This window comes from Carcharodon carcharias, chromosome 9 (assembly GCF_017639515.1).
Source record: "Carcharodon carcharias isolate sCarCar2 chromosome 9, sCarCar2.pri, whole genome shotgun sequence".
Taxonomy (NCBI): domain Eukaryota; kingdom Metazoa; phylum Chordata; class Chondrichthyes; order Lamniformes; family Lamnidae; genus Carcharodon; species Carcharodon carcharias.
In genome coordinates this window covers 7705555-7849385 of record NC_054475.1, presented here as the reverse complement: position 1 = coordinate 7849385, position 143831 = coordinate 7705555, and the positions used below count along the sequence as shown (strand labels likewise).

Sequence of the window (143831 nt, the reverse complement as noted above, 5' to 3'; positions counted from 1 at the left end):
GTCTAACTCACACCATCTCAGAGGAGAGGAGACCCTGTCACCCTGTATGGCAAAATTTCACAATACTTGGGAACAAACTTTACCTAGTGGTCACACTCCAAGAGTATTAACTGTCTCACTGTCAGGTTTTTATAATCTATTTGTTTCACAGTCCATCATTATGAGTTTGGAATGATGTGTTTGTCCCACACAGCCCCACCACCACAGTGTTTCTAACCCCAATCGTTCGAGATATCCTTGGTCGTTTTCATCATTTTGGTTTTAGATATTGATCAACATACAGCTTTCAAATTATTTTATTTGATTTGTCTTGTGCGGGACAATTGGTGAACAAGTGAAAAGAAAGAACTTGCATTTATATAGCACCTTTTATGACCTCAGGCTGTCCTAAAGCATGCCACAGCCAATGAAACACTCCTGAAGTGCAGCAGCCAGTTTATGTATGGCAGGATCCAGCAAAGAGCAAAGCGATAATGACCAGACAATCGGTTTTATTTTGTTAATGTTGATTGAGGGATAAATATTTGGCCACGGCACTGGGGATAACTCCCCTGTTCTGCTTCAAAATAGTAGCACAGGTTTCTTTACATCCTCCATCTGAGAAGGCAGGTGGTACCTTTTTTTCACTCTTTCATGGGATGTGGGTGTCGCTGGCAAGGCCAGCATTTATTGTCCACCCCTATGTGCCCTTGAACTGAGTGACTTGCTCAGCCAGTCCACAGCGTATTTAAGAAGCAACCACATTGCTGTAGCTCTGGAATGTAGCATGTAGGCCAGACCAGGTAAAGATGGCAGATTTCCTTCCTTTAAGGACATTAGTGAGCCCGGTGGGTTTTTATGACAATTGATGATATTTCATGGTTACCATTACTGAGACTAGCTTCATATTCCAGATTTTATTAACTGAATTTAAATTCCACCAGCTGCTGTAGTGGGATTTGAACCCATGTCCCCAGAACATTAGCCTGGACCTCTGGGTAGTCCAATAACATTACCTTAAATGTCTGCCGCTGTTTCCCTATGTCAACATTTGTTTAATGTCATCTGAAAAAATGACACCTCTGAGAGTACTCCCTCAGTACTACACTGGATTATCAACCTGGATTTTGGGCTGAAGTCACTAGAGTAGGACATGAACCCACAGCATTTTGACTCAGAGGTGAGATTGCTACCCACTGAGACACAGCCACACTGCTTTATCATACGTCATCACCACCTGAATTACATGTGTAAGGCCTCATTGCATCCTCTGCACACACCAACCTCATTTCCCCACATTTTTCTCTTTGAAAATGCTGAACTCCATGTTTGCCAAGCGAGCACCTAAGCGGAGAGCTGCCCCAGAAGATGTCGATTGTGGCCCTTCCTTATTGGACTGTTGCAAGACCAGGCAGCCCGGAAAGGCAAGTAGCAAGCCTTTTATTTTGTGTCCTCAATGGTTCTCAAGGGATGGGGGACCTCTGCCTGCTGCTTCTAGACAATAGTCAAAAGATTCCCAGATGACTGTCCCCAAATGTCTGTGCAGATCCCTGCCAAAGAGTAGCTCACGGGAACAGATGCAGGCCATTCAGCCCTTCAAGTCTGTACTGCCAATCAGTTAGATCATGGGAAATCTGTACCTTAGCTTAGTTCCACACCTTAGTTCCACATCCTTAATACTCTTGCCTCACAAATATCTATGAATGACAGTTTAAAAATTTTCAATTGATCCTCAACCCCAACAGCTTTTCAGGGGAGAGAGTTCCACATTTCTACTACCCTGTGTATGAAGAGGTGCATTCTTCCCGATGTCACTCCTGATCGGCCCAGGTCTAATTTTAAGGCTCTGCCCTCTTGTTCTGCACTTCCTATCAGAGGAAACAATTTCTGTCTCTCTACCTGATTAACTCCTTTATCATCCTGAGCACTTCAATTAGATCACCCCTTAATCTTCCATATTCATAGGGCCATAAGACATTACGGCACTGAAAGAGGCCATTCAGCCCATTGAGTCCATGCCAGCACTCTGTAGAGCAAGCCAGTCAATCTTATTTCCCCACTCTATCCCCTTCAGGTTTAAGTGAATACAAGCTGACTATATGCAACCTGTCCTTGCAATTTAATCATTCTGGCCTGGTTATCATTCCAGTAAATCTCTACTGCACCCAATCCAAGGCCATATTCCTTCTTGAGCTGTGGTGCCCGAAACTGAATGCAATACTCCAGATAGGATCTCCACATCGGGACCTCAGTTGAACTTTTCTTTCACCAGGAGGCCTTTGGCATCATGCCCCATATTAACTAACCCAAGGCAGGCTGGGGTAGGGGGTGAACCAGCCTGGCCTTTGTGCCTCAGTTTGACACTCAGCAACGCAGTTACTATCAGAAGATCCCGCACCCTTTGCATACTTACACCACTCCTTTAACATAGCAAAGCCATCCCTTTAATTATATGGCAACACATGGATTGCAATGGAGTTATCTCATTTTTAATTAGAACAGCAGTAGGGAATCCTGACAATGCCTAAAATGTGTCTTTGGCTGCATGTCAAAAGCTGGCCAGGAGCTAACTCTCACTGTGCTGATAGGAATCCTTCTCTCATTTAAACATAGCCTTTCAATCATGTCCACTCTGTGAAAGGCCAAAGGTCACCCAATTCTTTCCACGAGCTCAATTCTTTCCAATTTAAAATCCTCATTGTAACGAGTATCTGTGGCATTACGGCTGATTCAATTTATACTTGTAATAAAATTGTGCATTATAATATCTGAGACACCGGGGAACATTAGTTCATTTTCTCCCTGAACTCAGTCAACGCTGCCTGTTGAACAAACTAATGAGGCAAAACCAGGGGCCTGTTGATCTTAATTATTAGGCAAAGCATGTCAGGGCTCAGATGGAAAGTCATTAAAACCAACTGTGTGAGGAATGGTCACTCATTATTGAAGCAGAACCTTTCCCAGCTAAGGGAGAATTCTAAATTTCAACTAAATACAATTGAATCATTATAGTTTCTGATGCTTAATTCAAATGAGGGTATTCTTCTGAATATTTTCTGCAGAAATCCTTCTAACTAACTGAGCAGAATTCCTTTATCTTCTTCCTTGCATTTACTTCCCAATTGTCCTGAAGTGCTCTCTCTCTCTCTCTGCTCTGTCTCTCCCAAAGGTATTGTTCCACAGCCTCTAATATTTATCAAAAATGGTCATTCTTGCTTTGTGATCCCAAACTGGGACGCTAGTCCAGAAATGGATCCAGCTGATCCTGATCTCCCAGGACGCATCATTTGATGGTATTTGGCTGAGTTATCCCTTGCTCTGGCCCAGACTAGGCCAGTCCAGAAAGCCTCCTGGAGATTTTTTAATGGCTTAAAGTGCTTCCAGTTTGTCACGCTATACTTTCTGCAACTCAGTCCTACATCATACTTTTTGATTTGACCATGCTTCAGCCTTGGCATGTTTCGATGGTAAGAGTACATGTAATGAGGCCCAGTTTCATGCACCCATCATCCTGCGCCCAAGGATACTCAAAGAAATAAATTTGAGTCAGATTATTTTTCAGGCTCTGAGCCAAACAGCCTTTGTTTTTCCCATTTTCAATATTTTGAAGGTAACGAGGGGTCTAATGCCTGCCTTAGGACCTCAGGAAGAAGTTGGACATGAACAGAGCTAGGGTTGTCAACCCTCCAGGATTGACCTGGAATCATCAGGAGTTGAAAATCAATCTGCAGGACACTGCTATGTGCAACACTGGAGAAAAATCATCGGGACATTAAAAAAGGTGATTTTTTTTTTGTCATGTTCTTTGAACATTTCTCTTTACCAGATTTTAAAAAATTGAAAATGGGGTGGTGGGGGGGAGGCTGTTTGGCTGACTGGCAAGCATCATCCAGTTGGGTAATGAGTCATTTTGCTTTCCAATTGGCGTAAGAAGGCAATGTGTCAGAAGGATGGGTGTGTTGGCTGACTAATGGCTGGAGAGTAGGGGCAAGACATGAGACAAAACCTCCAGGAATACATTTAATCACAGTTGGCAACCCTAAACAGACCAGGCATCACGTCCGTTTAGATTATCTAACTGTGGATGCAACGTAACCAATGCTCCTGATGTCTGCTGCTGGTTGCATTTGACCCTCGCCTCCCCTTCAGGATTTTCCTGAGGGGAAGGACTGCCAGCCAAAAATCTGCTTCTTTAGTCAGGTGAGCTGCTATGGAGCAATTATTTTGATGAGACCCCAAGGATCAATGTCTTGCATTCCTCTTCCACCACAGAAATCATTTTCTGTGGCCATTTGGTGCCTCAAAATTGGCCCCAATGTGTTTCTAGGCCACAGTGTATAGGACATCCCAACATTGGCCAAATGGTTGGTCGGTAGGAGACAGAGTAGGGATAATGAGCAGCTACTTGAATTGGCAGGATGGGACTAGTGGTGTCCCGCAAGGATCTGTGTCAGGTTCTCAACTAGTCACCCATGTTTATGTCATGAAAGTATAATAATTCTCATAATATTATTGTGATTTATTGTAAAATTAGATTAATAGTGGGGTTTGGGTAGTTTCTCTGTGTGTGGGGGATTTAATTGAATTGGAGACAGCTGGTCTGGAGGCTTTGACTCATCAAAAGAAGTTAGGTTTGAAATGCTAAATATATAAATATGGCTGAAGTCTTAGAATGTGAGGTGAGGAGTATTTGCATTTTTTCGATAAATCAGGGCAATTTGAGTTTCAAAGAGATGGTAGGATGTTTACACTTAGCCAGAGAAGCTAGGCCAAGCAGTGTGTTTATTTTTCCCAAAGGTTACTGATAACATTGGCACCATGAAAAGATTTATATTATGAGAAAGATAAAGTTCCAAAGACATATGGGAACAATGGGATTTACGTTAAAAGGGAGAAACATATATAAAGGAGAATGAGGCTATGTGTTAGGGAAGGCATATAAGATCTAATAGAAGTATGAGAAGCCTCCAGTATTTCTGCATTAAGCCTGCTGTCTACAGAAACTGAAGCTGGAAAAAGCCACTTTGAATTCTACTGTCCAGGGTATTGTGTTGACTTGCCTGGATCTGTTTAGTGTCTGTTTGTTTTACTGTTGCCTTAAGAAGGATGTAACTGGAAGTTGGAATAATTAGGGGTTTTAGGAATTATTACAGTAGTCATTTGTAGACCTATGTAAGTACTTGAGATCTTTTATTTTGTTAATAAATGTTTAATTTAGTTTTAAAAAAATTCTCTGAATTCTTGGTGGACTTATTACTTTTGAATTCAGGGTACGCATCTCGAAATAAATACAAACTGCAAAACCATTGTGAAAGCGTGATTCAAGCTTCCCTCGTGGATTTGATCTGCCTGGCACACATTTCTCATAACATTGATTAATGACTTAGATAGTGGGATAGAAAACCACCAAACAAATTTGTCCATGTCACAAAGATAGGCGGTATTGTTAGCAGTGTAGATAGAAGTATAACATTATAAAGAGATATAGATAGATTAAGTGAATGGACAAAACTGGCAAATGGATTTCAAATGGCAAATATGAAGTTTTCCACTTTGGACCTAAAAACGTTAGAACAAGATACTTTCTAAATGGTTAAAAAAAAGCTAGAAACAGTAGAGATCTGAAGGTCTGGATACTGTTACGGACAGGAAAGAGACAGGCAAATTGTACTTATTTCCTCTTACCACTCATCCATTATCAGAAGATGTTTTGAATTATTTTTAAAGTATGTGGTAGCATGTTTTCCCAAACACTCGGTTTGTGTGATCCAATAATAACACACAGCAAACTCACTTTGTGAATAACTCAGAAGGTTAGTTTATTTCACATTCAAAGTCCAGGGAGAAGTTTTCGGAACTTCCCACTCTACTACATACACACACACACACACACACAATAAAGGGGTGAATAGAAAAAGGAATTTTACAACAAGAGATATTAATTGTGCAAGGCCCACTGAAATGAATATTAGTTCACATGATTTCCAGAGTCCAAAGTCAAAGTCCAATGAGGAATTCTTTCACTTGGGGTTTGAGTTCAGCTGGCTGAAGACAGGAGTTGTAGGGTTAATTTTACAGCTGGTGTGGATACTGTAGATGAAGTAGGTACAGAGACTGGGTCAGTTCTGCAGGCGATGGTTGGAAACCTTCCAACAGAGGCAGGATTCGAGGAACTGAGAGAAGGTAACCGACAGCTTGGGTGTCTAGAGTCCTTTTCGGATGATGTTAAAACAGCAGTCTGAGGATTTCTCAGTTCTCAAAGGCAGATAGAGATTTCAAAATGGTTACTCAAGTAATGTGACCTTCCTTCTCCACAATGATTTTCAAAAGGGATGTTTGTTCAATGACTGGAGCTGGCTTCAGTTTCAGGACTGGTAATGTCCCAGCCTTTACTTGTTGAAAGAGTTACCATCTCTATTGAGGGTCTTGGTTCAGGTAGCCATTGTCCAGGTAGACCCTCTGACTCTGCTAGCAAGGTGAACTTATCAGATGCAAATGACATTCCTTTGCCTCCCTTCTGAAATGGGCCTGGACAGTTCCAGTTGTGATATGAGTCTGTTAGCAGCTCTGCAAGCATAACATGTTTCGGTGTATGAGTCTCTTAGTGTTCATGATTACAAGGGGTCTGTACAATGAGGTGTAAGATATCACTGGCTGAGGAAAGAATTCTTTTGTTCTTTCAACTCCTGGGGGTAGTTCCTAGGAGGGTCAACCCTGTGGCCATGTGACTTGTAGCAGCCATCTTTTTGGCGCAGCAGTAAATCCTTTTTAAAAAATGTAGCGATAAGAATAAAGTTCTGGATTTTTTTCATGTCCCTTGTACATAGATCAGTAAAATTTTGTGAACAGAAAGTGATCAAAAAGGTTAATGGAATGCTGACCTTTATAACTGGAGGAATAGAATACAAGGGGGATAGAAGTTATGTTTCAGCTACACAAAGCGCTGGTTAAACTTCACCTCGAATAATATGAGCAGTTCTGGGAAACACACCTTAGGAAGCATATATTGGTATTGGATGGAGTGCAGCTTATATGTACAAGATGGTTAAATTATGAGAAGCAATTACATAAACGAGCGTTGTATTCCCTGGAATTTTGAATGTTAACGGGTGATTTGATCAAAGTTTTCAAGATATTAAGGGAGCAGAAAGATTAGATAGAGTGAAACTATTTCCATTGTTTGGCGAGTCTAGAGCTAGGTGATAGTCTAAAAATTAATGTCACATCTTTCAGGAGTGAAATTAGGAAACAGGTTTACACAGAAAAGGTGGTAAATGTTTGGTACACTCTTCTGCAAATTGCAATTAACTGATGCCAGACCCATTGTTAATTTTAAAGCTGAGATTGATAGATTTTTGATAACGATATTGAGGGATATGGGGCAAAGGTGGGTTCATGGAGTTAGGCCGCAGATCAGCCATGACCTCATTGAATGGCAGACAGGCTTGAGGGGTTAAGTGACCTTCTCTTGTTCTTATGAGTTTATCAGTTTAATTCTCTCAGTCTCCATCAGCAAGCACATCTTGCTCAGCCTAGAATAATAATCTGCCATTTGTTGTTTTTGTTGATGTGGGAAAGAAAGTGGATGAAGAATTTTAAAAGCAATCTGAGAAAGAGGCAGAGAGAAAAACATATAAACAGACCAAGGACCTGAATGACAACACATAAGCTTCCTTTATGAAAAAGATAATTAAGACATACCTCAAATATAAAAAGCAATGCATTTTTACTTAGCGCAAAAATCTTTCCTCATGATATGATTTCTTAACTTCATTGTTTTTCAAATGATTTATGTAGAAATGACTACATGGCATTTAAAAAATTTCATTCATTAAGTTTCAGAGATAGGGCTGACACCTCAGAATCATATCAGAATTGTGAATAACACCTGTGCTTTGCTTATAGTCAAATTTCCAAAGTGATTGTTTACAGAAAATAGACAGCTGTTATTTATAAGGAGAGATTGAGTAGATTGTTGAAGGGTCATGAGGACTCGAAACGTCAACTGTGCTCTTCTCCACCGATGCTGCCAGACCTGCTGAGTTTTTCCAGGTATTTCTGTTTCTGTTTTTGATTGGGCCCATACTCTCTGGGATCTCGAAGTATGGGAGGTGGTCACACTGAAATGTATTAGGTTCTCTAGGGGCTTAGAATTAGGGAGCGTAGTCTTAGGATAAAGGGTTGATCATTTAAGATTGAGATGAGGAGGAATTTCTTCACTAAGAGGATGTGAATTTTTGGATGCCTCTACTTCAGATGCTGTTGCAAAGATGTGCAATATAGAATATTAATTTGTAATGTCATCAGCTGGATATATAACATATATATGGATAGCTGGATACATATATATATATGTGTGTGTTGAACTTCTTGAAAAGAACATTTTGTGCTAAACAAGGGTCACTGGCCTACCGCAGCTACTAAGTTGCATTTGTGAAGGCCACAAGCCACTTTATGAAGAAACAGAGTCTATGGAGCTCTCCGAGACAATGGCGAAAATAAGCCCCAGATTGAAACCAGAGAGAGATCATGTAACCCAACTCTTGTGTGTTAAATATGTTGGATTTGAACTAACAGACATATGGATTGTGGGGGCAACAACCTGACATCCCCCTCTTTCTGAAACCTCTCGCAACAAAAGTGAGCCCTGTTTGTGGTTTGAAAATCCATCAGAAGACCTCATTGCTGCAAACTAAGAGTTCTTAAAGGAGGATTCCTACTCAACTCCACTGCCTTCAAGAGAAAAGAGAATCAACCAGCTTTTACTGCAGAGCGACTGCTTCAGTGAGAAACCAAAGTGCCAGCATCCGTCACGGGAAGTGACTCTCCAGCTGTGAAGAAGCATTCGGACAATCCGAGAGGAATTTCTCTGACTTTCCCTCTTTTATACTTGGCCAAGTTTTAACATCTGCTACACTGTAAAATGTTATTTAAATTTTATGTGAATGCCTGGGGAGCTTGTATTTGTGTTTTTAGTTTTGCACTGGGGTGGGGGAGTTGCACATAGTCATACATTTCAAATCTTTTGTTAATGATTTCTGTATTTTTACATATGAACAAGGAGCAGGAGAAGGCCATTCAGCCCCAGGAGCCTGCTCCACTATTCAATAAGATCATGGCTGATCTGATAGTAACCTCAAATCTGCATCCTGCCTACCCCCAATAACCTGTCATCCCCTTGCTTACCAAGAATCTGTTGACCTCTGCCTTAAAATATTCAAAGACTCTGCTTCCACCGCGTTTTGAGGAAGAGAGTTCCAAAGAGTCACAACCCTCTGAGTGAAAAAAATTCACCTCATCTCCATTTTAAATGAGTGACCCCCTATTTTTAAACAGTGACTCCTAGATTCTCCCACAAGAGGAAACCACCTCTTCACACCCACCCTGCTAAGACTCCTCAGGATCTTATATGTTTCAATCAAATCGCCTCTTACTCTTCTAAACTCCAATGGATACAAGCCCAGTCTGTCCAACCTTTCCTCATACGACAACCCACCTATTCCAGGTATCAGTCGGGTAAACCTTCTCTGAATTGCTTCCAACGTATTTACATCCTTCCCTAAATAAGGTGACCAATACTGTACACAGTACTCCATGTGTCGTCTCACTAGTGCTCTGTATAACTGAAGCATAACCTTTCAACTTTTGTATTCAATTCCCCTCGCAATAAATGATAACATTCTATTATCTTTCCTTTTTACTTGCTGTACCTATACACTAGCCTTTTGTGATTCATGAAGTCAGAGACCCAGATCTCAATGCATCTCAGAGCTCTGAAATATCTCACCATTTAGATAATATGCCTCTCTTTTATTCTTCCTGCCATAATGGACAATTTCACATTTGCCCACGTAATACTCCATTTGCCGGATCTTTTCCCACTCACTTAATCTATCTATATCTTGTTGTACTCTCCTTACATCCTCTTCACAACTTATTCTCCTACCTATCCTTGTGTCATCAGCAAATTTGGCAACCATCCGATCCATCCCTTTATCCAAGTCATTTTTTTCATTCATTCACAGGATGTGGGTTTTGCTGGCTGGGCCAGCATTTATTGCCCATCCCTAGTTGCCCTTGAGAAGGTGGTGGTGAGCTGCCTTCTTGAGTTTCTTGAAATTGTAAACAGTTGAGGTCCCAGCACTGATCCTTGTGGCACTCCACTCATTACATCTTGCCAAACTGAAAAAGACCCATTTATGCCTACTCTCTGCTTCCTGTTGGCTAGCCAATCTTCTATCCATGCCAATATGTTACCCCTTCATCATGAGCTTTTATTTTCCACAATAACCTTTGATGTGGCACTTTATCAAATGCCTTCTGGAAAACTAAGTACAGTACATCCACTGGTTCCCCTTTATCCACAGCACATGTTACTTCCTCAAAGGACTCCATTAAATTGGTTGAACATGATTTCCCTTTCACAAATCATGTTGACTCTGCCTGGTTACCTTGAACTTATCCAAGTGTCCTGCTATAGCTTCTTTAATAATAGCTTCTAACATTTTCCCTATGACAGATGTTAAGCTAACTGGCCTGTGGTTTTCCACTTTCTGTCTCCTCTTTTTGAATAATGGAGTTACATTTGCTATCTTCCAATCTAATAGGACCTTCCCCTAATCTAAGGAGTTTCAGAAAATTAAAACCAATGCATCAACTATCTCACTAGCCACTTCTTTTAAGACTCTAGGGTGAAGTCCATCAGAACTCAGGCACTTGTCAGCTCTCAGCTCCAACAATTTACTCAGTACCACTTCTCTGGTGATTGTAATTTTCCTGAGTTCCTCTGTTCCTTCCATTTCCTGATTTGTAGCTGCTTCTGGGATGTTAATTGTATCCTCCATAGTAAAGACTGATGCAAAATTCCTATTCAATTCATCTGCCATTTTCTTGTTTTCCATTATCAACTCTCCAGACTCACTTTCTATAGGACCAACGTTCACTTTATTAACCTGTTTCTTTTTAAAATATTTATAGAAACTCTTACCATCTGTTTTTATATTTCTGGCTAGCTTTCTATCGTAATCTAATTTTTCCCTCCTTATTAATCTTTGGTCATCCTTTGCTGTTCCTAATTGAGTTTTAGTAATAAAACTAACTCCTGCCTTGTTAACTCAAAGAATCTGGCTGGTTTAAATGCTGACCTATATACAGTTACATACATATTGAATTGTCAATATCACATGTTTTTTAAAATTCAAACTCTGTTATAACCACCCAGGAGTGGGACAAAGAGAGGAGTCAGCTCACCCCTGGTCATAACAATGCTCAGCCATTGAGAATATTCAAGCCTGCAATTGATAGATTTTTGGAATCAAAGGAAATCAAGGGATATGGAGATGAGGGGAACATGAAGTTGTGGTAGTTCAGGCATGATATTGGTGAATGTTGGAGTATGTACGAGGGTAATGTCAGAAAGATATAATAATTCTTATAATGTTATTTGAATTTATTGTAAAATAGAGCAATAGCAGTGTGTGTGTGTGTGTGTGTGTGTGTGTGTGTGTGTGTGTTTGTGTGTGTGTGTTTGTGTGTGATTTTATTGAATTAGAGGCTGCTAGTCTGGGTGTTTTGATCTACGGAGAGTGGGTAGGTTTGAAATGTTAATTAGATAAACATGGGGAAGCTTAGAAACATAGGTGTCAATGGAACAGTTGCATTTTGAAATAAACCAAACTAGATTGTTTTCAAAGGAGGGGTGAAATGTGTCACCTAGCCAGGTGAAGTTTAGAAACAGTGTGTTTATTTGTCTCAAAGATTACTGGTAAAACTTAGTGCTATGAGAGGGTTTTATTATCAGGGAGTTAATGTCCAAATACACAGTGAAACAACGGGTATTTGCATTCAAAGGGGAAGATATGTATAAAGAAGGAGCAAGGGCTGTGTGTAAGGGGAAAGCATTTTTACGGTCTTACAAGTATGAAAAGCCTTCAGCATCTATGCCTCAAGCTGCTGCCTATAAAAGACTGAAGTTAAGAAAACTCATTTGGGTATCATGTTTCTTTGCCTAGGTCTTTTAAAATCTGTTTGTCCTACTGTTGCTTTAACAAAAGTGTAACTGGGAGTTAGATTGAGTAGGGGACTTAGAAGTTATCATGGTAGTAATTTGTAGATCTATGTATGTATTTAAAATCATTTATCTTATTAATACTTGTTTAATCTAGCTTTATAAAAACCTATAATACTTGATGGTCTTACTACTACTGAATTCAAGGCACGCATCTCGAAATTTGTACAATTTGAAAATTAGTTGTGACAGTTGTTTCAAGTTTCCCTCTGGGGTTTGAACAGCTGCTGGGCCATTACAATAAAGTCAAGCTTACTCCCATTTCAATTTCTTATCTTCCATAGAACCGCAGTAGGCTCAGGATGACAAGTTCACAGAGCAAAAAATTTTCACATTAAAAACGACTTATCAGCTCCCTCACCGTCATAAGACAACACATCCTCTGAGTCTGTAACACAAGCAGAGATCCTGCAGTGCTTAATGGTTTTGCCAGGTTAACTTTTCATTCAAAAGACCACAAAGGGGTTTAGCCAGGCTCACTCCAGTTCCCAGTGAACGCTGAACTGGACACACAATTGCTTCTAATTTGTGATTACTTTCAGCAATGTCAGTCAGGCTGGTTTGTGGATGGTTAGTGTGAAAAAGTGGGGGAGGGAAAAAACATCACACTGATGCAGTAGAGGGTGTTCATCTAACATTGGGGCTGTTGCTTCAATGCAGAGAGAACTTTGCATTTCACTGTGAGATACCTGCCTTAGGGTTTGAAATAGGAAGAGTTCCAATCCCCAGCATTAACATTCCACATCTTAAAACACACAGAAAAACACCATAAAAATATAAAATTTACAAGCAAATAATTAACTCACCCGTACAATGGGATTTTCTCTAACAACATTTTACATCCTGATCTTGTCTGAGGAGCCTCAGTTTTAATTTGACCTTGGTCCCCTTAGCCCTTATTCTCAGCTAAAGAGATGCGACCCACGACCAACTTGCTGATCATAACATGCATTTGTGAATAACATTCCCAGCATTGTTTTAATTATTAACGTAATGATTACTGTTTGTAATCACTGAGGAACATTAGGAATGGCAGGAGGCTATTCAGCCCCTCGGGCCTGCTCCAGCATAAAATTAGATCATGACTGATCTGCACTTTGAATCCATTTACTTGACCTTTGCTTCATATCCCTTGATACCCTTAACTAACAAAAATCTATTGATTTCAGTCTTGAAAGCCCCAATTGTCCTATTACCCACAGCTGTTTTGGATAATGTTCCAGCTTTCTCGGACCCTTTGTGTGAAAGATTGCTTCCTGATTTCACTTCTGAATAGCCTGACTCTAGTTTTAAGATTATGTTCCCTTACATATGAACTTACAAATTAGTAGCAGGAGTTGGCCATTCAGCCTGTCGAGTCTGCTCCGCCATTCAATAACATCTGATCTGATTGTGGCCTCAACTCCACATTCCGCCTATATCCCCAATAACCCTTTGACTAGTCTACCTTAAAGATATTCAATGACCCTACCTCTACCACTCTCTGGGGAAGGGAGTTCCATAGACTCACAACTCTCTGAGAGAAAAGAATTATCATCATCTCCATCTTAAATGGGAGACCCCTTATTTTTAAACTATGTCCCATTGTTCTAGTCTCTCCCACAATTATCTCAGCATCCGCCCTGTCAAGTCCCCTCAGGATCTTATACGTTTCAGTGAGATCACCTCTCATTCTTCTAAACTCCAATGAATACAGGTCCGACATGTCCAACCTTTCCTCATTAGGTAGTCCCCATCCCAGGAATCAGTCAAGTGAACCTTATCTGAACCTTGTTCTTGATTTCCCCCACCCGAGACAACAATTTCTCCATATCTACTCTACCAAATCCTTTTAACATTTTAAACCTCTTGATCAGATTCCCCCTCAATCTCTGACACCCCAGAGAACACAAACTGTAGGATCAGAATCCCCTCCGACAGGGAAAACTTTAAGGAGTATAAAATCCAAACCCATGGACATGTTTGACCTCATGTTTGGAGCTATAAAAATATAAAGCCAAACTGCTGCCGACAGCACAGGGCTGGGCAGAAAAGAGTTAATTCCAACATCTAGCAAAAACAGTGACTCATCAGAAAGGTTTGGACATTGACTGACTGGTTTCAGGGAACAATGGTACCAGGGAAATGCCATTACCTGCCATTGAGTAATGCAATCAAGAAATTTGATTACCTAATACAATAGCACAAAGGACATATCATCAATACAATACACTCAAGGAATTATGCAACTGAGGTCTGCACCACAGAAAATAGCACTGGAAATAGAGTCATTCAAACCCTCATTAACTTTGGAGATAGGGTGATGTTACTGTGTCACCTCAAACACAGTGAGAACTGATAATATTCGTCTGGATACGTCTTTGATGGAAAATCCCGTATTGTTTCAACCAGCAGGAGCTGATGACACCTGTATGGACTTTGTGTGGTATCAACAAAATGGACATTGGAACAACTGGAAATATGTTTTGACAAGTCTGAATTAAATTATTATAAAAGAAGAGCACAACTGAGTACCTGGGCTGCTGTCAGAAAGAAGGTCAAGGCTGGTCACCTTAACTCAACATTGGACAGACCGGCCGTATTGAGGATTGTAAGTGTTTTCAGCCATATCGTGGTGATATTGGCTCGACGGTTTTGGGCTGCAGTCAAAAGGAGGGTCAAGTTTGGTCGCCTTGACTCAGGCCTACAGGCAACACTGAACTGACCAGCCATGTTGGGGATTATAAGTTTCAGCCAAACTGCATTGACATTGGTCTGGGGGTTATGTGAAGATTTGGGGTGAAAACTTGGTGTTTTTCACTGGTACCTTGTAACTTGTTTCAGCCATATCTTGATGATATTGGTCGGAGGGATTTTTCTTAAGGTTTCAGGACAGGACGTGATGTTTTTCCTGTGTTTTTGTAAGTTTAAACCGAATCGTGTTAACTTCATGTCGGGTACTGGGAATGGGTTGTTTTAAATTTTGGGGTTTTGTACTGTGGGGTTGTGGGTGATACAATAAAGTGATTGTGAATTATCAGAAACTTGTCCCGCTGGTCATTCTGTGCAAGCAAGCCATACACACTTGAATCTGGTTTCACGAACTTGGGTGTTTCGAGCATCTCTGAGGGAAAAGGGGAACCCCTACAAAACCAAATTAATCCTCATAATTTATCATTCCGCTGAATCTATCCTGTACTCACGTCAAGGCCAGTATATCCTTCCTGAAATATGATGTCCAAGACTGAATGCAATACTTCAGGTGGGGTCTGATCAGGGCTCTGTACAACATGATGCATTAGTACCTCCCCTTTGTAATCCAACTTCAGGATAAAGAACTTAAGAAATAGGAGCAAGAGTGTACCATATAGTCCCTACAGCCTTTTCTGCCATTCAATACCATCATGGCTGATCTCCTGCCGCACAAGATGTTAAGAGGCAAGATAAGGTCTCACGCTCATTTATCAGCATGGATAGAGGATTGGTAAACAGATAGAAAGCAGAGAGTGGGAATAAATGAGGCTGTTTCAAGTTGGTAGGCAGTGAACAGTGGAGTGCCACAGGTTCTGTGCTGGGGCCTCGGCTATTTACAATATATATTAATGACTTAGATGAACAGGCAGAGAGTAATGTATCTAACGTGCTTGGTGATATGTCGAAAGGTAAGCTGTGGAGACACAGAGAGGTTACAAAGAGATATTAGGCAGGTTAAGTGAATGGGTAACAAGATGGCAGATGGAGTACAATGTTGGGAAGTGTGAAGTTATTCACTTTGGCCTTAAGCAGAAAAGCAGGCAATTTTTTAAAAGCTGTGAAACTTATGAGTGTTGATGTTCAAAGGGGCTTGGGTGTGCTGGTACAGGGAACACAGGTAGTTAGCATGCCAGTGCAACAAGCAGTTAGGAAGGTAAATGATAATTTGGTCTTTATTCTTGTACTCCAATCCCCTTGCAATAAAGAAGTCTTGCTACAATTGTACAGGGTTTTGGTGAGACCACATTTGGATAACTGTATGCAGTTTGGGTCTCCACATTTAAGAAAGGACCTACTTGCATTGGAGGCAGTACAGAGAAGGTTCACTAAATTGATCCCCTGGGTGAGACAGTTTCCCAATGAGAAAGGCTCGGTGAATTGGGCTTATATTCTACGGAGTTTAGAGGAATGAGAGGTGATCTTGAAACCTATAAAATTCTGAAGAGGCTTCATAGCATAGATTCTGAGAGATTGTTTCCACTGGTCAGGGAATCGAAGAAACACAGGGGGACTGGATAAGGGGCCAATCATTTAGCACTGAGCTGAAGAGAAATTGCTCACTTGAAGGATTGTGAATCTTTGGAATTCTCTACCCTAGAGGGTTGTGGATGCTCCATCATTGAATACATTTAAGGCTGAGATAGACAGATTTTTGGTCTCTCAGGGAATTAAGAGATTTGGGGAGCAAGTGGAAAAATGGAGTTGAAGCCCAACGTTAGCCGTGATCATATTAAATGGCAGAGCAGGCTTGAAGGGCCATATGGTCTAGTTTTGCTCCTATTTCCTGTGTTCTGTGTTCTTGTACCTCAACTCCACTTTTCCACCTGATCCCTCAGAGTCCAAAATCTATCAATATGTGCCTTGAATATACTCAATGAATTCCAAAGATTCACAGCCCTTTGAGTGAACAAATTTCTCCTCACATGAGTCCAAAGTGTCCGTCTCCTTATTCTGAAATTATGCTGGCTAATCCTAGACTCTCCAGCAGGGGAAACAGCCTCTCAGCATCTGCCATACCAAACCCCCTCAAAATCCTAAGTGTTTCGATGTAATCACCTCTCATTCTTCTAAGTTCCAGACAGTATAAGTCCATTCTACTCCTTATAGGGCAACATTTTCATCCCTGAAAACGTTCTACTGAACCTTGGCTGCACCACATCTAAGGCAAATATAGCCTTCCTTAGGTACATACATCAAAACAGTACACGGTTGGTTGGTTGTACCTGTCTATTAGCTTTTAATAATTTGTGTTCCTGGATATTGTTTTTGTGGCACACCGGTAGTGTCTCTACCTCTGGACTAGAAGCTCTGGGTTCAAGTCCCATTTCAGGACTTGATGGCCATGGACAATGCATTTATAATGTGGTCAAACAGGTTGGGTATCAGCCTGCAAATCCTTCCAATACACCTGGTGTCAGGTGGTAAGAGCAGGAGAGTTTCTTGATAAGCCATACTGCAGAAGGCAACAGCAAACTACTGCAGTACTTTGCCAAGCATCCAGGGGTAACCATGGAGCAATCCAATGGAAGTCCATGGTAACCAATGCTGTCTTAATGGTACTTGAAGGAGGAGATACCTGGATACCTTTGCTCCTCACTTCAACATGTCAATGGAAAACAGAGGATAAAAAAAAATCTGTGATAACATTTTTAGGAAAATTCAAAGCAATCAGAATATGCCATTTTCTATATAAAATGCAGGGAAAGGTAAAGCATTAATTCTCTCTTACATTCTCACCCATATCATACAAAAATATATGGATCCCATAAGATATAGGAGCAGAAATTAAGCCATTTAGCCCATCGAGTCTGTTCTGCCATTCAATCATGACTGATAAGATTCTCAACCCCATTCTCCCATCTTCTCCCTGTAACCTTTGATCCCCTTACCAATCAAGAACCTATCTATCTCAGTTTTAAATACACTCAATGACCTGGCCTCCACAGCCTTCTATGGCAATGAATTCCATAGATTCATCACTCTCTGGCTAAAGAAGTTTCTCTTCGTCTCTGTTCTAAAAGGTCTTCCCTTAACTCTGAGGCTGTGCCCTCAGGTCCTAGTCTCTCCTACTAATGGAAACATCTTCCCCACGTCCACTCTATCCAGGCCTTTCAGTATTCAGTAAGTTTCAATCAGATCCCCCCTCCTCCTTCTAAACTCCATCGAGTATAGACCCAGAGTCCTCAAATGTTCCTCATATGTTAAGCCTTTCATTTCTGGGATCATTCTCGTGAACCTCCTCTGGACCCTATCCAGGGCCAGCACATCCTTCCTGAGATACGGGGCCCAAAATTGCTCACAATATTCTAAATGTGGTCTGACCAGAGCCTTATAAAGCCTCAGCAGCACATCCCTGCTTTTATATTCTAGTCCTCTCAAAATAAATGCCAACATTGCATTTGCCTTCCTAACTACCGACTCAACCTGCAAGTTAACCTTAAGAGGATCCTGGACTAGGACTCCCAAATCCCTTTGCACTCCAGATTTCTGAATTCTCTCCCCATTTAGAAAATAGTCTATGCCTCTATTCTTCCTACTAAAGTGCATGACCTCACGCTTCCCCACATTGTATTCCATCTGTCACTACTTTGCCCATTCTCCTAACCTGTCCAAATCCTTCTGCAGTCTCCCCGCCTCCTCAATACTACCTGTCCAACCACCTATCTTTGTATCATCAGCAAACTTAGCCAGGATGCCCTCACCCCATGCAAAACGACAGTGATGTGGTGGGAAAGGAAAGAGAAAAGAAACTGTTCAAAATGCTGGAGATTAATACTGAGATTTAAAATTGTGTGTCAATAATTGTTACCTCACTGGATAGGAAGTGGAGAAGTGGAAATGAGGGTCAGGGAATAGCAGGAAGGGGCAGAGAGATAAAGCCTAAGAATACACCAATAGTCAAGACTAGATGTTACAAAGATAACAAAAAGACCAAACTAAAGACTCTGTATCTGAGTACATGTAGCATTCATAACAAAGTAAATGAACTGATAGTGCACGCTGAAGTAAATAAGTATGATCTGATAGTCATTACAGAGACATGGCTGCAGGATGACAAGGATTGGGTCCTGAATATTGTGTGGTATGTGACATTTAAGAAGAAAAGGAAGCTAGGTAAATGTGGAGGGGTAGCACTGTTGATCATCAAGGATGGCATTGGTGCAATAGTTAGAGGTGACATTGGTTTGGGAGATCAGGATGTAGAAACAATTTGGGCAGAGATGAGGAATAGTAGGGGAAAGAAGTCACCAGTGAGAGTGGTTCATAGGCTCCCTAACAGTAACCACAACGTGGGACAAAGTATACAAGAAGAAATATTGGGTGCTTGTGATAAAGGGATGGCAATAATCATGGGTGATTTAATCTACATATAAACTGGAAAAATCAGATTAGCAGTGGTAGCCTGGGTGAGGAGTTCATAGAATGCTTTTGAGATAGTTTCTTAGAACAGCATGTTCTGAAACCAACCAGAGAGCAGGTTATGTTAGACTTGGTATTGTGTAAAGTGACAGGATTAATTAATGACCTCAAAGTAGAACCACCCCCCAGGTAGCAGCAACCTCATTATGATTGAATTTTACATCCAGTTTGAAAGGGAGAAGAGTGGGTCTAAGACTAGTATTTTAAACTTAAATAAGAGCACCTATGTGGGCATGAAAGCTGAGCTAGCTGAAATTAACTGGGATACTAGGCTAGGGGATAGATAAATTAAGAAGCAGTGGCGGACATTTAAGAGGTTGTTTCAGAATACTCAGAATAAGTATATTCCTGCTATAAGGAAAAATTCTAAGGGGAGGACCCACTAACCGCGGTTAACTAAAGAAGCGTCAAACTTAAGGAAAAAGCATATAACTGCGCAAAGATAGGTGGCAGATCAGATAATTGGTCAGAATATAAAGAACAGCAGAGAATGACTAAAAGGTTAATCAGAAGAAAAGAATTAGAGTATGAGAGGAAGCTAGCTAGAAATATAAAAACGCTTAGCAAGAGTTTCTACAGGTATTTAAAAAGAAGAGAAGTAAAGTGAGTGTTGGTCCTCTTGAGAGTGACAGTGGAGAGTTAATAGTGGATTATAAGGAAATGACAACTGAAATGAACAAATATTTTGCTTCTGTCTTCACTATAGGGGATACAAAAAACATTCCAGAAATAGCTGTAAATCAGGAAGTGGAAGAAAGAGGGGAACTTGGTGAAATTACAATCACTAAGGAAGCGGTATTGAGCAAACTGATGGAGCTGTGGGTTGGCATTCCTCTGGGTCCTGATGGACTTCAACCTGGGGTCTTAAAAGAGGTGGCTAATGAGGTAGTAGATGCATTGGTGTTAATGTTCCAAAATTCGCCAAATTCTGGAAAGGTTCCATCAGGCTGGAAAGTAGCAAAAATAACCCCTCTATTCAAGAAGGGAGTGAGGCAGAAAACAAGAAACCATAGGCCAGTTAGCTTGACGTCAGTCGTGGAAAAGGTGTTAGATCATTAAGGAGGTTATAGCTGGGCACTTAGAGAAACTCAAGGTAATCGGTAAGAGTCAGCATGGTTTTATAAAAGGGAAATCATGTTTAACCAACTTACTGAAGTTCTTTGAAGGAATCATGTGCTGTGGATAAAGGGGAACCAGAGGATGTACTGTACTTAGATTTCCAGAAGACATTTGATGAAACGCCCCATCAGAGGTTATTGCAGAAAATAAAAACTCATGGTGTAGGGGATAACATATTGGCTTAGGTAGAAGATTGGCTAGCTAACAGGAAGCAGAGAGTTGGCATAAATGGATCTTTTTCTGGTTGGCAGGAGGTGGTGAGTGGTGTGTTACAGGGATCAGTGCTGGAGCCTCAACTTTTTACAATTTATATTAATGACTTGGATGAAGGGACCGAAGAAATGGTTGCCAGATTTGCTGACGACGCAAAGATAGGTAGGAAAATAAACTGTGACGAGGGTGTAAGGAGGCTACAAGGTGAAATAGGTAGGTTAAGTGAGTGGGAAAAGATCTGGCAAATGGAGTATAATGCCGGCAAATGTGAAATCATTCATTTTGGCAGGAAGAATAAAAAGGCTTATTATCTAAATGGTGAGAGATGAGGAGCCCGGAGATTCAGGGGAATCTGGGTGTCCTAGTGCGTGAATCTCAAAAGGTTAGTATGCAGGTACAGCAGGTAATTAGGAAAGCTAATAGAATGTTATAACTTATTGTAAGGGGAATTGATTACAAGAGTAGGGAAATTATGCCTCAGTTGTATAGGGCATTGGTGAGACCACATCTGGAGTATTGTGCACAGTACCGGTCTCCTTATTTAAAGAAAGATGTAAAGGTGTTAGAAGCAGTTCAGAGGAGGCTCACTAGACTAATACAGGAATGGGTGAGTTGTCTTATGAAGAAAGGTTGGACAGGTTACGCCTGTATCCACTGGAATTTAGAAGAGTAGTCTCTAGGTTAATTGAAACCTTTAAGATCCTGCGGGGTCTTGACAGGATGGATTGGAAAGGATATTTCCTCTTGTGGAGAATCTAGAACTAGGGGTCACTGTTTAAAAGTAAAGAGTCGTTCATTAAAGACAGAGATGAGGAGAATTTTTTTCTCTCAGAGGGTTGTGAGTCTTTGGAACTGTATTCTTCAAAAGGCAGTGGAAGCAGAGCCTTGGAATATTGTTAAGGCAGAGCCAGAAATTTTCTTGATTAACAAGGAGATGAAAGATTATCGGTGGTAGGCAGGAATGTGGGGTTAAGGTTACATTCAGATCAGCCATGATCTTATTGAATGGCAGAGCAGGCTCGAGGGTCTGAGTGGCGAACTCCTGCTCCTAATTCGTATGTAAACCACTCTCTCATCGTAGACCCTACCGATCCTCCACCTGGCTTTGATCTCCCTTGATGACAGTAGGCCCTTTTAAACCATTTCCAGACTGGCCAAAGCCTCCATGTGGCCACCCAACATCAGTCTGGTTACCAAGACCATTCAGGCTGCAGCTCTGGTGCAGTTCAAACAATGTCGTGGAATATCAGAGATAAAAACAAAAAAACTGCGGATGCTGGAAATCCAAAACAAAAACAGAATTACCTGGAAAAACTCAGCAGGTCTGGCAGCAACAGCGGAGAAGAAAAGAGTTGACGTTTCGAGTCATCATGACCCATCAACAGAACTAGGTGAATCCAAGGAAGGGGTGAAATATAAGCTAGTTTAAGGTGTGTGTGTGTGTGGGGGGTGGTGGTTTGGGTGGGGGGAGAGAAGTGGAGGGGGTGGTGTGGTTGTAGGGACAAACAAGCAATGATAGAAGCAGATCATCAAAAGATGTCACAGACAACAGAACAAAAGAACACATAGGTGTTGAAGTTGGTGATATTATCTAAACAAATGTGCTAATTAAGAATGGATGGTAGGGCACTCAAGGTATAGCTCTAGTGGGGGTGGGGGGAGCATAAAAGATTTAAAAATATTTAAAAATAATGGAAATAGGTGGGAAAAGAAAAATCTATATAATTTATTGGAAAAAACAAAAGGAAGGGGGAAGAAACAGAAAGGGGGTGGGGATGGAGGAGGGAGGTCAAGACCTAAAGTGGTTGAATTCAATATTCAGTCCGGAAGGCTGTAAAGTGCCTAGTCGGAAGATGAGGTGTTGTTCCTCCAGTTTGCGTTGGGCTTCACTGGAACAATGCAGCAAGCCAAGGACAGACATGTGGGCAAGAGAGCAGGGTGGAGTGTTGAAATGGCAAGCAGCAGGGAGGTTTGGGTCATTCTTGCGGACAGACCACAGGTGTTCTGCAAAGCGGTCGACCAGTTTACGTTTGGTCTCTCAAATGTAGAGGAGACCACATTGGGAGCAACGAATGCAGTAGACTAAGTTGGGGGAAATGCAATGGAAATGCTGCTTCACTTGAACGGAGTGTTTGGGCTCTTGGACGGTGAGGAGAGAGGAAGTGAAGGGGCAGGTGTTACATCTTTTGCGTGGGCATGGGGTGGTGCCATAGGAGGGGGTTGAAGAGTAGGGGGTGATGCAGGAGTGGACCAGGGTGACCCGGAGGGAACGATCCCTACAGAATGCCGACAGTGGGGCTGAAGGGAAGATGTGTTTAGTGGTGGCATCATGCTGGAGTTGGCGGAAATTGCGGAGGATGATCCTTTGAATGCGGAGGCTGGTGGGGTGATAAGTGAGGACAAGGGGGACCCTATCATGTTTCTGGGAGGGAGGAGAAGGAGTGAGGGCGGATGTGCGGGAGATGGGCCGGACACGGTTGAGGGCCCTGTCAACGACCGTGGGTGGAAAACCTCGGTTAAGGAAGAAGGAGGACGTGTCAAAGGAACTGTTTTTGAAGGTAGCATCATCGGAACAGATGCGACGGAGGCGAAAGAACTGAGAGAATGTATCTTGACTCCCTTCTCTATCCCCTTGTCCCGTCCCTTCCCACCTACATCCGTGATTCCTCTGACACCTTACGTCACATCAACAATTTCCAGTTCCCTGGCCCCTACCGCTTCCTCTTCACCATGGACGTCCAATCCCTCTACACCTCCATCCCCCACCAGGATGGTCTGAGGGCCCTTAGCTTCTTCCTCGAACAGAGGCCCGAACAATCCCCATCCAACACTACTCTCCTCCGTCTGGCTGAACTTGTTCTCACACTGAACAATTTCTCCTTCAACTCCTCTCACTTCCTCCAAATAAAAGGTGTGGCTATGGGTACCTGCATGGGCCCCGGCTATGCCTGTCTCTTTATGGGGTAAGTGGAACATTCCTTGTTCCAGTCCTACTCCGGCCCCCTTCCACAACTTTTTCTCCGGTACATCGATGATTACTTCGGTGCTGCTTCATACTCTCATTGGGACTTGGAAAAATGTATTAATTTCGCTTCCAATCTCCACCCCTCCATCATTTTCACGTGGTCCATCTCTGACACTTCCCTTCCCTTCCCTGACCTCTCTGTCTCAATCTCTGGTGATAGACTGTCCACCAATATCCATTACAAGTCTACCAACTCCCACAGCTACCTCGACTACAGCTCCTCACACCCCACTTCCTGTAAGGACTCCATCCCATTCTCTCAGTTCCTTCACCTCCGTCGCATCTGTTCCGATGATGCTACCTTCAAAAACAGTTCCTCTGACATGTCCTCCTTCTTCCTTAACCGAGGTTTTCCACCCACGGTCGTTGACAGGGCCCTCAACCGTGTCCGGCCCATCTCCCTCCCAGAAACGTGATAGGGTCCCCCTTGTCCTCACTTATCGCCCCACCAGCCTCCGCATTCAAAGGATCATCCTTCGCCAACTCCAGCATGATGCCACTACCAAACACATCTTCCCTTCACCCCCACTGTCGGCATTCCATAGGCATCGTTCCCTCCGGGACACCCTGGTCCACTCCTCCATCACCCCCTACTCCTCAACCCCCTCCTATGGCACCACCCCATGCCCACGCAAAAAATGTAACACCTGCCCCTTCACTTCCTCTCTCCTCACCGTCCAAGGGCCCAAACACTCCTTTTAAGTGAAGCAGCATTTCACTTGCATTTCCCCCAACTTAGTCTACTGCATTCGTTGCTCCCAATGTGGTCTCCTCTACATTGGAGAGACCACATGTAAACTGGGCGACTGCTTTGCAGAACACCTGTGGTCTGTCTGCAAGAATGACCCAAACCTCCCTGTCGCTTGCCATTTTAACACTCCACCCTGCTCTCTTGCCCACATGTCTGTCCTTGGCTTGCTGCATTGTTCCAGTGAAGCCCAACGCAAACTGGAGGAACAACACCTCATCTTCTGACTAGGGACTTTACAGCCTTCCGGACTGAATATTGAGTTCAACAACTTTAGGTCTTGAGCTCTCTCCTCCATCCCCACCCCCTTTCTGTTTCTTCCCCCTTCCTTTTGTTTTTCCAATAAATTATAAAGATTTTTCTTTTCCCACCTATTTCCATTATTTTTAAATATTTTTAAATCTTTTATGCTCCCCCCACCCCCACTAGAGATATACCTTGAGTGTCCTACCATCCATTCTTAATTAGCACATTCGTTTAGATAATATCACCAACTTCAACGCCTATGTGTTCTTTTGTTCTGTTGTCTGTGACATTTTTGATGATCTGCTTCTATCACTGCTTGCTTGTCCCTACAATCACACCACCCCCCTCCACTTCTCTCCCCCCACCTAACCGCCCCCACACACACACACCTTAAACCAGCTTATATTTCACCCCTTCCTTGGATTCACCTAGTTCTGTTGAAGGGGTCATGAGGACTCAAAACATCAACTCTTTTCTTCTCTGCCGAAGCTGCCAGACCTGCTGAGTTTTTCCAGGTAATTCTGTTTTTATCGGCTGATTAAACTTGAATGCGGGCTTAAAGAACTCCATCTAGCTACAGCTATAGGTAAGGCTATTAATGGGCTCTGTGACTATGCACACGCTTAATTAAATAATAATTAGATATGTAATAGGTAATTAGCCATAGTCCAGAAAAGACCACAGGCACCTCTCTGCATTAGGAACACTAACATTGCATAAGGGTAATTTCTTCTGCACCGGATGTAGTAAGTACACTTGGTAGTTAGAAAGGACACTGCTGCCCCCCAATGATAACAAACTAGTCCTGCACCTCAACTGTAACAAAAAAATGGATCAGCACTTATGTTACTTTAATTTGTTATACCCTAATATTTGAGCCTCATTTAACGAATTCTATTGAAGTGAAGTGATTCCTGCTGATCATTATCCCTTGATGACTCTGCTATGATCAATTTCATTGCAGTGTTGTCTTCTTATGATCAATCATATCAAGGTATCAGCTAAGTAATATCACTTCTGCTTTTGAGTCAGGAGGGTGTAGGTTCAAGAGCCACCTGAGAATTCAAGCAGTACTGAAGGAGTGCTGTTATGTCAGAGGGCCTGTCTTTCACGAGACAATAAACCAAGGCCCCATCTACTCTTTCAGGCAGATGCAAAAGAGCCCAAGGCGCTATTTGAAAAGCTGGGGAATTGTCCAACATTCGGGGTCAATTTTTGTTCCTCAATTATCATTAGAACAGATCATCTACTCACACACCTCACTGTTGTTTGTAGGGCCTTGCTGTGCGCAAATTGGCTGCCATGCTTCCCTACATTATAACGGTGACTACATTTCAAAAGAAGTACTTAATTGGAACTGATTGATGTCCTGGGATTGTGAAATGTAAGCTCATTCATTTCTTGTTATGTAACCAAACTCATTGATTTGAGTTCTATCTGTCCCATCATAGATAGCCATTAACAAGGCCACCCTTTTATCCCAAGTCCATTCTCAGCCCTTTTATTTACAAGTTCCCCTTCAACGGAGTCATCAATAGATGTTGGTCATATTTCATATATATGCTGATGACACAGTTCTACATCTTGACAGTTACCTCTGTGCTTTTTGAACTACTTGTCTAATGGCATGAATGAATACCATGTCATGAATGAGCTAGAATTTTCTTCCAATAACGTTCTGAGTCATCTCCAGGACATTTATTTGGAGATTGGGAGGAAACCCATTCAGTTCCTTTATGTCTGTCACATCTGTGCAAGTTCTCTCTTGCCTTTGATGGTTCCACCCAGTTGTTCTTTCATATTCTTGACTGCACTCTTAGCTGCTCTATTTTTAAAGCTGCCTCCAAGGTGCATGATTTTCTGGTTCAAGCCAAGCACTTCTTTGAGCTTTAACCTTCTCTAAAGTCCCAAGTCAACCCAAAAGCAGAATACATATCCCATATCTTCTTCTAAGAATTCAACAAAGTATTTTGTGAAATGGGGTGATTGTATTCTCACCTTCAGCCTCCACCCTCTGAACTTTCCTCTTTGGTTTCTTCTAGGTTCCATTACCCAGTCTCCAACTCAATTCCAGGATATCAAAACGGCATAGCTCCTTAACTTTCTTGATTTTTTTTCCCTTCTATCCATGATTTGCAGGCTTTTAAATTGCTAGCTTTTACCGTTTAAACATGACTGCTTGATGTACCTTGCTTTTCCTTTTATTATTCCCAAACTTTGTTGATTTTGCCTATCACCATTATCTCTCAATCAATGGCAACTTTAAGAGGATATTTGGCCCCCAAATGAAACAGTACATTCCTTCAATATTCAGCTGATGACATTATTATTTAAGCTACAGTGGAAAAAGACTGGTTCATGTTAGATACCTTCCACCCACTGACAACAGCACTTACTGCACTGTAGTGTTCGTCTGCTTGGAGATCTTGTTGCATGGTTCATTAGCAATGACTAAAAATGCTTGAGGGAAATGTTAAGATGGCCGAAAAAAAATAGATTCTATAAAACCTTTCGCTGCATTTTTCAATGACACAATAGAAATGAGTGAGAGCCCTTTAGATTCCCAATATTAGACAGCAGTAGCAGTGATAAATAACTGTAGAATCAATATTACCTGTTGCAGCATACTCTCTATGACATAGATAAAATAAAAACAACTTTGTGTTTCTATAAAAACAAAAAACTGCGGATGCTGGAAATCCGAAACAAAAACAGAAACAGAGATACCTGGAAAAACTCAGCAGGTCTGGCAGCATCGGCGGAGAAGAATACAGTTGACATTTCGAGTTCTCATGACCCTTCCACAGAACTAATTAAACATAGGAAAGGGGTGAAATATAAGCTGGTTTAAGGGGGGGTCGGTGGGGGGTTGTTGGGCCAAGATAGCACTGATAGGAGAAGATAACCAAAAGATGTCACAGACAAAAGAACAAAGAGGTGTCGAAGGTGGTGATATTATCTAAACAAATGTGCTAATTAAGAGTGGAGAGCAGGAAAAGCAAGGCACAGATAGCTCTAGTGGGGGTGGGGTGAAATAAGACTAAAAGGGCCTAAAAGGTATAGATAAATGATAAAAAAACAAAAAACAGAATTACCTGGAAAAACTCAGCAGGTCTGGCAGCATCGGCTGAGAAGAAAAGAGTTGACGTTTCGAGTCCTCATGACCCTTCGACAGAACTAGGTGAATCCCAGGAAGGGTTGAAATATAAGCTGGTTTAAGGTGGTGGTTAAGGGGGGGTGGTTGGGTGGGGGGAGAGAAGTGGAGGGGGGTGGTGTGGTTGTAGGCAAAAGCAGTGATAGAAGCAGATCAAAAGATGTCACAGACGGCAGAACAAAAGAACACATAGGTGTCGAAGTTGGTGATATTATTTAAACGAATGTGCTAATTAAGAATGGATGGTAGGGCACTCAAGGTATAGCTCTAGTGGGGTGGGGGGAGCATAAAAGATTTAAAAATATTTAAAAATAATGGAAATAGGAGCGAAAAAGAAAAATCTATATAATTTATTGGAAAAAAACAAAAGGAAGGGGGAAACAGAAAGGGGGTGGGGATGGAAGAGAGAGCTCAAGACCTAGAGTTGATGAATTCAATATTCAGTCCGGAAGGCTGTAAAGTGCCTAGTCGGAAGATGAGGTGTTGTTCCTCCAGTTTGCGTTGGGTTTTACTGGAACAATGCAGCAAGCCAAGGACAGACATGTGGGCAAGAGAGCAGGGTGGAGTGTTGAAATGGCAAGCGACAGGGAGGTTTGGGTCATTCTTGCGTACAGACCGCAGGTGTTCTGCAAAGCGGTCGACCAGTTTACGTTTGGTCTCTCCAATGTAGAGGAGACCGCATTGGGAGCAACGAATGCAGTAGACTTAGTTGGGGGAAATGCAAGTGAAATGTTGCTTCACTTGAAAGGAGTGTTTGGGCCCTTGGACAGTGAGGAGAGAGGAAGTGAAGGGGCAGGTGTTACATCTTTTGCGTGGGAATGGGGAGGTGCCATAGGTGGGGGTTGGGGAGTAGGGGGTGATGGAGGAGTGGACCAGGGTGTGCTGGAGGGAACGATCCCTACGGAATGCCAACAGTGGGGGTGAAGGGAAGATGTGTTTGGTAGTGGCATCATGCTGGAGTTGGCGGAAATGGCGGAGGATGATCCTTTGAATGCGGAGGCTGGTGGGGTGATAAGTGAGGACATGTTTCTGGGAGGGAGGAGAAGGTGTGAGGGCAGATGCGCGGGAGATGGGCCGGACACGGTTGAGGGCCCTGTCAACGACCGTGGGTGGAAAACCTCGGTTAAGGAAGAAGGAGGACATGTCAGAGGAACTGTTTTTGAAGATAGCATCATCGGAACAGATGCGACGGAGGCGAAGGAACTGAGAGAATGGGATGGAGTCCTTACAGGAAGCGGGGTGTGAGGAGCTGTAGTCGAGATAGCTGTGGGAGTCGGTAGGCTTGTAATGGATATTGGTGGACAGTCTGTCACCAGAGATTGAGACAGCGAGGTCAAGGAAGGGAAGAGAAGTGTCAGAGATGGACCATGTGAAAATGATGGAGGGGTGGAGATTGGAAGCAAAATTAATAAATTTTTCCAAGTCCAGATGAGAGCACGAAGCAGCACCGAAGTAATCATCGATGTACCGGAGAAAGAGTTGTAGAAGGGGGCCGGAGTAGGACTGGAACAAGGAATGTTCCACATACCCCATAAAGAGACAGGCATAGCTGGGGCCCATGTGGGTACCCATAGCCACACCTTTCATTTGGAGGAAGTGAGAGGAGTTGAAGGAGAAATTGTTCAGTGTGAGAACAAGTTCAGCCAGACAGAGGAGAGTAGTGGTGGATGGGGATTGTTCGGGCCTCTGTTCGAGGAAGAAGCTAAGGGCCCTCAGACCATCCTGGTGGGGGATGGAGGTGTAGAGGGATTGGACGTCCATGGTGAAGAGGAAGCGGTTGGGGCCAGGGAACTGGAAATTGTTGATGTGACGTAAGGTGTCAGAGGAATCACGGATGTAGGTGGGAAGGGACTGAACAAGGGGAGAGAGAAGGGAGTCAATATAACGAGAAATGAGTTCCATGGGGCAGGAGCAAGCTGAGATGATCGGTCTACCGGGACAGTTCTGTTTGTGGATTTTGGGTAGGAGGTAGAAGCAGGCCGTCCGAGCTTGGGCGACTATCAGGTTGGAAGCTGTGGGAGGAAGATCCCCAGAGGAGATGAAGTCAGTGACAGACCTGGAAACAATGGCTTGATGTTCAGTGGTGGGGTCATGGTCCAGGGAGAGGTAGGAGGAAGTGTCTGTGAGTTGACGCTCAGCCTCCGCGAGGTAGAGGTCAGTGCGCCAGACAGCAACAGCACCACCCTTGTCAGCGGGTTTGATGACAATGTCAGGGTTGGACCTGAGAGAATGGAGTGCAGTAAGTTCAGAGAGACAGATATTAGGATGGGTGAGAGGAGCAGAGAAATTGAGACGTCTAATGTCGCACTGACAGTTCTCAATGAAAAGATCAAGAGAAGGTAAGAATCCAGAGGGAGGGGTCCAGGTGGAGGGAGAATATTGGAGGTGGGTGAAAGGATCCGTTGAACGGGGAGAGGACTCCTGCCCAAAGAAGTGAGCCCGGAGACGAAGACGGCGGAAGAAGAGTTCAGCATCATGCCGAGCCCGAAATTCATTAAGGTGAGGGCGTAGGGGTATGAAACTAAGTCCTTTGCTGAGCACTGAACGTTCAGCATCGGAGAGGGGAAGGTCAGGGGGTATAGTGAATACACGGCTGGGGCTGGGATTGGAAGATGGGGTGGGGACGGAGGGACAGGCAGGGGTGGAGGGTCCTAGATGGGTGTTGGTGTCGATGAGTTGTTGGAGCTTGCGTTCCTTAGCACTTGAGAGAAAGAGAAAAAGTTTCTTGTTGAAGTGTCGGATGAGCCGAAGAATAAAATGAAACTGGGGGCACGCGCAGCTTTGAAAAAGGGTATGGCGGTGCTGCTGGAGGGAGAGGTCGAGTGTGTTCATATGGCGGCGCATGGCACTGAGTGTGGATTTCAGAATGTGACGGGAACAGCAGTCCGAGAAATGTTTTATGTCCCGGAGATACCTGTAATCCTGGTGGGTTTGAAACATGAGGGGTGGAATTTCAGTTGAAATCCACGTGGGGTAATTCAGAGACGGAGACAGTCACTGAGAAAGGAGATATGGCTGTGAAAGCGGGTTTTAGTAAACACCTTGTCAAGCACCAGGAGAGAAATGGAAAGCAATGAAGGTGAACAAGGCAAAAGAGAGATACGGAAATTTTGTCGCAGAGACAAACAGAACTTCTTCAAGGAAATAAGCATTTCTTGAAGAGCAGTGGCAGTCAATTAAACACAGAGATAAAAACAAAAAACTCCGGATGCTGGAAATCCAAAACAAAAACAGAATTACCTGGAAAAACTCAGCAGGTCTGGCAGCATCGGCTGAGAAGAAAAGAGTTGACGTTTCGAGTCCTCATGACCCTTCGACAGAACTAGGTGAATCCTAGGAAGGGTTGAAATATAAGCTGGTTTAAGGTGGTGGTGGGGGTGGGGTTTGGGTAGGGGGAGAGAAGTGGAGGGGGGTGGTATGGTTGTAGGCAAAAGCAGTGATAGAAGCAGATCATCAAATGATGTCACAGACGGCAGAACAAAAGAACACATAGGTGTTGAAGTTGGTGATATTATCTAAACGAATGTGCTAATTAAGAATGGATGGTAGGGCACTCAAGGTATAGCTCTAGTGGGGGTAGGGGGAGCATAAAAGATTTAAGAATATTTAAAAATAATGGAAAAAGGAGCGAAAAAAAAAATCTATATAATTTATTGGAAAAAAACAAAAGGAAGGGGGAAGAAACAGAAGCCCAACGCAAACTGGAGGAACAACACCTCATCTTCCGACTAGGCACTTTACAGCCTTCCAGACTGAATATTGAATCCAACAACTTTAGGTCTTGAGCTCCCTCCTCCATCCCCACCCCCTTTCTGTTTCTTCCCCCTTCCTTTTGTTTTTTTCCAATAAATTATATAGATTTTTCTTTTTCGCTCCTATTTCCATTATTTTTAAATATTTTTAAATCTTTTATGCTCCCCCCACCCCCACTAGAGCTATACCTTGAGTGCCCTACCATCCATTCTTAATTAGCACATTCGTTTAGATAATATCACCAACTTCAACACCTATGTGTTCTTTTGTTCTGCCATCTGTGACATCTTTTGATGATCTGCTTCTATCACTGCTTTTGCCTACAACCACACCACCCCCCTCCACTTCTCTCCCCCCACCCAACCCAACCCCCCCCACTTCTCTCCCCCCACCCAACCCCCCCCCCACCCCAGTCCCCCACCACCACCTTAAACCAGCTTATATTTCAACCCTTCCTGGGATTCACCTAGTTCTGTCGAAGGGTCATGAGGACTCGAAACGTCAACTCTTTTCTTCTCCGCCGATGCTGCCAGACCTGCTGAGTTTTTCCAGGTAATTCTGTTTTTGTTTTGGATTTCCAGCATCCGCAGTTTTTTGTTTTTATATAGATAAACGATATCTATCCACCCTCATGCCTTTCCTCTCTCCTGGAAAAATGATAGGGTCCCCCTTATCCTCACTTATCACCCGACCAGCCTCCGCATTCAAAGGATCATCCTCCGCCATTCCCACCAACTCCAGCATGATGTCACCACCAAACACATCTTCCCTTCATCGCCGCCGCCCCCCCCCCCCACCCCCCAGCAGCATTCCATAGGGATCGTTCCCTATGTGTCACCCTGTTCTATTCCTCCCTCACCCCCTACTCCTCAACCCCATCCTACGGCACCTCCCAATGCACACGCAGAATATGCAACATCTTCCCCTTCACTTCCTCTCTCCTCACTGTTCAAGGGCCCACACTCCTTTCAAGTGAAACAGCATTTCACTTGCACTTCCCTCAACTTAGTCTACTGCATTTGTTGCTCCCAATGCGGTTTCCTCTACTTTGGAGAGGACAAACGCACACTGGGTGACCGCTTTGCAGAACACCTTCGGTCCGTCCGCAAGCATTACCCAGACCTCCCTGTCGCTTGCCATTTCAACACTCCACCCTGCTCTCTTGCCCACATGTCCGTCCTTGGCTTGCTGCATTGTTCCAGTGAAGCTCAACGCAAACTGGAGGAACAGCACCTCATCTTCTGACTAGGCACTTTACAGCCTTCCAGACTGAATATTGAGTTCAACAATTTTAGATCTTGAACTCCTTCCTCCATCCCCACTCCCTTTCCATTTCTTCCCCCTCCTTTTTTTGTCCAATAATTTATATAGATTTCTTTTCCCAACTGTTTCCATTATTTTTAAATGTATTTGCATCGTTTATCTATACCTTTTGTCCTTTTAGTCTTATTTCACCCCACCCCCACCAAAGCTATCGGTACCTTGCTTTTCCTGCTCTCCATTCTTGATTAGCATTCTTTTAGATAATATCACCACCTTCAACACCTCTGTTCTTTTGTCTGTGACATCTTTTGGTTATCTCCTCCTATCACTGCTTGCTTGTCCCAACAACCCCCCCTTTCTTCCTTCTACCCCCCCTTAAACCAGCTTATATTTCACCCCTTCCCTATTTTTACTTTGTATTTCTATATATTGAGCAGCATTTAAATTCAGCTTCTGAATGTGCAAACATTTTGTTTACTAAAGTCCATTTTATTCGCAGGCTACATGATGCTAGCGTAACATTTCCAGGAATTTACTTGTAATATATGTCCTATATTTTTCAAACCCCCCCCCCCCCCCACCATTAATACATTCTCAACATTTTATCAACTCAATCCTAAAAAAAAAATGAACTACTTTAACAGCAAATGTCCCCGATGCAACTGTAGGAAATAGATTTATACAGGATCACTTCTGCAATTTCACATGATAGCAAGCTATTCAAACCCCGGGCACTAAGTAATTGTTCATCTTGCTTCCCTTTCTCCAGGGCTGTAAAGGGAATAAGGGTTGCTTTTGACACATTAGAACATTCGCTCTTATATATATTCTCAACTTCAAATAGAGCACTGAGTTTGAGCCACGAAACTGCTGGGTGCACAATATTCAGGGAATCCCCCACGACCAGTTAAAATTGCAGATTTATATGCAGGATTAGTGCACATTGCATAAGCTGTATACATGGTCAAAGAGTATATCTAAACTACTGGGAGCGAGGCTATACAATGTCATTATCTGAAATAAAGTGATTATGCCACATGTAAAGGTGCCTATCATTTTTAATGACTGTGTCTAAAACGTATCTGGGAGTTGACCTGCTAGCTGCATCTTGTTGTGGAGGGCAAAAAACAAACATAATACAGAAAGCTGTCTGGAGAGCAATTACTTTAGTGGGCAGACAGCAAGACTTCATTGCAGTCATCAGAAACTAATCAAGTCAATTTTGATTAAACAAAAACTTGGAGGAAACTTAACAGTCTAGATCAGATATTAAAAAGGGTTCTATTGTTGCCAGAGGTTGAGAACAAAAGACAACTGCCAACAGACAGTTGTTCACGCCTCAGCTACTTGAATGGTTGCTTGTTGGGAAGATGAACTGTGCATTCCTTTGTTTCAAAGGCAGGAAAATAAATAGGAACCAGTTCTGCATTACTTATGACACTGCCTATTCTATGCAAAAATGTTTACACAATTATTAATCAGACATTTGGTTCTACTGCAATATGAAGAATCTACAGTTTCGTTTACGTTGAGAGTTGTGCTGCTAGTTTCTTACTGGATTTATTTAAGTCTGAACGCAACAGAGATAATGATACTTTCTTCTTCCTGGAGTGGGCCAGGAGAGCACAGCAGGTAATCCATATGACCTTTGATGCAGTAGAAAGGCAAGTTAACTTTGTCCCATTCTATCCCCCACTGTGTCATGTGCAAGATTGTAAATTTCAGTTCAAAGGAGATGCTGAAATGCTTACAAAACACATTCTTCCCACCAGAATCTCAAATTTGAGGTATTGGACCACTCAAAATACAATCTGCATACCATAAAAAGCTTTATCATGCTGCACTATAGAGTATCTTAAGAGTTTCTTACCTGCAAATCCATACATGCTAATAATGCCAACTGTACTATCAAAGTCTTAAGCTTTAGGCATTCTCGCACTTTTCTACGCTAGCCTGAAGATGTTGACTGACACTCGGGTGTGATCCCAAGAGAACAGTGACCAACTGTAGCCATGTAACTGCTGTTCTGGTCAAGATCATCTAAATTATTGGATGGAGAAATGGCCTATTTGGTTCCAATATTTGGTAGTCAGGCAAAAGAAAAAGCACTATATACTCTCACAAGGCAGTGAACTTCAGGCTATCATTTTAGGTGCTGTCCTAACATTTTTTTTATTGGATCCAAATAGCATCTTATCGTTTGTGCTGGTAGTAATTGGAAATGATAGTAACAAACTTAAGTAAATGCGATTGTTTTGATCTTATGCTCAACTGTGATTAAGAAAGAATCGATGGTTATAAGACTTTTATTTCAGAAAATCACCGTAGCTAGGTACAAAAACACATCACAACTTAATCTATTTACTAACACCAGTATCCGAAATGCTTATCAAAACAACAGTTAGCAATTTGCTATATAGTGTATGGGTAATGAAGTCCCAGTGAATCCATTCTTAACTGTGGACACTCTGTAGTAAGGTGATGTTGTCCCCTTTCAGCATAACACGGCCTGAAAGAGAGAAAAACTTGTAATATAAAAGCAGCTCCTGGTTAAAATGAACCACCCCTTCAGCACAGGAGGTCATCATTTGGCCTGTTGAGTCTGTGCTGGCTCTCTGCAAGAGCAACTTTGCGCGTCCCACTTTCCCACCCTTTCCCCATACGCCTGCTTCCCTTCAGCGGCTTATCCAATGTCCTTTTAAAAGCCACAATTGAATCTGCCTCCACCACCCTTTCAGGCATTGCATTCCAAATCATAGGCACTCACTGCAGAAACATTTTTCCTCATGTTGCCTTTGGTTCCTTTGCCAATCACTTTAAATCTGCTCCCTGGTTCTTGACCCTTATGCCGATAGGAACAGTCTCTCTTTAACAACTCTTTCCAGAGTAACTGAATGACCCCAAAGGTGCTGCCCCTGGACCTCTGTTTTCAGATCCAGTGACTCAATGATTTAGGAACCAAAACTGGGAAATGTAGTCGGTGTCAACTTGGGTCAGTTGGCAGCAACCTCTACACCCAAGACAGAAGGTTGTAGATTCAAATTCTCCTCTTAAAATTTAGCACAAAATCCGCTTTTCAAGGAGTGGGCATCATTGGAGTTGCATTCTTTCAGGTGAGTTGTTAACCCATAGGTGCCATATCTGCTTGTTCAGGGCATAAAAGATCCCACTGCACTGTTTGGAGAACAGGAAAATCCAGTAATCTGGTCAGCATCTCTCCCTCAATAAAAGAGTGACTGGTTAGTCAACTCATTTGCTCTTTGTAGGCTCTTGGATAATTAATTTTGGTCATGTGATACAGTCACTGTGAAAAGGCAAACAAGAAGAATTTGTTGGGACAATTCAAGGGTGCTAAAAAGACACTGTGAATGGAAGTGCAATCATTATGCTCTGGTAAAAGGAATAGTTCACAGGACTATTGTGCAAAATTCAGACATTGTGAGGTAATAAATTGAAATAATAGAACCAGCAGTTACTGATTCCCAATGGGGGTAATCAGACCCTTGTATTGAGCTGTTTATTACACACTGACAAACGTGGAAAAAAAATGGCCCAGGATATTGAGGGGCTTCACAACCCATCAACTTAATTGACTGTAAATCGTGTAAGGGCACTCCGAGAGCACTACTCAGCAAATGAGGTAGTTAATCCGCTTTGGGTGTGGTAAGCATGTTAGCCAGTAAATCAGAAGCTTTTCTCTGAACAGTAGCACGGGATCTTTTACCTGAACAGGGAAAGGGGGGCGGGGGGGGCTCAGGTTAGTGCCTCACCCCAAGGGTGGCATCTCTCATACTGAAGCACTCTCTTAGAACACAGACGGTTAAACGTTGCAATGTTTTAAATTGGAGTAGGACGTGAGCTCTCAACTTCTGACTCACTGGTGAAATTGCTACCAACTAAGTCAAGCTGATAAATGATTGTGAAAGGAAAGAGGTGTTAACAAAAGCCAGTAAGCTGGAAGTGAGAAGTGAAAGGACTGCTGTTTCAAGTATAAAATTTAGAATTAACACGAACATTTTTAGCTGGCTGGCCAAGACAATGATGCAATGGGTATTAAATATCAAAAGTGGCTGACAACACACATACTTCATTAAGTATCTGTAAGACTGTACCGGCTGTGCACCCACTGGATAGTTATTAAAGTAATTTTGATTTGTCATTCAACTAGTTCAATTGGTGATAAATCAAATTAAAATTTTCACAGCACAATGTGACCAAATTTCAACAATTCAAAAGATAAAATCAAACCTTATTGATGAACTACACCAGGATCAAGTATTTGCTTCCTCAATTGTTACAATTTTTCCCACTGAAGGACTCATATCAGGGTAGATTTTCAATGCACCTCCTCAACCCAGTCTTCCTCTACAGCAAATGCAGCAGAGGCTGCCATTGGCCAGAGTGGGATGGTTTGAACACAGTTGACCACTATGCCGCAAACCATTGTCGTAGGAGATGGAAGACCACCATTTTAATGTCTAGTGCCTTGACTAAATGAGCAAATGTCAGGGGATTATTTAACATCCCTGGCAGTGCAACACAATCAGACCTAAATCCCTAAAATCTTAAATCCCTGTCCCAAGTTAGCAATTGGGAGCAGGAAGTTTTGCCTGCTTTCCCTTTTTTCAGCCTTGAGGAATTGAAACCAACTGTAATACTATACTGGCTGTGGTCAGTTGACTCAAGTGTTTCCCAGTATTATGTTATATCACTCAGTGCATTTACCAAGTTAAGCAGATCTAGTGAAGTAGTTTTAGATGCTTATTACATCACAGCACTTTCACATGACCATCTGACTGCAATCCAACAAGTCCACCTTAATTCATTCTTTTCTCAAAAGGATGAAATCTGTCAGATGCTGCAATGAGAGTTTGAGGAGAAAGCAGAGGAAAGAGAAAAGATGCAGTGCCTGAGAGAACTCGTCCTGACAAATCTTAAAACAAGGATAAACTTTTTACATCTAATTTGTTCTAATTTGTTATTGATAAAATAAAGACACACCACCGGAAGAGCAGGGCCATGTTAACCATATTATGTCACTAGACTAATAATCCAGAGGTCCAGGCTAATGCTCTGGGGACATGGGTTCAAATCCCATCACAACAGCTAGTGGAATTTAAATTCAATTAATAAATCTGGAATATAAAGTTAGTCATAGTGATGGTGATCATGACAACTATCATTGATTGTTGTAAAAACCCATCTGGTTCACCAATGTCCCTTAGGGAAGGAAATCTGCCGTCCTAACCTGGTCTGGCCTACATGTGACCCCAGACTGTTAACTGCCCTCTGAAATGGCCTAGCAAGCCACTCAGTTTAAGGGCAATTAGGGATGGGCAACAAATGCTAAGTCTTGTCAGCGACGCCCACATCCCATGAAAGAATAATAAACATACCCACTTACCCAATGGTTTTCTTGATTTTGATTTCATATGAATTTCCTCTGCATCATCCAAAACAAGGTTCATATATTCATCAAATCCCTAAAATTAAAAAAAAGACATTAATTACTTTCTACAACAGCTGGGACTGTCACTTGCCAAGCTCAGAGCAGAGGATAAATCATAAACCAAGATCCAAATGCACAGTAACCTCAGGCTAAGAAGGTATCAGCCATGCACCAGTATTGTGCAATAAACTACAGGTAATAGGTTTTATTTAAAATAGAGACTTCTGTAGCTGGAGTATAGACTCAGCAGAGGCCTGTAGAAAAGGCGTTGGAATAGATTCTTACTAATTGCATGCAATATGCCTTTTCTTATGTGCCATCTCCTTTTACACCCCAATGAGGTAAATGATCAGGTTTTAAGTCAAACATAAGCTAATCTTGAATTTCACCAGTATTTGGGATCAAGTCCTATTAATTTTTTTCCCATGAAAAATGAAATCCAGTAGCTTGCCATTGATTTCATGAAGCGCTCAACTACAAAAATTAAAAACTACAAATGGTAGAAATGCATGCACCTGTTAGCAACTGCAGAGAAACCACAAATTAATGCCCCCAGTTTAGACAACCTATCTTTTCAGATGCTCACTGACCTTATCTATCTTTCTACCATTTTCTACCAAAGCAGCCCTGCAGCCAACTTCTGGAAGGCAGAAAAAGCTGTTCCTTTCAAGGATGCATTCCTTGATGGCCAGTATAAGGCTAGGCCTTATGCTTGGATCAAAAGGGCGGGTAAGTGAAAGTTTAAACCACCACTCTGTCTTGTATCTGCATCTATGGAAAAAAGGATACACCACAAAATAACTGGAATCACATTTAGAGTGAACAATTGGTGGTTACCTTCATTTGGTGCATCATCAGGCTTTCTGGTTAGCTCTTAGCTAAAACAGTCTATTCTGCTTTCCACAATCCAGTAAACAACACATCAGGCCTACAGCTTATATTTCATACTTACAATTATACAGCCTTCTATCCTCATGTTGACCTGCTCATATAACCATACTTGGATCCTGGATCGCTAGAGTAAAGAAAAGCGTATTTTAAGCTAGGAACAAATTATTGAGAGATATTTGAATCCCTATTAGAATAAAACAGCATCCTTAAACAGTGCAGTGCAACCTCATTAATGAACTGAAGAGTCAAGTCTAGATTTTGTGCTTAAGTCTCTGGAATGCAGTTTGAACTCATGACATCTAATTCAGGCAAGAGGGTTGCCATGGAGCCTTGGTCTTTGCTGAACTAATGCAGCAAAGTTATTAATGAGCTGCATTTACTTATCAGGTGCAACAACTAAACATTACCACAAAGCTTAATTATACAAAAGATTAAAATTAAATAACATGTACTTACATTTTGAAGATATCTGAAAATAAGATTCTGTTGCACTTCCAGTTAAGGAACATGGGCACATAGTTATACAGTAAACAGCTCTATAGTAAGATTTGTATATACCTAACATGCCCTCTACAACCAATCCGTGGTATGGTCACCATTCTAATGCAATTATATAAACATTACTTTTAAATTGCTTACAAACACAGCTCATGACCCATTTTGACCATAACCTTCCCCAAAATGGCCATTATTTGTATTTCTCAAGTGAGTGGTGGCAACCTATTCAATTACAAAGACCGTCATAAACTCAACGTTACCCTAACCCAACATCCACAAACCCAGGAGTGCCTTCTGGAAATGTGTATCAGGAAGAGGAACCCAGACTGATTTCTTCTTCTGACTCAGAGGAATTAAATTCAGCTGTTGCATCTATGTCTGCCTCTGTCCAAGATCAGCAAACTTAGGGTGTTCCTGATTTGTATTGGACAGTTACTCCACCATCTGGGTGAGATTCTGCCCTGAGACTTAACACATTTATTAGTGCCTGAATCTAATCTAATTGATAGTTTTAGATTTGTTACATTTACAAAAAATCCTTATCTAGCAACTTCCAAGCCCACATTTATCTTAGAAACTGCCCAAGTAAATGGATCAACATAGAAACTGCCCGAGTAAATGAGTCAACATCATAAATACACTCTCCCATCTCTTGTGGTGCCTTCACTGAGAGGAAAGGAGGCTACAACTACAGGGAAATACTCTTATATGGGAATTTGCCTTGATAAACATAGGTACGAGAATTTATAATGGTAATAAACTGACTTTGAAATAATGCAATTAATTACATCTGCATTCCTTGTTTCATTCACTCAATGGCACTTAACCTCACTTCATCGAAAGCCTAAGCACCCCATTCATCCATTGCCCCTGCGCTCATTGACCTATATTTGGCTCTCAGTCAAGCGATGACTCCATTTTAAAACTATTGTCCTTGTTTAACAGTCCCTCCATGGCCTTTTCCCTCCTTGTGTGTCATATGGGCCAGCCGTACAATCTCGCAGATCTTTGCCCTCGTCCAATTCAAACCTCCACTGTATCCCTGATTTTTAACTGCTCCGGCGTTGGTGGCTGTGCCCTCAAGCTGCCTGCATCCTAAAAATCTGGAGTTACCTTGCTAAGCATCTCTTTCCTCCTTTATGGCACTCCTTAAAACCTACTTCTTTGACCGAGGGTTTGGCCACCTGACCTAACACCTCACATGGCTTGGAGGCAACTGTTGTCCCAATAACGCTGCTCTGAAGCGCCTTGAGGTATCTCACTGCATTAAATGGGATATTTAAATGCAAACTGTACTCGGTTAGGACTCGCCATGTGCAGTGCAACAGCCGAGGGACCAGTGAACATAAAAAAGTAATTTTATACTGAAAGCCCAACTACGCCTCTCGCCCCCCCCAACTAGAACATTCCCCATGCTGTGGATCAGGTTGTTTTAATACTTAACATGAATTCCCCCTCCCAGCTCGTCTCCAGGGAGCGGGGGAGACGCTCATTCAACAAGACAACGTTTTAATGTCCCCGGCTTCTGCTGGAAATGAGGGTGAGGGGCCGCTCATCACCGGCGGCCTCCATTATACAGCGAGAGCCCCCCCTCCCCCTCCCCCTCCCCCTCCCTCCCTCCTCGACCGAGGCACAGGGACAGAGTGTGTGCGGCCGACGCTGCTGCTGCCCCCACCCCCCACCCGGGCCCGGTCAGAGGCAGAGCCCGAGGCCCAGGCTTCAAAATCGGCGCCCGGGCCTCCGGCTCCAACCGCATTCCTCAGGCCCGGCTCCCTCCGTCCACCACCACCACCACCACCACCCCACTCCCTCCTCCTCCTCCTCTGCCCCGGTGAAGGATACGATGGGCTGCACCATCACTTTCTGCACTTTCTGAGCCTGCCCGCGGTACGCCATGTCGCCGGCTCCGTCCCCACAAGGAACAGCAGCGAGGAAACAAAATGGCGGCCCACGCTTCCTCCCGCCGCGCCGCGACCCTTGACCCCTCCTCCCCGCGCGCGGGCTTCTGGGACGGGGAGAAGCGGGCGGAAGGCGCGGGGGGGGGGGGGGGGGGGTGGGACTCTCGTGACCTCTGACCAACCACTCCACCCCCCGACCCCCCCCCCGCCCCCAACCAATCGTTCGCTGCCATGCCAACCAGATGGAGGCGGGGCGTGCTCCAGGTGAGGGGCGCCAGGTGGCACATTTAACCGACAGGGGGTTCCCAACCCTCCAGGATTGGCCTGGAGTCCCCAGGAATTGAAGATCAATCTCCAGGACACTGGTGTGTGCAACCCTGGAGAAAAATCATCAGGACAGTATGAGTTTTTTTTTTTGTTTTGTGATTAACTTTGAACATTGCTCTTCACCAAATATTTAAAATATTGAAAACAAAAACAAAAATAGCTGGAAAAACTCAGCAGGTCTGGCAGCATCTGCGGAGAGGGACACACAGTTAACGTTTCCAGTCCGTATGACTCTTCAACAGAACCAAGAAAAAATAGAAAAGAGGTGAAATATAAGCTGGGGTTGGGGGTGGGGGTGGGGGTGGGGGACAGGTAGAGCCAGTGATTAAAATTAAGTATTTAAAGTATTGAAAATGGGAACAAAAAGGGCTATTTGGCAGATGGTCAAGCATCATCCAATTGGGTAAGCAGTCTTTTTTTTCATTCATTTAGGGGATGTGGGTGTCGCTGGCTGGGCCAGCATTTATTGCCACCCCCCAATTGCCCTTTAGAAGGTGTTGGTGTGCAGCCTTCTTGAGTCACTGTAGCCCATGTGGTGCAGGAAGGGGAGGCCACGATCTTGAGCCAGTGACAGTTAAGGAATATAATCCCAAGTCAGGATGGTGTGTGACTTGAAGGGGAACTTGCAGGTGGTGGTGTTTCCATGCATCTGCTGCCCTTGTCCTTCCAGATGGTAGAGGTTTCAAGTTTGGAAGGTGCTGTCAAAGGAGGCTTGGTGAGTTGCTGCAGTGCATCTTGTGAATGGTAAGCACACTGCTGCTACTGCACGCCAGTGGTGGATGGGGTGCCAATAAAGTGGGCTGCTTTGGCCTGGATGGTGTCAAGCTTCTTGAGTGTTGTTGGAGCTGCACTCATCCAGCTAAGTGGAGAGTATTCCATCAGACACCTGACTTGGGGTGGACAGGCTTTGGGAAGTCAGAACGTGAGTTGCTTGCTACAGAATTCCTAGCCTTAGTTTTAATATGGCTGGTCAAGTTCAGTTTCTGGTCAATGGTAACCCCACTGGAGCAGAAGTAGGCCATTTGGCCCATCAAGTCTGCTGCGCCATTCAATGAGATCACGGCTGATCTGATAATCCTCACCTCCAATTTCCTGCCTTTTCCCCATCACCCTTGATTTCCTTACTGATTAAAAATCCGTCCATCTCAGCCTTGAGTGTACTTAACCACCCAGCCTCTACAGCCCTCTGCGGTATAGAATTCCACAGATTCACTATCCTCTGAGAGAAGAAATTCCTCCTCATCTATGACTTAAATGGGCGACCCCTTACTCTGAGATTATGCCATCTGTCCGAGACTCTCGATAAAGTCACCTCTCATTCTTCTAAACTGCAATGAGTACAGCCCAACCTACTCAACCTCTCCTCATAAGAAAATCCCTCCATAATCTGAATCAACTGATTGAACCTTCTCTGGACTGCCTCCAATGCTAATATATCTTTCCTTAGATAAGGGGACCAAAACTGTTCACAGTATTCTAGGTGTGGTCTAACTAGTGCCTTGTATAGTTTTAGCAAGACTTCCCTATTTTTATACTCCATTCCCTTTGAAATAAAGGCCAACATTCCATTTGCCTTCCCTGTTACCTGCTGAGCTTGTATGCTAGCTTTTTGTGATTCATGTACGAGGACCCCCAAATCCTTCTGTGCCGCAGCTTTCTGCAGTCTTTCTCCGTTTAAATAATATTCAGTTCCTCCATTCTTCCTGCCAAAGTGCATAACCTCACATTTTTCCACATTATATTCCATCTGCCCACTCTTTTAATCTCTCTATATCTTTCTGTAGACTCTTTGTGTCATCCTCACCACTTGCCTTCCCATCTATTTTGTGTCATCTGCAAACTTGGTGATAGTATATGCACTTCCCTCATCCAAGTCATTAATATATATTGTAAATAATTGTGGCCCCAGCACTGATCCCTGTGGCACTCCACTAATTACAGGTTGCCATCCTGAAAACGTCCCCCTTATTTAGCAGGTACAAGGGAAGCAAATCAGCAGAGGCATTAGTGGAGTACAGACAGTGCAGGTTGGAGCTTAAGAAAGCAATTAGGAGAGCAAAGAGGAGATATGAGAAAGTCTGGTAAAAGTAGGGAAAATCCCAAGATATTCTATAAGTATATCAATGGAAAGAGGATAACTAGGGAAAGAGTAGGGCCCATAAGGGACCAAGGGGGCAATCTATGAGTGGAGCCAGAGGACATCACTAGAGTGTTGAATGAATACTTCACGTTCGTCTTCACCCAAGAAAATGAGAATGAAGGTATCGAACTTGGGGAGAGAGACTGCGAGGTTCTTAAGCAAATTGATATAGGGAGTGACAAGGTATTGGAGGTGTTAGCAGGCTTAAAAGTGGACAAATCTCCAGGGCCGGATGATTTGTGTAGCAGACTGCTGAAGGGGTCAAGGGAGGAGATCGCAGGGGCTCTGACCCGAATTTTTAATTCCTCTCTGGCCACAGGGCAGGTGCCAGAGGACTGGAGAACAGCTAATGTGGTTCTGCTATTTAAGAAAGGTTGTAGAGATAAGTCAGGGAACTATGGGCCAGTGAGTCTCATGTCAGTGGTAGGGAAACTATTGGAGAAAGTTCTGAAGGAGAGAATCTACCTCCACTTGGAGAGGCAAGGTTTGATCAGGGATAGTCAGCATAGCTTTGTCAGAGGGAGGTCATGCCTAACAAATTTGATTGAATTTTTTGAGGAGGTGACCATAAGACATAGGAGCAGAAATTAGGCCATTTGGTCCATCGAGTCTGCTCCGCCATTCAATCATGGCTGATAAGTTTCTCAACCCCATTCTCCCACCTTCGTCCCGTAACCTTTGATCCCCTTACCAATCAAGAACCTATCTATCTCGGTCTTAAGTACGCTCAATGACCTGGCCTCCACGGCCTACTGTGGCAACGAATTCCATAGATTCACCACTCTCTGGCTAAAGAAGTTTCTCAGTTTGACCAGGTGTGTAGATGAGGGTAGTGTAGTTGATGTAGTTTATATGGATTTCAGCAAAGCCTTTGACAAGGTCCCACATGGGAGACTTATAAAGAAGGCAAATGCACGTGGGATAAAGGGTAATTTGATAAGGTGGATTCAAAATTGGCTTAGTTGTAGGAGGCAGAATGTGATGACAGAAGGATGCTTTAGTGACTGGAAGCCAGTGTCCAGTGGCATACCACAGGGATCTGCGCTCGGTCTCCTATTATTTGTCATTTATATAAACGACATAGATGACAATGTGGGAGGTAGGATTAGTAAGTTTGCGGATGACACACAAAGATTGGTGGGGTGGTTAACAGTGAGGTTGAGTGTCTTGGGCTACAGGAAGATATAGACGGGATGTTCAAATGGGCAGATAAGTGGCAGATGGAATTTAACCCTGAAAAGTGTGAGGTGATACACTTTGGAAGGAGTAATTTGACAAGGAAGTATTCAATGAACCGCACGGCACTAGGAAGTTCTGAGGAACAAAGGGACATTGGTGTGTGTCCATAGACCTCTGAAGGTGGAGGGGCACGTTAGTGGGGTGGTGAAAAAGGCATATGGGACACTTGCCTTTATCAATCGAGGCATAGATTACAATAGTAGGGAGGTCATGTTGGAGTTGTATAGAACTTTGGTGAGGCCACAGCTGGAGTACTGTGTGCAGTTCTGGTTGCGACATTATAGGAAGGATGTGATTGCACTGGACGGGGTGCAGAGGACATTCACCAGGATGTTGCCTGGGATGAAACATTTAAGATATGAAGAGAGGTTGGATAGACTTGGGTTGTTTTCGTTGAATCAGAGAAGACTGAGAGGCGACCTGATCGAGGTGTACAAGATTAGGAGGGGCATTGTGGATAGGGAGCAGCTGTTCCCTTAGTGAATGGTCAGTCACAAGGGGACATAAGTTCAAGGTGAGGGGCAGGAGGTTTAGGGGGGATGTGAGGAAAAACTTTTTTACCCAGAGGGTGGTGATGGTCTGGAATGCACTGCCTGGGAGGGTGGTGGAGGCAGGTACTTTTAAAAGTACCTGGATGAGCACTTAGCATGTCATAACATTCAAGGCAACGGGCCAAGTGCTGGTAAATGTGATTAGTTAGGTAGGTCAGGTGTTTCTCACGTGTCGGTGCAGACTCGATGGGCCGAAGGGCCTCTTCTGCACTGTGATATCCCAACTCTCTGTCTTCTATTAGTTAACCAATCCTCTATCCATGCTAATATACTACCCCGAACACCATAGGCTCTTATCTTATTAAGTAGCCTTATGTTTGGAATCCAAATATATTACATCTACTGGTTCCCCCTTATCTATCCTGCTTGTTACCTCCTCAAAGACTTCCCCTTAATGAAGCCATGCTGACTCTGCTTGATTATATTATGCATTTCTAAATGCTCTGCTTTTACATCCTTTATAATAGACTCTAACATTTTCCCAATGACTGATGTTAAACTAACTGGCCTATAGTTAGCTGTTTCTTGTCTCCCTCCCTTTTTGAATAAGGGTGTTACTGTTACGATCCTAGCTGATGTTACCCCAGGACAAGCCTGCTCCCAGAGTGGAACGCAGCTTGTTAGATCCTAACTTTTATCTGTCTGTTTAGATACATGGAGAGTAGCTACTGAACAGAGTCACCAGAGTCAGCTGATGAACTTTTAACAAAAGAATAAAACATTTATTCAACAAGAAAAGATGGAACGATATTACAATACTTCTTCACTCACAACTATACCTTTACAGATTTGTAAGTTACAAAAGCTAACTTATACTCTAATGGACACAGTAAGTACACGTCCATGTAAACATATGGCACCCTATGGACTGACTCACGACACTCTGAAATCAAGTGACACATGCCACCTCAACCAGATGCTATGGATCTCTCCTCAACTCCCCCCAGACGCTTGTCACACCATGAACCAACCAGTTTCACTGAATTCCATCCTTCACATGAGAGTTTCCAATTTCTACTCTCCAAGAACTTGCCTTGGAATCTTCCCCCAAACCAATGCTTTCTCTCAGACAACTTCCAGTGTTCACCTCCAGGGTTTTGAACTCTCCTTCTTAATGTTCCTTTTCCCTAGGTCACCACGTGCATGCAAGCTTTCTTCCAGGCACAGTCTCTCTGACTCAGCCGTCAACAGTACACCACTGTTTCACATGCCCATAGTAAAGAGTTATAGACCTTCAGTTGTCTCTTTGTACCTTCTTGCTTCTCGCAAGCTGTTCTCACTTTAAATCTGCTTTCTGCAGCTTTTGTCTCTTTAAATCTGAAGCATGGAGCCTTTCTCTCTGCCCTTCACTCTTAATTTCACTTAACAGGATCTTTTCCCAGATTCTTGTCCTTCCTTTGACTAGAAGGTCTTCTTTGGACTTTCCCCTTTTCCACTCTCCTGGATCTTTGGGGTTTTTCTTTATCTTCAAACTAGCTATCTGTCCCCTTTGCTCCAGTCTCTCCTGGCATCAACTTTCAGAACTAACTACACTCAAAAAGCTTTCAAAGCAACTGCTGTTTCTCTTCTTGTGTGTGTATGTGTGTGTGTGTGTGGGTCTGTGGGAGGGACCTGCCTCTCTGGGCCCCTGTTGCTAGGCAACAGTCCAATCCTTCTACCCTTGTATGTTTATCTTCTCTTTAGGAGTCGTAAAACTCACTAGAAATGCAAGCACATTTTTAAAGTGAAACTAAAACTCCATTTGACTTTTCTTAACGCACAGATACAGAAATACAAATCAAACTTAAACTTTAAAGCTGAAACTCTTTCCTCACACCCAGGAATACCAATATAACTTACTTAAACTATCTCTATTTTCTAACAATTACATTGGCAGTTTTCCAATCCTCTGGGACTTTTCCACAATCTAAGGATTCTTGGAAGATTACTACCAGTGCATCCACTATCTCTATAGCTACTTTCTTTAATATCCTAGAATGCAACCCATCAGGTCCAGGGAACATATCAGCCATTAGCCCCAACAGTTTCCCTAGTACTTTTTCTCTAGTGATTGTTACTGTATTTATTTCTTCCCTCCCCACCTTTTGCCCCTTGATTATTTAGTATTTTTGGAATGCTATAAGTGTTTTCTACTGTAAAGACTGATACAAAGTGTTTATTCAACTCCTCTGCCATTTCCTGATTCCACATTATTATTTCCCCAGTCTCATTCTCTTAAGGGGCCTATGTTCACTTTGGTCTCTCTCTCTCTTCCTTTTTATATTTAAAGAAGCTCTTACTATCCAATTTTCATATTACTTTCTAGTTTACCCTCAAAGTTTATTTTCTCCCTCTTTATATATTTTTTTTGGTTATCTTTTGTTGGTTTTTAGAACCTTCCCAATCCTCTGACTTACCACTAATCTTTGCCATATTGTATGTTTTTTTCTTTCAATTTGATACTATCCTTAATTGGTTAACCATAGTTGGCTTATCCCCTTCCTAGAACCCTTCTTCCTTATTGGGATATATCTTTGTTGTGAGTCATGAACTATTTTCTTAAATGTCTGCCATTGTTCATTAACTGTCTTTTCTGATGAACTCCTTTCCCAGTCCACTGTAGCCTACTCTGCTGTCATTCCTCTGTAATTACCCTTAAGTTTAGCACAGTTGTTTCTGACCCAAGTTTTTCACTCTCAAACTGAATGCTAAATTCTACCAGGTTATGGTCCTTGTTTCCTAGGGAATCTTTTAATCTGAGATCATTTATTAAACCTGCCTCATTACACATTACCAGATCCAAATTGGCCTGATTCCTGGTTGGATCCACAACATATTGTTTTAGGAAACTGTCCCAAATACACTATGAATTCTTGCTCGTGGCTACCTCTACCAATTTTATTTTTCCCAATCTCCATGAAGATTAAAGTCACCCATGATTAATGTACTGCCTTTTTTTTTACATGCCCTCATTATCTCCTGATTTATTCTCTGTCCTACAGCTACTGTTAGGGTGCATATAGACTACTCCCACCAGTGTCTTCTTCCCCTTGTTATTTCTTACCTCCATCCATATGGATTCTACATACTCCAATCCAAGATCATTTCTTGCTGTTGTACTTATTCCATCTTGTACTAACAAGGCTACCTCACCGCCCTTTCCTTACTGCCTGTCCTTTCAAAAAGTCTCATTTAGTGACTTTTTAGAATATTCAGTTCCCAGCTTTGACCTCCTTGGAACCATGTTTGTGTAATGGCTATAAGATCACCTCTATTTGTGCCGTTAATTCATTTATCTTGTTCCAAATACAGTGTCCATTGAAGTAAAGAGCCATTAATTCTGCCTTTTTACCATTTTTTTCCCCTTTTGACCCTATTTGCTGCTTTTTTAAATGTTTGGACACTCTGTCCCTTCCTGGGAATCATTACCTAAATAGGATGTTGATCATGGGGTAATCAGCGATAGTAATGCCGTTTAACGTCAGGGGGTGATGGTTAGATTTTCTCGTTGGAGATGGTCATTGCCTGGCACTTGTGTGGCACAAATGTTACTTGCCACTTATCAGCCCAAGCCTGAATATTGCCCAGGTCTTGTTGCACATGGACATTGGCTGCCTCAGTATCTGAGTCACAAATGGTGCTGAACATTGCACAATCATCTGCAAACATCTCTACTTCTGACCTTATGATGGAGGAAACGTCATTGATGAAGCAGCTGAAAAAGGTTGGGTCTAGGCCACTACCCTGAGGAACTCCTGCAGCAATGTCCTGGGACTGAGATGACTGACTTCCAACAACCACAGCCACCTTCCTTTGTGCTCCAACCAGCAGGGAGCTTTCCATTGACTCATTTTGCTCGGGGTCAAATGCTGCCTTGATGTTAAGGAGAGTCAGGAATACGATGTTGAGGTCGTTCAGCCTTGATCTCACAACGGCAGAGCAGGCTGAAGCGGCCATATAGCCTACTCCTTCTCCTACAAATGAGGAAATTGGGAAAAGGATTGAAACTCAAACATTTGGTTAGGTTTCTCCTCACATACTGTAGTTTACAGTGTACAGTGATTTTCAAGTACAGTAGAACTACCCAAAGTGGTCAGTTAGAAAAAGCAGCGAAGTGCTCTGATTTGTCTTGCCAAGAGCCACATTTGCTATTTTGTCTGTGATCTTCCCAAGGGTCCAAGAGGGTAGTCCTAGCAAACTGCAGAAGTCGAACAATATAGTCCTTTTATTACAAAGAAAATGTTACATATTCAGAGTTTACATACACTCATAAATAAAATCACCCCATAGGATGGATGCATGTCTGAAACAATAAACTGAAAGAAAAAGTACAACATAGAGGTCAAAGGGCACAAGAGCAGAAATATTGGAAACACGGACCATCTCTCTTAAATCCTAAACACAAATTCTATTAGTCAACCTAAATGCAGACCATAATTGAACAAAACAAATATTTTACAATGTTTCATAAAGAACAGATTGATAGCATTACATCTGCAGAATACTGACAGAGAGGCTGCTTTAAAGAAGCAACTTAAGTATTTTACAGGACAACTGCTACTCTGGAATATGACGCTGCATTTGTGTATGGACACGGGCTTCAGTGAAGTAAAATACATAGCTGGTGTTTTTCAATCATTTTAAAAACTTTTGTTCTCATCAGCCATCCAGACAGGTGTGGAGGAGTCCATCATATTAAAGGTACAGGAAGCTGACAAAGAAAATTGAACCAACAAAGTGACCTTCGTGATCACAACCAGTTAATTTATTTCTCTGGTTTCTTGTATTACCAGCAACTAAAGAGTCTGCTTTGATGTAAAACAATCATCCAGCCCTTGGATTTTAAGAGGACTGCAGCACTAGAGCTTTCATACTGTGCTTCTGTTTCTTCCCAGTTCAGTACCATGTTAACAATGACTCTACAGTGCAGTACCTGCTGCCTTTTAAACAGCGTTTCAGAATTATTTCTGGAGTGCAAGGACCTGGAGCTGCAGTGTTCTGGTTGCAAACTTGTAATTTGCTGATTGGATTGGGGTGGGGAGTGGGTCACTGGGGAAGGAATAATCCATTAGAGTCAAACATCAAAAATTAAACCATTTCTGCTAAGCAGACAGTGAACAGTTTAACTTAAGGCACTACAAATATACCAGGCTTGGAAACAACTCCCTGAAATGGAGTGAACCGCTTTGTCTACCCCCCTCTGACCACAAAGCACTTGCACACAGTGGGTATGCTTCAATGTCAACAGGTCTTCACCAATGAATAAACTGACTTTGCTCTTTTCAAATCTCTTCAAAATGCATATCCATAAGTCCCACAGGAGCAATTTTCTTCAGTTCTTCCAGCCCATCACGCAGTGACCAGAAAATCAAAGGTTGACTTTGGCACTCCATGCAATCTGATCAATTGGATTACCATAGCAAATAGTTGGCTTGACAGATTAACGGCAGCACATAAAGGCTGCATATCCTTAGGATATTCATCTTTCAACATTGTTTTGGAAATAGCAGGCAGTCTGGCTACCCCTAAAGTTAACATATAGAAGCTTCACTTCCTTGGACACCGTTGGATTCTTCATTGGTAGCATTACAACATTCTTGACAAATGGGTTCAAGTTACAGACCCTGGATCTTCCAGCTTTATATGCCAAGGAGAATGTACAAACCTGTCAAGTCTCCCTTCAAAGCCCAGCCTAACAACCAATGTGGCAGCAAATGTTTTTGATCCTTTTGTTAAAGAGACAGATTATTTCCACCCCCCCCCCCGCCCAAGCCAAAACATCCAGTTGCATTTTGGAGATTACATCTCCAAGAAACACCAGTATCATATAACTGTCTGTCTTCTGTTCATTTAGCTGGTTGTTACTTTTAAGGTAATTTCAGAGTATCCATGCTGTTTTCCACTTGTTATTTCACAGCCATGATGCGAATACAACGGATTATACAAAATAAAAGAGGCTGATCCGCTTCCAGGGAGAGAGATCAGAACGGTCTGCAAACACCCAACTATTCTATTCAAATACCCGTATGTTCAGACTGGAGCCTCCCATAATTTGATCACAAGCACATGGTGTGGTGCAAGGTGTACTTGGGACAATAATGGAAACATTTAACAGTGGATTATAAATTGTTGGCAGAAGGCAAAAATAACACAAAACATATGTTGAGATAAACACCATGTATGTAACAGTGACTCAAATTAACATGGTGCTAACTGTCCAGACACAAAGCCAGAAGTCTCTGGGAACCAAAAACATGTATGTTTCTCAAACTGTTAGGGTAAATTTGAAGCAGTTCCAGTAGCATTCACAGGCTGCATCAAACAGATAGTTTACAATGGTATCTTGGGCTCAGAAATAATGTTTACCCCTCTTTCAGATATGCTTAGGAATCCTGATTTCTGTGTTATCTGACAATTTGATGTGATGAAATGCTAAATTTGTAATCATCTTTTTTAAGCACACACCATCAGGACTCTTGCAATTACACAGCCCTTATATACAATCCAAAGTTTTTTTTTATATACAAATACCTAGGCTGCTCTATACACTTTCACTTAGCCTTAGGCTAGGAATGGCTCTACGTATAAAATAAACACGCAGAAAACTAGCCTTAATATCCTTATTACTGTTGGCAGGTGAAGTTAGGACAGACAGGTGTCCCTACCGATGAGCCAAGGCCAAGGAGGAAAATATTACAAAATAAGAGCAAACACAATTATCGCTGCTGCATCATCAGCTATGGTCAAAGCCCTCATATCAAAGCTGACAGAAAAACATCTCCAGCTGATTATAGGCTGCATCACTGGGTTCTCAAACTGTGTAAATCCAAAGGCAGGATAATATCGCACCACTTTTTTCATTTGTTTTTTGGGAGGGCTTGGGGAAAAAAAATGTGGCCAGCAGTCTTAAGGTCACAATTAATCAGTTAATTCAATTGGTCGTAACACCCAGTATTTGTTTAAAACAGATCCGGCTTCTGTCTGTACACAATATGCAGACGTAACTCGGTTTACAGATTTAAAAATATAGACAGCCCCAGTTGAATACAAAATGTAGGTCCAAGTTGGTCTCCATTTATTACTCAGAAAATTCCGTTTGAATCCATACGAGCAGGTCCAAAAAAATGCTCAACAAGTCCTTCAGCTGTCAATCATCTCCGACAGTTCAAGCAACAAGTCATCCTCATCCTTTCCAGGGTCCAGGTCAATTTCTGCTTCAAGTTTATCATCTGAGAATTCTTTCATCAGCTCTTCAAAATCATCCTCAGTTGTCCCAGACTTGGATGCAGTAGAACTCAACCTCCGAGCTTTAGGGGGCATTCGAGCAGGGGAAAAGCTATTGATCTCCATTTGCAACGTAGTCGGTGATGTGCTTTGCCCGGCAAGATTAGCTTTCCTGGAAAGAAAGGAATAAAGTCAACTATCCACAGAATATATATATATTGTTTTGCAGACATTATTAAAATCACTCTTCAAATTTTTAAAACTAGAACTGTTGACATTAACCTTGGAATTGCCATTGTCATTTTTTGTCACACAACCCCTGCAGAAAAGGGGTTAATGCTGCCCCACCCTTCCCCATCTAGAAGCTGCTAAATTATGCTGTATATAGCATCCAGAAACTTGGCCAAATAGCCATTCTTCTAGTCTGACCCTTGATAGTAAGCATTAAGAAGCAAATCAACTGTGCATCCCTCCAAGGCCAATATGTTCATGCTCAGGCCCACAGTCCAGAGTGAGCGCAGTATTTCAAGGCAGGGTTTGACCAAGTCCCTTGACAACTGAGGCATCACTTCCTTTTTATTCCTGAGAAAAAAGGACAACATTCTGCTAACTCTTTTAATTACTTTCTGTATCTGTACACTAGCTTTGAGCTTAGTGCCTCCACATCCCTCTTTCGACCTCCCCAGTTCCTCATCTCTTGCCACTAAAATATTCAAATCTACTTTTATCGGATCCAAATGGATGGTTTCACTTTCCCACATTGAACTCCATCTGCCAGTTTTGCCCATTCATTTAATCTATGTCCCTTTGTAAGTTCCTGTCTACATAACTCACTGTGCTGTCAAGTGTGTTTGTCTGTATTTATCCATGCAGTGACTCTTCCACACCTTTCCTCAATTGGACAGCTTCCCTCTCAATTGTTTCAAATAAATGTGCACTCTTCCCTCCCACATTTTTTTCCATTGCCTTCAATTCCAGCCTTGTTTGCAAGTTCCCAGGTTGTATTGGCATGCATTCAGGCAGCCCAGGTATATTTTTTTTTGCAGGATTACGAAACTTTGGAAAGATTACTTCTTTGAAACCTTTCACATAAGATAATGAAACTGAGATCTCACCTTTCCTTGGATCTTTCTGGTACCTGCAAAGTCAGAGGGGTTAGCTCTTCTCTCTGGACTGATGATGCTGTAGACTGGAAGACAGAAAACTTAAACCGTTACCCAAAAAAAGCACATCTATAACATGCCATTCAGAAGCAAAACAAAAATTTACTGTGCCAAAGAAAGCTGATGGCAAGCTACTTTATAAAAAATGACTGGAAAGCTACATACAGTTCGCACTATAGGAAAAAAATTCTTTAACAAGGACCTCCACAGCTTAGTGGATGTCTGAGTATCTGGAATTCAGAATGTGGAACAAGGGGAATACATGGGATTGGTGCATTTAGGCAATACACCAATAAAGGTGCCTGCCAATCCTGAGTTATAGAACAAGGAATCACTTTGCCCACAACGTGAGGCAGATTAATTAGATAGGTGCTTTTAAATGGTGCATAAAAACCTTCGAGCTCCACCAAAACTTCTAGCAAATCCCTGTCATTTCCCAGGATGCACACACTGGTAGACGATGTGGTCTCAGAGAAGTGTAGAAAACAAGCCTCTTCAACTTTTCCAGCCTACAATCCATGCTCAGTCACACCAAGGTTGCACAGTCGAGACTGGTAAATGATATTGCATGGCAGAAATAAAACCAGAATTTCCCTCTCTGGCATTGCCGTAATGCAGTGTCCAGTGCAACTCGTGACCCATAGATGTTAAAATGCATTTCACGTTGAGAAAAGATTCTGACTCAAGAGCTGTTGAGATGCTTGTTCTTTTGTTCATTTTTGATGGAGAGGTGAGAGAGAAAGGTTTTCCAATTCTCTAGTTAATTGGAGCCATTCTTTAGCCTGCCCCATAAAAATGAACTGAAATGTGACTGAATCATATACATAAAAAGGTATCAAGAGGAGAGATTCTTACTGTAATGATCGTTCCTGCTGGTGGCTCCTTTGTCAGATCAGTAGTTACAGTGTTGAGTGGTTTAACTGCCATAATGCTGGAAGGATGGCTGTCGGGGGATTTGCGTTTGTGGCTGAGCCTCACAGGACAAGAGTTCTTCACAAATGATGGTTTCACATTTAATTTGGGTTTCTCTGTAAAAAGGACAGTGTGAGATTAGAGCGCTATGGGAGTCAGAAAAGACATTACTGTAACTAGCCCAATGAATTAGAATCTGATAAAACAGTCTCCAAGCCTCCTATGTTCTTTTCAATAATTTATTCATATATTAAAAAATGCATTAGGTCTTAGCAGGGACCAGAATCCAGCTCTCAGCTCAGCCAGTCTCAGGAATCCAGTCTCTAGACACAGTACTGAATCTTCCTTCTTTTGTTTCACCTGATTCCCCCACATAGACGATCCAAGATCCATCAACCTTTCAAACCATCATCACAATAAAAGGCGATTCCAGGTGCGAGCCAGAAAAGTGGAGCAAAAAGTTAAATTAATCTGGAATCAGGTGCGTGGGCACAGAGGAAGAATTTGCAAGAAGACAGCAAGGTGACCAGGGTCAGGTGTAGAGACTAAACAGGGCAAAAAAAAAAACAGATTCAGGAAGCAAGAGAAACGAGCAAGTGTAAAGTATAAAAGAGGAGGAAGCAGCAGAGCAAAGGAAGGAAAAATAAGTCAATCTTAAGGAAAGAAAAAGTAAAGCCAAATTTCTTAATAAAAACAGAAATCCAACACAGTTGAAGTCTTGAATGCTAGATAGGATTTGACTGAGTGTCAGCAAGTGGATACAATTTCAATGAAAGGCTCATTTCAGAAGCTTTGTCATCAGTTGCTGCTGTCGGCTAGAATTTGCAGAGGCATCATGGAGAATCTTCACCTACAATCAATTCAGCTACCCACTAGCAACTGAGCAGGGAATAGTTGGCATGTACTTATCACTGCTGCCTAGAGTCGAGGCAGATGTTTTACTAGTGACAGGCTCAGAAGCATTTCGTCTCAATGCAACATCTGTATCAGAATTAATCATGGTTCAAGCTTCCCATAAATGTCAGCCAGATAAAAGGGCTGTCAGATCCCGGGAACATGGTCTAGAGACAGTGTGACCCAAAGTGAGGAACACTTCGAGAGAAACGCAGGCAAGGGCTCCAACTCAACCTTCCAGCAATACTGGGAAGTAGGGAAAGTTTGTAACAAAAAGAGGCATTTGTTCACACGTCACAGAATTGTGTTCATAATCAGTATTGAGCTCTTATGATCCTTTTAGAAGTGAAGGACATGAGATGAGGAAAAGGTGACATTTTACCATGTTCAATGACATAAGCAAAAAGAACAGCATAGTTACTAATATGCTAGAAATCAGCATACTTCATCACTGCCAACTGTAAAAGGCATGGAGATACAGGCCAAGAACATGCAGAGGCAGGCAACTGCATGTCAATGAAAATACAAGATATATACCTTTCTGAGCAAGTGGGGGTTCTGCCACTTCAGGCTTGGCAGTGGTCAGCTTCTCGTCTGTCTTAATGGTCAGTTGTTCAGTTATGAGACATTTATTTGGTTTCAGTTCTGCTGAAGCCGCAGGCTGATTATTCTGCTCTGCAACCTGCATCTCACAGTTGGTTTTGTTTGCAATCACCTCTTCTCCCAGCAGAGTTTGACTTGGCTGTTTCTCGGTTTCCTGCAGCTGTCGAAGGCGTTTTTCCTTCAGTATTTCTTCAAAGCTTTTAACTTGCACTTTCTGCAATCTTGGACATTCCTTTTCATTTGCAGGCTGCAAGAAAGTGGACAGAATTACATAAAATGTATGGCACAGAAATAGGCCATTCAGCCCAACCAGTCCAAGCTGGCATTTATGTTTATTTATGCCTCCTCCCATCTTTCATCTAAATGTACCATTGCAACCATCTCCCTCATAAGCTTGTTAGATTTCCCCTAAATGCATCTATACTATTCAATTTAAGTACTCCCTGTAGTAGCAAATTCCATATTCTCTCCACTCTTTGGATAAAGAGGCTTCTTTTGAATTTCCTATTGGATTTCTTGTTGATCATCTTATATTGATACCCTCTAGTTATGCTCTTCCCCTCAGCAGGAAACATGCACTCTGTATCCACACTATCAAAACGTTTCAGAATTTAAAGACCACTATGAGGTCACCACTTGGCTTTCTTTTCTCAAGAGAGAAGGGACCCAGCCTGTCAATTTTTTTTGGCAAAAATATACTTTATTCATAAATCTACAAAAACATTTCGAACCATTTCAAATCACCATTACAAAAATACAAACAGGTTCAACTTTTACAACATGAAACACAAGGTGTATCAGAACAAACAATGAATATTTCAATCATTGGCAGACATACATTTTAATCTGTACAGCCTGAGGGGCTCTTTACAGTTCCCAGCCCCCCAGTGCATTGTGGCAGAAAGGTCTTAGGCAGCAACCCTTCCCCATTGCGCCTTTGCCGCGGCTGCCCCAAGCTTAACTGTGTCCCTCAGCACGTAGTTCTGGACCTTGGAATGTGCCAGTCTGCAACACTCGGTCGGGGACAACTCTTTGCGCTGGAAAACAACAAGTTTCGGGCAGACCAAAGAGCGTCTTTCACCGAGTTTATGATCCTCCAGCTGCAGTTGATGTTTGTCTCGGTGTGTGTCCCTGGGAACAGCCCGTAGAGCACAGAGTCCTCTGTCACAGAACTGCTCGGGATGAACCTCGACAGAAACCACTGCATCTCTCTCCAGACCTTCTTCGCAAAGACACAATCTACAAGGAGGTGAACAATGGTCTCTTCCCCACCACAGCCACCTCGAGGGCAACATGCAGAGGGGGTGAGACTCCTGGCATGTAGGAAGGATCTTACAGGGAGGGCCTTTCTCACCACCAGCCAAGCTACATCTTGGTGTTTGTTGGAAAGTTCTGGTGATGAGGCATTCTGCCAAATGACTTTGTCAGTCTGCTCAGGGAACCATCCCACAGGATCCACCCTCTCCTTTTCCCTCAGGGCCTTTAAGACGTTACGTGCCGACCACTGCCTGACGGACTTGTGGTCGAAGGTGTTTTGCTGCATAAATTTTCCCACGAGGGACAGGTGGTACGGCACGGTCCAACTACTTGGAGCGTTCCGCAGCATCGTGGCCAGACCCATCCTTCGCAACACCAGGGACAGGTAGAACCTCAGCATGTAGTGACACTTGGTGTTTGCATACTGAGGGTCTACGCACCGCTTGATGCAGCCGCACACAAAGGTGGCCATCAGTATGAGGGCGATGTTGGGCACGTTTTTTCCCCCTTTATCTAGAGGCTTGTACATCGTGTCCCTGCAGACATGCTCCATTTTCGACCTCCAGATAAAGTGGAAGATGGCTCGGGTGATCGCCACCACACAGGAGTGTGGAATGGGCCAGACCTGCGCCACGTACAGCAACAGCGAGAGTGCCTCACACCTGATGACCAGGTTCTTACCCGCAATGGAGAGGGAGCGTCACTCCCACATGCCCAGTTTCCTTTTCACCATAGACACTCGCTCCTTCCAGTTTCTAACCCGTGCCCTGGTCCCTCTGAACCATATCCCCAGCACCTTCAGGCCATCAGCCCTGACAGTGAAGGGGACAAAGGATCAGTCAGCCCATTTCCCAAAGAACATGGCTTCGCTCTTCCCACGATTTACCTTGGCTCCCGAGGCCAGTTCGAACTGGTCGCAGATGTGGATAAGTCTGTGCACCGACAGCGGATCCGAGCAGAAGACGGCGACATCGTCCATGTACAGGGAGACTTTGATCTGAGTGCCTCCACTACCTGGGATCGTCACTCCTCTTATGCCCGGATCCTTCCTGATGGACTCAGCAAAGGGTTCTATGCAACACACAAAAAGAACAGGCGAGAGAGGGCAGCCCTGCCTGACTCCAGATTTAATAGGAAAGCTATCTGATTCCCACCCATTGATTGAAACTGCACTACTGATGTTAGTGTAGAGCAGTTGGATCCAATTGCGAATTCCCTCCCCAAACCCCATTTTGGAGAGCACATCCACCATATAGGTGTGCGATATTCTGTCAAAGGCCTTCTCCTGATCCAGGCTGATGAGGCAGGTGTCCACAACCCTGTCCTGTACATCGGCAATCGTATCCCTGAGCAGCACGAGGGTGTCAGAGATCTTCCTGCCCGGCACAGTGCAGGTCTGGTCAGGGTGGATCACCAATTTCAGAGCGGATTTGACCCGATTGGCGACGACCTTGGACAGAATTTTATAGTCCACATTCAACAGTGAAATGGGTCGCCAATTTCTAATTTCCTCCCTTTCCCCCTTGTGCTTGTAGATGAGGGTGATAATGCCTTTCCTCATGGATTCTGACATACTGCCGGCCAGGAGCATACTCTCGTACACTTCTAGCAGGTCTGGGTCGATCCAGTCCCACAGAGCCGAATACAACTCCGCCGGCAAGCCGTCGCTTCCGGGAGTTTTACTCTTCTCGAAGGACTCAAGGGCCTCAGTCAGTTCGTCAGGAGTTAGCGCTTTGTCCAGACTCTCCCGTGTACTGTCATCTAAGACCTCCGTGATAGAGGATAGGAATGACTGGGAGGCCGTGCTGTCTGTGGGCTTCACGTCATATAATCCGGCATGGAAGGATTTGCTGATCCTCAAAATGTCAGATTGCAATGACTTAACTGAGCCGTCTTCTTCCTTCAGGCTGCTGATCACAGAGCTCTCTCTGCGTACCTTTTGGAAGAAGAAACGTGAGCACGTCTCATCCTGCTCCACGGAGCGGACTCTGGAACGGAAGATGATCTTGGAGGCCTCCGAGGCAAAAAGCGAGGCTTGCTGGCTCTTCACCTCGGAGTTCCTCCTTGATATCGACCCCCATCGACCGCAGCCAGACCAGGTTCTGAATGTTTTTCTGGAGTCGGGCCATTTCCCTCTGTTCCTTTCTAGCTTTCTGGGTGCCTTTGAGGATGAAAAACCTCGATGTTTCCCTTGATCGCTTCCCACCAGTGTGTCAGTGACTCAAAGTGAGGTTTCATGGTTCTCCAACCTTTGTAATCCCTCTTGAGCTTCTCAATGTTCTCTGGGGTCAGCAGTTGTACGTTTAGCTTCCATGCCCCCCTGCCAACCCTCTGGTCCTTCTCTAAGTGACAGTCAGCCAGTAGGAAGCAGTGGTCAGAGAACACCAGCTGGACGTCGGTGGATCTGACTGTGAATGCACGGGACACAAACAGGAAATCTATCCTGGAACAGACGGACCCGTCAGGCCGCGACCAGGTGTATCTACGCTGCGCTCCCGTCTGCAGGTTTGCTGAAGATGTCGTGCAGCTTGGCATCCTTTACTGTTTCCATCAGGGATCTGGATGTAGCATCCAATCTACTGTCGGCCCTGCCAGATCGTCCAGCCGCATTGATGATGCAGTTGAAGTCATCGCCCAGAATGACCGGTCTGGAGGTCGCCAGCAGCAGTGGGAACTGCTGAAAAACCTCCAGCCGCTCAGCCCCTTGTGACGGGGCGTAGATGTTAATTAACCGGAGTGGAGCATTCTTATACATTACGTCTGCTACGAGGAGGCGCCCGCCCAACCACCTCCTTAACCTGGGAGACAGTGAAGCTGCCTCCCCGCAGCAGAATCCCCAGGCCGGAGGAACGAAAGTCGTTTCCTCCCGACCAGATCGATGGCCCATGGGACCACCATCGTGACCATTGCCTGTAGGAGCTGAGGTGCGGTATCGCACACTCCTGCAGAAACAACAGGTCAGCTTTGACTTTGGCAAGGTAATCCAAGGTCGCAACACATCGCGTAGTAGATTTAATGCTACACACATTTATGGATACAATCTTTACACCCATTTTAAAGCAGTTAGTCGCTTACCAAACCTGTTGTCTCTGAGAGTTCCAGACCATTGGTCTGCTCCTTCATGCCCGTGGTGTGCTCAAATTGCTTCACTTTGGATGGGCTGAGGAAAGCGTCCTGAACCTCCCCATTGGAGATGTTCTGCTCGGGTGGCATCTGGGGGTCCGTGCAGAGGCGGGGTTTGAAATGTCCTCTGTTGGAGAAGCTTCTCCAATCCTCTCCCCCTCTAGGGCGTTGCTGCTCCCAGCTTCCCGGAGCTGGGGTGCGCTGAGCGCCTCACTGTTCCCAGATTCCTGGGGTTGTGGTGCACTGGCCTCTTCAGGTTGTGGGCCAAGTTGGGGTGCGCTGGTCTCCTCATTGTCTCCAATATTCTGGAGCTTGGGTGTCTCGTCCTCCAACTCCATAGCGTTTTGCCGCTTCTTCTGTTGGCGCCGCCCTGGCACTTCTTCGTCCGAAGAGCTGCTGCTCTTGTTATCCGTGTCGGATAGGAGACACCTCTTGACTCTTGTCTGGAAAATGGCTTGGTTTCTTTTTAGCCCCTTCTTCCTTTTGGCTCTCTTCACCAGCTGCCACTCCCACTGCTGCCTCCTCCTCCTCCGTTGATTCGCTCTCCTGAGGAGTGGGAGGTTCAGGGGGCAGTGCTGTTGATTGGCTGTCTGTTGCCCCAATCTTTTCCTCCACCTTGTCTCTCTCTGTGTCCTCCTTTGTCCTATTGTTCTCCCTGGGGGCCTTGGTGGTTGGAGTGACACGAGGCATTTCTTCTGCTTCCCCCTCGTTGGCTTTGGCTGCCTGTGCATAAGTACGGCAACGTTTGGGGCAGGTCTCGTAGAGGTGACTTGCCTCGCCACACAGGTTGCAGCACTTAGCCTGTTTACAATCTTTTGTCTGGTGCCTTTCCTTTTTGCAGTTCTTGCAGAGGACGGCACTGCAGTTGGCCGCCACATGACCAGACTTGCCGCATGAGCAACAAAGTTTGGGTTGCCCAGCGTAGACAAGGTACCCACGGCTTCCCCCGATAGCGAATCTGGAAGGGGGGTGGAAAACGGCTCCCTTACCGTCGGTCTTGAGCGTTACCTTAACCTGGCGTTTACATGTCCAGATCCCCAAATTATCTTTAACTTCAGTGCAGCTCCCAACCTTATCGAAGTACCTGGTAAGGAAGGTGAGCACGTCAGCGACAGGGACGTAGGGGTTGTACAGATGCACCGTCGCAACCCGTTTTCGATGCAACGGTAGAGCAAAAAGTGGCTCCGCCGTCAGGATCTTCATTTCTGGCAGGTCTTTCTTTTCCTCAAACACCTTCAGGAGTTTGACACAAGCTGCCACTTGCTTGAAGGTCACATCAAAGAAACAAGCGCTGGGGAAATCCTGTAGGCAGTAGATCTCCGCAGCCTTGAAACCACACAGCTTGAATAGGATCCTCTTAGTGAAGAAGGTCCTATCCATTCCTGTTCCTTGCTCGCTGCCCTTCACCATGACTCGGATGGTGTTAGGTACCCCATCGTAAGGGGTTTGACTGGTTATAGCCATTGCTCTTTCCCTGGCAGAAATGCGATGAAGGTCTCTCCCCTGCGAGGTAAGTACCAGCCTGTCAATCCTTTCCTGCTATGTATACCCACACATTTCTTGGAAACATCCTTGCAAATCTTCTCTGTACCTTCTCCAGTCCCTCTATATCCTTTTTATAATATGGTGACCAGAACTGGAAACAGTAATGCTAAGTGTGGTCTAACCAAGGTTCGATACCAGGTAACTCCCCTGCATTTTAATTCATTCCTCTAGAAATAAAACCCAGTGCTTGGTTTGCTTTTTTTAAAAAATTGCCTTATTAACTGGCATTGCTATTTTTAGTGATTTGCATATTTGTACTCTCCCAGATCCCTTTGCTCCTCTGCCCCATTTAGATTCCTATTTTCCAAGTAACATGTTACCTCTATTTTTCTTATCAAACAAAATGCAACATCTCACAATTGTTGAAATTCATTTGTCAATTATATTCAAAGTTGCTTCTCAATCTGTGCTACAGCTCTCTCTCTCTCTCTCTCAAAAGATTCACCCGCTACACTTTATTTAGGATAGAATTTGCTTGCAATTTTCTCCATAATTGGAGTCCATTGGAGTGCTGTACAGTAGAACAAGTATGGATCATCTTGAATGCACAATCTTTTGATGAGGATCTCTTCTTTTCTGGCATTTACACCTAAATTATAAAATATTTCCAAAAAAAAAAAATGCCTGTACACCATAGATCTTACTTCAGTTGCTAAGATGAAGTTGTAACTTTTGAAGGTCCATAGGATGCCCAGTGTTATGAATTGTACCGACCTTATTAGTTTCCCTTGTGTCTCCTTGGGCAGCAGCATCCATTGATTGTATGTCCGTTGGTTCAACATCTGCCTTTTCCGGCTTGACAGCTTCTGTGCAAAAGATCATACAAAGTCCTTAATTTCTGTGTTGCTCAAGTGAATTTAAGTTTAAAAAAAAGACCATCTGGCCTAAACAGGCCATAATTTCTTTACATTGGGATTTGTCCTAATCCCACGTGCTCATCCTGTTTCCCATATCCCTTCACCTTCAACCACCTAGTTGACCTGTTCTTAAATGCTGACACGGTTGCTATGACCAGCGACTCCAACAGTACATTCTATAACCTCACAATCCTGTGTATAAAACAAAAAGCTTCCTCTTAATAGTTAAACTTGTATAGGTGTTTTCCCATTCTACACTACTCAACCACTGACAACAATTTGTTTCTATTGACTGTCACATTCCTTTAAATATCTTCAACCAAAACCACCTGTAATTTCTGTTTTAACAATAGCCCCAATCTTTCCAAGTCTCTCTTCGTATTCCCATATAACATGCAACACCTAGTGAATCTGCTGTGTCTGTTTTATTATTTTAACATCCTTGCTAGAATATATAGCCCAAATTGCACATGTTCACAAATATATCTCACTGTTTATATTTTCTATCCCATGCTATAAAACTCAGTAATCCCATTAGCTTTTTTAAAACTCGCCTTACACACTTGGTGTTGCTTTTAATGCGTTTTAAATCTGAACCCCCAAATCACTTTGTACCTTTACATCACCTAACCATCCTGTCCAAAGTATAATTAAACAAAAACTATAAAGTGTTTTTTAAAACTAAATTCTACCACCTCAGCCATACGGACATTAACACTGCCAACTTGGCTCTCACCCACAAATATAAAGCCATAAGATTATAAGTACTGTTAATATTTTAATGCTTTATATACATGTGTGCAAGACAAAAGCTTCAGCAAGTCAAGAACTTTAGTTTCCTATCTGGGATCAAAAGTTAACTATTAGTTCTGAACAATGCCTGTGCAATTTTAAACTAAGAGGAGTATGGATTGAAACCTGGAGTTGTGAGGGAGGAGTTACAATAAATGATTACAAAACAGATAATTTTATCAACTGCTGCCCTCCCCCACTGGAACATGGCATTTAAAATAGCAACCCCGCCTAACTCAACTTCTCTTCAAGCTCCCAGATCACAGAATAGTTATAGCACAGGAGGCCACAGGACCTGTTGGTGTCTCTGTGCTAGCCCTCTGCAAGAGCATTTCAGGTAGTTCCATTCCCCTGCATTTTTCCTGTGTAAAAGCAAATTTTCTCTTTACAGCTAAGTATCCAACACCCTTTGAAAGCTACGGTTGAATCTGCTTCCACCAATCTCTCAATGCATTCCAGTTCTTTACTGCTCACTGCATAAAATAACCTGTCCTCATGTTGTCTTTGTTTTTTTTGCCAATCCCCTTAAATAGGTGATCTCTGGTTCTCGATTCTTCTGCTAATGGGAACAATTTCTCCCTATCTACAATGCCAGACCCCTCGTGATTTTGAGCCATCAAATCTCCTTTCAACTTTCTCTTCTCTAAGTAGCAGTACCACTTAAGATGCAACTGCAGCACTGGCCTATAACTGCAGCATGAAAGTTGATAACGTAAGAAACAGGAACAGGAGTAGACCATTCGGTCCCTTGAACAATGCTCCACCAATCAATAAGATCATGGCTGATCATCTTGTATTTCGATTTACACATTCCCATCTAACCTCAATAACCTTTGATTCCTTGCCTAATAAGAATCTATCTACCTCTGCCTTAAAAATATTCAATGACCCTGCCTCCACTTGAGGCAGAGAATTCCAAAGTCGCACAACCCTCAGAAAAAAATTTCTCCTAATCTCTGTGCTAAAAGGGTGACCCTTAATTTTAAAACAGTGCCCCCTAGTTCTGGACTCATCCTTTTCATCTTCACCTTGTCATTGCCGTTCAGGATCTTGTATACTTCAATCAAATCACCCCTCACTCTTCTAAACTCCAATGGAAAAGGCCCAGTCTGTCCAACCTTTCCTCATAAGACAACCCGCTCATTCCAGGTATCAATCTAGTAAATCTCCCTTGAACCGCCTTCAACACATTTACATCCTTCCTTAAATAAGGAGACCAAGACTGCTCACAGTATTCGAGGTGCAGTCTCACCAATGCCCTGTATAACTGAAGCACAACATTCTTACTTTTATGTTCAATCCCTCTCACAGTAAAGGATAGCATTCCATTGGCCTTCTTAATTACTTGTGTACCAATATACTAACTGTTTGTGACTTGTACTAGAATACCTAGATCCCTCAGTACCTCAAAATTATGCAGCTATCCTCCATTTAAGTAATACTCTGCTTTTTTGTTCTTCCTGCCAAAGTGAACAACTTCACATTTTCCCACATTAAACTTTTTTGCCAGATCCTTGCCCTCATTCAACCTATCTATATCCATCTGCAACCTCTTTCCAACACACTTTCCTAACCTATCTTTGTGTCACCTGCAAATTTAGCTACCATGTCTTCACTCCCCTCGTCTAAGTCATTGATGTAAATTGTAAAAAGTTGAGGCCCCAGTACAGACCCCATGTGGGACTCCACTCGTCACATCCTGTCAATCAGAAAAAGACCCATTTATGCATACTCTCTGCTTTCTGCCAGCCAATCTTTTATCCATGCTAATATGTTACCCCGTACACCATGCGCTTTTATTTTCTGTAATAATCTTTGATGTGGTGCCTTATCAAATACAAAGGCAAGAAATGAATATATATTAAATCAAAGTTCAGTGTCTTCACCTATAGGTTTAGTTATTCTTAGTAGTCTCTTCCGGGTAGGCAGAGTCTCATTCTTTGGCTTCTCGCTCTCTTGAGGTGTTGAGAGACTCTCCTGGTTCTCTTGCCTCCGCAGTGCCTTCTCGCGTCGAATCTCTTCAAGAGTTTTAACTCTTATTTGTTCCAGTGGCTTTGGCTTGTTTAGAGCTTCATCAGGGGATGCCTTCCGACCTTTTGCTGTAGTACACAACATGGATTAAAAGGAGTGAACTCCAGGAACTTTCAACATTCTATACTGATAATCTTGAAGAAGCAAATGATTCCAGGTGAAGCAATGTTGCTTTCTTCAAAAACACCTTTTTTTAAAAAGAAACAAACAAGAAAATAAAATATCCAAGGAAAGTGGAGTCTGAATTTTAAAATGGCCATATTTAAAGTATGACATATTAACTGTGCACACAGGCAGACATGAATTACGGGGTGCCAAAGGCAATTATACAAATTACATTTCTTTGGTTATCTTATTACACCACAAAATATCCAACATCTATTTATATAGTGTTTTAATGGAGTAACATGTTCCAAGGTGCTTCACAGCAGCATTATCAAATAACATTTAGTACTGAGCACATAAGGTGATCTTAAGGCAGATGACCACCAAAAGCTTGGTCAAAGAGGTGACTTTTAAGGAGTGTCCCAAGGAAGGAGAGAGGTGGAGAGGTTTAGAGGGGGAATTCCAGAACTTGGGATCTTGATAGCTGAAGTGACAGCCACTAACCATGCAATGATTAAAATTGGAGATGCTCAAAAGGCCAAAATTGAAGGATCATTAATATCTCTGAGGATCGTAGGATTGAAGGAAATACAGACAACAAGAAGTCCCAACAGGAGGGATCTGAAAACAATGCAAATTGTAAATTAGAGGTGTTTATTAACAATGTAGATCAGAGCACAGGCCTGATGAGTGAATAGGATTTGGTGCAAGTTAGGACACAGGCAGAGTTTCATATAACCTCAAAAGTTACAGAGGGTAGAAGATGTGAGGCCATTTGAGTAGAAAGTCTAGAAATAACAAAGACATGGATAGTGGTTTCAGAAGATGGGCTGACAGAGGCAGAGTCAGGCAATGTTATGGAGCTGGAACTAGATGGTCTTAGTGATGGCAAGGATATGTGGTTGGAAGCTCATCTTGCAGTGAGATGATATGAACAGTCTGTCTCAGTGTCAGACAGTTGCTAAGGAGAGGGATGAGAAGATTGTATAAGGTCTGGAATTTGTGATAGAATCAAAAACAATGGCTTTGGCCTTCCCAACGTTTAGTTGCAGGAAACTTCTGCTCACGCAGAACTTCATGTTGGGTAAGCAATGTGGCAATTTAGAGTTAACAGAGAAGTTGGAGAGAGAAGGTTTACATGATAGCCAAAGCAGAGCAGTTACTGGAGGGGGCCAAGAGGATGATCAATGATGTGGAGATTTTTTATGGTGGGGGAGGTGAAAACATTGGAGAGAATTCCAGAAATGCCAGGTATGGTGGCTGGAGGTCCTGGTGGAGGATTAGGGCCAGCTTGTTGTGCAGTGGACACAGGTAGCCTGGTGAATTCTCATTTCACCTGGAGAAACCTGAGGAAAAGATGCCAACTGCACAGACGAATAGACAGCTGTCAACCTATATTTTGTTTTGGATTTCCAGCATCCACAGTTTTTTTGTTTTTATACCATTTTCAGCACTTCTTTATGGAAGGGCTAGAAAATCATTTGTTCACTTAGTTGTGGAAAATGGAGTTTAAAGCAGGGGAACCACAGGGTGAAGCTAAACACTGATGAACAGGTCCTGTTCTTTTTAAAATACTACTGGCTATTGGTTAGGCCACAATCAAAAGGAATGCCATTCACCTTTGCCTTTTCCCATTCCAGGATTTTTTTCCTTTCTTGGATCAGCTTCTGGATGCTTTCTGGATACGTTATCCTTTCCGGTTTCTTCCGGGAATTGCCCCTGCTTCTTCAGTAGAGATTCAGAGGCTGTTTTTGCCCGAACCGTCCTAATGATTTTAGACGCTTCCTCCAGCAAAGTGGAGGCCTGGATAGATTTGTTAAGGCCAGTAACACCAACTTTGAAGTCTCCATTGCCGTCACCGAGGTCCCGCTTGGCAGCCTTTTCCCTGCGAATCTCCTCCAGAGTTTTCACTCTTATTTCTCCAGAGCCTTCTGCTTTACTCACTGGCTTTTCTGCAAAGCGGAATGAATTTTGTTACTGACAATTCTCTGCAAAGTGCCAATCGAGAGCTGGATTACAAGAGTAGAGCAGGTAATCTGGTGAAGTGTAGCATCATGCAAACATCCTGCGGGTTTCTACGCTTGCCATGTGTGGCATAAGTTACTGCCCGAGATCTGTAATTCTGTGTAACACAGGCAGTGAAAAGGCAGTTTCTGAGGTGAGCAAAATATAACAAGTCACCTAGCCCTATCAAGAAAACAAGGTCACAGATTGCAGCAAAGTTTTGGCCTGCAAATAAGTAATAAGGTCAACTTGACAGCACTTCACAGCCATACTCCCCATGTAAGTCAAGCATTCATTGTTGCTTAATGCAGGTATAGACAGGAAAGACATGACAAAGCACAGCTTGCTGGACTATCGAGACTGCAGTCAGTGCAAATTCATATTTCTGACCCTCTATTTTGGGTGAGGCCACTGAAAGACATCATGATTAGATCACACTGGAACTGACCCAAATAAATTGTTCCAGTTTAAAGCAGAAGAACCTCAGGGGTGGATTTTCAAGCTCTGTAGCTGCCACAGCAAAGGCGCAAATCACCTCTTTTGAAATGGGTCACAGTGCAAGCGTGATCCACTGGAGTATGAGGATTAGATTACAACCCAAGGTCCCGAATAGAAAAATTCACATTTCTCAAATGGAGGGTGTGGAAATAAAACAGTCGTTTTGCACATGTAAGGGTCTATTTACGTAAACTCCTGCAGATTGACTAGTGAGGAGCACTTGAGGAACCTAAGACCAGTGTACTGCCTGCCATCTGGATAAGAGACAAATATATGAGACATCTTAGACGAGAAATAAAAATGCTTGGTTGGCCAACCCAACTCAGCAACGCTCTTTCCACCATGACAGGTCATTCGAGGAGAAGAAACACTTATATATGACTGCCACATGCAGCATTTTAACCTATTCAATACACTTCATTTTTGACTACCTACCATTTTCTGTTGTGGGAACTTCTGCAGGCAAACCAAGCCTCTCCCTTATGGACCTGGGAGCTTGAACTGAAACAAAAAAAGAGAAATACACAGGTATTGGTGAGTGACTTAGAGCAATGGGAACCAGTCACTTCTGTATTTAGAAAGTACAGGAATATTCTCAGTAGATACATTTGATTTTATAGTGACTAAGGAGCAGTACAGAGCAAGGACTAGGCAGGTACCTTCAATCTCAGCTGCATTACCATCAAGCCCAGTGATGTTTATTTCAGAAAATGGAAAATAAATCCTAGGGCCACGTCACTTAGCAGCAACTTCTAGTGGTTGGACGGAACAATTGGATGAAGTTCACCCACATTCTGAATTTGATGCAGATGATTGGCGGGAAAAAAATAGAAATGGGGACCAAAAGGAAAGCAAAATGGTGATTTATATACAGTACTAGCTGATTTTCTATGGCACGGCACAATGTTTACATGGGGTGGGTGGAAGGAAAAAGTGGCATTTCCAGTGTAAGGACTAAGCAAGATGTTTGAGAGTTCTGCTCAGTGGGAAAACAACTCATTTTCTTTAGTGTGTAGACTTTTATAATGAGAAAATTAAATACATTTTGAGATAAACTAATTTCCACCATATCTCCAAAAAAATCTCAGGCAAGCTGGAACAGTTGTACAGTATATCCCTTTCAGCTAGGACCACTAATACTAATTTTATGATTATGATTTTAAAATCATTAGGGCTCCAAGTATGTTAAAATTAAATAAGGTCAAATATCCAAGTGGAAAGTTGTATTCAGCGCACACTTAACACACTATTTGCTAAACACTACCCCCCACACCCCCAACAACTTATCAGGAAAGTTATGCCAGGAAAAAGCTGAAGAGTTCACAGCTCATCTCATATTAGTGCTTTATACCCAAAGAAAATTCTAATTATTTTCACCATTAAAACTGATTCCTTTGGGTTTTTTTTATTGAGTCTCAAATCAGTCAGTTACTCAAGCCTGAAACTTCTGAGGGAGATACAGGGTTCCGATCAAAAAATTCGCAAGAGAGTTTTTCTATACAAGTTGATTTTTTTTGCTTATAAATTATTCATATCTTTACTAAAAATTATCAGTATTAAATGTCTGAGTTTAGTGATAGCTCATGAAGACATCAAAAGAATTTTCCAAAAATATCCGGAGACCAATACAGCATTTTTTAATTGTTTAAGTAATTGCTCCTAACTCACTTAGACACAAATTGGCAACAGCTAAAGCTTGTTGGCTCCCTAGCCTCCCCAGGCAGATTACTGAGTTTGCCAGAGGCCTGACTAGACTCTAATCTTCTGTTACCAGATGTGTCACCTTGACCTCTGGGTTACCAAGGCTATTCATTATCCCAATTCTTCTCCAATGGTACCAACTTCAGGGCCAGACTGCAGCTGAGCAAGTCCAAACTTGCAAAATGATTTCTGTACCTTTCTGTGCCAGCTCTTCAGGACCATCCTCAGCCAGTATCTTCCTTTTGCCAAGTCTCTCAGAGAGGTTGCGTTTTAAAGTCGCTTCAATCTCAGCTTTAAAAATTAAAAAAAAATATCTTAATCAAAATGGAATTTATGCAAAGTAAGCAATTAGCAACAATGACATTTAAGACTCCTTTTGCCTCACTGGGAGTAGCAGCACGGTAGATCAACTAGATTGTATTAATGTTTTCACTGGAGAGTTCAAGCTAACTAGGATGACAGATTAAGCTGGAGGGAGTGGATGCAGAAAATTCTTCTTGGCCAGAATTGATCTGAAGATAAAACATCTGCAGACGATTCAACTCATTCTTGTTTCCAACAGCACTAAAGAACATCACTAAGAACCCAATGATAACACTGCTACCCAGGATCATGGCCGAAAGATCATATTATAGTGTTGTTTATGGGAGCTTTCTGTGCAGAAATTGGCTGTCACATCTCCCAAGTCACAATAGTGACTACATTTCAAAAATGTTTCATTAGTTGTAAAGTACCCAAGGTTGTGAAGAGGGATGTGGAGATGTTTGGAAATTTTCAACCACACAGCTACTGCTTGTGATGAAACTGTGGAATGGAAGATACCTTTGACTGGCAATTCCTCAGGGTTATCCTTTGGTAACACTTTCTTTTTGCCAAGTCTTTCGGCAAGACTGCGTTTAAAAGGTGGCTCAGCTTCATTTAAGGTTACTAGAGGAGAAAATAAAATGAAAATAGGTATTCTTTGTAACAAATAATGTGTAACCACCCAATTTTAGATAGTCTTTCAAAGAAGTTACACCACGTTTAGCAGTATCGCACACTCCCAATGACAACAGTCTTTAATTAGTATAGTCTCACTATTCCCTTGTGATCTTATTACTCAACACATGACCTCATTCTTCACATACAAAATACATAGGGGTCCAAATAACTTTTAGACATGAGCACGTAGACGGGTGTATAAATTAATGTAGAACACACCTCAGCATATTCTGATGAACCATGTCCGAATGATATGGGTGAAATTTTCATTGTTTATCTGTTTACCACAGAAATCACTGACTGTTAAACTGGTTTCTAGGGTATATTTATTCTCTTGCACAGAGGCCAATAACTTGCTGGACTCTCATGGCATACAAGTAAAACGGACAAAAGTACATCCCCACAAGCGTGTGGTGAAGAATATTGTTGGCATTAAATCATAGCACTGAAGAAGCTTGTTTGGTTCATAGCCCTGCAAATGTTTTCATTTCAAGTGTTGACCCCATTCCTCAAGAAAGTTATTTTTGAATCTGCTTCCTTTCAGGCAGTGCGTTCCAGGTATTTCTTACGTGTATCTCAAAAAGGGGTGATTACAGTTAAACCTCCACAGCGGCTATGGAGCTGAATGCTCCCCAATATCTTCACTGTGGGAGAACTGATTAAAATGAATCACAAATTGGACAGCATGAATTTAATGATAGCTCCAAGGTTTTAAAATACTAAACGTATAATTTTCTTTATTCATTGATGGGATGTGGACACCGCTGGTAAGGCCAGCATTTGTTGCACATTCCCTAATCGCCCCCTGAACTGAGAGGCTCGCTGGGCCATTTCAACAACATTGCTGTCAGTCTGGAGTTAAATGTAGGCCAGACCAGGCAGGATAGCAGATTTCTTTCCTAAAGGACCTCAGTGAATCAGATGAGTTATGACAATCAATGATAGTTGCATGGTCACCATTACCAAGACTAGGCTTTCAGTTCAAGATTTTATTAATTGCTTTTAAAATCCACCCCAGCTGCCACGATGGGATTTGAATCCATGCCTCCAAAGCGTGAGCCTGGGTATCTAGATTTCTAGTCCAGTGATATTACCACTACATCACCAATTAGATAATTAAATGTGACTGAAAAGGAAGTTATTGTTCAAGAGTGCAGGTTTATAGACTATTAACTTGGAATACCTGTTGGTTGGAAAGAATATATAGGATGACAATGATTAATTTATTCCTGAAATAGTGCGGTAGAATAATGCCTCTTCCATCCAGCTAATGACAATTTAAGTGAGTTGCCATGGAATTCAATTTAATAACGAGCTAAAAACACTCACATTTCTTTGGAGATAAGGTCACCGTTCGGAAAACCGTCCTCACATTTTCCTTTTCAATGACCAGGTTTTCACGATTCTGCTCCACCTTTTGTGCCTGTGGCACCAGATCGACTGATGGCTCATCTATGACAAGAAAGAAAAGGGGCAAGGTTGAAGGATGGCACACAGAAGACCGTCCTCTGAAACACCAACCTTTGCCAAACCTCCACAGAATACCAAAGCAGAGGTGACAAGCCAGACAGCAACGATGACTTACCCACTTCCTTCACTTTCTCCTTCATGAATTTCTTCTGTTTAATCTGCTCCAGGGTTTTTATACCAAAATCCAAACTGTCATCTGCTGGACAGAAAACAGGATCATTGCTAGTACAGCAAAATGAATCAGCGTCATTTTGAACATAGACCAGCTTGGTCATGAGAGATTGTATAGGGTAAGGCCGGAGGGGACAAGGGGAAGGGGAAAAGAGTGGAGAACTGCGGCGTTGTGGGGGGGGGGGGGGGGCATCTTTGTAAATATTGATATACTTCTGAAAAATCCTTTGTTTTCCTTACAGTAGCTGACAATACTACCACTGCAGAAAATGCAGTTTTATTGATAAAACAGAACAGAAACAACAGATCTTTCCTCATCTAAATCTACCATCGTAACCCTCCATTTCTTTCTTGGGGCAGTGAAAAAAGTTAGCTATCAAAGCACTCTTGTCTCCCATGACACCTACTTGTGGTAAGCCCAAGACCTGGTCTCCTTTTCAATTGCAGTGACAAACTAGTAACTAGACACTAGAACTGTCCTGTCAAATATTAATTCTAGGAGGCCCTGAGTTTCTAGTTATTTCTGGGATTCTCTCAGGTTACCTTTCTTAATAGGGAAGGTCTGTCTCTTGGCTGAAATAATGCGGATGCCATTCTGTTCCTCTGCAGTTGGTGGCTGAGTGTTTTTATTTTCCTCTCCTTCCTCAGAAAACTGATCTGAAATTAGAATGGGAACATTAGTCACTAATTCTGAATGTATCCCTGTCTCTCACACTTTACAGTAAAGAAACCACCTGAAATATTCCTTGGCTCCTTGATTTTCTTCACTACCATGTAGCTTTTGTATAGCTCTCAAAAGGAGAGCCTTATAGGACCATCCAATTTACAACTGTAAAGGATTATTGATCCAAAGGGGGAATAAAGACTCATTAACCGATCGCGACCATTTTTACCATCATATTAAAAGGGATGAGTGATCTACAAAACAGGATGGTTAGAAAGAGTGTGTTTGTTAAACACGAAAAGGACCAAAATTATGAAAACGGAAATATCTGAAAAACATATAAAACAAAAGCTACAATTCTGAAATTAAAAATGATGCACCTGGCCTAACATGAAATATAATGGATTCTGCCTAACACATGATCAAATTTTAAGCTCTACCAATTAAAACACTTGAAGACCACAATGCAGCCATGGAGAGATGTAAAATGTTGCTAATCAACTATCAAGGTTACAGAAAATTGCCGAATGAAGTAAAACTAGATTTAAGTTTTGTTTTGAAAAGGCACAGAAAAACACATGAAGTTCTATATTTAAGTAATACACTATGTTTTAGAAGGGAGGAGGAGCCACACAAACTCTCTCATTGACATGTTTCTCCTAAACGACTGAGAAGATGGTAGTTCATTATCCTGATGACTTAAATTCCACCTTTTAACCAGGCTTCCTTTGTAATCAGATTTGTGGATGACGGAAATGAATAGAAGTTTTTCTGCAAACTTTAAAAAATGGTGGCAACCCATCTACTGACAATAGTTTTTACATCTTTTCATACTTAGGGGGTGTGATGAATCTTCACAGGATACAGTAAACGAAACAGACTGACCAGATGGGTCACAAGCAACAATAAAAAAAATGCACAAACTTATGGACAGCTCAACACTGGGTAATTAATTTATACCCACTGGGGCCTCACCATGCAATCTCCTTACTCATTGAGTTGCTCAAACACAAAGGGTTGGAGGGCACATGTCAACTTGTTGTACAAGCAACTGTGGGCCAAAAGTCTTCCTTATCAATGGGGAAATTGGTGGTGGTGGTGGTGGGGGGGGGGGGGGGGGGGGGGGGGGTGCGCAGAACTAATTATATAATTGAATAACATAACTAGATACTGTTCCGATTAATTCCTAAACTACCAAGGAAAACAGCTCAGGATGAAACATCAACAGACAATGAGCCAAGGACCCTCCTTCGGGCAAAGCAGTCATGGAAGGGAATGGAACTCAACTCATATTACCAGCAAACCTTTGTCAAGACTCCAAGTTACCCTGGAAAGAGGAACAGAAATTCTTTTTTTTTTTACAATAAACCTGAAACCAGTTTCACTTTTAGTGTTAAGGTATTCCAGATAATTTCCTGACTGAATTTGGATTGTGATGTGACTCTGCTATCATCTCTTCAGAGTCTATAAATTCCATAAAGGGTGAACACGAGACAGCACCTTCAAAAGGGGGAGAGGACAGAAACCGCCATAAGGAGGAAAAAGCAGGCACATTACAACAGAAGAATTTAAGCTTGCTCACCATCATCATCTTCGTCATCATCCGCAGCATTGATAACCACAGGAGGGTGAGTGGGGCTTGGAACATTCTCTGATGCCTCTAGTTTCATTACCCCCCGAACTTGAGGGGATGGATTAGATTGAATAGGGATCTTGGTCTGTTGTAACTGGTTGACAGGTAACTGTGGTAACATGGGCTCCTCAGCTGCCTCAGCCACCTCCTGTTTAGTTTGGGCACCTGAGATGAGTGAACATATCTTTGTGAACAGAGTTGTGACTGAACATTAAGCACTGAATGTGCGAGTAATTTACCTGTCCGGTGCATCCGTACCACAGGTAAACAAGATTACAATTGGTAACAATGCACTTCGGAGTACTAAAAGCAGCAAACATATAGCAACTTAAATATTAACCAGGTGTTTCAAGGATAAAAATAATGAGGCACAGCTAAACAACTTCCCAAGAAATATGTAAAAAAAAACCCAAGCATCAAGTATAAATAGAATGATCGCGATGCAAGTTTTTTAATATGAAAATGTGAAATTTCAGATCTATCCCGATCAGTTTATTGATATCCAGAGTTCTGAACTCCCCAAAACTAATTAACAACCCACTATCTTCAAACTGCTGCTACGCTGTGACTGACTTACGATTTAGGAGCAGGAGTAGACCACTTGGGCCCCTTAAGCCTGCTCCACCATTCAGTAAGACCATGACTGATCTGACGGTAACCTCAAGTCCACATTCCTGCCTGTCCCCAATAACCTTTTCACCCCTTATCAAGAATCTATCCACCTCTGTCTTAAAAATATTGAAAGACTCTGCTCGATAGAGACGTGATTGTAAAGGAAGAAAAACGATCAAATGCAGATCATGAAGTAAGCAGAAACAGCTGACGGGTCAGTCTCTCAGGAGCAGATTTCAACAAGGCACTTACTTATACTTTTGCAAGTTTTACTATTTCCTATCCTAAATATACTGAAAGCTGGTGGAAGAGAATACATTTCTGATCTCTAGTGCAAATTTCTGGTGTTTGTTGAGGGTCACCTCCATAATTCACCCGATTTTGTCACTCAACTCACCAAATGAACTCCAAGTTCTACTTCACAAGGAAGCCGTACAATAGCAGCTCACAGTATCAGTCATATAAAAAAAAGTTTGTGGCATAAATTATTCCATGGATCACTTAGTGAAACACAAAGATTTGATGTGCTTCTTAGCCTGCATAACTCAAGGGTTTCCGGACACCCACCCTCATATTCTGCCGACATACGTGTCAATTGCATGAAGAAGCAGTTATAAAGAGAGTGACTGGCACAGAAAGGCCAGACTGGATTTCTAAATGTTTCCCGTGTCCATGTCAGAAATGAACAATCTGAGTGCATGCACCTTTTGTAGCAGGGAAGAAGACTCCTTCGATGAAACGAGGCATGCTGTGGCGGAAAGCACAGTTCAACTTTGTACACCCAGTGGGTTGCTTCTCCCAGTAGCAGGGGATCTCGCTCCGCCTCTTCTAAAAGGAAAAAGACATAATCTCTTACTGTACTTCACACAGTGAAGTAACATCACACACGTTAATCTTATTACATGTCGACAACAGTCTAAACAGCACAGCTCAAGGGCATGCATCTTCAGAGAAATAAGACAAGGAAGCTCAATAAGAGAATAAAATTGTACAAATAGAAACACCAGGAATAATAAAGGTGAACACACAGCAGTTTTAAATATGTTCTCATGCTCAGAAAATTATTTTTATAGATGCACAGAACCTATGATCTAAATGTCTTTACAGGGAGACTTTGTGACTGACAACTTACATCAATCTCCATGTGACGAAACTTGCAGACCTGCCGAAAGCATCGCCCTTCCTGCCACAAGGTACAGATGGTCTCACTGCCGAGGGCTGCTTCACAGTGACGAAAAAGACAGTTGTCCCCCTATCAAGCAAAAGTAAATTTAACAAATACATAAAAACTATTCTTGGACTTCATGTCTCATTGATACAAACAAGCTGAGCTACTACTCCGTTCCACTGATACTAACATAAAAGTACAGACGTACAAGGATCAAAGCAGAATAGGCTGCTAAACAGAACACCTTCTGAATAGCACTCAAGCAGAGAGAGGTTGTTCCTGTGTACAGCAGTAAAATTAGGTCAAATATACTTTTGCTGTACCATCTGTTTAAGCAAAACTGTGCTTTGGGGAAAATAATTTCCAGACATTCTGAAATTCATTAAAAAAATACTCTGCATTATTGACTTCCAATTCTTGGACATAAATATGCAATCATGTTCTTGTTGCTAACCATGAAGTATGCGTATTATTCAGTAGAGTTGAGCAAGAGTGTCTAGTCATTAGTGTGACTACCTCAGACTACTAGTCAACTGGAAGGTTGCTATTTGAGAAAGATACCAAAACAGAGTTCTTCTGGACTGACTGTATTGGAACAATAGATTCTTTTAACTTTCTTCTGGTATACCTCATTTACAATGGTCCGCTAATTCCCCAAAAGCTCGCTAAAAATGCTGCATACCAACCTTGGCACACGTAGAATAAAAATAAAAGTAACAATCGTCTCCTTGTTGAGTCATGGCTGGAGTATAACAGCTCCTCCCAAATCAAGCAAAGACTTTCACTGTTACTTTGTCCACACTCTTATCTATTGAGTCGCAGTGTAAGATAGTCTGCCTAGGCGAGATGACAATATACTAATCTTCTGGAACCTTTTTCACCCTTTATCTAAACCAAAAGAAAAACAAGATTGCAAAGTGAGTGAATTGCACAAGAAGGTACAATGCTGTAATGTAGTTACAAATAGCGTTTAAATTGCATTAACTTCTTCAATTAAGTAACTTAAGCTCAAACGCCACAAAATACTAAAAGGGAATTATGGCAAAAGAGTTGGCACCAGAGCAAGCTACATGACAGTTTGCATCCATTCCCTTTCTGAAGACGCTTTCCTCTTGCTGCAAAAATTACCTTTTGTGTTTTAAACAAGAGTTGTGAGAGGAAAACAACTGAATCAAAACCCCAGGCTCTTACAAGATGCTTGGAGAAATCCCAGCTGGGGATTCCTGGCCTAGAGCTGCTGTACAATTAGAGAAAATAATTCAATCACCAAATGGTGCCTCACAATTAAAGATTTCAAAATAGCAACATAACTTTAATCGACAACTAAATGCAGAATAATCAGGAAGCCCAGCTGAAGAAAAATGTATTATATGTGCCTTAAGATAGGACACAGAGGCATGCAACACGTGTACAGGTATTTTACATGCAGCATTTCAAATATGATGGTTAAATGTCTTAAAATAATCAGTAGGCAACAGGTATAGAGATACCAGTTCCAAATACCCTTTGGGAGTTGGTGTCAATCAACAGCTCAATCAATTACTACAAGGGCCATAGGTATCGCAACTCTTGGGCTAGGTAGTTATTTGAATGACATGAACCAATAACAAGGTGAATACTTGGGAAGATGTCTTTAATATTCCCATGTGCAGGTGGAATAAAAGCAACATGCGATTACTGCAAACCAACGCTACACTAGTGAAAGAGAGTTACCCTGTTAGAAAGGAGCAGTTGATGTACCTTTGAATGGTCAGCAATTTGAGTGCACTTCCTCAGGTATCCAGGCACGTGTCCCTGCAGGCCAACCAACACTGAATCCGTCAATTATGAATGGCTACGTATCACCTCCATCGTCACACACTGGGTAGAAATATTTTGCGATCTGCATGCACAAAGTGCCTTATAAATACTCTACTTGAAGGTGCTAGAATGAGTCCATCTTCTGCTCTGTTGAACTGCAGGAAGCCAGGGATTAAAAATCAACTCCTCCGATAAAGTTCACAATCATGTAGCCGGGCTGCTGCTACACTTACAGCCGATGGGAAATACCCCATTCTTTCTACAATCTTCCAAGAGATTCCGCAGCCTTGATTGGCCTTGGATTACGGGGTTTTTTTGTGTGGCGAGAAATGGCTAACTTAATTAATAAAAAAAACACACGGATCCAACTCTGCTTCTCCAGGACATCTGCACCTATTGAAGAAAAGCACAAACAACCTCCCCAAATTCGTAAGCAGCGTCCCCGGCATGCTTTGATACATGACCCTCTATCAACAGAAACATTCTGGATTTTCACTGCAGTATCCCCATTTGCAAACAGACTTTTCTTAACACACCCTGTAACAGGGGTACATGCCACTGCTGCCTGGGCAACTCTTCTGAATGTGATCAAAGGTTGGCAATCCCAAGCAGTGCCAGTTAGTAAGCACGCTGGGATCAATCAAGATGGGCACTGCAAATATACTGCCAGGATTCAGTGCCCAAAGGCAGGTCATCTTGTAGGGAATTTGAGCTTGCAGGAGTTTATCGAGAGTAAACTCCTCTATCCTATTGGGAATACCCAAGGAGACCATCAGCATGCAGTGGAAACCTGACTGGTGAAAAGTCATTGCAGCTTTCTCATTGAGTGAAGACAGTACAGGTCTCTGGGCACACTACCGCTTCTGCAGGAATGGAATTGCGTTCCTTTTTGGCAGAAGAAAGAGTAGAACATTGGGTGCTTGAAGCACAATTCTCCCACTTGATAACAGAATTCTTCCCAATGACCGTAGTTCATGATCAACATCAACAGGTCAGTGGGTAGGGGAATAAATGATATGCAAAAGGAGATACTGCAGCTTTAACATTAAGAAGCTTTAATACTTACTTCCATCGCTAATACCCAGAGTTAGCTACAACCAGTTAGTTTTCAAACACAGCAAAACCAAATCTAAAATTAGGAGTTACTAACACTGAATTCAGAAGGAGCACCTGGACCATGACTGCAGGCTGGACTCCAAACTGGGCTGGGTCCAAAGATAGGGATTTGGTTATGTTGTGTCAAATGAGTGGGTTACAAATTCTGCTGAGAGCAGTTGCACCCATTGACGAGAAGAAACAAAAACAGGACTTTCAATTGTAACGACACATTTTTCACCTCAGGAAATGTTGTGTTTAAAGAGTGACTTGAATACTGAAAAGCTGATCAGTCATATCATCTACACATTGGGGCACAGAGATAACAGGTCTGGAAGATTGGCACAAATCAACCAAAGGAGCTATATTTATATAGCAACTCATTCCACTGAAATGTCTCATAGTGCTTCACACAATGCATTACTTTAACTTTTGGGGATGACTGCAAATGGAGAAGTCGGAGTCCTGGGTCTCCATCTGAATACAAAATATATTTACAAAAGATGCCGCACCTGGTTAATTACTTGACATTCTGAAAATAAACCACGCTTGTATTAGGGTTCCCATAAGAATAGCTCCGTTACAGAGCTTCTCCCAGGTCGATTCCCAAATTGAGGGCTGGGCATGAGTACAGGGAGCAAAGGTATACTGTTGTGATCAAAATAGGTAAAAAGCCCATTTTGGAAATGACAGGCATAAGAGGCATAATGCTCCTCTACAGTACACTGGCATTTAAGTTCATCAATTGCCCATTGCGTTTTACTTGAGTGCTATACCATTATTGGTTTAGTCTTGTGCAAGCAATTTTTGTTAAAATGCAGTGTTTTACACACAGCTTGCAGAGTCCAACAGACAAGGGTATATTAATAGATTGGGGTGACACACAAACTTTTTAAATCACAAATCAAGGTTGATGTTGCCCTGTTTTCTGTGCACAGTCAAAAACTTAAACGCAACCCGGGGAGGAGAGGGAGGGAAAAGTATTAGTAAAACGCAATGAGAAGATGTTCCCCAGTGCCAATTAAGTATTCTCTGAACTTGCAAAACCGTGTCATCTCACCCTTGTAGTTCTATAGTGCCAACTAAGGGAGGACCATACTTCTTCAGTCAAATGCTGACCTTTCATTTTAAAAAAGGGGCACACAACCAAAGGAACCTCGCATCAGAATACTCTGGTTACGAATTCCTCTTCAACAGAAACAAATTTAATTGGCACTCAACGTAGGTCTTGAAAAAAAAATTAGTGGCATGGATTATAAATATGGCATTTAGAATCTGGCATTGCGACCAACTCCATTTAATTTAACAGGTGAAGTATCTAGATTTCAATACCCCCCCCCCCCCCCCCCCCCCCCCCCCCACCCCCACCCTATTACTTGAAGTAGCTCCATCTATTTTTACCTGTCAGCTAAATCATGAGGCACTCACTGCATAGCCTCTGCCATACAATCTCACTTGGCAGGGTTGTGAAAGAATAGAGTCCAAGTGGAGCCAAATTAAGCACCAGCAAAAATACCCTGCCTTCCATGTTACATTGCATAATTCAAAACAGGAAAAACACCAAGTGGGTTCTGTGTCACGCGGCAAGAAGCCACGATATTAAAAAGCTCAACACATGTCCATTCTGAAGCTGGGCAGGCTCTTCCCTGAAACCATAATTTTTAAAAAATGGGAACCTCGGGACAATTCTCTTCGGCCCCGTCAACCCATCTGCCAAACAAAAAGGCAGGTTTGGATTTTGCAAACCCAGACTTCGACAGCACTTCAGAGCTCTTTTCCAAAGGAAGTCAGGTTATCCCAGTGACGAATTCCAAAGGTAGGAACACCTCACTGTGACCATGAAGGTGCCCCCCACTCCACCCACCCACCCACCCCCCCTCCCTCCCTCCCCTCCCCCTCCTCCCCTCCCCCACCATCGAGGAGATGGCCACAAAATGAGCATTGGCGAGTTCAGGATCTAAACTCAGTGAGCTACAAAAAATAAAGGGCCAGCAGCCAGGCTGAATATTTATAAACTGTGGCTGGCAACCTGGCTTGGGATTAATACCCCAAAAAGGCCATAGGTGCCACGTCAGATGCAGGTTAGGGTGGATCTTCTGGCTCCCATCAGGGGCTGATTGACACATGATGTGGGGGCTAAAAGCCAAATGGTTCCTTCAAACCCCCCCCCAATCTTCCCCCCCACAAAAAAAAAACACCTGATACTGGGGTTAAAAATAACAAAGGATCACTTTTAACAGTGAACATAGAGAATGAAGATCCTCTGGTTAAATATTACCCCTCATTTCTGCAGCACTTGCCCCTCTCTGTCTCAGCCGGCTCAGGGGGCCCCCTGCGCCGGGTAGCCGCTCCAGGCGGGTCCGAGGCTTCTCTCCGACCGACCGCGGCCTACCCGCTCCTCCGCTCCACTCAACCTAAAGGCGTCTAAAACCCCACCTTGCGCCGCCTATGTTAGTACCTCACTGACTTAACGATGTAATAACGGTAAAACCAGTACCAAAAGCAGGTTTAGAACCGGCAATCCGCGGCTAATCAAACCTCTCGACGACCCTGAGCCGCGGTACCGCCACTGGGCGCCAGCAATAAACATGGAGGCGCCCGCCGGATGTGCGGCTGTTGGTGGTGCGGGGGGGGGGGGGGGGGGGGGGGAATGGGGAACCTGCCAGCAGAAAACATGGCGCCCGCCGGACGTGCGGCTGGGGGAACCTGCCTGCAGAAAACATGGCGCCCGCCGGAAGTGCGCATTGCGCCTGCCAGCGACAAACATGGCGAGCGTCGAACTGTCACTTGCCTGCCTCCCCTCACCACCCCCGCCACCACCCCTGACAGAATTGAAACTCATCGTGGCTAAAACAATAAACTTATTATCGGGGGCAACAATAATATTTGACATTTTCAATACTTTGGTGCAGAATTTAGCTCGTGCACCTTTTGACGCGTTGCAGCCGCAGTTTCGGTGACTCCTAATTAGTGACGTAGACGCTGCCCATGTGATGCCGCAAGCCTTTAATATCCAGTGGGCGGGTTCTCTCTCAGGGCCCGGATAGCTCAGTCGGTAGAGCATCAGACTTTTAATCTGAGGGTCCAGGGTTCAAGTCCCTGTTCGGGCGTTGATTTTTTTTTTTTTTCTCTTTTTTCCCCCTATTTCATTAACATGTACTTTGCAAATTGTGGAACTTCTCAATTCCCCCTATTTCATTAAAACGTGCTTGCAAATTGTGGAACTTCTCAAAATAGCACCGCGTCGTTGCAACCACTTACTCTGAAATAATAGCCACCAATAATTGTTTAAACTCACTTCGGGCGCAACTCCATATTCAACGCGACACCAATTCCACAGCCAAGGTAGAGAGGATGCCCTGTTCCACCTCCAGGGCCTCTTTGGCCTAAAGAAAGAGAGACTTGCATTCACGCGGCGCCTCTCACGGACCGGAGCACGCCCCCAAAGCACTTTACAGCCTAATGACGTCCTTCTGATGGGTAGCCATGGTTGAAACCCGTGTCCATTGGAGTTTAGGAGGACGAGAGGCGTTCTTGCTGAAACATATAAGATCCTGAGGGAACTCGGCAGGGTCTTGGCTCGCTGAAAGGATGTTTCCCCCGGGTGGGGGAGACTAGAACTAGGGGAAACCAGTTTATCAAATAAGGGGCCCCCCTTTGAAGACGGAGATGAGAAGAAATTTTTACACTCCAAGAGTGTGAGTCCGAACCCCCTTCTCCTGGGCGTGATAGAGGCTGGGTCATTGAATATTTTTAAGGCTGAGTTAGATAGATTCTTGACCGACAAGGGAGTCAGATGTTACTGGAGGCAGGGAGAATGTGGACCTAAGGCCGCAATCAGATTAGCCATGACCTTATTGAATGGTGGAGCAGGTACAAGGGGCTGAATGGTCTACTCCATTCCTGATTCGTATGTTTGTAGTGTAGCCAATTTGTGCACAGCAAGCTCCCACAAAGAGCAATTTGACAAAGACCAGATAGTCTGTTTTTGTGATGCTGATCGAAGGATAAATATTGACCAGGACACCAGGGATCCTTGCTTATAGGCCTCAGCCTTTCCACCACTCTTCTAACCCACACATTTGTCTCCCCCAGGATTGATTTTGAGCGTCAAGTCACAGACACTTCCTCCTACCTCTCCCTGGACCATGACCACACCACTGAACATCAAGCCATTGTTTCCAGGACTGTCTCTGACCTCATCTCCTCTGGAGATCTTCCTTCCACAGCTTCCAACCTGATAGTCTCCCAACCTCGGACGGCCCGCTTCTACCTCCTACCCAAAATCAACAAACAGGACTGTCCCGTCAGACCGATCGTGTCAGCTTGCTCCTGCCCCACGGAACTCATTTCTCGCTATCTTGACTCCCTTCTCTCTCCCCTTGTCCAGTCCCTTCCCACCTACATCCGTGATTCCTCTGACACCTTATGTCAACAATTTCCAGTTCCCTGGCCCCAACCGCTTCCTCTTCACCATGGAAGTCCAATCCCTCTACACCCCCATCCCCCACCGGAATGGTCTGCGGGCTCTCTGCTTCTTCCTCGAACAGAGGCCCGAACAATCCCCATCCACCACTACTCTCCTCCGTCGGGCTGAACTTGTTCTCACACTGAACAATTTCTCCTTCAACTCCTCTCACTTCCTCCAAATAAAAGGTGTGGCTATGGGTACCTGCATGGGCCCCAGCTATGCCTGTCTCTTTATGGGGTATGTGAACATTCCTTGTTCCAGTCCTACTCCGGCCCCCTTCCACAACTCTTTCTCTGGTACATCGATGATTACGTTGGTGCTGCTTCATGCTCTTGTCGGAACCCGGAAAAATTTATTAATTTTGCTTCCAATCTCCACCCATCCATCATTTTCACGTGGTCCATCTCTTCCCTTCCCTTCCTTGACCTCTCTGTCTCAATTTCTGGTGATAGACTGTCCACCAATATCCATTACAAGCCTACCGACTCCCACAGCTACCTCGACTACAGCTCCTCACACCCTGCTTCCTGTAAGGACTCCATCCCATTCTCTCAGTTCCTTTGCCTCCATCGCATCTGTTCCGATGATACTACCTTCAAAAACAGTTCCTCTGACATGTCCTCCTTCTTCCTTAACCGAGGTTTTCCACCCACGGTAGTTGACAGGGCCCTCCACCGTGTCCGGCCCATCTCCAGCGCATCTGCCCTCACGCCTTCTCCTCCCTCCCAGAAAAATGATAGGGTCCCCCTTGTCCTCACTTATCACCCCACCAGCCTCCGCATTCAAAGGATCATCCTCCGCCATTTCCACCAACTCCAGCATGATGCCACCACCAAACACATCTTCCCTTCACCCCCCCCCGCTCCCACCCCCCCGGCGGCATTCCGTAGGGATCATTCCCTCCATGACACCCTGATCTACTCCTCCATCAGCCCCTATTCCTCAACTCCCAGCTATGGCACCTCCCCATGCAAACACAGAATATGCAACACCTGCCCCTTCACTTCCTCTCTCCTCACCATCCAAGGGCCCAAACACTCCTTTCAAGTGAAGCAGCATTTCACTTGCACTTCCCTCAACTTAGTCTACTGCATTCGTTGCTCCCAATGCGGTTTCCTCTACATTGGAGAGACCAAACGCAGACTGGGTGACCACTTTGCAGAACACCTGCGGTCTGTCCACAAGCATCACCCAGACCTCCCTGTTGCTTGCCATTTTAACACTCCACCCTGCTCTCTTGCCCACATGTCTGTCCTTGGCTTGCTGCATTGTTCCAGTGAAGCTCAACACAAACTGGAGTAACAGCACCTCATGTTCCGACTAGGCACTTTACAGCCTTCCGGACTGAATATTGAGTTCAACAATTTTAGATCTTGAACTCTCTCCTCCATCTCCACCCCCTTTCCATTTCTTCCCCCTCCTTTTTATTTTTTCCAATAATTTATACAGATTTTTCTTTTCCCACCTGTTTCCATTATTTTTAAATGTATTTCCACCCATGGTTTATCTATATCTTTTATGCCCTTTTAGTCTTATTTCACCCCACCCCCACTAGAGCTATCTGTACCTTGCTTGTCCTGCTCTCCACTCTTAATTAGCACATTCCTTTAGATAATATCACCACCTTCAACACCTCTTTGTTCTTTTGTCTGTGACATCTTTTGGTTATCTCCTATCATTGGCTGCTTGTCCCAACAACCCTCCCCCTTCAACACCCACCACCCCCCCCCCAAAACCAGCTTATATTTCACCCCTTTCCTATTTTTACTTAGTTCAGTTGAAGGGTCATGAGGACTCGAAACGTCAACTGTGCTCTTCTCCGCCGATGCTGCCAGACCTGCTGAGTTTTTCCAGGTATTTCTGTTTCTGTTTTTGTTTTGATTTTGACCGTGCAGTTATTGCAGTCCTCATTATCTACCAGTGCACAGCTTGTATGGGCGGTAATGTTGCCAACAGTGATACAACATGTTTATCAAGACTTCGCAATTCCCACTGCCCAATTTTATTGCCCCTTCTAAAATGCATTTAGAACAAATAAACAAAAGTGTTGAAAGAAAGGTTTTACAAAAACCAATTTATTGATACCCCATTAATTTTTTTCCCAGTCTTATCCGGAGACCTTTAAATCTTGGAGACTCCGGGGTAATCCTGGAGGATTGGCAATCGTAATCAGCGGTGACCAGTCTGAAAACAGGAAAAATTGAAGTTGTTCGGTCCAGAGCCTGAGGAAGGTGGATACCATCAGCGGCTGCGCGACAAAGGTTGGGATCATAGGGCTGAAACCCATTGTGCATCTACCAACTGAGAATTAAGAGGCAGGATGGGTGTTCACAGGGGAGAGAAAGAGGCACTGGCATTAGAATAGGAGTCGGAAGGCTGTTGGAGAGAATAAAATTTACACAACTCAAACCTTAAGTGTGGGAAAAGCAGGGGCAGAAGTTTAAAAAAAATTCAGCTGTAGATGTTTGTATGAAAGTGAACAGCTTCAAGGCAGAGTAATAATTAAAGAAGTGCAGGGGTGTGTACAGAGAACTTCACAATTGTTGAAGTGTAATGAGTGTTGTAACATAGACATACTTGGCAACCAATTTGCATATGGCAAGTCCCCATAAACAACCACAAGGTAAGTGACTAGTTAAATGTCTAGCTACATGGGAATGCATTCTCCTGCTTCAATACTTATCAATTAAATCGTAGTCAGAGAGTCTCCTGCACTGGCTTCTCTTCCCATTGTCACACTGTAACCTCTGGTTTCCCCCAAAGAGCTATCCTTGGCCCCCTCCTATTTCTCATCTACACGCTGCCTCTCAGCAATGTCATCCGAAAACACGGCACTAGTTTTGAAATAGATGCTGAAAGCACACAGCTCTGTCTCACCACCCCAACTCTCAACTCTTTCATTGTTGCTAAATTATCAGATTGTTGCAAACTCCATTTCCTAGCCATCAACTCAATTCCTCTCCGTCTCCCTGCCAACTGTCTGGCTCTGACCCAGACTGTACCCAACCCTGATCTCACACTTGACCCGAGAATGAGCTTCCGGCCATGTATCCATGACATCACTAAGACCGAGGTAAAATCAAAGCAAAATACAGCAGGTGATGGAAATCTGAAATAAAAACAGAAAAAAAATGCAAAAACTCAGCAGGTCTGATAGCGTCTGTGGAGAAAAAAAGCAGTTGACGTTTTGAGTCCCTATGACCCTTCTTCAGGACTAAGGCTACCTATTTTCACTAAAACGACCTATTTTCACCTCCATAACATCACCCAACTTCGCCCCTGTCTCTGTTCGCCTGCTGCTGAAACCCTCATTCGGGCCTTAGAACCTATCTATCTCGGCCTTAAATACACTCAGTGACCTGGCCTCCACAGCCTTCTGTGGCAATGAATTCCATAAATTATTTGTTACCTCTAGGCTTGACTTTTCCAAAGCACACCTGACCAGTCTCCCACATTCTTCCGTCTGTGTAATCTTGAGGTCATCCAATACATTGCTGCCCATGTCATTACTCACACAAAGACCCAGCACTTCTGTGCTCGCTGATCTATATTGCGTCCTGGTTAAGCAATGCTTCGATTTTAAAATTCTCATCCTTTCCTCCGATACCTCCCTGGCCTCACCCCTCCCTGTCTTCTTGATCTCCTCCAGTCCCACAACTGTCCGAGATACCTGTGCTGATGTAATTCTAGCTTGTGAGTATCTCCAATTTTTATTATTCCACCATTGGTAGATGCGCCTGCAACTAGGCCCTAGGCTTTGGAATTCCCTCCTTTAACCTCTTGGCCTCTCTAATGCTCTTTCCACCTTTAAGGCACTCACGCAAATGTCTACCTCTTTGAGCAAACTTTTAGACATCTGCCCTAATATCGTCTTATGTGGCTTGGTGTCAAATTTTGTAACGCACCTGTGAAGCGACTTGGGATGTTATGTTACATTAAAGGTGCTATATAAATACAAGTTCTCATTGTAAGTTTGTTCCAGGCAAGCAAGTTGAAGTCAAGCTCTGAAGGAGAGTCACAGGGACTCAAAGCATTAACCCTGTTTCTCTCTCCACAGTTGCTGCCAGACCTGCTGAGTTTTTCCAGCATTTTCTGTTTTATTTTATATTATTAAGGAAGATGAAGTATTGGGCCAGATATTCCGATCCAGTGTGACGCTGAGCATATTGCTGCTGACTGTGGAGATCATTGTGTGCTGACCTTTGTACGCCCTTCAAGTTGTGTGTTCCAATACCGGCTGGAACAACAAACTCTTGGCACCATGGGGAACATTGACAAAAAGGAGCAGTGGAGAGGCCATCTCCCCTTTTTGATGACATCAGCTGCCATATTCAGGTAAATTTTTAAAGATTCTGAGTCTTTCACTAGAGTTAGTTGGGTGTGTGGGTGAGTGAATGGGTGAGTGAATGGGTGAGTGAGTGGGTGGGTGTGTGGGTGAGTGAATGGGTGAGTGAGTGGGTGGGTGTGTGGGTGAGTGAGTGGGTGGGTTTTGAGTGAGTGAATGGGTGAGTGAGTGGGTGGGTGTGTGGGTGAGTGAATGGGTGGGTGAATGGGTGAGTGAGTGGGTGGGTGTGTGGGTGAGTGAGTGGGTGGGTGTGTGGGTGAGTGAATGGGTGAGTGAGTGGGTGGGTGTGTGGGTAAGTGAGTGGGTGGGTTGTGAGTGAGTGAATGGGTGAGTGTGTGGGTGGGTGTGTGGGTGAGTGAATGGGTGAGTGAATGGGTGAGTGAGTGGGTGGGCGTGTGGGTGAGTGAATGGGTGAGTGAGTGGGTGGGTGTGTGGATGAGTGAGTGGGTGGGTGGGTGAGTGAATGGGTGAGTGAGTGGATGGGTGTGTGGTCAAGTGAATGGGTGTGAGTGGGTGGGTGTGTGGGTGAGTGAGTGGGTGGGTGTGTGGGTGAGTGAATGGATGAGTGAGTGGATGGGTGTGTGGGTGAGTGAGTGGGTGGGTGTGTGGGTGAGTGAATGGGTGAGTGAGTGGGTGGGCGTGTGGGTGAGTGAATGGGTGAGTGAGTGGGTGGGTGTGTGGATGAGTGAGTGGGTGGGTGAGTGAATGGGTGAGTGAGTGGGTGGGTGTATGGGTGAGTGAGTGGGTGGGTGTGTGGGTGAGTGAGTGGGTGGGTGTGTGGGTGAGTGAATGGGTGAATGAGTGAGTGGGCATGGGGGTGAGTGAATGGGTGAGTGAGTGAGTGGGCGTGGGGGTGAGTGAATGGGTGAGTAGTGGGTGGGCATGTGGGTGATTGAATGGGTGAGTGAGTAAGTGGGTGTGTGGGTGAGTGAGTGGGTGGGTGTGTGGGTGAGTGAATGGGTGAATGAATGGGTGAATGAGTGAGTGGGCATGGGGGTGAGTGAATGGGTGAGTGAGTGAGTGGGCGTGGGGGTGAGTGAATGGGTGAGTGAGTGGGTGGGCATGTGGGTGAGTGAATGGGTGAGTGAGTGAGTGGGTGTGTGGGTGAGTGAGTGGGTGGGTGTGTGGGTGAGTGAATGGGTGAGTGAATGGGTGAGTGAGTGGGTAGGCATGTGGGTGAGTGAATGGGTGAGTGAGTGAGTGAGTGTGTGGGTGAGTGAGTGGGTGAGTGTGTGGGTGAGTGAATGGGTGAGTGAGTGGGTGGGCATGTGGGTGTGTGAGTGGGTGGGTGAGTGGGTGGGTGTGTGGGTGAGTGAATGGATGAGTGAGTGGGTGGGTGTGTGGGTGAGTGAGTGAGTGGGTGTGTGGGTGAGTGAGTGAGTGGGCATGTGGGTGTGTGAGTGGGTGGGTGAGTGGGTGGGTGTGTGGATGAGTGAATGGATGAGTGAGTGGGTGGGTGTGTGGGTGAGTGTGTGGGTGAGTGTGTGGGTGAGTGAGTGAGTGGGTGTGTGGGTGAGTGAATGGGTGAGTGAGTGGTTGGGCGTGGGGGTGAGTGAATGGGTGTGAGTGGGTGGGTGTGTGGGTGAGTGAGTGGGTGGGTGTGTGGGTGAGTGAGTGAGTGGGTGTGTGGGTGAGTGAGTGGGTGGGTTGTGAGTGAGTGAATGGGTGAGTGAATGGGTGAGTGAGTGGGTGTGTGGGTGAGTGAGTGGGTGAGTGAGTGAGTGGGTGTGTGGGTGAGTGAATGGGTGAGTGAGTGGGTGGGCGTGGGGGTGAGTGAATGGAGGTGGTATGATGGGAGTAGGTAGTCAGGTTGGGGGGTGGTTGTGGGTGGTCGGTTCGGGATGGGGGCTGTGGGTGGTGGTGGTGGTGGGTGCAGTTGGGAAGTTGGGTCCGGAGAGACAGTGGGTAGTCACGTCCAGGTGGATTGTGGGTAGTCACGTCCAGGTGGACTGTGGGTAGTCACGTCCAGGTGGACAGTGGGTAGTCACGTCCAGGTGGACAGTGGGTAGTCACGTCCAGGTGGACTGTGGGTAGTCACGTCCAGGTGGACAGTGGGTAGTCACGTCCGGGTGGACTGTGGGTAGTCACGTCCGGGTGGACAGTGGGTAGTCACGTCCGGGTGGACTGTGGGTAGTCACGTCCGGGTGGACTGTGGGTAGTCACGTCCGGGTGGACTGTGGGTAGTCACGTCCGGGTGGACTGTGGGTAGTCACGTCCGGGTGGACAGTGGGTAGTCACGTCCGGGTGGACTGTGGGTAGTCACGTCCGGGTGGACTGTGGGTAGTCACGTCCAGGTGGACTGAGCAGTCAGCTCAGGAACGTGGCGAGTCAGGATGGGAAATGGAGAGTCAGGTGGGATGGATGAATAGTGTTATAGGGTGTTGGTTACAGTTTGATAGATCTGAAGAAGTCTTCATAGTTATACATAGGTTAACTGTAACTCTTTATTGGCTGTTGGAACTATTTACAAAAATACAGTAAAGGGTAGAAGCTAGGAGATGTCTCCATGCTTGCTGGTGCACATGGCTCTGTCCAACATTCAGCTGGCCCTGGGTTCAAATCATGTGATCTCTTACATCACTGTGTGGGCGGTACTGTACTCAGCCCCACATTAACCCTAAATGTGCCAGACTAAACCTCCCCCATAGTCTTTAGGCAATGTATTTTAAATGATTATGGTTTACCTTATGTCTTACATTGTTATCACTATCATGCATTTACATTGTCATTACATTATCATTATCCCATCTCCCCACTTCAGGTCCTTGAATTCAAAGCTTCTGGCAGTCTGGAGGCTTTATAATCCTTCCGTATCCCGCTCGCAGTACAGTTGGAGGAACGGTAGGCTCTTTCGCTGCTGGTTCGTTCTGTAGGTTTGGAAGCTGTTCTGGAATCTGGGTATGTTTTCATCCTTTTCTTCCAATCCTTCATGTTGAACTGCACTTGGTTGGTTCGCCTGTTGAGCTCCTCGGTGTCTGTTATCCTAACTTGATTTTTTGCGGGGTGGTCGAAAATTGTATTCATTTCCTTGTCGTTTCTTTTGCTTCTTCCGTCATCATGTGGGTGGTGGTGATGTCCCCTATGGCAGAGGATGAGCCTTACTGTGACTAGAATGAGGTTTAGTGGTGCGCTCACCTCTGCGTTTCACTGTCAGCAATGGACGGCCACTACCAGAATCCAACATCTTTTGTTGGCTTTGGCATGCTGGCTGGGAGTTGCGGTGTATGTTCGGTGGTTGCAGTGTTGACCTGTTGCACCATCGTTGGAGCCGGAGGTACAGTCTCATCGGACTGCTGGTCACTCTCTTTTACATCCTCCGCTGGAAGCTCCTGGGTGGTTGGCTCCTGATTATTGAAGGCTTTCCGGCACCTGTAACAAGAATGGACAAACCTGGCCTGCAAAGAGAGTGGACAGTTCGGAGCTGAAGTCCCAGTCAAGACATTCTTTTTTTGTTTGGGAATTTGCTGTTCTATATGATTGACAACGGTGGTTTTCTTGACATCTTCCGACAATTTGCGGAGGACAAGGGCTATGTAGGCATCTCTGCTCAAGAGAATGAAAGGCTGCTCGTGGATAACATACATCAGCTTGAAGATTTGTTTGCCACCAAACCTTAGTGGTTCCAAAATCGTGCCTATGACTGGAAGTTGGATTCCTCTGGGCCCATAGAGTGGTGTGTCTGTTGTTCGAAGCCAGCGATCTTTTAGCCATGGTTCTTTTTCTGGAGGACTTTAATGCTGGCCTGTGTCTAATTTAAAATTTGCTGAGTAGTCATTCACAGAACTGTCTGCATTCCAAAATGAGAAACCAAGATCTTTGACCTCACCGAGAAGCATGGCTGTGTCTCTCCCAGGCTTGCAGTCTTGACCTTGTGGATAAGCTTTGGGATTTCTGTGTGTGTTTCGGGGGTTTTTGCCCTGCAGGCAAAGGATTTTCCCCTCGGCGATTTGGGGGCGGGGCCCGGTTGCCGAGGGGAAAATGACGAGGGATGATGTCAGGAGGAACCCCCCCGACGTCATCCCGGTCTATTTAAATATTGAGGAAGGCGGGTGGACAGCGAAGTTAGCTGTCCACCCGCCGACCTGTCAATGGCCAACTGAGGCCATCGCCAGGCTAGTTAAAGTAATTAAAGGCCCTGCCCCGTCCAAGCTTCAGGCTGGCGGGCAGACCAGGAGCCCCAGCGCGCTCCAGATTATTGATGAAACTTCATCCACCGGCGGGATGATGTTTCATGTCCCTTTTAGAAAAATTAATAATGTTTATGTGGTCTTTATCAACATGTCCCATCTCGTGTGACATTGTCACATGAGGGGGACATGTTAATAATTTTAAAATTTTTGTATTTTTAAAGTATTTTGGATTGTCACTGGTCTCCCTGAGACAGGACTTTGTCTCAGGGAGCAGAGTGCATTTTGACAGCTGGGGATTCCCTCCCCTCCCCCCACCACACAGAAAGCGCACAGCATTTCCCATCGGGGATGCCGCTGGGCGGGGCCTTAATTGGCCCGCCCACTCAAAATGGCGGCAGGCCCTGTTTCAGTAGCGGGGGGTCAGCTGCCCACCCACTGCCAAGTCGGTGGGGCCCGCACGCCATCCAAGGGCAAGATTCTGCCCATAGTGTCCAAATCCCGATGCACTGCAAACATTGGGCTGAAATTGCAGGACATTGATCTCACCTGTGGGGGCGCTTCACTCCACAACATTGGCATGGTCACTCTGCTGGCCGGTTCGAGTATTGCTTTCCCTGGCCTGGAGTGTCCTTGTGCTTTTGTTGCTTAACTAGCTGAAAAGTGGGTTGGCCTCTGCACCATGATTTATTCTCTCCCCATAAAATGGTCCTGTGCTGCTCACGGAGTTCTGACTGCCTAAATATCTGGATTGCCTTTTTCCGGGTTAGAGGCTCCTTTGCTTGCGGGAGGGTGGAGAGTGTGGCACCCACTGCTCCTAACATTATTCGGTCTGGTAAGTTCCAATTTTAAGTCCCTGTATTCACAACCTTCTGCCACCCTGTACAGATCATTGATGAATGAATCAACAGGTTCTCCTGGCTGTTGGACTCTCTTATTGAATTTAGCTCTTTCAAGTATTTTATTGCTTCTTAGATTAAAATAAACGTCAAATGATTTTAGTACTTCTTCAAATTTTGCGGATGATTCATTAATTCCATGTCTTGCAATAATGTCGCCTGCAATCGGGCCTACTGAATAAAGCAGCGTGTTCACCAGCTCTTCTTCTGACTTTTTTATTTAAACCTGAAGCGATCCAAAGTTCTCAATTTCGTGATTGATCTGGGCCTTGGATTAGTCTGAATTGACTTGGAAGTGTGGAATTCTGATCCAAGTTCAAAACCTTAAAAGTATAGGTTATGCTTTAAGAGCTTTCTGGATTTCAAGATGGTGTTGCCGTTCACTCGAAGACAATGGGGTTTCCTGCACTTTCCAGCCCTGGTGGGCTCGGTAACAATGGTGACAGCGCTCTGCCTGGAAAAAACCCTCAACAGTTGCTATCTGGAATGGCCACCTGTTGACCTATCCTGCCCAACATCCCTCCCCACCCCCTCTTAAATCAGCTTAAATTTCACCTCTCTTCTATTTTTACTTAGTTCTGTTGAAGGATCATTCGGACTCGAAACGTTAACTGTGTTCCTCTCCGCAGATGCTGCCAGACCTGCTGAGTTTTTCCAGGTATTTTTGTATTTGTCCTACTTTTTTGACTTGCAAGTCAGTTGAATTCCAGCCTCCGCCTGCCCTCCACTGAGCTAAACAATCTCAATGCTCCCAAAATATTTAATCAACTCATTTTTTTTTTATTTCTGATGACCTTGGATGCCACGTGTCCAGGCTCCGACTGGGGGACCGGGCCCCAGCGACTGGTTGCTCCCAGACTGCACCTCTGACTCCAAACCACCCCAAAGATCTCTCAGGACTTGCTGCAGCCTGGAATTCCAAATGACCCAGCTTACCCCTGCTGTGCACTCTGAGATTAGAAGCTGGAATTCCAAAGGAAGTTCAATGGAGTCTTCTGCTACAGTAAGGAATTTTAAATCTCTGCATTCAGCTTCCAAGCCTTTCTTTGGAACTCTTATTCTGTCACTTTTTCCTCTGAGCCTCTGCTTCTCTAGCTTCTTTGCTGGTCAAAATGGTTTGTCAAATTTTTTCTCACTTTTCTAGCATTTTAGCTTTTCTCTGCATTTTCTGTGAGGCTTTGGGTTTTGCCTTAAGCTGCTGCCATGCTGTGGGTTGTTGGTTACAGTTTGGTAGGTCTGAAGAAGCTGTCGTACTCAGACATAGGTTAACCATGACTCTTAGAACTATTTACGCATATACAGTAAAGGGTACAAGCTCAGAGCTGTCTCCATGCTTGCTGGAACACACGGCTCTGTCCAACACTAGACTGACCCTGAGAGTGGGTCATGTGCTGTCTTAGATCACTGTGGGGGCAGTACTTTACTCAGTCCAACATTAACCTTATATCTGCAAGACCCTTATACTACTGATAGTCAGGTCAGGGGTGTGTGACTTGACCATAAGACCATAAGACAGAGGAGCAGAAATTAAGCCATTTGGCCCATCTAGTCTGCTCTGCCATTCAATCATGGCTGATAAGTTTCTCAACCCCATTCTCCCGCCTTCTCCCCGTAACCTTTGATCCCCTTATCAATCAAGAACCTAAGTATCTCAGTCACTTGGTATGGTCGATTTGGTTGTGCTGTTAATCACTGAGTTACACTAGGAGATTAAACAGTGTAACAGCTCTAGGGTAAGTATCTGGTTAAGCAGCATGTATCTGGCCCAAGTCTCTGACACTGAGACACTCATGCAGACTCCCGGGCAGTGCAAATCAGCTCCTCAGAAGTTTAAACTTCCCAGGCAATTGCTTCCATCAGGACTTCCTCAGGGTCCCAGTATAGACCAGCAGCGTAAGTTAAGCATATCACCGCTCCCAATGCTGGAAGATCTGGGCCTGTGTGTTTACAACCACACTGGGAATGGTTAACATAGGACAGTGAACATGAACTACTTCATTCATAACACAAGATGGAAGATAAAATGTTTGATATTTCAGAAATCAAGGCTGCTTTCTGTCATCTGTTTTGCGTGGATTGTCTTAATTATAAATCTGTCCGGTTTTTGGATTATCTGCATACCAGTTACACAGAATTTACAGGACAAAAAATGTGATTTGGCCCAGCTATGTTGCTGTTTATGGTTCACACAAGTCTCCTTCCATCCTACTTCATCTAACCCTGCTGACATACCTAGCCTATCTCCCTCATGTAGCTTATCTAGTTTCTCCTAACAGGCACCTATCCATCCCTTTCAACTGCTCCACTTTAAGGCAGTTTCTCAAAAGCACATGGGATGATTCACCACCTTACCAGTAGTGGGCACAGCATAGCCATTGATGAGAAAGCAGGAAAGAGACTTTTGAGATGTATTCCTCATGCTGCTTGCTATGTTAACCCCATTGACAGAAGTGTGCAGACTACAAATATATATATTTAAGATCTCCAGTGACAGAGAGAGGTGTACTACTAATACCCACTTTCTAATCAATTTTAAGTAGAAACACGCAACAGAAAGATGAAAACGTCCTCATGCCCATCCCAGAAATACCAGAGAAAGTGATGTTAGAAGCGTCTTAAAATTAAATCATTCGTGGATGTGAGCATTTGCTGCTCATCACTAATTTTAAGGTGGTGGCAAGAGAGCCGTCCATGTTGCCTTTTCCTCTTTACAGTGGCTTGATACAACTGAGTGGTTGCTAGGCCATTTCAGAGGAAAGTTAGGAGTCAGCCATCCTGTGGGTCTTTACCCAGTCTCAGGTCACACATCTGCTATTTAAGAACAACGGATTTCCTTCCTGGCAGGAATTACTGAACCAGATATAGCAACAACCCAGTAGTTTCTTGACCATTATTACTGATATGAACATTTTATTCCAGACTTATTTGGGATTTGAACTCATATTTTTAAAGCATTAGTCCAGGTTCTTCGCCCAGTCATATAAACACCACACTCGTGTGCCCCATAACTGAAGACTTGGCCAGAGGGTGTATTTTATAGAATCACAGAATCACAGACTTGTTATGGTTCATCGTGTCTGCACCAGGGGTAGAATTTCCCCTCCGGTTGGGGAGGGGGCGGGGTTGTGTGGGGTTGGGCGCGGGTGGGCATGGACTCAGTTGGGTCCGCACCGCCAATTTACATGGGTGGACAAATTAAGGCCCGCCCAGCATGACACGCGCCTGGTAGCGCTGTGCCCTTCCTTTGAGGGCAGGGGGTGGGGGGAGATTCCCTGAGTTGGGAATGTGCTCTTTCACGTATGTGCACGTAAAGGCACGGAGGTGCCTCGGGGAGATCACTTTCACTTATGAAATATTGAGTGAAGGTAAACAAAAATATTAAGGACATGTCCCCTCGTGCAAAACTGTCACATGAGCTGGGACATGTCCATTAATTTTATTAAAAACTTTTAAAACACGTTAAAGACGTTCAGGAAACTTCATCCCGCCCGTGGATGAGGTTCTGTGAAAAATGCGAAGGACGCCGGACCTTTTCGTCTGTCCCCCTCCACCGCCAACTACCCCCCCCCACCCCCCCAACCCCCACCCCCCACCCCACCGCCGACCTTAAGCATCTGCTCGGAAGAGACACACTACGGCTGGGCTGTAAAATCCTGGCCTATGACTCCGTGCCAACCTCCTGCCTTTTCCCCATTAACCCTGTTTCTGTTTAAATAATTATCTATACCTTCTTGAATGCCTCAACTGAACCTGCCTCCACCACACTTCCAGGCTGTGCATTCCAGACCCGAACCACTCGCTGTGTGAAAAATCTTTTCTCTCGCATCGCATTTGCTTCTTTTGCAAATCACTTTAAACCTGTGCCCTCTTGTTCTTGATCCTTTTACAGTTTCTCCCTATCTACTCTGCCCAGCCCCCTCATGATTTTCAACACCTCTATCAGATCTTCTCTTAGCCTTCTCCTCTCCAAGGAGAACGGTCCCAACTTCTCCAAGCTACCTTCATAATTGAAGTTTCTCATCCCAGGAACCATTTTTGTAAACCTCTTCCGCACTCTTTTGACGAGTTAACATCGTTCCTTAAGTGTGGTACCCAGAAGTGTTCATAATGCTCCAGCTGAGGTCTAACGAGTGACCTATACAAGTTCAGCATAACCCCCTTGCTCTTGTACTCTATGCCCCTATTAATAAAGTCTAGGATACTGTATGTTTTATTAACTGCTCTCTCCACCTGTCCAGTCACCTTTAATGACTTATGCACATATATCCCCAGGTCCCTCTGCTCCGGCACACCCTTTAGAGTTGTACCCCTTAAGGGAGACCTTAAAAAAAAGATAAGGAAGTGGCGAGTCAGAGGTGTCTAAGCAGAGGATCATGAGGATGAGGCATAGATTGCTGAAGCCTCGTGGCTGTTAAGAGTGGAGTAAAGGAGGGAGATGATGCAGAAGAGGCTGAAATTAGTGGAATAGAGAGTTTTGAGGATTGGTTAGCACCGAAGGACAGTAGAGATGGGGAGGGGGTGAAAGAAAAAGAGAATAAAGGATAGCGCCAGACGACTGAAAATGAAATTCCCATCGAAAGGGAGGTAGAACTAACTCAAGGGGATTATACAAAAGCGAATATTGCCAATGTTGGAATATGAAATAAGAACAGAAAATGCTGCAAGTACTCAGCAAGTCTGGTAGCACCTGTGGAGAAAGAAAGAGTTAACATTTCAGGCCAGTGACCTTCCATCAGAACCGGGAGAAGTTAGAAACGTGATAGGCCTCGAGCAAATGGAAGCGGGAAGGGTTTGAAAAAGAACAGAAGAGAATGTCCGCGATAGGATGGAAGACAGGAGAGATTAAATGACAAAAGATTTCATGGTGCAAAGCCAAAGGGAGTGGTAATGGAACATGTAGAAAAACAAAAGATGGGCCTAGAGGAGGTGTGAATGGCAGGATCTTGAGCAGCAGTTGTGTGAAAACAAAGTGATGGTTTGGAACTCGCTGCGTAAGAGGAAGCAGAGAGGATTAATGATCTTAAAAGGAAATTGCGCACTTCAGAGAAATAAACTTGTACGACTAAGGGAAAGAGTGGAGGAATGGGACTGACTGGACTGGTCTGCAGAGAGCCGGCATGAACTCAATGGGCTGAATGGCCTCCTTCTGTGCTGCATTGACTCGAGGCCACAGAACTCAAATGTTGGCCTGAATTTTACTGCGGATGCCAAGAGCCTGATATCGCAGCGAAAAGCGGATCTCAAGCCTGAACTCGCCGTCAGAGGGACCTGCTCAGCAATTTCATCACAGGCGGCCTCCTCATTGGCCAGCTGTCCAATGATGGTGGCCAGGCTCCTGATACTGCTCAGCCAATCAGGGAGCCGGCAGCTCTGAAGCCTCAGCAGTATCTCCGGGAAACGCGGTCTCTGCTGAAGCAGAGTGGAGACTTCAGGTTAAAAGCAAAATACTGCGGATGCTGGAAACTGGAAGCAAAAGCAGAAAATGCTGGAAAAACTCAGCAGGTCTGAAGCTCTCTTCAGCTCTGAAGAAGGGTCATACGGACTCAAAAAAATTAACTCTGTTTCTCTCTCCAGGAGATTTCAGGAGCTGGACCACATGTTTAAAGAAGTTTAAAATTCGGTGGGGGTGGGGGGGGGGGGGTGCGAGAGTTGGGGGAAAAATCCCTCAAGGGAAACCTTCGGGGTTGTGAGGCTGCCTTCCCTGCTCGCAGACCCTTCTTTGGGCCTCCAGTGCCAATGGTCCGCAAGGCTGCCTCGCCATGTGGCAGGAATTCGCCTTGCCATCACCAAACCTGTGGCAGCCCTCTAAAATGGCAACTAATTAGATCTTTAATTGTACAAATCGCCTCTTTGGAGCAGGTAAAAGGCCCCAGCAGCAGGGTATTGTGGAGACCCTTCGCTACAATTTTACTGACACTGCTCCCCACCCCCCCAACCCACCTGGCTCCCAGCCTGCCACCTGGGGTGCAGTAAAATTCAGGCTGTTTCTGTCTCTGCAGATGCTGCCAGACCTGCTGAGTAACTACAACTTTTTCTGTTGAACTAGAGACCAATAGGCGTAATGTCAATGTTAGGGAAGATACCACAATATTTGCAGCAAAGATCAGATAACCAAAGAATCAGAAAAAGAGAATATGACAAAAATAAACATGGATTTCTAAAATACAGACCATATTTAATCAATTGACTTAATCAATTTTTTGAAGAAATAACAGAAAGCGTAAGGAGGCTATTTAGTGGACGTGATTTGGGGTTAGGAGAAGTTTCTCAGAACACTAGAAAGTGTTGTTCTTGGGAACTGGCATCCCAAGTTTTACTGCAGCTGTACAGGGCCTTGGTGAGACCACATCTGGATTACTGTGTACAGTTTCAGTCTCCTTTTTTAAAAATTCATTCTTGGGATGTGGGCATCGCTGGCTGGGCCAGCATTTATTGCCCATCCCTAGTTGCTCTTGAGAAGGTGGTGGTCAGCTGCCTTCTTGAACCGCTGCAGTCCATGTGCTGTAGGTACACCCACTGTGCTGTTAGGAAGGGAGTACCAGGATTTTGATCTAGCAACAGTGAAGGACCGGCGATATATTTCAAAGTCAGGATGGTGAGTGACTTGGAGGGGAACTTCCAGGTGGTGGTGTTCCCATGTGTCTGCTGCCCTTGTCCTTCAAGATGGTAGTTCTCATGGGTTTGGAAGGTGCTGTTGAAGGAGCTTTGGTGAATTCCAGCAGTGCATTTGGAGATGGTACACACTGCTGCTATTGTACGTCGGTGGTGGAGGGAATGAATATTTGTGGTGCCAATCAAGCGGATTGCTTTGTCCTGGATTTGAAAATAGGTATCCTATATATCCTATATCCAATATATTCTATATTCCTCTGTTCCAATGTCCCTATGGATCCATGCTGGCAACACTTGTTCACCATATACATAATTTTGTCCTTGTTTGAAAATAGATATAATAGGAGCAGTTCAGAGAAGATTCACTCGACTCATTCCTGGAATGAGGGGCTTGTCTTACGAAGGAAGGCTGAAAAGGTTGGGTCTATACTCACTGGAGTTTAGAAGAATGAGAGGAGATCTTATTGAAACATATAAGATCCTGAGGGGTCTTGGATACTGGGAGGATGTTTTCTTGTGGGAGAGACTAGAACTAGGGAACACAGTTTAAGAATAAGAGGTCTCCCTTAAGAATGAGATGAGGAGAGATTTTTTCTATCAGAGGGTCATTAGTATGTGGAATTCCATCCCCAGAAATCATTGGAGGCTGGGTTGATTCAAAGCTGAGTTAGACCAATTTTTGATTGACAGTTGAGCCAAGAGTTATGGGGACAGACAGGAAAGTGGAATTGAGACCATAACCAGATCAGCCATGGTCTTACTGAATGGTGGAGCAGGATTGAAGGGTTGAATGGCCTGTTCCTTCTCCTATATTCCTCTGTTTCTATGTCCCAATGGATCCATGCCAGCATCACTGTTGTTCACCATATGCATAACTGATCTGGATTCAGTAATTGAAAGCACTGTTGAAAGCCCAATTACTGTAAGGCATGGAAATATCTGAGATTCAACTCCCAAAGCTAGATTGTGTTGACCAAGTGTCAGCGAGCAAAGATCAGAAATGGTTTCTCTTGTTTTGAGCCTCATGTTCTGAGATGATCCTTATTTCGGCCTAACTGGAAGGCAAAATTAGACAGCGGGAGATGCGCTACCATTTCTCAATGTTCCTATCTCAGAGAAGCTGAAAGCAGAAATGATGCTGCAGAGAGAGAGCAAAGAGACCAATGTCAGAAACTTCAGCATCTGGCACTCAGCAGTTCACCAAAGCTCCTTCAACAGCACCTTCCAAACCTGTGACCACCACCACCTAGAAGGACAAGGGCAGCAGATAGAAGGGAACACCACCACCTGAAAGTTTCCTCCAAGACACTCACCATCCTGACTTGAAATTATATCGCTGTCCCTTCGCTGCCTGGTCAAAATCCCGGAACTCACTTCCCAACAGCACTGTGGGTGTACCTACGCCACATGGACTGCTGCGGCTCTAGAAGGTGACTCACCAGCGGCTTCTCCAGGGCAATTAGGGGTGGGTAATAAATGCTGGCCAAGCCAGTGATGCCTATATCCTGTAAAAGAATAAAAAATTTTTAAAAACTGATAAAAGAAATTGGCTGCCCATCATAAACTCCCTAGAAAGAAAAACCCTGGGAGAAGGGGAAATATAAATAGAGAAAGAAATTGATATAAGTTGATCCACACCTCACAGGAAGATCGAATATGTGGTGTTGCAGTCTGTGCATAATGTACCTGAGTGAAAGCTTAGGCGATGTCAGCCTTAGTGTATTTAGCCTTCTATTTTCTTAAATATTATTTCATGGGATGTGGGCATCACTGGCAAGGCCAACATTTGTTGCCCATCTCTAATCACTCTTGAATTCAGTGGCTTGCTAGGCCATTTCAGAGGGCAGTTAAGAGTCCACCACACTGCTGTGGGTCTTCACAGAATCACACAGAATCACAGAATCACACAGTGCAGAAGAGGCCCTTCAGCCCATCGAGTCTGTACCGACACATGAGAAACCCCTGACCTACCTGCCTAATCCCATTACCAGCACTTGGCCCATAGCCTTGAATGTTATGACGTGCCAAGTGCTCATCCAGGTACTTTTTAAAGGATGTGAGGCAACCCGCCTCCACCACCCTCCCAGACAGTGCATTCCAGACCGTCACCACCCTCTGTGTAAAAAAGTTTTTCCTCACATCCCCCTAAACCTCCTGCCCCTCACCTTGAACTTATGCCCCCTTGTGACTGACCTTTCAACTAAAGGGATCAGCTGCTCCCTATCCACCCTGTCCATGCCCCTCATAATCTTGTACACCTCGATCAGGTCGCCCCTCAGTCTTCTCTGCTCCAACAAAAACAACCCAAGTCTATCCAACCTCTCTTCATAACTTAAATGTTTCATCCCAGGCAACATCCTGGTGAATCTCCTCTGCACCCCCTCCAGTGCAATCACATCCTTCCTATAATGTGGCAACCAGAACTGCACACAGTACTCCAGCTGTGGCCTCACCAAGGTTCTACACAGCTCCAACATGACCTCCCTCCTTTTGTAATCTATGCCTCGATTGATAAAGGCAAGTGTCCCATATGCCTTTTTCACCACCTCACTAACATGCCCCTCCGCCTTCAGAGATCTATGGACACACACGCCAAGGTCCCTTTGTTCCTCAGAACGTCCTAGTGCCATGCCACTCATTGAATACTTCCTTGTCAAATTACTCCTTCCAAAGTGTATCACCTCACACTTTTCAGGGTTAAATTCCATTTGCCACTTATCTGCCCATTTGACCATCCTGTCTATATCTTCCTGTAGCCCAAGACACTCAACCTCACTGTTAACCACCCGGCCAATCTTTGTGTCATCCGCTAACCTACTAATCCTACCCCCCACGTATTCGTCTATGTGGTTTATATAAATGACGAATAATAGGAGACCCAGCAACATGTAGGCCAGACCGGGTAAGGATGGTAGATTTCTTCTTGTGAAGAGTATTAGTGAACCAGGTGGGCATTTACAACAATCAATGATGATGGTCACCATTATTGAAGTTCCAGATGTTTTTATTAATTGATTGAATTGAACTTCCACCAGCTGCTGTGGTGGAATTTGAGCCCTTGATCCCAGAGCACTAGCCTGGAGCCTCTGGATTACAAGCACATTCAAATTACCCCTGGTTGCCATAATCTCAGGAATTCTGCCATGGGAAGACAAAATCTAAGGAGCAGAATCGTCCCAGATTTGCACTAAGTGAGGTAGCGGGCAGGTGAAACGATGTTTTACTCACCGGCCGCAATGGCAGCTTCTCACGCCGTATCGTCCCGAATATTTATGATTATACATTCCTGGGAAACACCCCGTTTCCACGGTGGGCGGGGTCTCATTCACCCACCATGTCACCACCTCGCCGCTTCATCACGCTGGGCGCCATATTTTTAAGTGCAGTCACGTGCGCACCTCTCAGTACTTCCAGCCCTTGACTGCTGCACGGAAGACATGGCCCCAAAAGGCAAGAAGACTGCATTCCCCAGTTTAATGACACACCCCCTCGAGTGCCTTTTGGGTGCAGTGGAGGCCTGTCATGATGTCCTCTAACCCCGCTCTGGCAGCAGGATGGGCAGCAGCATCACTAATCCAGCTTGGGAGGTGGTGGCTGGGTCATCACTGACAAGGCCTAGCAGTCAGCAGGCTGCCTTCACCTCCACTGTGAATGTCAAGGGAGCACCAAGACGTAGTGGCTGGGTTAGGTAGTTGTTCAGCCTGGGCACATTGTTGATCACATAATGTTCGCAATTGCAAGTAAACGCCCAAGAATGTCTCCCTGTCTACGGCTCCTTTTTCTGATGGGCAGTGTTCGTGTTGCTCAGATGTTGAAACCTTTCTGCACAAGGTATAGGCAAGTGTCTCTGTCCAGGGCCTCTTCCCTGTGCTCAGTGCAGCCTTCAGACCAAAGTGATGGTCCGGCCTCACACTACCCGGACACATTACTGATGCCTGTTCCTCCATGGCTCTTGTCATTGCTGCCAGGATGTCGTGGGCAGATGTCACAGAGTCCCTACATTCTCTCTGTGAGCTCTCAGCAACTTTAAGGTGGAACTGGCCCCCATCTCTTCAGCATCTGTGACCAGTGTTGCTGCGCTCCAACTCCTGAAGGATTCAGGTGCTTAAGGTGGACAAAGGATCAGATGCTTCTAAAGTTTCATGGCTGCGTGTCCATGATATGACCCTGATTACAAAGCGCAAGCGAGCTGCCCTCGGCCAGACAGGAGTCAGACATTCTCAGAGGCTGTGTGAGGATCTATGACATGTTCTCAGTACATTTCATCATCCTCCTCCTGCAATTGAACGACTATTAGGGTCTCCATTGTGTCTCCATGACAGGAGTATTCTCACAGAGGGTATTTGCGCTGCTATAAGCCAGACTGGAGTCAAACATTCACAAGTGCAATGTGAGGATCTATGGGGTCACCTCACTGCATGTCGTCATCAACCTCCACAAATCGAGCAGCTATGAAAGCCTCCCAAGCACACCTGCCTCGTCTGGCCAGTACAATGGTCTCATCGGCATCATCACCGCCTTCAAGGACCTCCTCACCCTCAGCCCCATCGGCGTCCTCCTCATCGGAAGAGACCTCCACCTCCTGCATCTCCTCCTCAGCCAGCTCCTCTCCCCATTGTAGCACCCGGTTGTAAAGGGTGCATCAGCAGACGCCGAAGACAATGCGTGACACCCTCTGTGGGCTATATTGCAGGGCGCCACCAGACCGGTCCTCAGTTTCAGCATCCCGATGGTTTGCTCCATCAAGTTGCGAGTTGCAGCATGAGCCTTGTTATACCGTCGCTCTGCTGCAGTCTGAGGCTGCCACACAGGTACCATCAGCCACGGCCTCTGCAGGTAGCCCTTGTCCCTGAGGAGCCATCCCTGCAGCCTCTGTGGACCATGGAAGATGTCAGGGATCTGTGACCGATTGAGAATGCTGGAGTCGTGGACACTCCCTGGAAATGTGCATGGACCTGCAGAATGCATTGTGGTGGTCGCACACCAGCTGCACATTCAGCAAATGGAAGCCCTTGCAGTTGACATAGTTGACCGCGTGTTGCGACAGAGATCTGAGCGCCGCGTGAGTGAATTTGATCGCACCCTGCACAAGTGGGAAACCCAAGATCTGGGCAAATCCAATCACAGCCTGGCTCTCTTGGTCCCAGGTGAAATGCATAAAGTTGTGTTGCCCTCGCAAAGATGGCATCCGTGACCTCACGGATGCATTTGTGGGTGGAGGCTTGTGACATCCCAGCGAGGTCACCTGTGGAAACCTGAAAGGAGCCACTGGAGTGAAAATTGCGCACCATGGTCACTTTCATGGCCACTGGCAGTGGATAGCCCCTTGTCCCTGTGACACCAAATCCTGTAGCAGCTGGCAGATGTGACTGACCAGTTCCCTGGACATGCGCAGTCTTCGGCAACACTGGTTCTCAGTCATCTGCAGGAGTGAAAGGCGGTGTCTATAGATCCTGGGTCTAGCTAGGCATCGACCAGTGACGGCTCACTGTGGCTCTTCAGCAGCGTGTGCAGGAGCCCCAGCCGTCTCTTCATCCTGATGGTGTTGCTCCACCCTATGCGCAGCCAGATGTCTCCATCGCTCCCTTCTCTGTTGTCTCCGCTCTCTTAAACCATGAGGCATAAAGCTAGGTCACCAGGATCCATGCTCCTGACGTGCTCCTCCTGCAGTATGAAAGAGACAGACGCTTGGGTTAGCATGGGTGTACTAAGAACATGTCTTGGTTAAGTCTGAAGGCCCCTTAACACATCCTGGAGGGTCCATCTGCACATCCTGGCAGCCATTTGGATGTCCAGAGATTAGTGCGTTGCACGGCTGTCAGAAATCTCAACTACCTCCGTCCCACTCCACCTGACCGACTAGCAGCAGCTTTGCACACTGGACTGCAGGGTGTGCTCTCAGCTCAGGCACAGGCATTCTCCTAACTCACACTGCAAGGCTGCCCTGTTAGCTTGAACCAAGGGGGAGACTGGTCTAAACCAGGATGTTGACATTGCAAAGGGCTGTGAGTTCCTCCACCAGTGAGTGCTCCATGGCCACCTTTCACAAGGAGATTGTACAATGTGCCCAGTCGTCCAACTGTTCTGCAGTCCACTAAAAGGCTCATTGGTTTGCAGTCTGTGCCTGACGGGTGAAAGGCTCTGGAGCGTTTGGTGGCACTTGCATGCTTCTGCTTTGCTTGAGTGGGCAGAGAAACTAGAGGCCCGACTCCAATCATATCAATGTGGATGTGTCTGAACTGTCTCGGCCGAAGAGGAATTGTCACTTTATACGAGGTTTCCCTAATGCGTGGCCGCTTCCCTTACCCCCACCCCGCATGTGCTTGTGCACTACCTTCAACCAAAGGCCAGCCCTTGCCCTCAAGCCTCCAATGCGCACAGGCAACCTGGGCGAGTGCTGTGCAACATTACCGTGTGCTCAGCTCCGACTTCCTCTCCAAGTGCAGCCCGTGAATTTCATGCCTTATATATACTATTGTGCAAGCATGCCAACGTGGGCAGATGGTCCAATGTTGGGGGGGGGGGAATGATTCTGGCGGGCTGGCCTTATAATGATATGCTGATGTATCACAATGAGGTTCCCAATGTCTGATGGTGGAAAACGCATTGATGGGCTGAACGGACAATCGCAAACTGGTTTCACGACGTTGTGAAACCAATTTTTGGCTTTCTCACCGCATTACCTGCTCATGCAGCCCAGCATGCCCGGCGCCAACAGGCACTGGACGACTCCGCCCTAGAAGTGCTTCCAAAATGTATAAAGATGTGCACCAATTAGCAGGAATCGTGACAAAGTTCAATGCCGTCCTCTGCGGCACCGTCAGACAGAGCCTTTCTACGATGGAGAGCACTCTGGAATCAGTTCTAGGAAGCTCTAGGAACACCAGCACGTGAGTCACATTGCACAGAAGCCTTCCGACACACAAAACCATGGATATGTTCAGCAATATATTCTGGGTCTATACAGCCAGTTGGAGATTTGTGGGAAGGTGCTGATCCTCCTGTGGTTCAGCTTTGTGAGTCAAGTTTCCTGGATTACCAACTGTTCCTTCTCCGCTTCTTGTTTCAATGTGTGAATCATAAAGGGGGAACTCTCTGAGGGCGAAAAGCTACTGCTGCCTTGCTGCTGAATTTGATGAAATTCCCTGAAAAGGAAATTGTCCCACAGAAGATTTCAAAATAAGCCCAAGAGCTTCCAAAGCAAAATGAAAAATATTTTGCGCAAGGGTCATTCCAAAATGTAATTATAAACATCCATCGAAGGCTGCAATTCTCCTTCAGATTCCAGTAACCTTCCTCAGAGGGTGATCTAAAGTGGACGTTTTGGAGTTAGATCTTAGAGGCTTTGGCAGGGTAGATGCTGAGAGGCTGTTTCCCCGGCTGGTGAGGGTCATGGGCCAGAATTGTCCAGTCCCGTTGGTGGCGGGGGTCGTGGCAGGTGAGTGGACGATATGGCGAGAAGACCAGAAACCGGTTTTGCGCCATTGTGAAGCCAGTTTGCGACCATCTTGCCTTGTCCATCAATGGCGGGCCAGGTTTCCCGCCGTCCAACATCGGGAACTTAATGTTAATGCATTTGCATTTCATTATTGGTGTCCTGACGCCAGAATCGTCCCCACCCACTGCCCATGTCTCCGTGACTTCAGAATGGCATGCGTCATGGCCGCCTTTAATAGGCGAGCGCCTGGCGAGCTGAGCTTTGAGGGGAACTTGGAGGTGAGTGCGCCCAGCGTTGGGCAGCGCTCGTGAGCATCAGCCCCAGGGTATCACGGAAGAGGCGCCACGCAATCGGCAGGGGAGCACAGGCAAGTCGCTTTTGATGGCTGGCTTTTAGTGCTGTGCCGGAGCAAGGACTATAGTGCAGGTGAGGCCGGGGTTGGGGGGGTGGGGGGGGTGGGGGTGGGTGTGTGTGCAGGAGGAGTCGGGTGCAGGGGGAGTTGGGGGAGGGCAGTGAGGTGATACAAGGCAGTACAGAATGAAGGAAGTACTCAAGCACATGCCGGGGTGGAGAGCGGGGTGGTGAGGGAAGCGGCCACACACTTCAGACAGCTTATCAGAAATGACCATTCTTCCACAGCTGAGACTGTTCAGCAGCAGCTCCATTGACAGGCTTGGAGTTGGGCCTCTGAAGCTTTCCTGTCCACTCAAGCAATGCAAAAGCATGAAAGTGCCACCAAATGCTCCAGAACCTTTCACCCCTTGGGCACAGGCTGCAAATTAATGTACGTTTTAGGGGACAGCAGAACAGTTGGACAAGTGGCTAAGTTGTAGAATCCTCATGTGAAAGGTGGTCATGACACAGTCACTGGTGGAGATGCTCACAGCTCCTTGCAATGTCTTTATTAAGGTTTGGACCAGTATCCATTATGGTTCAAGCTAACAGTGCAGCCTTGCAGTGCTGGTTAGGAGAATGCCTGTGCCTGAGCTGAGAGCACAGCCTGCAGTCCAGTGGGCAAAGCTGCTGCCAATCGGTCAGGTGGGTGGGGTTTCGGACAGCCAATGAGCGCAATACACACAGGTCATCCAAGTGGTGGCCAGCGCTTTCCTGCAAGTGTGAAACGGGCCTTCAGACTTAACCAGGAGAAGTCTTAGGACACATATGCTAACCCATGCATCTTTCTCTTTGATCCTGCAGGAGGAGAACATCAGGATCATGGAGCCTGGTGGTTTAACGGTATGCCCCATGGTTTACAGGGGGCAGAGAGAAAGAAGAAGAGGGCAGTGGAGGTGCCTGCCCTCCCTCAAGTTGACGGGGTGGCAGGGCCTGCTGCACATGCAGCTGAAGATCCACAGCAAGGCCTCGCTCTTAGGTGCCTCACTAGGCCCAGAGTCTGTAGATCCTGCAGATGACCGAGAACCAGTGTTGCCAAAGACTGAGCATATTTAGGGAACTGGTCAGTCACATATGTCATCTGCTTAGGGGACTTCCACAGGAGCATGGAGGGAATCCACTGCCAGTGAAAGTGATTGTGGTGCTCAATTTCTATACCAGTGGTTCCTTCCAAAGCTCCCCAGGATCTTGCAAGCCTCCACACCAGGAGGTCATGGATGCCATCTTCGTTAGCATGCATTTCATCCAGGATCAGGAAAGTCAGGAAGCAAGAGCACTGGGATTTGCGCAAATCTCTGCTTTTCCACAGTTGCAGGGTGCCATCGCCTGCACTCACGTGACGCTAAGATCTCCATGGCAACAAGCAGCCAACTACTTCAACCGCAAGGGCTTCCACTCACTGAACGTTCAGCTGCTGTGCGACCACCCCAAATGTATCCTACAGGTCTGCGCATGGTTCCCAGGGACCATCCACGACTCCTACACCCTTTGCAGGTCTCAGACCCCCGACATCTTCCAGGGTCCACGGAGGCTGCAGGGATGGCTCCTTTGGAACAAGGGCTACCCACAGAGGATGTGGCCGATGATGCCTGTGCGTCGGCCTCAGACTGCAGCAGAGCGATGGTCATAATGAGGCTTGGGTCGCGACCCAGACTTTGGTGGAGCAAATGATAGGCTTATTGAAAATGAGGCTCCGGTGCCTCGACAGGTCTGGTAGAATGCTGCAATACAGCCCCCAAAGGGTGTCCCGCATCATCGCCGGCACCCTCGCCTTCAAGGACCTCATCATCATCATCCACTTCAACGTCCTCCTCATCGGAGGAGACAAGCAGCTCTTCCATTTCCTCCTCGACCAGGTCTTTGTAGTGCCAGGTTGTGGAGCGCGCACTAAGCTACATCCTGCATTCCCTCAGTGCTCAGGCGCATGTCATGGAGACGCAGCAGAGGTCCTAATAGTCGCTATTCTCCAGGAGGATGATGAAGTGAGGACACTTCATAGATCTTCACATTTTCTCTGTGAATGTCTGACTCCTGCCTGGCTGAGAGCAGATCGCTTGCGCTCTGTGATCGGGGTCATATCATGGACACGCAGCCATGAAACTTTAAATGCACCGGATCCTTTGTCAGCCTTCAGCACCCGTACCCGTTCAGGAGTACAGTGTCACCGGTCACAGATGCTGAAGAGATCGTGACCAGCCCCACTTCAAAGGTGCGGAGAGCACACGGAGAGAATGATGGCATTCTGCCCACGACATTCTGGCAGCAATGACCAGCACCATTGAGGTGCAGGCCTCACTGATGTGTCCAGCGAGCGTGAAGGTGGACCATCACTTTGGTCTGAATGTTACACACTGCACAGGGAAGGAATTTGCTGAGTCCAAATCAGATGAAGAGCCCCTGGATTTGGTCCTCAAACAGTTGCTGGAGCTGCAAAGACAATCACAGGAACACCAGGAAGGGATGTCCACTGCACTCCTCAGATTGCAAGGGACGATGGAGGACTCCATCTGCCTTCAGTCTGAGGTGATAGCACTGACATGCCAAAGCATCAAGGACTGAGACACCTGCCTTTACCTTTTGGAAGAACCAAGGTTTCACATCTGAGTGACATGAACACTACTCATCATAACAAGAAGCCATAGGAAAGGAGACATTCTTGGGTTTGTTTATTTACAATATATACAAGCGATTAACACACATGCCCAGGCAGTGCAACTACATCCTCTTAATGCTTGGCCTAAATAGTCAAGTGGTTATGGTACTGGGTTTGTAACCCTAAGATCAAGAGTTCAAATCTCACAATGCCAAACTATGAAACAATATAACTTCATCTGAAATAGATGGAAACGGGTTTGTACTCGAAAGAGTTACATTGAGGCTTGGTCTAAATAGCCAAGTGGTTATGGTACTGGGTTTGTAACCCCAAGATCAAGAGTTCAAATCTCACAATGGCAAGCAATGAAACAATGTAACTTCATCTGAAAACAGATGGAAACAAGTTTGTACTCGAAAGAGTTTCAGCCAACTGTGGCACTGCTGCTGTCATCCTGGCTGTGGTCAGTTAATTCAACATATACCATAGATTAATTTTTGGCTTGGCCTAAATAGCCAAGTGGTTATGGTACTGGGTTTGTAACCCCAAGATCAAGAGTTCAAATCTCACAATGGCAAACTATGAAACAATGTAACTTCATCTGAAAAAGATGGAAACAGGTTTACTCAAAAGAGTATCAAGAGTTCAAATCTCACAATGGCAAACTATAGAACAATGTAACTTCATCTGAAACAGATGGAAACGTGTTGGGCTTGGCCTAAATAGCCAAGTGGTTATGGTACTGGGTTTATAACCCTAAGATCAAAAGTTCAAATCTCACACTGGCAAACTATGAAACAATGTAATATTTAGGCTTGGCCTAAATAGCCAAGTGGTTATGGTACTGGGTTTATAACCCCAAGATCAAGAGTTCAAATCTCACACTGGGAAACAATGTGACTTCATCTGAAACAGATGGGAACGGGTTTGTACTCGAAAGAGTTACATCCTCTTAATGCTTGGCCTAAATAGCCAAGTGGTTATGGTACTGGGTTTGTAACCCCAAGATGAAGAGTTCAAATCTCACAGTGGTAAACTATGAAACAATGTAACTTCATCTGAAACAGATGGAAACAGCTTTGTACTTGAAACAGTTACCTGTAAGCCAGACCGAGGCTCAAAAAAAGGCTTGGTCTAAATAGCCAAGTGGTTATGGTACTGGGTTTGTAACCCCAAGATCAAGAGTTCAGATCTCACAATGGCAAACTATGAAACAATATAACTTCATCTGAAACAGATGGAAACAGGTTTACTCAAAAAGAGTATCAAGAGTTCAAATCTCACCATGGCAAATTATGAAACAATGTAATTTCATCTGAATAGGAACAGATGGAAATGTGTTTGTATTCAAAAGAGTTACAATAAATAACAATAATATTGCAGAGTTTACGGCTCGGCACCGTGCTGGACCACATGATCCACCCTGACCAGTCCTACACCGTCCCGGACCGAACCATTTATGATAACATCCATCTGGTCCGGGACATCATCCACCATTCCCAGAGGGCTGGTCTGTCGAGCGCCTTCCTGTCTCTCGATCAGGAGAAGGCGTTCGACAGGGTGGATCACGAATACTTACTCGGAACTCTGCGAGCTTTCGGGTTCGGGACGCATTTTGTCGCCCGGATCCGACTTCTGTACACTGCCGCGGAGTGTCTAGTGAAGGTTAACGGGTCCCTGACGGCGCCCCTTCGCTTTGGGAGAGGGGTACGTCAGGGCTGCCCCCTGTCTGGCCAGTTGTATTCTATTTGCGTGGAGCCTTTCCTGCGCCTCTTGCGGAGGAGGTTGTCGGGATTGGTTCTGCGCGGGCCGGGCATCGGGGTGGTCCTTTCGGCTTACGCCGATGACGTGCTCCTTATGTTTAGTGACCCGGCTGACCTGCGGAGGATGCGCGAGTGCCAGGAGGTCTACTCTGCCGCTTCTTCTGCCAGGATCAACTGGGGTAAGTGTTCTGGACTCCTGGTCGGTCAGTGGCAGATGGATCCCCTACCCGAGGAGCTCAGGCCTTTCACCTGGAGCAGGACCAGCCTCCTCTACCTGGGGGTCCATCTCTGCCCCGCTGAGGAATCCTGGCCGGCAAACTGGCAGGAACTGGAGACGAAAGTCACCGCTCGCCTGCGGCGCTGGACAGGACTGCTCCGAGTGCTATCTTACCGGGGTCAAGTTCTGGTCATAAACCAGCTGATCGCCGCCATGTTGTGGTATCGGCTGGTCACTTTGACCCCTCCCCCGGACTTTGTCACAAGAATCCAGAGATTGTTAGTCGACTTCTTCTGGGACAAAAGATTGCACTGGGTCGCTGCCGAGGTTCTGAGTCTCCCGCTTAGGGAGGGTGGTCAGGCGCTAGTGTGCCTACGCACACAGGTGGCGACTTTCCGCCTTCAGACCCTGCAGCGATACCTCTACGTTGAGCCTCCTCCTAGATGGTGTGCCCTGATGACGTATTTCTTCCGTCAGGTGCACGGCCTGAATTATGACGTGCAGCTCCTGTTTATAGAACAGCTGGGCCTCGGTGGCTCCTTGCAGGCGTTGCCCGTCTTTTACCAGGACCTGATCAAAGTCTGGAAAGTGGTCGCCTCGCGACGCAGCTCTCCCCCGTCAGGAGTAGCGGCTATCGTCAGAGAGCCGCTGCTCAGGAATCCGCCCCTCCGTCCTTTTCAGTGGTTGGCGGAGAGGAGGGCTGTGGCCGCAGGGGTGACCAGGATCGGGGACGTGCTGGGTGGCGGAGGACTGGGCTGGATGCTCCCGCAGGAGTTGGCGCGACGCGCGTCTGTGAGTGTCCAGGTCGCAGCCGATGCCATCCAAGACCTGAGAACGGTCGTGCTCGGACCCGACGTTATTTTGGGTCTTGAGGTGGCCCAGGTGCGCGGTGGTCTTCCGTCTGAGCGTTCCCCTGTTCGGACGGAATTCCACATTGGCCCCAAGCCCCGAACCCTCCCTCGGGTGCTGGTGCCCCGCAATATGAGCCGCCTCGGGGACATGCCCTCTGTGCCTTTTGGCACAGCAAAGAGGGGCTTTTTGTATGGACTGCTGCTGCACACCTTCCATTTTCTCGCCCTTGTCCGTCGACCGGACACGCCCTGGTGTGCCTTGTTGCCGTCCGGCGGCGGAGGCCCTCGATGGGAGGCCCTCTACGGAGGTGTCCTCCCCCTTTCTATCGGGGACCTGGGTTGGAGGGTGTTGCATGCGGCAGTCCCTTATAATAAGAGGATGCATAGGTTCACGGACTCTCAGGACACATGCCCTTTTTGCGGTCTTGTGGAGTCCGTGGACCATGTATACATAGGGTGTTGTAGGCTGCACTCCCTTTTTAGTTATTTGAAAAACCTTTTATTGATGTTTTGTTTGCACTTCAGCCCCACGCTCCTGATCTATGGGCACCCGGTGCGGAAGGGGTTCGGGAAGGAGGAGGACCTCCTCGTGAACCTGCTCCTGGGCCTGGCCAAGTTGGCCATTAACAGGTCCAGGCAGCGGGCGATCGACGGGGGAGTCCCGCCTGATTGTTTGTCCCTCTTCCGCGGCTACGTTCGCTGCCGGATGTCCCTGGAGAAGGAGCACGCGGTGTCTGCTGGCACTCTCGAGGCCTTCCGTGCTCGGTGGGCACCGCGGGGACTGGGGTGTTTTGTTGACCCCTTTAATCACATTTTGATTTAAAGTTTGTAAGTTTCCTTTAAACTTTGTTCTTGGTTTTACAGCTGACCTGAATTAGGGGCTGTGCCTGATTTATCCCAATTTTGTTGATTTGGTTTTCATTTAAAAGATTATCAAGAGTTCAAATCTCACACTGGGAAACAATGTGACTTCATCTGAAACAGATGGGAACGGGTTTGTACTCGAAAGAGTTACATCCTCTTAATGCTTGGCCTAAATAGCCAAGTGGTTATGGTACTGGGTTTGTAACCCCAAGATGAAGAGTTCAAATCTCACAATGGCAAACTATGAAACAATGTAACTTCATCTGAAACAGATGGAAACAGCTTTGTACTTGAAACAGTTACCTGTAAGCCAGACCGAGGCTCAAAAAAAGGCTTGGTCTAAATAGCCAAGTGGTTATGGTACTGGGTTTGTAACCCCAAGATCAAGAGTTCAGATCTCACAATGGCAAACTATGAAACAATATAACTTCATCTGAAACAGATGGAAACAGGTTTACTCAAAAAGAGTATCAAGAGTTCAAATCTCACCATGGCAAATTATGAAACAATGTAATTTCATCTGAATAGGAACAGATGGAAATGTGTTTGTATTCAAAAGAGTTACAATAAATAACAATAATATTGCAGAGTTTTGTGGGAGGACCTGCCGCAGGTCGGCCCGGAGTGCGCCGGAAAGCTCGACTCCCCTATAAGTCTGGGGGAGCTGACCGGCGCACTCGACGGTCTTTCTAGGGGCAAAACCCCGGGACTAGACGGGCTGACCGTGGAGTTCTTCAGGGCGTTCTGGGACGTCTTGGGGAGCGACTTCGCGGGGGTCCTGGGGGAGAGCATTGCTACCGGGGAGATGCCCCTTTCGTGGCGCAGGGCCGTGATTGCCCTGCTACCGAAGAAGGGGGATCTCCGCCTTCTTAAAAACTGGCGCCCGGTCTCCCTCCTCAGCACGGACTACAAAATCTTCGCCCGAGCCATGTCTTCTCGGCTCGGCACCGTGCTGGACCACATGATCCACCCTGACCAGTCCTACACCGTCCCGGACCGAACCATTTATGATAACATTCATCTGGTCCGGGACATCATCCACCATTCCCAGAGGGCTGGTCTGTCGAGCGCCTTCCTGTCTCTCGATCAGGAGAAGGCGTTCGACAGGGTGGATCACGAATACTTACTCGGAACTCTGCGAGCTTTCGGGTTCGGGACGCATTTTGTCGCCCGGATCCGACTTCTGTACACTGCCGCGGAGTGTCTAGTGAAGGTTAACGGGTCCCTGACGGCGCCCCTTCGCTTTGGGAGAGGGGTACGTCAGGGCTGCCCCCTGTCTGGCCAGTTGTATTCTATTTGCGTGGAGCCTTTCCTGCGCCTCTTGCGGAGGAGGTTGTCGGGATTGGTTCTGCGCGGGCCGGGCATCGGGGTGGTCCTTTCGGCTTACGCCGATGACGTGCTCCTTATGTTTAGTGACCCGGCTGACCTGCGGAGGATGCGCGAGTGCCAGGAGGTCTACTCTGCCGCTTCTTCTGCCAGGATCAACTGGGGTAAATGTTCTGGACTCCTGGTCGGTCAGTGGCAGATGGATCCCCTACCCGAGGAGCTCAGGCCTTTCACCTGGAGCAGGACCAGCCTCCTCTACCTGGGGGTCCATCTCTGCCCCGCTGAGGAATCCTGGCCGGCAAACTGGCAGGAACTGGAGACGAAAGTCACCGCTCGCCTGCGGCGCTGGACAGGACTGCTCCGAGTGCTATCTTACCGAGGTCGAGTTCTGGTCATAAACCAGCTGATCGCCGCCATGTTGTGGTATCGGCTGGTCACTTTGACCCCTCCCCCGGACTTTGTCACAAGAATCCAGAGATTGTTAGTCGACTTCTTCTGGGACAAAAGATTGCACTGGGTCGCTGCCGAGGTTCTGAGTCTCCCGCTTAGGGAGGGTGGTCAGGCGCTAGTGTGCCTACGCACACAGGTGGCGACTTTCCGCCTTCAGACCCTGCAGCGATACCTCTACGTCGAGCCTCCTCCTAGATGGTGTGCCCTGATGACGTATTTCCTCCGTCAGGTGCACGGCCTGAATTATGACGTGCAGCTCCTGTTTATAGAACAGCTGGGCCTCGGTGGCTCCTTGCAGGCGTTGCCCGTCTTTTACCAGGACCTGATCAAAGTCTGGAAAGTGGTCGCCTCGCAACGCAGCTCTCCCCCGTCAGGAGTAGCGGCTATCGTCAGAGAGCCGCTGCTCAGGAATCCGCCCCTCCGTCCTTTTCAGTGGTTGGCGGAGAGGAGGGCTGTGGCCGCAGGGGTGACCAGAATCGGGGACGTGCTGGGTGGCGGAGGACTGGGCTGGATGCTCCCGCAGGAGTTGGCGCGACGCGCGTCTGTGAGTGTCCAGGTCGCAGCCGATGCCATCCAAGACCTGAGAACGGTCGTGCTCGGACCCGACGTTATTTTGGGTCTTGAGGCGGCCCAGGTGCGCGGTGGTCTTCCGTCTGAGCGTTCCCCTGTTCGGACGGAATTCCACATTGGCCCCAAGCCCCGAACCCTCCCTCGGGTGCTGGTGCCCCGCAATATGAGCCGCCTCGGGGACATGCCCTCTGTGCCTTTTGGCACGGCAAAGAGGAGCTTTTTGTACGGACTGCTGCTGCACACCTTCCATTTTCTCGCCCTTGTCCGTCGACCGGACACGCCCTGGCGTGCCTTGTTGCCGTCCGGCGGCGGAAGCCCCCGATGGGAGGCCCTCTACGGAGGTGTCCTCCCCCTTTCTATCGGAGACCTGGGTTGGAGGGTGTTGCATGCAGCAGTCCCTTATAATAAGAGGATGCATTGGTTCGCGGACTCTCAGGACACGTGCCCTTTTTGCGGTCTTGTGGAGTCCGTGGACCATGTATACATAGGGTGTTGTAGGCTGCACTCCCTTTTTAGTTATTTGAAAAACCTTTTATTGATGTTTTGTTTGCACTTCAGCCCCACGCTCCTGATCTATGGGCACCCGGTGCGGAAGGGGGTCGGGAAGGAGGAGGACCTCCTCGTGAACCTGCTCCTGGGCCTGGCCAAGTTGGCCATTAACAGGTCCAGGCAGCGGGCGATCGACGGGGGAGTCCCGCCCGATTGTTTGTCCCTCTTCCGCGGCTACGTTCGCTGCCGGATGTCCCTGGAGAAGGAGCACGCGGTGTCTGCTGGCACTCTCGAGGCCTTCCGTGCTCGGTGGGCACCGCGGGGACTGGGGTGCTTTGTTGACCCCTTTAATCACATTTTGATTTAAAGTTTGTAAGTTTCCTTTAAAACTTTGTTCTTGGTTTTACAGCTGACCTGAATTAGGGGCTGTGCCTGATTTATCCCAATTTTGTTGATTTGGTTTTCATTTAAAAGATTATCAAGAGTTCAAATCTCACAATGGCAAACTATGAAACAACGTAACTTAATCTGAAACAGATGGAAACGGGTTTGTACTCGAAAGAGTTATTTGCATTTAGCTTGGCCTAAATAGCCAAGTGGTTATGGTACTGGGTTTGTAACGCCAAGATCAAGAGTTCAAATCTCACAATGGCAAACTGTAGAACAATGTAACTTCATCTGAAACAGATGGAAACGTGTTGGGCTTGGCCTAAATAGCCAAGTGGTTATGGTACTGGGTTTATAACCCTAAGATCAAAAGTTCAAATCTCACAATGGCAACTATGAAACAATGTAACTTCATCTGAAACAGATGGAAACGGGTTTGTACTCGAAAGAGTTACATCCTCTTAATGCTTGGCCTAAATAGCCAAGTGGTTATGGTACTGGGTTTGTAACCCCAAGATCAAGAGTTCAAATCTCACAATGACAAACTATGAAACAACGTAACTTCATCTGAATAGGAACAGATGGAAACGGGTTTGTACTCGAAAGAGTTACATCCTCTTAATGCTTGGCCTAAATAGCCAAGTGGTTATGGTACTGGGTTTGTAACCCCAAGCTTGGCCTAAATAGCCAAGTGGTTATGGTACTGGGTTTGTAACCCCAAGACTCAAGAGTTCAGATCTCACAATGGCAAACTATGAAACAATATAACTTCATCTGAAACAGATGGAAACAGGTTTACTCAAAAAGAGTATCAAGAGTTCAAATCTCACCATGGCAAATTATGAAACAATGTAATTTCATCTGAATAGGAACAGATGGAAATGTGTTTGTACTCAAAAGAGTTACAATAAATAACAATAATATTATAAAAAAAAAAGGCTTGGCCTAAATAGCCAAGTGGTTATGGTACTGGATTTGGAACCCCAAGATCAAGAGTTCAAATCTCACAATGGCAAACTATGAAACATGTAACTTCATGTGAAACAGATGGAAACAGTTTACACTTGGCCTAAATAGCCAAGTGGTTATGGTACTGGGTTTGTAACCCCAAGATCAAGAGTTCAAATCTCACAATGGCAAACTATGAAACAATGTAACTTCATCTGAAACAGATGGAAACAGGTTTACTCAAAAGAGTATCAAGAGTTCAAATCTCACAATGGCAAACTATGAAACAATGTAACTCGCTTGGCCTAAATAGCCAAGTGGTTATGGTACTGGGTTTGTAACCCCAAGATCAAGAGTTCATTTTCCTAACGATCTCGTGGAGGTAATTGTGGATTCAGTTGGTTTCCTGGTACTGAGGAGAGAAGGTGTGTGGTGTTGGTGTTGCTGCTCCTCAGTGTTTCAACTGTTTCTGCTGCTGCCTTTGGGGTTGTTGCTTCTGCTGTGTGCTGCTGCTCCTGCACTTGAGGGTGTTTGCTGCTGCTGCTGGACCTGCACTTGAGGGTGTTTGCTGCTGCTGCTGGACCTGCACTTGAAGGTGTTTGCTGCTGCTGCTGGACCTGCCCGTGTGGAGCAAAAGGAGAGAGAGGGAGAGAAGAGGAACAGCTTCTGTTGCTACAGGACAGGAAGGCCAGGAGGCCAGGACTGTGTCTAAAAACAACATCCTAGGTGGGTGTCCAACATTATTGTTTGTGTAAGGTGGGGGCAATAAAGGACTGTGTTTTGTAGGGGGAGGAAAGAAGACTGTAGGAAGGTTTGGGGAAGGAAGAGAGGGGGGTGTGTGGTTAAAACCACCATTCTGCTACCCCCCCGCCCCACCCAGCCCTTTCCCAGTAAGGCCAGCGGTGGCTGGTGAAGACATTGCCTCCCCCTGCAAGAAGATCATCACACCCCACCCAACATCCACCTTTCACTGGAGACACCCACCTGGACTCTTCCCTTTTCCCTCCTGTGCCTCCCTGTCCTTCACTCCTCTCCCTCCTCTCCTCTCCTGTACAAAAGGGGGAGGTTATTACTACCTCCCTCCCTAGGGAGGAACATTGTATATTTAAAAAAAAATATATATATATTAAAAAATATATATAATTTAAAAAAAATGGCCAATCCTTCCCAGGGTGGGCGTGGCTCTGGCCTTAAAGCCAGTTCAACATCTCCTGTGGCCGGGCCCTCGAGGGCTAATGTGGAGGCGGCTTTGTCACCGGTGGCAGGGCCTACAAAAAAGACTTATGCGGGGGTGGTTGCTTCTGCAGCTCCTGCTGCTCCCGCTGCCCTGTCGCCATTCCGTCTCCTCACCAGGGCCCTCGGGGTAAAATGCTACACTCACCCTGAGATGACTATTGAGGCCTGCGTTAAGGCTATGGCTGGGGTTGTCGGCCCCTCAGCCATTGTCGCGGCCTCAAAGATGTATGGGAGGGCCATCTTTTTCTTGAGGTCCGAGCGGGCAGTGCAACTCGCCCTGCAGAAGGGGCTCACTGTGGGCGGGACTTTTCTGGCGGTGGATCCCCTTGAGGCCACCGCCCAGAGGATTGTTATTTCAAATGTCCCGCCCTTTATACCATGTGGGCTCCTCCTCCCCCACCTTAATAAGCTGGGGGAGGTCAGGTCAGGGGTTGCACCAGTCCCGCTTGGCCTCAAAGACTCGGCCCTCCGCCACGTGTACTCCTTCCGGCGCCAAGTTTTCGTCCGCTTGGCCCGGGAGGAGTGCCTGGAGGGGGCCTTCTCAGTTAATTTTGAGGGGACCGCCTATCGGGTCTTCTGGACCGCGGAGGGTGTGCGGTGCCATGCCTGTAAGGAGGTGGGGCACGTAAGAAAGAACTGCCCCGCCTCCAAGGCCACGAGCCCCACCCAAGCGGCCGCGGCTGGCACCGCCCTTCCTCCCCCCGCCACCACTCCATCTCCCTCCCCGCAAGGGGAAGCGACCCCGGCAGCAGCTGCCATCTCGGCTGCCGGTGAGGCGGGGGGAGAGCCCCCGCGCCGTAAGAAGGCGCGGAGGAAGACCCGAAATTTGGAGGCGGCCCCTGAAACGCCCCAAACCCCCCAAACACCTGCAAGCACCGGCTCGGGGGAAAAGACAACATCCGGCCCCGGCGTCGTGTCCGCGTGTGCTCCCGGGCCCGTGGGTGCTAAGGCGCCGAGTGCTGGGCCCGGCGTCGTCCCTGCGCGTGCTCCCGGGGCCGGCGGGGAAGGGACGCGGGACCCCGAGCCGGGGTATCTAACACCCAAAACCCAGAGGGTGGAGTGTCCGGGAGGGCTGGACAAGGAGGAGGGGGCCTCGGAAATGGAGGTCTCCCTAGCCCCCAGCCTGACCCGGAAGAGACGTCACACTTCGGAGGAGGAGGTGGGTGATGCCCAAACTGAAGAAGTTGGGTGTGTCCCTTCCCCCGATGAAGAGGTGGTGGCGTCTCCACCAAGTAAAATCTCGCCCTGTCCTCTGGGGGAACTCAAAACCCCTGCACCGACTCCCACCACTATTACCCCTGTCAACCTGCTGCAGTCCCCTGAACAGGGCCCCTCGGGGGTCACTGAAGGCACCTCCCTTGAGGTGGTGCCCGACTCAGAGACCCTCGATACCCCCGAGGTACCTTCTGGCTCATCGGGGGACTGCAACTTTCAAAATTTAAAAAATGTCAACGGGTCATTGGGTGGCGGCGAAAAGGAAGGCCTTCCCGCTCCCTCCCAAACCTTAGCACCGGGCGTCCTAGTTTTAGGTCAGGAGCTTGTCCTGAGCTCCCCGGACGACCCGGTGCCGGGAGGAGAGCGGGCATCAGAACTGCCGCTGCCCTCTGACCCAAAACGTTTAGAGGAGACCAGAGAGGACCCCTCTGGCCTTGATCCTGGGGGTGGGATCGAGGTACAGGTGGGGCCAGCTGGCAGCTCCGAATCAGCCCCCGTACTCAATGCGGGGGAGGGGTCGGAAGCTGGAGGCGACGACCTGGAGGAGGACGGGGTGTCCGTGGTGAGCGCTGGAGATTACGCTGAGTCGCTCTCAAGCGAGGCGGTGGATCCCCTGGTGCCCTCCACTGACTCCCCCCTCATCCCCCCAAGGGAACTCCGGGACTTTTTGGCGAGTCATCGCGGTCGCCGAGACAGGGTTCAGTTGGCCTTGGACCGGTGGCATTCTTTTCCGCTGGTGTTCTGGTCCACTCGCGAGGCTCTCAAGTCTCCTGAGTTGGATAGGAACGCGCGGCGGAGGGTCCAAACGTTTCTCGCTGGGCTCCTGAAGGAGAGGAAGGACTAAAAAGTCCTCTTCTTCTTTTTAATGACTTAAGGTGAAGGTTTGATGTACCTTTGACAATGAAGACGACTATAGCCAGCCTCAACATCCGTGGCAGCAGGGCCGCACAGCGCAGGTTCCAGAACTTCTCGGTCCTCAGGGACGGGAAGTACGCGTTGTGCTTCCTGCAAGAAACCCATACCGTTCCGGGAGACGAAGCCACGTGGCTCCTGGAGTGGCGAGGGGGGGTCTACATGAGTCACCTAGCCTCCATTTCTGGCGGGGTGGCTATCTTGTTGGCCCCGCATTTTCAGCCGGAGATCTTGGGGGTCAAGGAGCCAGTGCCAGGCCGGTTGCTGCACCTGACTGTGCGTCTGGGGGGGGCGGTGCTTCACTTTGTGAATGTGTACGCTCCCCTGGGCACGCAGCAGCAAGCGAGCTTCTTTGAAGAAGTGTCCACTCATCTCGGCTCCATCGACGCTGGCGAGTGCATCGTCCTCGGGGGGGATTTCAATTGCACCCTCGGGGTCCGGGACCGTCACGGTACCCCGCACTGCACGCGAGGTGTGAGTAAGTTGCGGGACCTGGTCAGGTCCTTCGACTTAGTGGACGTCTGGCGAAATCTCCATCCTGACTCCAGCGTGTTCACCTTTGTGTCACCTGGAGTCGGAGCGTCCAGACTCGACCGCCTTTACGTTTCGAAGGCGTACGTGTCCTGCGTTCCGGCTGCTTCTATACAGCAGGTTCCGTGCACGGACCACCGTCTGGTGTGGGCGGAGCTCACTTCGTTCTGCGCTCGGACGGGGTCCGCGTACTGGCATTTTAATAACCTGTTGTTGGAAGACCAGCGGTTCCTGGACTCGTTCCGTCGCTTCTGGGCCGGCTGGAGAAGGAAGCGGGGAGGCTTCCCCTCCTTGAGGCTATGGTGGGACGTGGGCAAGACTCACGTCCGAGTTTTCTGTCAAGAGTACGCGAAGGGGTCGACAAAGAGACGCAAATCCAGGGTCGAGGAGTTGGAGAAGGAGGTGCTCGACCTGGAGGCACGTCTCCGTCAGCCCGACGCGGACCCGGCCCTGCGGTCGGTGTACGATGAGAAGAAGGGCGCGCTGCGGGACCTGCAACTGGTCGGGTCTCGGGGCGCGTTCGTGAGGTCGCGGATCTGTTTCCTTAAGGAGATGGACCGTGGCTCTCCCTTCTTCTACTCACTGGAAAAAAGGCACGGGGTCCGTAAGCAGCTCTTTACGCTGCTGGCCGACGACGGATCACTTGTCTCGGATCCGGAGGGCATCAGGGCCATTGCCCGAGATTACTACACTGCCCTTTTCTCTCCGGATCCGTCCAGTGAGGAAGCTTGCAGAGTTTTGTGGGAGGACCTGCCGCAGGTCGGCCCGGAGTGCGCCGGAAAGCTCGACTCCCCTATAAGTCTGGGGGAGCTGACCGGCGCACTCGACGGTCTTTCTAGGGGCAAAACCCCGGGACTAGACGGGCTGACCGTGGAGTTCTTCAGGGCGTTCTGGGACGTCATGGGGAGCGACTTCGCGGGGGTCCTGGGGGAGAGCATTGCTACCGGGGAGATGCCCCTTTCGTGGCGCAGGGCCGTGATTGCCCTGCTACCGAAGAAGGGGGATCTCCGCCTTCTTCAAAACTGGCGCCCGGTCTCCCTCCTCAGCACGGACTACAAAATCTTCGCCCGAGCCATGTCTTCTCGGCTCGGCACCGTGCTGGACCACATGATCCACCCTGACCAGTCCTACACCGTCCCGGACCGAACCATTTATGATAACATCCATCTGGTCCGGGACATCATCCACCATTCCCAGAGGGCTGGTCTGTCGAGCGCCTTCCTGTCTCTCGATCAGGAGAAGGCGTTCGACAGGGTGGATCACGAATACTTACTCGGAACTCTGCGAGCTTTCGGGTTCGGGACGCATTTTGTCGCCCGGATCCGACTTCTGTACACTGCCGCGGAGTGTCTAGTGAAGGTTAACGGGTCCCTGACGGCGCCCCTTCGCTTTGGGAGAGGGGTACGTCAGGGCTGCCCCCTGTCTGGCCAGTTGTATTCTATTTGCGTGGAGCCTTTCCTGCGCCTCTTGCGGAGGAGGTTGTCGGGATTGGTTCTGCGCGGGCCGGGCATCGGGGTGGTCCTTTCGGCTTACGCCGATGACGTGCTCCTTATGTTTAGTGACCCGGCTGACCTGCGGAGGATGCGCGAGTGCCAGGAGGTCTACTCTGCCGCTTCTTCTGCCAGGATCAACTGGGGTAAGTGTTCTGGACTCCTGGTCGGTCAGTGGCAGATGGATCCCCTACCCGAGGAGCTCAGGCCTTTCACCTGGAGCAGGACCAGCCTCCTCTACCTGGGGGTCCATCTCTGCCCCGCTGAGGAATCCTGGCCGGCAAACTGGCAGGAACTGGAGACGAAAGTCACCGCTCGCCTGCGGCGCTGGACAGGACTGCTCCGAGTGCTATCTTACCGGGGTCGAGTTCTGGTCATAAACCAGCTGATCGCCGCCATGTTGTGGTATCGGCTGGTCACTTTGACCCCTCCCCCGGACTTTGTCACAAGAATCCAGAGATTGTTAGTCGACTTCTTCTGGGACAAAAGATTGCACTGGGTCGCTGCCGAGGTTCTGAGTCTCCCGCTTAGGGAGGGTGGTCAGGCGCTAGTGTGCCTACGCACACAGGTGGCGACTTTCCGCCTTCAGACCCTGCAGCGATACCTCTACGTTGAGCCTCCTCCTAGATGGTGTGCCCTGATGACGTATTTCTTCCGTCAGGTGCACGGCCTGAATTATGACGTGCAGCTCCTGTTTATAGAACAGCTGGGCCTCGGTGGCTCCTTGCAGGCGTTGCCCGTCTTTTACCAGGACCTGATCAAAGTCTGGAAAGTGGTCGCCTCGCGACGCAGCTCTCCCCCGTCAGGAGTAGCGGCTATCGTCAGAGAGCCGCTGCTCAGGAATCCGCCCCTCCGTCCTTTTCAGTGGTTGGCGGAGAGGAGGGCTGTGGCCGCAGGGGTGACCAGGATCGGGGACGTGCTGGGTGGCGGAGGACTGGGCTGGATGCTCCCGCAGGAGTTGGCGCGACGCGCGTCTGTGAGTGTCCAGGTCGCAGCCGATGCCATCCAAGACCTGAGAACGGTCGTGCTCGGACCCGACGTTATTTTGGGTCTTGAGGTGGCCCAGGTGCGCGGTGGTCTTCCGTCTGAGCGTTCCCCTGTTCGGACGGAATTCCACATTGGCCCCAAGCCCCGAACCCTCCCTCGGGTGCTGGTGCCCCGCAATATGAGCCGCCTCGGGGACATGCCCTCTGTGCCTTTTGGCACAGCAAAGAGGGGCTTTTTGTATGGACTGCTGCTGCACACCTTCCATTTTCTCGCCCTTGTCCGTCGACCGGACACGCCCTGGTGTGCCTTGTTGCCGTCCGGCGGCGGAGGCCCTCGATGGGAGGCCCTCTACGGAGGTGTCCTCCCCCTTTCTATCGGGGACCTGGGTTGGAGGGTGTTGCATGCGGCAGTCCCTTATAATAAGAGGATGCATAGGTTCACGGACTCTCAGGACACATGCCCTTTTTGCGGTCTTGTGGAGTCCGTGGACCATGTATACATAGGGTGTTGTAGGCTGCACTCCCTTTTTAGTTATTTGAAAAACCTTTTATTGATGTTTTGTTTGCACTTCAGCCCCACGCTCCTGATCTATGGGCACCCGGTGCGGAAGGGGGTCGGGAAGGAGGAGGACCTCCTCGTGAACCTGCTCCTGGGCCTGGCCAAGTTGGCCATTAACAGGTCCAGGCAGCGGGCGATCGACGGGGGAGTCCCGCCTGATTGTTTGTCCCTCTTCCGCGGCTACGTTCGCTGCCGGATGTCCCTGGAGAAGGAGCACGCGGTGTCTGCTGGCACTCTCGAGGCCTTCCGTGCTCGGTGGGCACCGCGGGGACTGGGGTGTTTTGTTGACCCCTTTAATCACATTTTGATTTAAAGTTTGTAAGTTTCCTTTAAACTTTGTTCTTGGTTTTACAGCTGACCTGAATTAGGGGCTGTGCCTGATTTATCCCAATTTTGTTGATTTGGTTTTCATTTAAAAGATTATCAAGAGTTCATTTTCCTAACGATCTCGTGGAGGTAATTGTGGATTCAGTTGGTTTCCTGGTACTGAGGAGAGAAGGTGTGTGGTGTTGGTGTTGCTGCTCCTCAGTGTTTCAACTGTTTCTGCTGCTGCCTTTGGGGTTGTTGCTTCTGCTGTGTGCTGCTGCTGCTTCTGTTGCTGCTCCTCCAGTGCTGCTGCTGCTGCCTTGCCCCTGTGCTGCTAAAGGAGAGAGAGGGAGAGAAGAGAACAGTTGCTACTGTTGCTACAGGACAGGGAGGCCAGGACTGAGTTGGAAAACAACATCCTAGGTGGGTGTCTGAACTGTGTATTTTTGTTTAAGGTGGGGGCAATTAAGGACTGTGTTTTTGTAGGGGGAGGCAAGAAGACTGCCAGAGGAGTTGGGGAAGGAAGAGCGGGAGGGTGTGTGTGTGTGCTGAAACCATCTTTCTGCCACCCCTCCCCCCAACCCAGCCCTTTTCCCAGTAAGGCCAGCAATAGCTGGTGAAGACATCGCCTCCCCCTGCCTGAAGAACATCAGGCCCCCACCCACCGTCCATCCACCATCGAGGACACCCACCAGGACATTTACCTCTTTCCCTCCTGTGCCTCCCTGTCTTTTACTCCTCTCCCTCCTCTCCTCTCCTGCCTAAAAGAGGGGAGGTTGTTTCTACCTCTCTCCCCCACCCCCTTTCCTCCCTATATTTCTAAAAAAAAAATAAAAAGAAAAAAAACAAAATGGCCAATCTTTCCCGGGGTGGGCGTGGCTCTGGCCCTAAGGCCAATTCACCATCACCTGTGGCCGGGCCCTCGAGGGCTAATGTGGAGGCGGTTTTGTCACCGGTGGCAGGGCCTCAAAAAAAGAAAACTTATGCGGGGGTGGTTGCTTCTGCGGCTCCAGCTGCTCCCGCTGCCCTGTCACCTTTCCGCCTCCTGACCAGGGCCCTTGGGGTAAAGAGCTATGCTCACCCTGAAATGACAATAGAGGCCTGCGTAAAGGCTATGGCTGGGGTCGTCGGCCCCTCAGCCATTGTCGCAGCCTCTAAAATGTATGGGAAGGCCATATTCTTCTTGAGGTCCGAGCGGGCGGTGCACCTCGCCCTGCAAAAAGGACTCACTGTGGGCGGGACTTTTCTGGCGGTGGACCCCCTTGAGGCCACCGCCCAGAGAATTATTATTTCGAACATCCCGCCTTTTCTATCCAGTGAGCTCCTCCTCCCCCACCTTAATAAATTGGGGGAGGTCAGGTCGGGGGTTGCACCAATCCCGCTCGGCCTCAAAGACTCGGCCCTCCGCCATGTGTACTCCTTCCGGCGCCAGGTATTTGTCCGCTTGGCCCAGGAGGAGTGCCTGGAGGGGGCCTTCGTTGTCAATTTTGAGGGGACCGCCTATCGGGTCTTCTGGACCGTGGAGGGCGTGCGGTGCCATGTTTGTAAGGAGGCGGGGCATGTGAGGAAGAACTGCCCCGCCTCCAAGGCTACGAGCCCCACCCAAGCGGCCACGGCTGGCACCGCCCCTCCTCCCCCCGCCACCACTCCATCTCCCTCCCCGCAAGGGGAAGCGACGCCGGCGGCCACTGCCATCTCGGCTGCCGGTGAGGCGGGGGGAGAGCCCCCACGCCGTAAGAAGGCGCAGAGGAAGACCCGCAACCTGGAGGCGGCCCCTGAAACGCCCCAAAACCCCCAAACACCTGCAAGCACCGGCTCGGGGGAAAAGACAACATCCGGCCCCGGCGTCGTGTCCGCGTGTGCTCCCGGGCCCGTGGGTGCTAAGGCGCCGAGTGCTGGGCCCGGCGTCGTCCCTGCGCGTGCTCCCGGGGCCGGCGGGGAAGGGACGCGGGACCCCGAGCCGGGGTATCTAACACCCAAAACCCAGAGGGTGGAGTGTCCGGGAGGGCTGGACAAGGAGGAGGGGGCCTCGGAAATGGAGGTTTCCCTAGCCCCCAGCCTGACCCGGAAGAGACGTCACGCTTCGGAGGAGGAGGTGGGTGATGCCCAAACTGAAGAAGTTGGGTGTGTCCCTTCCCCCGATGAAGAGGTGGTGGCGTCTCCACCAAGTAAAATCTCGCCCTGTCCTCTGGGGGAACTCAAAACCCCTGCACCGACTCCCACCACTATTACCCCTGTCAACCTGCTGCAGTCCCCTGAACAGGGCCCCTCGGGGGTCACTGAAGGCACCTCCCTTGAGGTGGTGCCCGACTCAGAGACCCTCGATACCCCCGAGGTACCTTCTGGCTCGTCGGGGGACTGTAGCTTTCAAAATTTAAAAAATGTTAACGGGTCATTGGGTGGCGGCGAAAAGGAGGGCCTTCCCGCTCCCTCCCAACCCTTAGCACCGGGCGTCCTAGTTTTAGGTCAGGAGCTTGTCCTGAGCTCCCCGGACGACCCGGTGCCGGGAGGAGAGCGGGCATCAGAACTGCCGCTGCCCTCTGACCCAAAACGTTTAGAGGAGACCAGAGAGGACCCCTCTGGCCTTGATCCTGGGGGTGGGATCGAGGTACAGGTGGGGCCAGCTGGCAGCTCCGAATCAGCCCCCGTACTCAATGCGGGGGAGGGGTCGGAAGCTGGAGGCGACGACCTGGAGGAGGACGGGGTGTCCGTGGTGAGCGCTGGGGATTACGCTGAGTCGCTCTCGAGCGAGGCGGTGGATCCCCTGGTGCCCTCCACTGACTCCCCCCTCATCCCCCCAAGGGAACTCCGGGACTTTTTGGCGAGTCATCGCGGTCGCCGAGACAGGGTTCAGTTGGCCTTGGACCGGTGGCATTCTTTTCCGCTGGTGTTCTGGTCCACTCGCGAGGCTCTCAAGTCTCCTGAGTTGGATAGGAACGCGCGGCGGAGGGTCCAAACGTTTCTCGCTGGGCTCCTGAAGGAGAGGAAGGACTAAAAAGTCCTCTTCTTCTTTTTAATGACTTAAGGTGAAGGTTTGATGTACCTTTGACAATGAAGACGACTATAGCCAGCCTCAACATCCGCGGCAGCAGGGCCGCACAGCGCAGGTTCCAGAACTTCTCGGTCCTCAGGGACGGGAAGTACGCGTTGTGCTTCCTGCAAGAAACCCATACCGTTCCGGGAGACGAAGCCACGTGGCTCCTGGAGTGGCGAGGGGGGGTCTACATGAGTCACCTAGCCTCCAATTCTGGCGGGGTGGCTATCTTGTTGGCCCCGCATTTTCAGCCGGAGATCTTGGGGGTCAAGGAGCCAGTGCCAGGCCGGTTGCTGCACCTGACTGTGCGTCTGGGGGGGGCGGTGCTTCACTTTGTGAATGTGTACGCTCCCCTGGGCACGCAGCAGCAAGCGAGCTTCTTTGAAGAAGTGTCCACTCATCTCGGCTCCATCGACGCTGGCGAGTGCATCGTCCTCGGGGGGGATTTCAATTGCACCCTCGGGGTCCGGGACCGTCACGGTACCCCGCACTGCACGCGAGGTGTGAGTAAGTTGCGGGACCTGGTCAGGTCCTTCGACTTAGTGGACGTCTGGCGAAATCTCCATCCTGACTCCAGCGTGTTCACCTTTGTGTCACCTGGAGTCGGAGCGTCCAGACTCGACCGCCTTTACGTTTCGAAGGCGTACGTGTCCTGCGTTCCGGCTGCTTCTATACAGCAGGTTCCGTGCACGGACCACCGTCTGGTGTGGGCGGAGCTCACTTCGTTCTGCGCTCGGACGGGGTCCGCGTACTGGCATTTTAATAACCTGTTGTTGGAAGACCAGCGGTTCCTGGACTCGTTCCGTCGCTTCTGGGCCGGCTGGAGAAGGAAGCGGGGAGGCTTCCCCTCCTTGAGGCTATGGTGGGACGTGGGCAAGACTCACGTCCGAGTTTTCTGTCAAGAGTACGCGAAGGGGTCGACAAAGAGACGCAAATCCAGGGTCGAGGAGTTGGAGAAGGAGGTGCTCGACCTGGAGGCACGTCTCCGTCAGCCCGACGCGGACCCGGCCCTGCGGTCGGTGTACGATGAGAAGAAGGGCGCGCTGCGGGACCTGCAACTGGTCGGGTCTCGGGGCGCGTTCGTGAGGTCGCGGATCTGTTTCCTTAAGGAGATGGACCGTGGCTCTCCCTTCTTCTACTCACTGGAAAAAAGGCACGGGGTCCGTAAGCAGCTCTTTACGCTGCTGGCCGACGACGGATCACTTGTCTCGGATCCGGAGGGCATCAGGGCCATTGCCCGAGATTACTACACTGCCCTTTTCTCTCCGGATCCGTCCAGTGAGGAAGCTTGCAGAGTTTTGTGGGAGGACCTGCCGCAGGTCGGCCCGGAGTGCGCCGGAAAGCTCGACTCCCCTATAAGTCTGGGGGAGCTGACCGGCGCACTCGACGGTCTTTCTAGGGGCAAAACCCCGGGACTAGACGGGCTGACCGTGGAGTTCTTCAGGGCGTTCTGGGACGTCTTGGGGAGCGACTTCGCGGGGGTCCTGGGGGAGAGCATTGCTACCGGGGAGATGCCCCTTTCGTGGCGCAGGGCCGTGATTGCCCTGCTACCGAAGAAGGGGGATCTCCGCCTTCTTCAAAACTGGCGCCCGGTCTCCCTCCTCAGCACGGACTACAAAATCTTCGCCCGAGCCATGTCTTCTCGGCTCGGCACCGTGCTGGACCACATGATCCACCCTGACCAGTCCTACACCGTCCCGGACCGAACCATTTATGATAACATCCATCTGGTCCGGGACATCATCCACCATTCCCAGAGGGCTGGTCTGTCGAGCGCCTTCCTGTCTCTCGATCAGGAGAAGGCGTTCGACAGGGTGGATCACGAATACTTACTCGGAACTCTGCGAGCTTTCGGGTTCGGGACGCATTTTGTCGCCCGGATCCGACTTCTGTACACTGCCGCGGAGTGTCTAGTGAAGGTTAACGGGTCCCTGACGGCGCCCCTTCGCTTTGGGAGAGGGGTACGTCAGGGCTGCCCCCTGTCTGGCCAGTTGTATTCTATTTGCGTGGAGCCTTTCCTGCGCCTCTTGCGGAGGAGGTTGTCGGGATTGGTTCTGCGCGGGCCGGGCATCGGGGTGGTCCTTTCGGCTTACGCCGATGACGTGCTCCTTATGTTTAGTGACCCGGCTGACCTGCGGAGGATGCGCGAGTGCCAGGAGGTCTACTCTGCCGCTTCTTCTGCCAGGATCAACTGGGGTAAGTGTTCTGGACTCCTGGTCGGTCAGTGGCAGATGGATCCCCTACCCGAGGAGCTCAGGCCTTTCACCTGGAGCAGGACCAGCCTCCTCTACCTGGGGGTCCATCTCTGCCCCGCTGAGGAATCCTGGCCGGCAAACTGGCAGGAACTGGAGACGAAAGTCACCGCTCGCCTGCGGCGCTGGACAGGACTGCTCCGAGTGCTATCTTACCGGGGTCGAGTTCTGGTCATAAACCAGCTGATCGCCGCCATGTTGTGGTATCGGCTGGTCACTTTGACCCCTCCCCCGGACTTTGTCACAAGAATCCAGAGATTGTTAGTCGACTTCTTCTGGGACAAAAGATTGCACTGGGTCGCTGCCGAGGTTCTGAGTCTCCCGCTTAGGGAGGGTGGTCAGGCGCTAGTGTGCCTACGCACACAGGTGGCGACTTTCCGCCTTCAGACCCTGCAGCGATACCTCTACGTTGAGCCTCCTCCTAGATGGTGTGCCCTGATGACGTATTTCTTCCGTCAGGTGCACGGCCTGAATTATGACGTGCAGCTCCTGTTTATAGAACAGCTGGGCCTCGGTGGCTCCTTGCAGGCGTTGCCCGTCTTTTACCAGGACCTGATCAAAGTCTGGAAAGTGGTCGCCTCGCGACGCAGCTCTCCCCCGTCAGGAGTAGCGGCTATCGTCAGAGAGCCGCTGCTCAGGAATCCGCCCCTCCGTCCTTTTCAGTGGTTGGCGGAGAGGAGGGCTGTGGCCGCAGGGGTGACCAGGATCGGGGACGTGCTGGGTGGCGGAGGACTGGGCTGGATGCTCCCGCAGGAGTTGGCGCGACGCGCGTCTGTGAGTGTCCAGGTCGCAGCCGATGCCATCCAAGACCTGAGAACGGTCGTGCTCGGACCCGACGTTATTTTGGGTCTTGAGGTGGCCCAGGTGCGCGGTGGTCTTCCGTCTGAGCGTTCCCCTGTTCGGACGGAATTCCACATTGGCCCCAAGCCCCGAACCCTCCCTCGGGTGCTGGTGCCCCGCAATATGAGCCGCCTCGGGGACATGCCCTCTGTGCCTTTTGGCACAGCAAAGAGGGGCTTTTTGTATGGACTGCTGCTGCACACCTTCCATTTTCTCGCCCTTGTCCGTCGACCGGACACGCCCTGGTGTGCCTTGTTGCCGTCCGGCGGCGGAGGCCCTCGATGGGAGGCCCTCTACGGAGGTGTCCTCCCCCTTTCTATCGGGGACCTGGGTTGGAGGGTGTTGCATGCGGCAGTCCCTTATAATAAGAGGATGCATAGGTTCACGGACTCTCAGGACACATGCCCTTTTTGCGGTCTTGTGGAGTCCGTGGACCATGTATACATAGGGTGTTGTAGGCTGCACTCCCTTTTTAGTTATTTGAAAAACCTTTTATTGATGTTTTGTTTGCACTTCAGCCCCACGCTCCTGATCTATGGGCACCCGGTGCGGAAGGGGGTCGGGAAGGAGGAGGACCTCCTCGTGAACCTGCTCCTGGGCCTGGCCAAGTTGGCCATTAACAGGTCCAGGCAGCGGGCGATCGACGGGGGAGTCCCGCCCGATTGTTTGTCCCTCTTCCGCGGCTACGTTCGCTGCCGGATGTCCCTGGAGAAGGAGCACGCGGTGTCTGCTGGCACTCTCGAGGCCTTCCGTGCTCGGTGGGCACCGCGGGGACTGGGGTGTTTTGTTGACCCCTTTAATCACATTTTGATTTAAAGTTTGTAAGTTTCCTTTAAACTTTGTTCTTGGTTTTACAGCTGACCTGAATTAGGGGCTGTGCCTGATTTATCCCAATTTTGTTGATTTGGTTTTCATTTAAAAGATTATCAAGAGTTCAAATCTCACAATGGCGAACTATGGAACAATGTGACTTCATCTGAAACAGATGGAAACAGGTTTGTACTCGAAAGAGTATCAAGAGTTCAAATCTCACAATGGCAAACTATGAAACAATGTAACTTCATCTGAAACAGATGGAAACAGGTTTACTCAAAAGAGTATCAAGAGTTCAAATCTCACAATGGCAAACTATGAAACAATGTAACTCGCTTGGCCTAAATAGCCAAGTGGTTATGGTACTGGGTTTATAACCCTAAGATCAAAAGTTCAAATCTCACAATGGCAAACTATGAAACAATGTAACTTCATCTGAAACAGATGGAAACAGGTTTACTCAAAAAGGGTATCAAGAGTTCAAATCTCACAATGGCAAACTATGAAACATGTAACTTCATCTGAAACAGATGGAAACGGTTTACACTTGGCCTAAATAGCCAATTGGTTATGGTACTGGGCTTGTAACCCCCAGATCAAGAGTTCATTTGAGCTTGGCCTAAATAGCCAAGTGGTTATAGTACTGGGTTTGTAACACCAAGATCAAGAGTTCAAATCTCACAATGGCAAACTATGAAACAATGTAACTCCAGAACTGCTCCTTGTGGTACTCCACTTTTACCGTCCCGGACCGAACCATTTATGATAACATTCATCTGGTCCGGGACATCATCCACCATTCCCAGAGGGCTGGTCTGTCGAGCGCCTTCCTGTCTCTCGATCAGGAGAAGGCGTTCGACAGGGTGGATCACGAATACTTACTCGGAACTCTGCGAGCTTTCGGGTTCGGGACGCATTTTGTCGCCCGGATCCGACTTCTGTACACTGCCGCGGAGTGTCTAGTGAAGGTTAACGGGTCCCTGACGGCGCCCCTTCGCTTTGGGAGAGGGGTACGTCAGGGCTGCCCCCTGTCTGGCCAGTTGTATTCTATTTGCGTGGAGCCTTTCCTGCGCCTCTTGCGGAGGAGGTTGTCGGGATTGGTTCTGCGCGGGCCGGGCATCGGGGTGGTCCTTTCGGCTTACGCCGATGACGTGCTCCTTATGTTTAGTGACCCGGCTGACCTGCGGAGGATGCGCGAGTGCCAGGAGGTCTACTCTGCCGCTTCTTCTGCCAGGATCAACTGGGGTAAGTGTTCTGGACTCCTGGTCGGTCAGTGGCAGATGGATCCCCTACCCGAGGAGCTCAGGCCTTTCACCTGGAGCAGGACCAGCCTCCTCTACCTGGGTGTCCATCTCTGCCCCGCTGAGGAATCCTGGCCGGCAAACTGGCAGGAACTGGAGACGAAAGTCACCGCTCGCCTGCGGCGCTGGACAGGACTGCTCCGAGTGCTATCTTACCGGGGTCGAGTTCTGGTCATAAACCAGCTGATCGCCGGCATGTTGTGGTATCGGCTGGTCACTTTGACCCCTCCCCCGGACTTTGTCACAAGAATCCAGAGATTGTTAGTCGACTTCTTCTGGGACAAAAGATTGCACTGGGTCGCTGCCGAGGTTCTGAGTCTCCCACTTAGGGAGGGTGGTCAGGCGCTAGTGTGCCTACGCACACAGGTGGCGACTTTCCGCCTTCAGACCCTGCAGCGATTCCTCTACGTTGAGCCTCCTCCTAGATGGTGTGCCCTGATGACGTATTTCTTCCGTCAGGTGCACGGCCTGAATTATGACGTGCAGCTCCTGTTTATAGAACAGCTGGGCCTCGGTGGCTCCTTGCAGGCGTTGCCCGTCTTTTACCAGGACCTGATCAAAGTCTGGAAAGTGGTCGCCTCGCGACGCAGCTCTCCCCCGTCAGGAGTAGCGGCTATCGTCAGAGAGCCGCTGCTCAGGAATCCGCCCCTCCGTCCTTTTCAGTGGTTGGCGGAGAGGAGGGCTGTGGCCGCAGGGGTGACCAGGATCGGGGACGTGCTGGGTGGCGGAGGACTGGGCTGGATGCTCCCGCAGGAGTTGGCGCGACGCGCGTCTGTGAGTGTCCAGGTCGCAGCCGATGCCATCCAAGACCTGAGAACGGTCGTGCTCGGACCCGACGTTATTTTGGGTCTTGAGGTGGCCCAGGTGCGCGGTGGTCTTCCGTCTGAGCGTTCCCCTGTTCGGACGGAATTCCACATTGGCCCCAAGCCCCGAACCCTCCCTCGGGTGCTGGTGCCCCGCAATATGAGCCGCCTCGGGGACATGCCCTCTGTGCCTTTTGGCACAGCAAAGAGGGGCTTTTTGTATGGACTGCTGCTGCACACCTTCCATTTTCTCGCCCTTGTCCGTCGACCGGACACGCCCTGGCGTGCCTTGTTGCCGTCCGGCGGCGGAGGCCCTCGATGGGAGGCCCTCTACGGAGGTGTCCTCCCCCTTTCTATCGGGGACCTGGGTTGGAGGGTGTTGCATGCAGCAGTCCCTTATAATAAGAGGATGCATAGGTTCACGGACTCTCAGGACACATGCCCTTTTTGCGGTCTTGTGGAGTCCGTGGACCATGTATACATAGGGTGTTGTAGGCTGCACTCCCTTTTTAGTTATTTGAAAAACCTTTTATTGATGTTTTGTTTGCACTTCAGCCCCACGCTCCTGATCTATGGGCACCCGGTGCGGAAGGGGTTCGGGAAGGAGGAGGACCTCCTCGTGAACCTGCTCCTGGGCCTGGCCAAGTTGGCCATTAACAGGTCCAGGCAGCGGGCGATCGACGGGGGAGTCCCGCCCGATTGTTTGTCCCTCTTCCGCGGCTACGTTCGCTGCCGGATGTCCCTGGAGAAGGAGCACGCGGTGTCTGCTGGCACTCTCGAGGCCTTCCGTGCTCGGTGGGCACCGCGGGGACTGGGGTGTTTTGTTGACCCCTTTAATCACATTTTGATTTAAAGTTTGTAAGTTTCCTTTAAACTTTGTTCTTGGTTTTACAGCTGACCTGAATTAGGGGCTGTGCCTGATTTATCCCAATTTTGTTGATTTGGTTTTCATTTAAAAGATTATCAAGAGTTCAAATCTCACAATGGCAAACTATGAAACAATGTAACTCCAGAACTGCTCCTTGTGGTACTCCACTTTTATACAGAGAAGATTAGCATGGCCCCTGCGCAAGGATGACACGCAAATTCGTGGGCCTAAATGGCCAAGTGGTTATGGTACTGGGTTTATAACCCTAAGATCAAGAGTTCAAATCTCACAATGGCAAACTATGAAACAATGTAACTTCATCTGAAACAGATGGAAACAGGTTTACTCAAAAGAGTATCAAGAGTTCAAATCTCACAATGGCAAACTATGAAACAATGTAACTTCATCTGAAACAGATGGAAACGTGTTTGTACTCGAAAGAGTTACATTACAGAAGCAGGTGACTTGAAAGAGTTACATCCTCTTAATGCTTGGCCTAAATAGCCAAGTGGTTATGGTACTGGCTTTGTAACCCCAAGATCAAGAGTTCAAATCTCACAATGGCAAAACTATGAAACAATGTAACTTCATCTGAAACAGATAGAAGTGTGTTTGTACTCAAAAGAGTTACAAAGGAACTGACTGAAACTTTTGCTTGGCCTAAATAGCCAAGTGGTTATGGTACTGGGTTTGTTAACCCCAAGATCAAGAGTTCAAATCTCACACTGGCAAAACTATGAAACAATGTAACTTCATCTGAAACAGATGGAAACAGGTTTGTACTCAAAAGAGTTACATCTTAGCTTGGCCTAATTAGCCAAGTGGTTATGGTACTGGGTTTGTAACCCCAAGATCAAGAGTTCAGATCTCACAATGGCAAACTATGAAACAATATAACTTCATCTGAAACAGATGGAAACAGGTTTACTCAAAAAGAGTATCAAGAGTTCAAATCTCACCATGGCAAATTATGGGTCTTGAGGTGGCCCAGGTGCGCGGTGGTCTTCCGTCTGAGCGTTCCCCTGTTCGGACGGAATTCCACATTGGCCCCAAGCCCCGAACCCTCCCTCGGGTGCTGGTGCCCCGCAATATGAGCCGCCTCGGGGACATGCCCTCTGTGCCTTTTGGCACGGCAAAGAGGAGCTTTTTGTACGGACTGCTGCTGCACACCTTCCATTTTCTCGCCCTTGTCCGTCGACCGGACACGCCCTGGCGTGCCTTGTTGCCGTCCGGCGGCGGAAGCCCCCGATGGGAGGCCCTCTACGGAGGTGTCCTCCCCCTTTCTATCGGAGACCTGGGTTGGAGGGTGTTGCATGCAGCAGTCCCTTATAATAAGAGGATGCATTGGTTCGCGGACTCTCAGGACACGTGCCCTTTTTGCGGTCTTGTGGAGTCCGTGGACCATGTATACATAGGGTGTTGTAGGCTGCACTCCCTTTTTAGTTATTTGAAAAACCTTTTATTGATGTTTTGTTTGCACTTCAGCCCCACGCTCCTGATCTATGGGCACCCGGTGCGGAAGGGGGTCGGGAAGGAGGAGGACCTCCTCGTGAACCTGCTCCTGGGCCTGGCCAAGTTGGCCATTAACAGGTCCAGGCAGCGGGCGATCGACGGGGGAGTCCCGCCCGATTGTTTGTCCCTCTTCCGCGGCTACGTTCGCTGCCGGATGTCCCTGGAGAAGGAGCACGCGGTGTCTGCTGGCACTCTCGAGGCCTTCCGTGCTCGGTGGGCACCGCGGGGACTGGGGTGTTTTGTTGACCCCTTTAATCACATTTTGATTTAAAGTTTGTAAGTTTCCTTTAAAACTTTGTTCTTGGTTTTACAGCTGACCTGAATTAGGGGCTGTGCCTGATTTATCCCAATTTTGTTGATTTGGTTTTCATTTAAAAGATTATCAAGAGTTCAAATCTCACAATGACAAACTATGAAACAATGTAACTTCATCTGAAAACAGATGGAAACAAGTTTGTACTCGAAAGAGTTTCAGCCAACTGTGGCACTGCTGCTGTCATCCTGGCTGTGGTCAGTTAATTCAACATATACCATAGATTAATTTCCCCCTTTCTATCGGGGACCTGGGTTGGAGGGTGTTGCATGCAGCAGTCCCTTATAATAAGAGGATGCATAGGTTCACGGACTCTCAGGACACATGCCCTTTTTGCGGTCTTGTGGAGTCCGTGGACCATGTATACATAGGGTGTTGTAGGCTGCACTCCCTTTTTAGTTATTTGAAAAACCTTTTATTGATGTTTTGTTTGCACTTCAGCCCCACGCTCCTGATCTATGGGCACCCGGTGCGGAAGGGGGTCGGGAAGGAGGAGGACCTCCTCGTGAACCTGCTCCTGGGCCTGGCCAAGTTGGCCATTAACAGGTCCAGGCAGCGGGCGATCGACGGGGGAGTCCCGCCCGATTGTTTGTCCCTCTTCCGCGGCTACGTTCGCTGCCGGATGTCCCTGGAGAAGGAGCACGCGGTGTCTGCTGGCACTCTCGAGGCCTTCCGTGCTCGGTGGGCACCGCGGGGACTGGGGTGTTTTGTTGACCCCTTTAATCACATTTTGATTTAAAGTTTGTAAGTTTCCTTTAAACTTTGTTCTTGGTTTTACAGCTGACCTGAATTAGGGGCTGTGCCTGATTTATCCCAATTTTGTTGATTTGGTTTTCATTTAAAAGATTATCAAGAATTCAAATCTCACAATGGCAAACTATGAAGCAATGTAACTTCATCTGAAACAGACCGAAACATGTTTGTACTCGAAAGAGTTACATCTTCTGGCTCCATCGACGCTGGCGAGTGCATCGTCCTCGGGGGGGATTTCAATTGCACCCTCGGGGTCCGGGACCGTCACGGTACCCCGCACTGCACGTGAGGTGTGAGTAAGTTGCGGGACCTGGTCAGGTCCTTCGACTTAGTGGACGTCTGGCGAAATCTCCATCCTGACTCCAGCGTGTTCACCTTTGTGTCACCTGGAGTCGGAGCGTCCAGACTCGACCGCCTTTACGTTTCGAAGGTGTACGTGTCCTGCATTCCGGCTGCTTCTATACAGCAGGTTCCGTGCACGGACCACCGTCTGGTGTGGGCGAAGCTCACTTCGTTCTGCGCTCGGACGGGGTCCGCGTACTGGCATTTTAATAACCTGTTGTTGGAAGACCAGCGGTTCCTGGACTCGTTCCGTCGCTTCTGGGCTGGCTGGAGAAGGAAGCGGGGAGGCCTCCCCTCCTTGAGGCTATGGTGGGACGTGGGCAAGACTCACGTCCGAGTTTTCTGTCAAGAGTACGCGAAGGGGTCGACAAAGAGACGCAAATCCAGGGTCGAGGAGTTGGAGAAGGAGGTGCTCGACCTGGAGGCACGTCTCCGTCAGCCCGACGCGGACCCGGCCCTGCGGTCGGTGTACGATGAGAAGAAGGGCGCGCTGCGGGACCTGCAACTGGTCGGGTCTCGGGGCGCGTTCGTGAGGTCGCGGATCTGTTTCCTTAAGGAGATGGACCTTGGCTCTCCCTTCTTCTACTCACTGGAAAAAAGGCACGGGGTCCGTAAGCAGCTCTTTACGCTGCTGGCCGACGACGGATCCCTTGTCTCGGATCCGGAGGGCATCAGGGCCATTGCCCGAGATTACTACACTGCCCTGTTCTCTCCGGATCCGTCCAGTGAGGAAGCTTGCAGAGTTTTGTGGGAGGACCTGCCGCAGGTCGGCCCGGAGTGCGCCGGAAAGCTCGACTCCCCTATAAGTCTGGGGGAGCTGACCGGCGCACTCGACGGTCTTTCTAGGGGCAAAACCCCGGGACTAGACGGGCTGACCGTGGAGTTCTTCAGGGCGTTCTGGGACGTCTTGGGGAGCGACTTCGCGGGGGTCCTGGGGGAGAGCATTGCTACCGGGGAGATGCCCCTATCGTGGCGCAGGGCCGTGATTGCCCTGCTGCCGAAGAAGGGGGATCTCCGCCTTCTTAAAAACTGGCGCCCGGACTCCCTCCTCAGCACGGACTACAAAATCTTCGCCCGAGCCATGTCTTCTCGGCTCGGCACCGTGCTGGACCACATGATCCACCCTGACCAGTCCTACACCGTCCCGGACCGAACCATTTATGATAACATCCATCTGGTCCGGGACATCATCCACCATTCCCAGAGGGCTGGTCTGTCGAGCGCATTCCTGTCTCTCGATCAGGAGAAGGCGTTCGACAGGGTGGATCACGAATACTTACTCGGAACTCTGCGAGCTTTCGGGTTCGGGACGCATTTTGTCGCCCGGATCCGACTTCTGTACACCGCCGCGGAGTGTCTAGTGAAGGTTAACGGGTCCCTGACGGTGCCCCTTCGCTTTGGGAGAGGGGTACGTCAGGGCTGCCCCCTGTCTGGCCAGTTGTATTCTATTTGCGTGGAGCCTTTCCTGCGCCTCTTGCGGAGGAGGTTGTCGGGATTGGTTCTGCGCGGGCCGGGCATCGGGGTGGTCCTTTCGGCTTACGCCGATGACGTGCTCCTTATGTTTAGTGACCCGGCTGACCTGCGGAGGATGTGCGAGTGCCAGGAGGTCTACTCTGCCGCTTCTTCTGCCAGGATCAACTGGGGTAAATGTTCTGGACTCCTGGTCGGTCAGTGGCAGATGGATCCCCTACCCGAGGAGCTCAGGCCTTTCACCTGGAGCAGGACCAGCCTCCTCTACCTGGGGGTCCATCTCTGCCCCGCTGAGGAATCCTGGCCGGCAAACTGGCAGGAACTGGAGACGAAAGTCACCGCTCGCCTGCGGCGCTGGACAGGACTGCTCCGAGTGCTATCTTACCGAGGTCGAGTTCTGGTCATAAACCAGCTGATCGCCGCCATGTTGTGGTATCGGCTGGTCACTTTGACCCCTCCCCCGGACTTTGTCACAAGAATCCAGAAATTGTTAGTCGACTTCTTCTGGGACAAAAGATTGCACTGGGTCGCTGCCGAGGTTCTGAGTCTCCCGCTTAGGGAGGGTGGTCAGGCGCTAGTGTGCCTACGCACACAGGTGGCGACTTTCCACCTTCAGACCCTGCAGCGATACCTCTACGTCGGGCCTCCTCCTAGATGGTGTGCCCTGATGACGTATTTCTTCTGTCAGGTGCACGGCCTGAATTATGACGTGCAGCTCCTGTTTATAGAACAGAGGGGCCTCGGTGGCTCCTTGCAGGCATTGCCCGTCTTTTACCAGGACCTGATCAAAGTCTGGAAAGTGGTCGCCTCGCGAAGCAGCTCTCCCCCGTCAGGAGTAGCGGCTATCGTCAGAGAGCCGCTGCTCAGGAATCCGCCACTCCGTCCCTTTCAGTGGTTGGCGGAGGGGAGGGCTGTGGCCGCAGGGGTGACCAGGATCGGGGACGTGCTGGGTGGCGGAGGACTGGGCTGGATGCTCCCGCAGGAGTTGGTGCGACGCGCGTCTGTGAGTGTCCAGGTCGCAGCCGATGCCATCCAAGACCGGAGAACGGTCGTGCTCGGACCCGACGTTATTTTAGGTCTTGAGGTAGCCCAGGTGCGCGGTGGTCTTCCGTCTGAACGTTCCACTGTTCGGACGGAATTCTACATTGGCCCCAAGCCCCGAACCCTCCCTCGGGTGCTGGTGCCCCGCAATATGAGCCGCCTCGGGGACATGCCCTCTGTGCCTTTTGGCACAGCAAAGAGGGGCTTTTTGTACGGACTGCTGTTGCACACCTTCCATTTTCTCGCCCTTGTCCGCCGCCCGGACACGCCCTGGCGTGCCTTGTTGCCGTCCGGCAGTGGAGGCCCCCGATGGGAGGCCCTCTACGGAGGTGTCCTCCCCCTTTCTATTGGGGACCTGGGTTGGAGGGTGTTGCATGCAGCAGTCCCCTATAATAGGAGAATGCATAGGTTCACGGACTCTCAGGACACGTGCCCTTTTTGCGGTCTTGTGGAGTCCGTGGACCATGCATATATAGGGTGTTGTAGGCTGCACTCCCTTTTTAGTTATTTGAAAAACCTTTTATTGATGTTTTGTTTGCACTTCAGCCCCACGCTCCTGATCTATGGGCACCTGGTGCGGAAGGGGGTCGGGAAGGAGGAGGACCTCCTCGTGAACCTGCTCCTGGGCATGGCCAAATTGGCCATTAACAGGTCCAGGCAGCGGGCGATCGACGGGGGAGTCCCGCCCTATTGTTTGTCCCTCTTCCGCGGCTACGTTCGCGGCCGGATGTCCCTGGAGAGGGAGCACGCGGTGTCTGCTGGCACTCTCGAGGCCTTCCGTGCCCGGTGGGCACCGCGGGGACTGGGGTGTTTTGTTGACCCCTTTAATCACATTTTGATTTAAAGTTTGTAAGTTTCCTTTAAACTTTGTTCTTGGTTTTACAGCTGACCTGAATTAGGGGCTGTGCCTGATTTATCCCAATTTTGTTGATTTGGTTTAATTGTTTTCATTTAAAAGATTATCAAGAGTTCAAATCTCACAATGGCAAAACTATGAAACGATGTAACTTCATCTGAAACAGATAGAAACGGGTTTGTACTCGAAAGAGTTACATCCTCTTAACCTTCCTAACCCGACTGCTACATCTTGGTGCACCCCGGACATCCATAGCTCAGGTGTAGGCAGCCTGCTGACTGTGATGTCCTGTCAATGATGAATTTGGCAGCCGTCCTCTGGAGACCTGGAGGGCCCCGGCCTACTTTGGATATCCTGCTGTGGACCAGGTGCAGCTGGAAATGATGGGGTCACAGGAAAGGGGGATTTGGATCAGCCCGACATTCCCGGAGTCACTTGGGTGGACGGCCCCAGAGTGGAGAGCTGCTGGTCCTCCTCCCTCTGGGTGCCCGACAGCCCCTGGCTAAGTCCTTGAAGAGTAAGGGAATCTCGAGTGAGATTGAGCTGCCCCACACCCCTCTCAGTTTGACAATGCTGCAGGTCAACTATGGCATCAGCGATGGAGTTCAGCGCATGCAGCAGTGCAAGACCAATGTCCTGGACCAAGGTATACATGGTGGTTGCTATCCTGCCAGTACTGACCTCGGTGCATTGGCATGACAACGCTTTCACCTCAGACTGAAGATAGAAGGACTCCTCCATCGTCCCCTGTAATCTGAGGAGCGCACCAGACATCCCTTCCTGAGGTTCCTGTGATTGTCTTTTGCAGTGGTACCAACCGATTGAGGACTGAGTCCAGATGTTCTTCATCTGACTCGGACTCAGTAGATTCCTTGCCTCCAGCAGTTCTCCAAGTGCCAGTGACCAAAGGTGTCCCTGCCTCCACCTGCGGAGGAACAGATTGTGTGCTGTGCTCACCAGATTGTGATCGCGAGGCTGCTTTACATCTAGGTCCCACTGAGATGTGTGTCAGTGCGCTGTTGAGGGTGTGGGTGAGCTGTGACGGGTCTTCAATGGTGCTGTCCCCAGGGCCCTCATCCGAGGTGCTCTTGGCGCTGGAATTGGGGGTCAATGTTGCCTGAGGGTGACATGTCGGATGTGCCTTGGACAGAAAATGGAGATTATTCATGCTTGGCAGCTGCATAGAACACAGAACAATGGATTCAGAGTAGCGTTGAGAGAGGGATCATGTGGTGCAGGAACCTCATGTGGGTGTTTGCCGCTGACCTCGCCATCACTGCAGGAATGGTCCATGTCCTTGCCGGTCAACTCCAATGCACGGCTCTTGAATGGAGTCAGGACTTTTGGTGTCCGGCACACTTCCCCGCCACCCCCCACCTCCCCCCTGTCTGGGACCTCTCCTGGTGATTGTGTGCGATTTTGTCCTGCATAAAGACAAACAGAGAGAATGTGAGCAAGGCACATACGTGTGTGCTGATTGAAATTGTTGTGGTCACTTTGACAAATGGACCACAGGAGTCTCAGGTACAGGTCACGATCGTTTATTCGAGCAATTGCAAGGGGAGAACCATCTCAATGCAGCTTGAGACAGTACTCTGCTAAATTACAAGTGTTCAACATATTTATACATTATTAGTCATGTACAAGAACAGTTTCCAGAT

General features: G+C 46.9%; 2 protein-coding genes, 1 non-coding gene and 1 pseudogene across 7 annotated transcripts; 2 read left to right on the top strand and 2 right to left on the bottom strand.

Moving 5' to 3' along the window:
• Positions 1 to 35009: 35009 nt before the first annotated feature.
• On the bottom strand, positions 35010 to 41551 carry snrpe (small nuclear ribonucleoprotein polypeptide E). The gene is made up of 5 exons (XM_041196250.1): positions 41400 to 41551; positions 39516 to 39542; positions 39121 to 39183; positions 38124 to 38202; positions 35010 to 35228 (listed from the first exon to the last, which is right to left on the bottom strand). Exons 1-5 carry the CDS (start codon positions 41451 to 41453, stop codon positions 35173 to 35175), a joined length of 279 nt encoding a protein of 92 aa, XP_041052184.1. The 5' UTR covers positions 41454 to 41551; the 3' UTR covers positions 35010 to 35172.
• An 8350-nt stretch (positions 41552 to 49901) lies between these two features.
• zc3h11a (zinc finger CCCH-type containing 11A) lies at positions 49902 to 82604 on the bottom strand. Of its 5 annotated transcripts, none has more exons than XM_041196247.1 (19): positions 82492 to 82604; positions 78840 to 79292; positions 77786 to 77987; positions 77064 to 77183; positions 76636 to 76759; positions 75269 to 75484; positions 73566 to 73679; positions 72967 to 73047; positions 72711 to 72833; positions 71223 to 71327; positions 70596 to 70691; positions 69135 to 69200; positions 67817 to 68149; positions 65948 to 66160; positions 63127 to 63218; positions 56422 to 56734; positions 54934 to 55106; positions 54031 to 54104; positions 49902 to 53087 (listed from the first exon to the last, which is right to left on the bottom strand). In XM_041196247.1, the coding sequence occupies exons 3-19, from the start codon at positions 77837 to 77839 to the stop codon at positions 52832 to 52834; spliced, it is 2553 nt and encodes an 850-aa protein (XP_041052181.1). In that variant the 5' UTR covers positions 77840 to 77987; positions 78840 to 79292; positions 82492 to 82604; the 3' UTR covers positions 49902 to 52831. The 5 variants fall into 5 exon arrangements, with proteins under 5 accessions (XP_041052181.1, XP_041052180.1, XP_041052182.1 ...); XM_041196246.1 differs by having other exon boundaries at positions 78840 to 79054; positions 82492 to 82587; XM_041196248.1 differs by having other exon boundaries at positions 63127 to 63215; positions 78840 to 81221; positions 82492 to 82586.
• A 427-nt stretch (positions 82605 to 83031) lies between these two features.
• On the top strand, positions 83032 to 83104 carry trnak-uuu. The gene has a single exon. It is a non-coding gene; the product is annotated as a tRNA-Lys (tRNA).
• Positions 83105 to 136029: 52925 nt separating this feature from the next.
• On the top strand, positions 136030 to 136124 carry LOC121282657 (annotated as a pseudogene).
• Positions 136125 to 143831: the final 7707 nt, after the last annotated feature.

Bases quoted from the DNA above. Each gene is read 5' to 3' on its own strand.
- snrpe (XM_041196250.1), bottom strand. From the start codon at position 41,453: ATGGCGTACCGCGGGCAGGCTCAGAAAGTGCAGAAAGTGATGGTGCAG. The intron at 39,184-39,515 runs GTAAGTACATGT...TCTTTACTCTAG, and splicing joins TTTTCAGATATCTTCAAAAT to CGATCCAGGATCCAAGTATG. The intron at 35,229-38,123 runs GTAAGTGGGTAT...TCTCTCTTTCAG, and splicing joins AAAATCAAGAAAACCATTGG to GCCGTGTTATGCTGAAAGGG.
- zc3h11a (XM_041196247.1), bottom strand. From the start codon at position 77,839: ATGACTCAACAAGGAGACGATTGTTACTTTTATTTTTATTCTACGTGT. The intron at 70,692-71,222 runs GTATCTTCCATT...TAATTTTTAAAG, and splicing joins TGAGGAATTGCCAGTCAAAG to CTGAGATTGAAGCGACTTTA. The intron at 55,107-56,421 runs GTATATATCTTG...TCCTTTTTACAG, and splicing joins ACCCCCACTTGCTCAGAAAG to AGAAACCCAAATTAAATGTG.